At 30.9% G+C, this 126,323-nt stretch overlaps 9 protein-coding genes and 1 long non-coding RNA gene across 14 annotated transcripts in view; 6 read left to right on the top strand and 4 right to left on the bottom strand.

Moving 5' to 3' along the window:
- LOC136975453 (ubiquitin thioesterase Otu1-like) overlaps positions 1-2,083 on the bottom strand; it is a 2,307-nt gene extending 224 nt beyond the window's left edge. Inside the window, exons 1-2 of the mRNA XM_067270514.1 lie at positions 2,064-2,083; positions 1-353 (exon numbers count right to left, since the gene is read on the bottom strand). The exon at positions 1-353 is cut by the window's left edge and continues 224 nt beyond it. Of these exons, the coding sequence (XP_067126615.1) occupies positions 1-353; positions 2,064-2,083 (373 nt within the window). The remainder of the gene's footprint in view (positions 354-2,063) is intronic.
- A 2,776-nt stretch (positions 2,084-4,859) lies between these two features.
- Positions 4,860-5,726, top strand: LOC136975452 (putative eggshell protein). The gene is made up of 2 exons (XM_067270513.1): positions 4,860-4,874; positions 4,968-5,726. The coding sequence occupies exons 1-2, from the start codon at positions 4,860-4,862 to the stop codon at positions 5,724-5,726; spliced, it is 774 nt and encodes a 257-aa protein (XP_067126614.1).
- A 3,269-nt stretch (positions 5,727-8,995) lies between these two features.
- On the top strand, positions 8,996-11,955 carry LOC136975479 (ubiquitin thioesterase OTU1-like). Of its 2 annotated transcripts, none has more exons than XM_067270542.1 (2): positions 8,996-9,044; positions 11,264-11,955. In XM_067270542.1, exon 2 carries the CDS (start codon positions 11,274-11,276, stop codon positions 11,946-11,948), a length of 675 nt encoding a protein of 224 aa, XP_067126643.1. In that variant the 5' UTR covers positions 8,996-9,044; positions 11,264-11,273; the 3' UTR covers positions 11,949-11,955. The 2 variants fall into 2 exon arrangements, with proteins under 2 accessions (XP_067126643.1, XP_067126642.1); XM_067270541.1 differs by lacking the exon at positions 8,996-9,044 and adding an exon at positions 10,072-10,153.
- Positions 11,956-23,452: 11,497 nt separating this feature from the next.
- Positions 23,453-35,680, top strand: Csl4 (exosome component 1 Csl4). Of its 3 annotated transcripts, none has more exons than XM_067270538.1 (8): positions 23,453-23,533; positions 25,692-25,810; positions 28,272-28,346; positions 29,198-29,286; positions 29,371-29,404; positions 32,456-32,506; positions 35,316-35,397; positions 35,471-35,680. In XM_067270538.1, the coding sequence occupies exons 1-8, from the start codon at positions 23,497-23,499 to the stop codon at positions 35,578-35,580; spliced, it is 597 nt and encodes a 198-aa protein (XP_067126639.1). In that variant the 5' UTR covers positions 23,453-23,496; the 3' UTR covers positions 35,581-35,680. The 3 variants fall into 3 exon arrangements, with proteins under 3 accessions (XP_067126639.1, XP_067126640.1, XP_067126641.1); XM_067270539.1 differs by lacking the exon at positions 23,453-23,533 and adding an exon at positions 25,495-25,572; XM_067270540.1 differs by lacking the exon at positions 23,453-23,533 and adding an exon at positions 25,542-25,596.
- A 4,353-nt stretch (positions 35,681-40,033) lies between these two features.
- LOC136975390 (hexosaminidase D-like) lies at positions 40,034-52,364 on the top strand. 2 transcript variants are annotated; one of them, XM_067270433.1, is made up of 2 exons: positions 40,034-40,147; positions 49,582-52,364. In XM_067270433.1, exon 2 carries the CDS (start codon positions 49,610-49,612, stop codon positions 51,485-51,487), a length of 1,878 nt encoding a protein of 625 aa, XP_067126534.1. In that variant the 5' UTR covers positions 40,034-40,147; positions 49,582-49,609; the 3' UTR covers positions 51,488-52,364. The 2 variants fall into 2 exon arrangements, with proteins under 2 accessions (XP_067126534.1, XP_067126533.1); XM_067270432.1 differs by having other exon boundaries at positions 40,075-40,241.
- Positions 43,201-44,148, bottom strand: LOC136975451 (uncharacterized protein PF3D7_1120000-like). The gene has a single exon (XM_067270510.1). The coding sequence runs from the start codon at positions 44,146-44,148 to the stop codon at positions 43,201-43,203; it is 948 nt and encodes a 315-aa protein (XP_067126611.1).
- A 5,021-nt stretch (positions 52,365-57,385) lies between the features above and the next one.
- Positions 57,386-91,328, bottom strand: LOC136975389 (N-acetyl-D-glucosamine kinase-like). The gene is made up of 10 exons (XM_067270431.1): positions 91,236-91,328; positions 88,290-88,374; positions 85,502-85,600; positions 83,228-83,369; positions 80,691-80,801; positions 74,414-74,526; positions 66,608-66,695; positions 63,966-64,066; positions 63,794-63,872; positions 57,386-58,427 (listed from the first exon to the last, which is right to left on the bottom strand). Exons 1-10 carry the CDS (start codon positions 91,262-91,264, stop codon positions 58,264-58,266), a joined length of 1,011 nt encoding a protein of 336 aa, XP_067126532.1. The 5' UTR covers positions 91,265-91,328; the 3' UTR covers positions 57,386-58,263.
- A 226-nt stretch (positions 91,329-91,554) lies between these two features.
- On the top strand, positions 91,555-101,498 carry LOC136975392 (hexosaminidase D-like). The gene is made up of 2 exons (XM_067270435.1): positions 91,555-91,669; positions 99,634-101,498. Exon 2 carries the CDS (start codon positions 99,683-99,685, stop codon positions 101,477-101,479), a length of 1,797 nt encoding a protein of 598 aa, XP_067126536.1. The 5' UTR covers positions 91,555-91,669; positions 99,634-99,682; the 3' UTR covers positions 101,480-101,498.
- A 7,229-nt stretch (positions 101,499-108,727) lies between these two features.
- On the top strand, positions 108,728-114,490 carry LOC136975388 (uncharacterized). The gene is made up of 2 exons (XR_010880784.1): positions 108,728-109,448; positions 111,545-114,490. It is a non-coding gene; the product is annotated as an uncharacterized lncRNA (long non-coding RNA).
- Positions 114,491-121,837: 7,347 nt separating this feature from the next.
- On the bottom strand, positions 121,838-123,235 carry LOC136975450 (uncharacterized). Its single transcript, XM_067270509.1, has one exon. It carries the CDS (start codon positions 123,233-123,235, stop codon positions 121,838-121,840), a length of 1,398 nt encoding a protein of 465 aa, XP_067126610.1.
- Between the last annotated feature and the right edge of the window lie 3,088 nt (positions 123,236-126,323).

Below are 126,323 nucleotides of genomic sequence, written 5' to 3'. Positions count from 1 at the left end.
TGTCGTCTTCGTCTCCAAAACGTTCGAACATCAGAGGATCATAGTGAGTACCGTTGTAGATTAACAGAATACGCTCTGAATAATTTTTATCTTCGCCGAATTTATGAAGACTGGTAGACACGATGTTCACCACAACGATTTCTATTCCGTAATAATTACTCAAGATGGAGAGTTCGATAGCACCTCCCCAAGAATCCTCTTTAAGAATCCAATTGCAATAATTCTCACTGGATTGATCGAGATAAGTTTCATTATAAGTCTGAGGGTCTGCAGCCACCGCATCTGCGGTGATTACTCTCAGAGAATAAGATGCAGAATTGTCGAACTTTCCATTGGATACTCCAAAATAGACGCTTGTAAATAAACAGGAATTATCGGGTGGTACCGAATATCTTAAAAGTATTCCGGGTAAAATTTTGTTACGTTTTGTCGCGTTAGAGCGTTGTCGCGTTAATTGTTATTCATCGAAGGATGTCTGAAATATAAAACAAATAATTACATCTGTGATTTCAGACAGTAGAGATTTAGACAATTTTAATCTAATATTCGGAATTCGGTACAAAATAGAATCCTAGATTTTATAAAATTTCGAATATAATGTGATATGGGCTTCACATTACATAAATTTATATAAATGGCATTTCCAAAATCCGTTTCGGTCCTCGCACAATATAAATCCGTCAATGATTCAGGAATCGCTTTATCCAAATCTCTTTAGAATATTTTATTCGAATGTAAAATATACGAAATTTTATATCAATATATAAAAACTTTAATGTGTATTGAGTATTGAGGTATCACAATAATCATTTTTGCATTAGTCGAACAGCGATAATATTTTAAAATAACTATCTACCTAAAAATGTAAATTTAATACCTAGACTTTTTTTACTCTGCGCCCCGTGGACACTAAGGACCTGGTATGAAATAAAGGCACTAAGAGTGCCTTTATTTCATACCAGATCCTTAGTGTCTAAGGCTAATGAACACTGCTTAGTGGGTTCGTGTGCCCTGACTACGCGGCATTTTCCGTATTTTCTTCATTTGTCTAATACCTAAATAGAAAGTCCTTATACAGTAATGATAGTACCTCCCGAGAAGTAGGCTAACTTCTTTTAACCGCCTAGGTCATAAATATCTGGTCTATTTAGTAAGGTTCATGTAATTTAAGACTGTAAACAACTAATGCGTTTAATATTTCCTACTTTGTTTTAAACTAGAAATTATGATATAATTTGATATTTATTCTAATTCTAAAGGTATTTGATTAGAAAGAACAATTTCTAGACTTTCGAATTCGATTTCTACAAAAATTGTCCTAAATTTCTTTTAATTTCCATTAAAAAATTACCTTTCTGTATCTGGCGAGAAATTTCTTTTAGTTATTTTGACTAATTATTAAACAATAATCTTAATCATTGTTTCGTCAGATGATCATTGGCGACAATAAATAAATTATCGTCTTTTATTAAAACTTTGGAATTTGAATCTAATATTTTATTAATAGTTCTTTCAGGCATAGATAATGTAGTCTTTTGCCTAGTGTCACATAGCACATAGCTCTAGGTCTAGTACTAAAAGCGGTACAAAGTTAATAGAAGTAAAATGGATAGGCCTATACTCGAAAGACAAGATACTGTCGATAGGAAAACAGTATGAAGCGACGATGGATGTACAGGTACAGTACAGTACAGTACTTTATTTTGTGAGCTTATTTAAAACACTCGCAGCTTACTTCGATACAGTCTATACAAACTTTTATTTATATACTAACGAAATTTAGACCTAAGTAACATAGAATGAGAAGAGGACTTGCACTTCCAATACATTTTCAATTTTTGTTCGCACTTCAATGTTATAAACCAGTAGTTCTTAACCTGGGGTGCGTGTACCCTCAGGAGTGCGAGAGAAATTTCAAAAATTAAAAAAAAAAAAAAAAAAAAAAAAAATAGCTAATGCGCGTAAGGAAATGGAATTTGAAAAACTAGACTTAGAACAATTCTGGTGTAAACAGTTAGAAGCTTATCCACAACTGGCAAAAGCAGCACTAGAGACACTTTTACCATTTGCCACCACCTACCATTGTGAAATGGGATTTTCAGCACTTTTGCACATCAAAACAAAAGCCAGAAATCGCTTAAATGCATCTGATGACTTACGGGTGGCTCTTTCAAAAAAAGATCTTCGTTTTAATAGAATTATTATGAATAAACAACAACAACCTAGCCATTAAAATTGAAATATTGCTTTTTATGTTATATAGTAATATATATTGTAAAACATGGCATTTGTTCATGCAATAAATATTTTTTCTTAAATAAAACATATACACACATTTTTTAAGGGGGTGCAAGAGCTTATTTTCAGATTCAAGGGGGTGCTGACCACTAAAAAGGTTAAGAACCACTGTTATAAACGATGTAGCTTCTCCAAAAAAAGAAGCTTCTCCTGATATGTGGCAAACAACAATTACGATTGATATTAATATATATTGACATTGAAATATGATTGATATGCGAGTTGACTGTATACGAGTCGCTCAACCATTACATAACTTTGTAATGTACTGTACATAGTACTGGGAGTAGATAGGCACTTCTGAGTCGCTCCAGAAGAGAGACTCGACGTTGAAAACTTTGTATCGCCTATAATTTCAATAATACGTGGTACAGATTGGGCGTATACTCTGTTAGTAATAGGAATGGCGATTATTTTAACTGACGATTCACATCTTCAGCTTGGATACAAATTACGAATGACAAGAGAAACTACGTAAAAGATCCACGTAATCCACTTGTACAGTACAGTACAGCACATAGAAGAGGACTAATTTGCAGTCCAATAATATTGACTAAATCAAACTATAATCTATTAACAAATAGTTCATAGCTTAGGTCTATATTTTATTGCTGTCAGAAAATATCGAAGATTAATATGAAAGTGTTAATTAACGGCACGAAGAACCGGTACATTGTGGTCTGTATTGTTGGTATAGTGTAATGCCTGCCTGTAATGGGTATACCCATTACAGGCACAATGCGATTCGATCATCATGAATGAAGAAATGAAATTATGACAGGGTGGGCATGAACTTATATTTCGTATGCTTAGTAGCATAGCCATGAATTAAATGTGCTAGAGGCCAACAAACAAACTTAAATTATAGTAGTCATTTACTACTGTATCCAAGTAAAACAGTCATTGACTGACTATATATACCGATTTTCAGGGGACAATTTTTCTGCCTCCAAACACCTATACTGTAGTGATTCTGAAAATCTCGTTCGACAGATACTTGTTTTATTAGGTAGTGTGCAAAATTTCAGATTTTTCTATAAAAGAAGTTGCCGAAATATAAACAATCAAAAAGTGCAAAAATCGCCAAAAAAGCAATATTTTCTTTTTCGTTTCCTTCTGGTACTGCAGACGATCCCAGAGAAAAAACTACCGGCTCTACAAAGCTCAAATTTTAATCTTAATTCTTTCTCATTATCAGTGAGGTGCTGGCGAAATTTCCGGGTCAATAGGTCAAAGTTTACGTTGGTTGGCTATATAATTAAAATAGCTATATAATAAGCGATAATTATATCGCTTAATTTTATGCTTGTAAGGATAAAATTCCATGGAAACGAATGTCTTTCATTCAAAATGTTATTTAGAATAGCAAAAGCTAAATGACTCTTCTCTCAAGAGAGATTGCCGATTCCTGGTTTATACAATACAAAAGAAAACACTATAAAGAATTTTTCGAGCTGAAATATATTACTTATATTATGCATTTCCTACGCTTTCTAATTCGTTAATTATCAAAAAATAACAGAAAATAAAACGAGTTCTATAGGAATCTAACCCAGATTTTTCTCGTTAATCTTCATTTTATTTTCAATAATTTCTATAGGATTAATTACAATTCCTGTTTTGTTAACTATTCTAGAACACGACGAGAGTGGGAAGAAACCGAAACTATAGTTCTGGAATCAGAGCCAGAGTCTTCTGTATAATAAAATATTAATTATAAAGTATGAAAATTTAATTGAATTAATGTCATGAGCATAAAGGAGGAAAAAATATATATATAATAAACCATCACATCACAGACACAAGGCCAATGATTGATGTCCATCGCCTTGAGTAGGCTGCTCTGCCTCAAAATATAATTTATTTATTTCATTTTATTTACTTATTACCATAAAAAAATTGAATATTTATACATATTTTGTTTAAGAATCACTTAAAAATGATTTAAATGGCGTAAAATAATTTTTATGTGTCTGCATAACTTATTATACGAAGTCACGTAGTGTAATTATAATGTTAAAAGAATTCTCAAATTAAAAATTAACATATTTAATAATTAAAATATATTTTTATAATAATAGATAATATTTTATTTATTTTTAAAGGTATTAAAACTTTTACAAACTATTTTTAAAAGTAAAATGATAATTTTAGTCATTAACGTAATGTTAATGATAGAAAAATTGTCATGTAATGTTATGTGTGTGTGTGACATATATTTCTTATTAGTTTTTCGTATCCCGGGGGTAAAATTTTATATATTTTGTATAAAAGTAAATATTTTAATAATCGGAACGTTTTATTTTATTTATTTAGTGTTCCAATTCGACAATTTTCGTGCTAGTTAGTTCAAATTACATTGTCTTAAGTAAAAGTCAATCAATTAGGCATCATCGATGCAGAAACTATGAATCTTTTCCACCTTCGAGGGATAATTTATGATTTATAAACAAGATCACATGATCTGTATTGAATACTATTTAAACTGAGAAATTTTCCGTCTAAATCATTCTCTTTCTGCTTCTTACTCTTCAAATACATTCTTAAAAGTATTGATGAACATGATGTATTCGACGGTAAGAACATGATATATTTAGACTCTCAGTTAAATTTTTTACTTTTTATGATGGTGATAATTTAATTTAAACATTATATTTTTATGATTTTAGGGCTTGGGAATATTAATTTCTTTGTTTGTTTGCCTTACTCTGGCCGAAGATAAATCTTCAGACGTTCTAGTGGCTCAAGCTTCTCACGAAAAGAAATGGGAACATCACGGAGGAAATTGGAAGAAAATGTCTAATAATCAAGGCTCACACAAACATGGCCACAAATTTGACAAAGACGATTGGGGTGAATGGGATAAGCACGGTAGCAATGAACATCACGAAAATGGTGGACATAAATTCGATAAGTATGGCAAAGATGACGAAAGTCATAACCATCATGGATTCGATGGGCACGGATCGCACGGTGGATCTAATTGGCGTGGAGGTGGAAAAAAGGGCGAATCGGACGAGAGAACGAATTATCACGATAAAGGTCAGAAGCATCACGGATTTAAAAAGTCGTATCACAAAGTAGATGGAGGAGACCAAAAATCGGAACACGATATCCTTAGTCACGGCAAGTATCATAAGAGTTACGATGAGGAGGATAATTGGAAGAAGTATAATGGAGAAAAATATCATAAAAATCATCACGGAAAAGAATATTTCGATAAAAACGAACACGGAGACGATTTTCGTAAATTCGAAGAAGGTGGACGTAATAATTATGACGGAGAAGATTATAAAAAAGGTGGAAAATATTCTGATAAAAAGTGGAGCCATAAGGACGATAATGATCGCCATCATCATTCTGGAGAGGAGACAGGTGGTCGCGGCTCTAGTCATGGTAAGGAAGGACATTTTATTGGTCATCATTAAAATAGTTTTTAAACTGAAAATCGAAACAGAATACTTAGAATCACTTCTCCGATGTTTGGATGTTCGATGAGTCGTTTATTTTCAAAACTTGTTTCCTGCAATTGTTAGGCCTGTGATTTTATACTGTATTAAACTCAAATTTTCAATGTTCTTGTTCTCGATGGTAAACTAATCACATTAAATTTTACTTTTGTACGGAAAGAAAATAATAAAATATAATTTACGAATTAAACAGTAAACCATTGTATTTAATTTTTAACTACAAATTACATTCATCTGTTCGATTAGTCTCATTTTAATTTCATCATCTCTTGATAAAAAATATTATGTTTATTACAAACAACTTAAATTTACTGTTTTAAATAGTTAATAGGATGATGAAAGTACAGTAGGACTGTTATTAAAGGATCTGAGTTCGATTTACGTTTAAGAGGATTCTTTCTTCTTCTTACATGTTAAACATGGATCATTATCAGGACTATTTTGTTAACAGAAAGAAATTAAATAATTGTCACAATAAATAATTGCTCGTCTTAGTATTGTCTTTTGTTATTATTAATAGTGCTATTCAGTAGCGAACATAACTGGCTCCCGACACTTTATTGGCGCCCCCTCTCCCCTAGAAACACATAGTTTGTCTTGGAGACCATTTGGGCGCCCCTCTGCGAGTGGCGCCCTTGCACCCCCCGCGCTACGCCACTGGTGCTATTTCTGAGTTTGAAACAAGAAACACACGAGAAAGAGAATGGAAGTGTTCTTGAGCATGTCACAAACCTGGGACTTAGGAGAAAGTATATTATGAATTTCTTTGTTTCAGTTTTCCAAAGCTTATATTTAAAAATTATTCGCGAGATGAAATTCTTTTTTGTTATACAGTCATTAATAGACGGGAAGATTATGGCCAGTATAAACACGGATTCTATATGGAATAGGAAGGTGAAATATGAGAGAGAGAGAAAGCACAGCTTGTTAGTTATGGAAAGCTAACAAAATGAGTTTCGAAGACCATGTATTAAAATAATTCTTTTTATCTAGAAAAAAAGCTTTGTTTATCTCCTGACATTTATCCTTGCAAGGAATGCTTACACTTAACATCTTAGGGGTTCGCTTCCTATAGAAAAATTTTCCGGTAGTATATCGCCCATATGTTGCGGTGTCAAATCCCATCAAATCAAACCAAACCATTAAAAATTTGTAAAATAATGCTGACAACAAAAACGAATTACACAGAATAGTTATAATTTCATATTATGCATATGATTCTATTAAAACGGCGGTTTTTTAACCCTTCGTATTGAAGTCATCGTTCCAACTGGTCAATCTTTTACCGCACCTGAGACAAATCTGATACCCAATAATTATTTAAATTTGAAATAAATTACAGTATTTGGTATCAGGAAATCCCGCGACGTCCTTGATGTTATTAAAAGTTAAAACTTTAGTTTTAGTTTGAAGTAACAGTTAAAAATCATACATTACTCTTCATTCATAGAATACTTTCAATAAATATCTTGTTGGAATTAATATTTAATATAAAGTATTAAAGAAAATTTTTTCTCTCTTAATATATACTAAATATATCCCGTTAAAAATATTTGTTAGGCTGACTGCAACATTATAACTTTGATAAATAAATAAATTAACCTAAATCTTTCATGAGTATTTATAGGCTCTCATTAATCATTGGTGTCACAACAACGTGAATCGAATTTTAATTATCTGTATTTTTTTATAGTTATCGATTATTATTGCACAATTTAAGTCAATGATGTATTAAAATAGTGATGTAACAGCACCAATTACTGTGATGCACCACGTGATTTTAATTACCCCCATTCAACGCTTTTTAGAGCAATATTTAGAAGTCCAAATACAATCAAATCCAATACGGTGACATTTCACAAGCTGACATTTCTGTCGAAAAAATGGAGCAACCTTAGCGCTATTAATAAGCAATACATTTTATCTGTAAAAGATATGCTATACGGAGACATTAGCGATGCAAAGTATACTGCTCAATGTTGTCCCCATTCTGAAGACTTAAAAACCTAAAGGGATGAACAGTATTTAACTGTCAAATATAATTGATCCTTTCCGATGCTTCTGACATTCAGTGTGATATTGTTTTTCAAGATTGTCAATTTAGTTGCATTTGAACTGCTAAATATCACTGTTGAAAGCCTTAAATGGAGGTATTCTAATTACAGCCATTTATATGTAATAGCAAATAACTAATCTTAACATGTTTTAGATGTAATGTAACTTTTTATATAACTGTCAGTTTTGATTAACTATCTCAATATAAATCAATAATATAATGATGTAATGATATCTCAAAATAGTCATGTGATAGATCTTATTTTATATAAAAAGAGTTTATAGAATTTTATTGGATATGATATAAATAGCCTGATATCTCAAATAAGTATAAAAGTGTAGAAATGAAAAATAATAATAGAAATTATTTCTATAAAGCAATCAACAGAGTGCTTAAGTAGTTCAATTATATTAATGAAGTGCGTAACTGTCACAGCAGGGTTCACTTAGAGTTAACAGATTAGCTACTTCCCAATTATACCGATTCTTGGAAACCAAAAATATCTGACGGTGAAACAAAATATTGAAATGTAATGGTTTTTTAATTAAAAAAATAAAGGTTAAGAAAAAATGATAACTTATCAAATTGTTATCAATATTGCTAATGATCTGTTTACTAACCACACTTAAAGGTCAATTCGTTCTGTTATACGTTTCAAATGTTTTGGACTCTTTAGACGTCTGGGGACTGGGAATCTAATCTGGGTCGCCCTATTGTGGGTCTTGTCGAATCTACGATGCGTATGAAAGACCATCTTAGTACCCACAGGAAGGAAAGAGCCAAATTTAAAAATGTAAAATATATAGTGTCACCATTTGTTCGCGTACAAAATTAGTATTAAATCGTGTTGTGAGTTCGTGATTATTCATAGGCGTTATATGAGAGTGGCGCTATATAGCAGGCTAGTATATATCGAGTTTGGACTGTATTATAATTATAAATAACCGTATTACGTTTTCCTCAGATGAAGTTCATCCTTTGGATTATTATACTACTGTACAGTAATAATGTCAAATAACAAAATAAACGACAATGTACACATAAGGGGTTAATTAATAACACGTCATCCTATTGGTAAAAAACATCGTTATCATGTCATCTTTAATCTCGAATTGCGTCACAACAGATCCGGGCGAAAAACATCCCTAGAAATTGATCACAAACTACAACTCTTTCAGACCGACGTCTAAAAATGTCGAAGAAGATCAATAAAATATAAGGTATATGAACTATTTCTTAATCGTTAGAATATAGTTTGATTCAGTCAATATTATACGACCTTTAAAACCACTTAAAATTTTAATTACTCCTTCGCTATGTACAAGTGGAATAAGTGAGTTATCGTTTACATAGTTTTTCTTATGTCATTTATAATTGGTATCTAAGCTGATAATGCGAATCGCCAATTAAAATAATCGCCACTCCTACTAGTACAGAGTATAGGCACAATCTGCACCCAATATGGAGTTTATGATTGGTCGGATTTATTGATGAAATTAGATGTTGTTTTATGTATAATTCTACGAATTGTTTGAGATTTATTTTGTAACTGTTCACGTAATTATGACTTGTACCAAATAAAATTTTAAAATATTTTTACGCGACGTAAAACGTGCACAGACTCAGATAGTAGGAACAATCTGTAGACTTTATCTGAATCTGAGTCATTTGAATCTTTTATAGAAGGGATTGGTTAAGCATTAAATCTCTATCTGAAGTTTGTTCTTCATTTGGCTCTATCGAGACAGTAGGATTATTTAGTCCGGGGTACACAGAAATTAAATCGGTTTGACCGAATAAGGCAACGCAATGCAAAACGATCTGCTAGGGGAAGTGCCTTCCGGAGGACTTTCATGGAAAACTAGGTTCTATTTAGGTGAAGAAAATCTGGAAAATTTTACGTGATCATCAAGAACCAAAGACTATCAGTGTTCGGGACTTTTATCTACTTCACCACTAGTGGGTGGACACGGAGGACTATCAACGTTTAATCTTTCATGAAAAAAATCATGAGGAGTAAAGTAATTTTGATAAATTTGACGAAAAACTTTTTCATTTCTTTTATTCATACATTTTTATAGCTTTCGGAGGGAATCTCACATGCATGATTAGCCGGTCTACTAGAGCGTAGGCTGATGCCTTAATCGCCTCAGCCGACCGAACGGTTTATTATTGCTTTAAAGTAGTTGAATTGTTTTCAATTAAGTTCATTGAAAATAATGATTTTCAAGATTATTGTTAGCATTTATTTTTGATTGAACAATGATTTTTAAGATTATTGCTAAATAATCCATATAACTGACAGAAATTTCTTACCAGACACAGACAGGTAATTTATTTATTTATTTTAAACTCTTCCTGCTCTGTGAGCAAAGAGAGGGCTTGTTTTATTAAGCCCATTATGGGCTCGGCTAGCCCCACAATAGCGTTGCCGGGTAGTGAGGAAGGAGCCCGATATATCCGGACAGACTACTCCGAAAAATTCCTGGGGTTTTCGATTCGTCCGAATTCGATTTCTCATCTTCAAAGTGGTGGGCTGCCATTCTAACCATTCGGTCATCTGGCCGTCTTAATAATTTATTATTAATTAATTAAATTATGAGAAATTTAAAGATAATTTTTATAGGAGTTTTATTCTAAAATCGTCTAAACTTTCCTCGTTGTCTTAATAAAATGTAATAAATCTCAAGCCATTTAGATTACTAAACTTAAATAGTCTTATATATATATTTAGCTAGATACAAAGTAATTATTCAGAGATGTAATATTATCATTCATAATATGAATGTGGTATATCAATATATATAAATTATTACGAATTTACATTTTGATATGACATCCATTATAATATACCAACGAAATATTCGTAAAATTCTTAAATAATTGAAGTTTTTTCAGATTTGTTCTTCCCATCCTTTAGGAGCTAAAAGGCCTTTTAAGCATACTCATCAAGTGCTTGGCCAGGCTAACAATGAGAGCGACCAGATACTGAGGAACGGGACCCAACATATCCGACACGACCACCTCCAAAAATTTCTTGGGGTTGCTCGTCTGAATTAGTTTCTGGTCCTTCAAAATGATAAACTCCTTAATTGCTTTAAACCATTCCTAACTAGGACCGGATTCAGAACACTAGGCTAAAATTGTCTATGCCATTGTTCGAAATAAATGCAATTTTCAAATTGCAGACCTATAGATTCCCACAGTCGACCATCCGTCCGTTATCCGTTCCTTTATCTCGAGAACAGAGTTAGATAAATGAAAATTGAGACTAGATATGAAAAGCTTGGAGGCTAGAGGTCCAAATTAACTGTATATAAACTTCCAGTGTAGACTGGAAGTCAAATGATTTTTAAAATTACAATATGATTAAAAATTGCAGTTGGGAATTGTGACAATGTCAGAATAAGTAATTGTTCGTTATTTTCGTTATTTTCAGATATTTCCCGATGGCTAAATCCTTTAATAAATCAAGACATGGTAAAACTTCATCCGGGATACTTTTAAGATATTCGGTACCACCCGATAATTCCTGTTTATTTACAAGCGTCTATTTTGGAGTATCCAATGGAAAGTTCGACAATTCTGCATCTTATTCTCTGAGAGTAATCATCGCAGATGCGGTGGCTGCAGACCCTCAGACTTATAATGAAACTTATCTCGATCAATCCAGTGAGAATTATTGCAATTGGATTCTTAAAGAGGATTCTTGGGGAGGTGCTATCGAACTCTCCATCTTGAGTAATTATTACGGAATAGAAATCGTTGTGGTGAACATCGTGTCTACCAGTCTTCATAAATTCGGCGAAGATAAAAATTATTCAGAGCGTATTCTGTTAATCTACAACGGTACTCACTATGATCCTCTGATGTTCGAACGTTTTGGAGACGAAGACGACATTCAAACTTTATTTCCAACTTCGAACGAAGAGTTTCTGAAAATGGCTCTAGAAATTGCCCGAGAGTTGAAATCAATTGACTTCAATTCCCGAGACAACCATGAAGAATTGATTCTGAAGTGTTTTATATGCAAGACATTATTCGAAAACAAATCAGAAGCTCAGCGACATTACGAAAATTCTGGACATTATGCTTTTTGCAATATAAAACAATCAGAAGATTAACTGTTACAATTGGACTTTCTATATCTCATTAATAAATTAATTAATAAATAATAGATATCTTATATTAATTAATAAATAAATCATGATTAATATAAGATATCTATTTTACTGTATATTAATTTATTTTTTAAAATTAAATGTACATTTTTTAATAGCAAAATCATAAAGATGAAAATGTATTTCTGACATAATTATTTGATTTTTAATTTAACAAAAATATTAATAACTTAATGTAATGGCATTGTGAAAATTCTTCGTACAGGAAAATATTTGATATTTCATATAACATAATCCGTAAATAATTTGTTAATAAAAGACTTTCTAGTATATACAGATGCACAAATTTCTTCAAGCAGCCGCGTTTATTTCTTCGGGTACGATTTTAGGCTGTCGATAGTGTCGAAATACCGATTTTAAAACATAAATACTATTTGACATTACATTATAAAAAATACCGATGCATCACTGGCATAAAGATTGTCAACTCATCAATACAATTTAATTATGAATGGTCTTGAACAACTCATGTCGGAGTCCTCCACTGGCTGAGTAGATAAAATCACTGACCACTGGCGTTTGATTGCGGATTCGCGCCTTACCAACAGGCTGACCGCATATAGTTTTTTCGAGTTTTTTTTTATATGTCTTATACTTAAACAAAGGTCAGTTTCTCACAAAAGTTCTCCGGGAGACATCCTTCTTCGGCAGATCACTCATATTTGATGCGTTCCATTAATCTAATCCAATTTATACTATCAGCATAAAAAATTATTGCTTATACTCTACATTCCTAAAAATAAATATAAACGATGTTTTTTAAAAGAAACTCTTTTCTTCCCGTGAGAACTAAGAGGCTTTTTTTTAAAAAAATCAAGTTTGTCATGTGTTCTGCCAGGTCCACAATGGGACGGGCTCGACATATACAGATTGTTCTCCGAAAAATTTCTGTTTTTTCTATTCGTCCAGATTCGATTCCGGGTCCCCAGAGTCTGCCATGTTAATCGCTCGGTCATCTGGCCGTCATATAAATGGCGTTATTAAATCACACGTATCATACCGTACCGAAAACAAATGAAAAGTATAAATCAATCGACCTATGAAAACACTAACATGAATTCTTCAATGATGCAGGATTCTATTGAGACTCTTTTTAAAACTCTTCTCTCTGCAGGCACTAAGGTCTTTAAATAATGCCCATCTATTTGTATTATTGTAATTGTCTACTCGAACCTTACTTATTATTAGGACTATTACCGGTGTCTAAAAATTTTTGGCACAATGACAGTTCAGAGAAAATAAAGATTAAAATTCATTTATAGTAGTAATTTTTTCTACCTGGTAGATATATCGATACGTATTTCGGGCCAGCATGTCCGAAACACCGTCCCGTCAATGTTAATGTGAGTTTAACAAACTCACATTAACACTGATGTTGTAAGTGAATGGAGAAATGGAATTATAAAAATGTATTTATTTAAATCTGTTTTTGTTATTTTCGGAAGTACAATCTACCTGTACAAGGTATTGGGAAATTTTCCTTCTTGGTTTGTAGTAAATCTGCTGATGAGGGGCATGCTGGCCCGAAACACGTATCTATCTATGTGTACAGAAAAAATTACTACTACAGGTGAATTTTAATAAAACTTTATTTTCTCTGAACTGTCATTGTGCCAAAAATTTTTAGACACCAGTATAAAGTCCTAATAATAAGTAAAGTCCAAGTAGACAATTACAATAATACAATTAGAAATAAGGACAGTAAGGCAATTTTAATGCCCATCTACGTTTGATCAGACCCACAATGGAGGTAGTGGATGATAAGGAATAGACCCAACATATCTGGATTAACCTTTCCTGAAAATTTCTAAGTCAATCCGGATTCAAACCGTTCCCTTAGAACAGCAAGCTAGGTCTTGACTACTTCATTCATCCAAACAAGCCTTTGTAGCCACTAAATAGAATAACAAAAATTATCTATACTACTTGTATATTGTCAGAATATCTCGGAATAAAGTAGAAAATGACTTTTACATCTATAATTGATTTTACGATATATATTAGTTTTCTGGAGAAAAAAAGATTTTCATTCTTTGAATTATAAATTATGTGTGAGGCACACAGCATCGAAACCTGAAAGGTCCATTCATTCCCTAAATGGGGGAATTATTTAATTTCTTCCAAAACAAATTATGAAATATCACTTTTAGTGGTGCGTGAACGATTCTAGTGCAATAGAAATGTTGTGAGGCCCGGAAATAGCCCCCAAAGGGGATATGTACAAGTTTGTTAAGTCAAACCCTAAGATTATAACTTTTATAAGTGTCGAGTCGGCGACACCGGACTTTGATGCCGACGCTCATAAATAGTAACGGGAAAAATAAAATTTTAGGTAAAGAAAATTTAGAAAAAAAAATATTAAAAATTTAAGACGCAGTTTAGAAAGCAAAACGAAACTAGAAAAAATATATATATATATATCAAAATGAGCGTAGGTGTCATAGTCAACAATTAAACGCGATCATAGTCTAAAAGACGGTGTCGGGTAAACCTTCTCTTGTCGACTTTTCCTGCGACCTAACGAAGCTCCATTTACACCTGGAGACAGGTGGGATACCAATTGGGAAGCGAGGAGGAGAAGAGTTAGCCAATTAGCGATGATTCGATCCCGAGAAAATTATAAAGCCTCCGATGTCAAGGGGAGAAGAGCTTCCTCTAGACTACCTGTTGTGTTCATTTACCTCCAATAGTAGTGTTTCCGTTCATCTTTTGTGCACTGTCTCTTCAGATTTTCGAACTTTTAACACGACGTTGCTACGGGGCCCCTCCAGCGTAGGACCAGACCAAAACCGAAACCAACCTAAAGCTCTGAACTCAAGGACCATTGCTAAATTTATGTAAGCATTTTCGACTAAAATAAACGGTTTCTATGTGAAACGCTTGTTTTTCTGTCTCCGCAAAACCGCCACCCACATGCGTATAGCCCTTAGCCATCCCGACGGTTGGGAATAAAAACTCTCCCCATTTCGGCGAACTTACAATGGTGTCAGAAGTAAGGGATATTTTAAGTCCCACGAATTTAGTAAGTACGCCGACGTGGCCAAAATACATTGGCATTGTGCCAAACTACGTGGGTGAGAAAAATGGAGGCAGAGGCAAGTGCGGCGCGGCCTCGTGACGGAAACGGGACTCTTCCATCCATCTCCACCTTTGGAGGTATGATCCCAACGTTTTCGGGAGAAGTTGGACGTGTCACGGACTTTTTCGACACGCTGGAAGAGATCGCGAGCCTAGCGGGATGGACGCCGAGACAGTGCTTGAGTATTGCGAAGTGCAAACTCGCAGATGTAGCTAGAGACTTCGCATGGCGAGATTTAAATATGAAGTGCGTGACAGACTTTGCGCAATTCAAACGCTTGATGATCACTCGATTTGATCAAGAGCCTTACTCGATTAGGGTTCAGAAATTTCACGCGTGCATGCAACAAAGGGACGAAAGGGCACAGGAATTTGCGGTCCGATTGCAAAACCTAGCCAGCGCAACAACGATAGAGGTGCAAACGAACAGGAAAACGCTGTTATTAAACGCTGTCAACAGCGGGAATTAGATGAAAAGTTGCGTGTCCAATTCTTGCATGGCCTGACTGATAAGCTGAAAAGAAAGGTGATGACTCATGACCCATCGACTTTTGCAGAAGCGCTGAAAATAGCAATTCGCGAGGAAACAATAGATCAGCTAGTGGGAAGAACACGGAGTTTAGTCGCTAGCGTCAACGATTCAACGGAAAATCACGACACACAGGCAGAAGAAGCGAACACACTGAGAGAAACGGCCCTAGACACAAAAATAGCTCAACTTTCTAAACAATTAGAGACGATAGGAAAGAGATTAGATTCACAACCAACGCCCAGACCAACAAACGACTCCCGAAGAGAAGAACCATCGCGAACAAATCGAACCCAAGAAACTAACAAAATGAACAATAGGATGCGAAATCAGCGGTATCCTCAGATATCACCGCGACGCTCACCGCAACAATTTTCCCCGCGACCACCATCTACTTTTACACAAGGACAACCTCGCGCGCGGTATCCTTGTCATAATCCTTTCTATCCCCCAATTCAAGAACGAAATCCGAATCCCCCATGGAGAGGAAACGGAGGGAAAACGCTCACCTTTTGCACGCCAAACTTAAATTCATGCGAGAGCGGAAGGTACGCGCCATCGCCCCTCGAATGGTTCGGCAGGACCGTCGCAACACCGTATCAAGGATGGAGAGCATTTAGAAACGCCCCCGAATGGTCGGATCTAGAAGGAAATCCGTTATACCCCATTCAGAACCGCCAATTTCGGCCTACGCCTTTTTCCCCAATGCAATTTACACCTGTCGAATACGGAAACGACAGACATAGCGAATTGTTACTCCTTTATTCCCCGAGTTATGGACAAAGCGGGTTTGGATGCAGCTCTGGCATGGAGAGCACGCCAAACAACGTAGCCCCTCCTAGATTACTAGCATTGCCTGCCCCAGAAAATAAATCAAGAGAGAATAATCAAACGCGAGAAATAGATAGAGTTACTTCAGTAAATTTTCGAGAACAAAATCGCGAGATAGAACGACTATCTGAAGGTCTAGTTCAAACCCAATTAGCGGGAATTAATGAGTCAAAAGGCAAAGATTTACCCCCGTGTACGATGATTTGCGAAATCGAAGAAAAAAAGGTACGATTAACAATAGATACAGGCGCAGCTGTTACTTTAATAACTAGTACCCTTTTCCCTAACATAGAACAACTGCCGCGAGCCGCAACAAAGGCGATAGACTTAGTTAGTGTTACTGGACATGTCATAGAGACACGCGGAAAGTTCAGATTGAAATTTAAAATAGGACGATTGGTATTTTATCACGATTGTTATTTAGTAAAGCCCGAAATCACAGAACCAAATCACGGAATTTTAGGCAGGGACATCATCGAAAAATACGACGTCACTATCTCTGTTAAAAACGCGACGTTAAGCTTTCCCTCGGGAGACACCGTGACCTTTTGGGGGACAGCTGAATTACAAGAAAATTTTAGCAACCCTAAGCAGACAGAAAAGGTAGAAGAAACGCGAGAACAAATCAAAACAAATGAAGTTGCAGCGACAGAGGACGATTCTACCACTAGTAGAAACGGGAGAAATAGGGATAATAATTATAATAACAGAAACGTAGATAAGAGGGAAAAAACGAGACACACACAAAGAAAAAAACGAAAGGAGAAACGAAATTTAAGACACACGAAAGCTGATAGCTCAGACAAGAAAGAGAGCGATACGTCAGCCGATGTAGTATTGTTAAACAATTACGTAGTTCCTCCGCGATCAGAGGTTATTGTAGAGGGAAAAGTCCATCCACACGCGACAAATCGGATAGGAGTAGTTGAACCTTCACCCTTTGAAAGAGAAGGAGTCTTTGTTGCGAGTACATTAGTAAATACCCGGAAGCAAGGTAGAATACCTGTTAGAATTTTAAATACAAAAACGCGGCCTGTAAAAATCAATAAGGGAAGTAAAGTAGGAACTTTTGTCTTAGCGGAACAAGAAACACAGCAAGAGGCCGAGCGAAATGAAATGATGCGATCAAATGAAAATGAATTAACTAGAGCTCAGTTTGCAAATCTGTTTAACCTTAGCGAAATAGGAAAAGACAAGTTAACCCCTTTATTGGACCTACTATATAAATATAAACACGTGTTTGCGAAAGATGATTTCGACTTAGGCTATTGTGATTTAATAGAACATAAGATAGATACAGGGAATAGCCCTCCTATTTGTCGAGCCCCATATAGAATCCCTTACGCGCAAAGAGAAATAATGGATGATTTAGTAGAAAATATGATTAAAAGTGGGGTGGTTGAACCGTCTACCTCCCCTTGGTCAGCACCGGCCTTATTGGTCGCTAAGAAGCCGCAAGGCTATAGATTGGTTGTAGATTACCGCCAATTGAATAAAATTACAAAAATAGATCCTTATCCTTTGCCCCTTGTTCAAGAGTCATTAAGTTTACTAGGAAAGGCAAGATATTTTTCCACGATGGACACCTTAAGTGGATATTGGCAGTTACCATTAGACCCAGACTCAAAAGAAAAGACAGGATTCAGTACCCCGTCAGGGCATTACCAATTTAACCGTATGGCAATGGGACTTTGCAGTGCAGCCGCAACCTTCCAACGTCTTGCAGATTTGATGCTAACGGGCTTAAAACACAAAATCTGTCTGGTTTATATGGATGGCATCCTAGTGTTTAGTTCTGATGTCAAATCGCACTTAGAGCGCTTAGAATTGGTCTTTCAACGTCTGGCAAGTGCGGGGATAAAACTTAAACCCAAAAAATGCAGTTTCTTGAAACGACAAATAAAATTCCTGGGACACAAAGTGTCGGAAGAAGGCATCCGACCCGACCCAGCAAAAATAGAGTGTGTTAAAAATTTTTCCCGACCACAAAGTGAGAAGGACATTAGAGCATTTTTAGGATTGACAGGTTACTATAGGCCAGGGGTGGCCAACTTTTGTGCACATAAGATCTACTTTTCATCGTAAAAATGTGTCGCGATCGACTTGTTGTCATAGGCATAGTCTAAGTGGGAAGGGGAAGTGTGAAATACATACTATGTTTATATACTGTTTCAGTACAAAGTGCACTCACTGCTTGTGAGTAGAGTCATAACTGCATGCACACAGTTGCGTTCGGTTACAAATATAATACATTAAGTCAAGACATCGCTAGCGATCTACCAAAATTGGCTTGGCGATCGACCGGTCGATCGCGATCGACTTGTTGGCCACCCCTGCTATAGGCGACATATTTCTCAATATGCAAAGATTTCGAAACCCCTTTCCGATTTACTGAAGAAGGATGAGAAATTCCATTGGACCGAGAACGAAAGGTTAAAAGAAATATTAATATCGGCTCCATTACTACGATCACCAGACTTTGATAGCCCTTTTATATTGGCAACCGACGCATCAAACACTGCGATAGGTGCGGTGTTGTCGCAGAAAGATGAGCGTGGAGAACTTCCGGTGGCTTACGCAAGCAGGTTGCTCAAGCCAGCCGAAAGGAATTATAGTACCACGGAGAAAGAATGTCTAGCTGTAATTTGGTCAATCAAACACTTTAGACCCTATTTGTATGGAAAAAAATTTAAAATAATCACGGATCATAGACCCCTTAGATGGCTCATTAATGTTAGAGATGAAAGTTCGAGACTAAGTCGTTGGAACCTAGTGCTCCAGGAATATCAGTTTGAGATCATACACAAACCAGGCAAAGCGCATACAAATGCTGACGCGCTGAGCCGCTTGCCCGTGACGAAAATAGACGAGGTGCAGCCGATTTTTAGTAAAGAACAAGTTAGCGAACAACAGCAAAAGGATTCCTTTTGTAGCCAAATAAAGAAATAATTAATGGGAGACCCGTCCTCCCAGGAAACAAACCTAGATGCAGCAAACTTTTATGTAGACTCAGATCAAACTCTTTACCATAGAAAGACAATAGCTGAAAGAAATGAGGTTTGGGACAGATTAGTAATTCCTCAAGTAATGATAGGATACATCTTAAAATTATTTCACGATATTCCTAGCTCAGGACATTTAGGTGCTAAAAAGATGCGGAAGAAATTACAAAAACTATTTTTCTGGCCAGAAATGAACAAACATATTACGAATTACTGCGACAGTTGTCAGGAATGTGCGATGAGGAGAAGACCCCTGCAAGGTCATCAAGCCCCTTTGCAGACGTTTCCGAAAGTATCGAGACTTTTTGAGCGTACTGCATTAGACATTCAGGGTCCACTCCCTGTTACCCATAACGGCAACAAATATTTATTAGTTTTCATAGACCATTTCTCTAGATGGGCAGAAGCGATCCCTTTGCCAGATATTACTGCTAAAACAGTGGCGAAAGCGTTCGTCACGCAAATTATTTTAAGACACTCTGTCCCGAAACAACTGTTTACTGATAGAGGATCCAATTTTGTTTCTAAGGTAATGAAGGAAGTATGCGATTTACTGCGTATAGAAAGACTCCTTACGACCGCATATCACCCTCAGTGTAATGGAATGGTAGAACGTCTGAATAAAACGCTCATAGACATTCTAACCCATTATGTTGACAAGGACCAACGTAATTGGGATGAAATGATCCCTTACGCACTTTTCGCGTATAACACAACCGTGCATTCGAGCACAAATGAAACCCCGTTTTATTTAATGTATGGACGTGACCCTACATATCCATTTGATATAGTTACAGAACCGAATAGACTCAGTTATGACGTAAGCGAAAATTTCGCGAGCGAACTCAGAATCCGATTGAATTCAGCACACAAAATAGCGCAGGAACATGCAGAAAAAGCCGCGATAGACAGAAACGAATATCACCAGCGCAAAAACAAACCGTACAAATTTTCGGTAGGAGATCGAATCTTTGTAAAGGAAGTAGTAGTCCCCTCTGGTTTGAAACGAAAATTAGCTCCCAGATGGCAGGGACCCTTTCGGATCGTTGCCGAGACAAGCCCGGTAGATTTCATCGTTCAGCACATACAAACCGGAAAGAAATTGCATACGCACGCCAATCGAATGAAACCTGCGATAGCTCGTTTAGAATTTAAGCAAACCCTAGAAGAGGATGATAACCCAGGAATAGGAAATTCCAACTCACATTTAGGTAGTGACGCGGAGTCACCTCAATCGGAATTAGTTGACCCCTGGGACGAGATCATATTACACTCGATCCAACCGGAAAGGACAGACTCAACACGAGCTACAGAATCCGAACAACCCGTGGCCCCTTTTCAAATTCCCCACAATTACGCTCTTCGAAGCAGAGGACCCGTAAGTGAGTACCCTTGGGTTCTTCCAAAATCATCAGGTTATATACCACCTCGCGTAGCGACGGTCGCGGACGCAGAAATCACGGAGGCTCCATCCCGAGGCCAACGTCACGAGCGCCCGTCACCGCCTACTCCCATTGGATTATTTAACGAAAATTGTAAATGGTGATCTCTTTCGCCCGCTCAGAAGAGGTCATCATCCCCAGTGAGGAGGAGGTTAGTTTGTAAAAATACGCGTGTGCTTTCAACGAATTGTCGGAAATCGGAACTAAGCTAGTAATGTGAAACTCTTTCTTTCATAGATGATGGGATTGAAACCTGTAACTTTTATTCACTGGTAATGATACTTTGTATTGCGAGCGAAACTTTGACTTTGTGCCAACGTAAAAAACAAAAAAATTTTGATTTTAGTCGGAAAAAGAAATATGTGAAAATTGTCATTCACCAACGCGTTGTTCAATTCAAAAAGAAGTTGTCGCGAGAAAAGAAAAACACTCATGTATAGATCCGCATAGATTGAGCAACTTATACAATTGAAAAATGAGAAAAAGTGACCCTCCCATTTAAAGCGCGCAGAAAACAGTCAGATCTGTCACCCGAAACAACCGTCAAGGAACAAAGTCAACCAAGGAAACAACCATGAAGTGTCGAATGAGCATCGGAGTCGAGGGAAACGTCCCCTCAGATTCAAGTGACCTCGATTTGCGGAAATCTGCATCGAAAAAGATGACAGAAAACTGTCACGTGTTCAAAAGGAGGACACCTCGAAGAAGCGGTTCTGCTAAGGATGTAGAGGTTGACAAACGACCACCGTCGCGCAGACATTCGTTCATTCGTCATCCCAGAGTCTGGCAAAAAGAAAGAACTCAAAAGAAAAGAAGACAAGGAATGGTAATCTCGTGAATGACAGACTGATCAAACAACTTCAATTTAGATCCCTTTTTGGCTTGCAGAGAAAAATGAAAAAAAAAAAATTTCAAAATTGATATAACTTGCTCAGTCTACAAAATTTGAAAAAATGTTCTCAAAGGAATCCGTACCTTGATGAAAATCAAGAGATGTTACGCGAACGTAACAAACAAACGAATTTGTTCTTGTTCAAGGAATGTTTCGAAAGAAAACTTTTTGTTGTAAAAATGTTATTCAAAAAACACTATTGTTCAGTTCATCAGATGTAACTCATTCTATGCTCGAACGTAAAGGAAGTTACGAAAAATTTATCAATCAAATGATCTTCTAGAACGCTTGCATGATGTGACCATCCAGCATATTGCGATGTAACGCGAAACCAAACGCGCGCGAGAAAGAAAAAAAAAGGCAGAGAACGAGAAACGATTGTTTTCAGGAGATCATATTCCTAACCGGACGCCGTCGGTCAGCGTTCGAGGTTGTCAGAGAAAATGTTGCTAACCCCAAAGCAACATTTTCCTTTGGTAGGGAGACCTGTGAGGCCCGGAAATAGCCCCCAAAAGGGATATGTACAAGTTTGTTAAGTCAAACCGCGAAGATGATAACTTTTATAAGTGTCGAGTCGGCGACACCGGACTTTGATGTCGACGCTCATAAAGAGTAACGGGAAAAACAAAATTTTAGGTAAAGAAAATTTAGAAAGAAAAATATTAAAAATTTAAGACGCAGTTTAGAAAGCAAAACGAAACTAGAAAGAAAAAAAATAATATATCAAAATGAGCGTTGGTGTCATAGTCAACAATTAAACGCGATCATAGTCTAAAAGACGGTGTCGGATAAACCTTCTCTTGTCGACCTTTCCTGCGACCTAACGAAGCTCCATTTACACCTGGAGACAGGTGGGATACCAATTGGGAAGCGAGGAGGAGAAGAGTTAGCCAATTAGCGATGATTCGATCCCGAGAAAATTATAAAGCCTCCGATGTCAAGGACAGAAGAGCTTCCTCTAGACTACCTGTTGTGTTCATTTACCTCCAATAGTGGTGTTTCCGTTCATCTTTTGTGCACTGTCTCTTCAGAATTTCGAACTTTTAACTCGACGTTGCTACGGGGCCCCTCCAGCGTAGGACCAGACCGAAACCGAAAACAACCTAAAGCTCTGAACTCAAGGACCATTGCTAAATTTATGTAAGCATTTTCGACTAAAATAAACGGTTTCTATGTGAAACGCTTGTTTTTCTGCCTCCTCAAAACCGCCACCCACATGCGTATAGCCCTTAGCCATCCCGACGGTTGGGAATAAAAACTCCCCCCATTTCGGCGAACTTACAAATGTGCTCAAGCTCATATATTAGCGGCCGGATGGCCGAGCGGTCAGGGTTAGCAGCCTGCCGCCCTGGGGCATCCGGTATCGAATCCAGACTGGTCGGAAAATCCCCAGGAATTTTTCGGGGGTGGTCCGTCCGGATATGTCGGTCCCCGTCCCTCACCACCCGGTCGCCCCATTGTGGGCCTGGCCGAACCCATAATGGGCTTGCTATAAAAGCCCTCTTAGTGCCCCCACAGGGCGGAAAGAGTTACAAAGAAAAAAAAAAAAGCTCATATATTATTTGTGAAGAAAATATGTGTCGCCTACTTTAACTTTAAGTACGTTATTATTTAGGGAATATTATAATAAATATTTTAATTTGGAAAATTTTATAATTATAAAATAATAATAATTTTTTATTTTAGATGGCAACACTCATTAATGTAAACGTTAAATATGGCCGCCCCCTCGGAAGTGTTGTGGGTATTACCAGGTGGGAATTTTAAAATTTGTTTTATAAATTTACTTTTTATAACATATTTCTTAATGAAATTGTACAAGAGTAAAGAAAGCTCATATCAAAGATATTATAATCTATTAAACTTAAGATGTTATTTATTTTTGCTTTTTAATTTATTCATAGCGTGTTGTATCACATCATGCACGTGTTGTTCGCATTATGTATATGCATGCAGTCGTGATTTATTGGGACCTTGAATAAGTTCTCGCTGTTTTCCAACAGATGGTGTTACCAGAACTGCGTGCGTTCGAAGTCTGTATACAGACTTTGCGTGCGTGTAGTTTAAGATGGTGGCGCATCTGTAAGGAAGTACCATAAGCAAGCTTGAAATTCAGTATATGTCATTTCGCCGAAGTGTAAACAACTTTTTTTTTCATAGTGTTAAACATGTCGAGTTTCGTGCCAAAAAAAAAAAAAAAAAAAGAGTATTTGCGGGGAATTTTATTGTACTATTTTATTTTAAAAAAATCTACAGCTGAAGTGCACACAATTCTTGTCGAGACTTATGCCGACCATGCTCTGTCAGAAACAACATGCAGAGATTGGTTTAGATGCTTCAAAAATAACGATTTTCATGTTGAAGATAAAGAATGCTCTGGTGCACCAAAAAAGTTTGAAGACAAAGAATTGGAGGCATTACTTCATGAAGACTCGTGTCAGACACTAGCTGAACTTGCAGAATCGTTAGGAGTTGATCACACAACAGTTTTGAAATGTTTGAAAGTATTAGGAATGATTCAAAAGCAAGGACATTGAATGCCATATGAGTTGAAGCCAAGAGACCTCGAATGGCATCTTTTCGCGTGTGAACGGCTACTTCAATGGCAGAAAAGGAAAGGATTTTTGCATTGTATCGGGACTGGCGATGAAAAATGGATACACTATGATAACCCTAAGCATAGAAGATCGTGGGGTAAGCCCAGCCATGCATCAACATTGTCGGCAAAGCCGAATATCCGTGGTTCAAAGCTTCTGCTCTGCATTTGGTGGGATCAGCTGGGTATAGGGTATAGTTTATTACGAGCTGCTCAGACCGAACGAAACCCTCATGGGAGATTGCTATCGACTACAATTGATGCATTTGAGCTAAACATTGAAGGAAAAATGGCTGCTATACAAGCAGAGACACGACAAAGTGATTCTGCAACATGACAATGCTCGGCCACATGTTGCACAACTGGTGAAAACCTACTTGGAAATGCTTAAATGGGAAGTCCTACCCCACCTGCTGTATTCACCAGACATTGTCCCTTCCGATTATAACTTGTTCCGATCAATGGCACATGGCCTGGCTGAGCAGCACTCCCATTCTTATGAAGATACCAAAAAATGGGTTGATTCCTGATAGTCTCAAAAGACATGTCGTTTTTCATGACATGGAATTCAAATGCTGCCAGAACGATGGGAAAAAGTAGTGGCTAGTGATGGACAATACTTTCAGTGACATGTTTTTTACGACTTTTTTTAAATAAAGCATTTTCACGAAAAAACAGCGAGAATTTATTTAAGGGTCTTAATAAGAAATTAATTCATTAATATGATTTATGTAATATCTGTTGTATATTTATAAAAACAAAAGGGTCTGTTTTAATGGGATGGCCGGGCAATGAAAGAAAGGGTAAGACATATAATATAATATCTGGATCAAAGCATCATAAAAAGTGGTTGAAATTCCATATCCCTTAGATTAGCAGATTGACATCTTTACCCCTCAACCATTGTCCATCGTTTTATTTCTGTTAAAAGCACGTTTTATTGTGGAGTATACACCTAGGTGTAGTGTAAATGAGTAATTAAAATGAAATGAAAATAATTTGACATTATCATCAAAATGAAAAGTGGAGAATAATTGATTGATTATGGTCAGTATTGGTGGTCTTTCTTTAATTGGATTACCTGTGGATGCTCGATGCATGTAGACAGCTTGTCACTTTCGTTACAAATGTATTCGGTTATTTGTCTGAGGAAAAGATGATGGCCATAACCTCCAAAAGGGGGAAAGAGAAGAAGTAGTAGATGTCATATGATGTGAAACTGTATGTGATAAGAATATAAAATTTTTGTCTCTTGTTTGAATTAATTACAATAGTATTTTTAAAATTAATTTTCAAGTATGGAAATTTTTACATAGGTCAAAGATTGGAACGAGAGGATTCTTATCATACAGGTGGTAAAGGAACATATACAAGAATGGGATACATATATGCTAGCTTAGTTGGATATGTTTCTGTCAAGAAAGTCAAAGATCAGGTAAGAGTGAATCTGTTTAATATACATTACCTATTATATTATTCAGTACTATTCTGTTAACTGGGTGCCATTCAATCAATGACATTTGAATCATGCTTACTTCTTAAAACTGTCTTTAATTCACAATAAACTGTGTTTTTAGTGAATTTGGATTCAAACTTATCCTTTTACTAATATTGTTTAAGGCCGCGACTCCACTAGCCGTAAAAGGGCCGTAAAACCCCTCACCGTAAAAGCTTTTAATCACGTGACCATGATATTTTACGACCTGCTCAGGCGTAAAATATCATGGTCACGTGATTAAAAGCTTTTACGGTGAGGGGTTTTACGGCCCTTTTACGGCTAGTGGAGTCGCAGCCTAAAATTTATGAAAGTCTATTATGTATTTAAACAACAACAATTAAAACAAGTTTATCGCTGCAAATGATTAGTATATTTACACAATAACACAATTGAAGTTGTGAGAATTTCACATATTCTTGTTAATTTTCTGCATTACTGATGTTTGAATGTTATATTATTATCAATATTGGAATATAATAATTTTTAAAAACTAAAACAAAGTTTTTTAGTTTTTCTTTAATTATACCTTGTAAAGTGCCGGTCCTCATATCTGCAGCGTTAATCTAATGTGATTATGTAAATTAGGTTTATGGATAGGTATTAAGTATCTCCAAGTAGCAGACTGCATTGATGTGTTCAATGTGTTTAGATGATGATCTTTTTGATTTCATCTTTTGTTTTTGACTTAAAATGGATTATGCACTTTGGATTTTACCCAATGACAAAGAAAGTGCAATATGCTTTTTCAAGATAAAGATATTTTGCACAGCGAAAGATGCTGTTCAAAAAAATCATCCAATGACATTGTATTTTTGCTCTTATGATGTACCAAGATGGAGGTACAGTACCATACTGGCTCCTGTCATGAAAAGAAGGGTGTAAGAACTCAGAACTGGTTTGAAGGATTACATATATCTTTCTTGAATGCCTTACAGCTCATATATTTATGCTGTTTGGAATTAACTTGCAATAATTTCTGCCAAATGCAGTTAGGAATCAATCCAAGCATGACTGTGGATTGGAACAACTACATGAGAGAGGTATGTACTAATGCTATGCTTTAATTTGTTGTACTACCATGAAAATTGGAGACAAGCCAAAAACGAAATGTTTGAAGTAATTTTAAAAGACATCAAATTTTACGCCATGTATTTGATACGGCAAAATGTTATTCTTTGAAATCATTTAATTTCATAGTTACTTTTTCTTTGTAAAGTTATAATGTTAATAAATAAATATCTTTGTGTAAAAAATGTGAAATAAAACATTCTTTATTCTGAAAAAGGAATTAAAACGATTGGTGCCTGGTAAACCAAAGAATACTTATTATTACTAGCAGGTAATCCTGGTGTTGCCTGGGCAAGAGATAAGAACAAACATTAAGACTAGCTAATTTGGTACTTCAAACCCTTCTATTGTATTATATTATAGAATGAGAAGACGGATAAATTAACCCACTTCCTTTAAGGGATATCTAGGAGCAATTGCCAAGCTGTAGATAACTAGTCAGTATCCTTGCTATTAATGCAATTTTCTTTAAGGGATTTTGTAAAACTTTCTAATGTTTCTAGTGTTCTTAGTTTCCATTGTCGTATATTGATGTTATAATCTTAGCTTCCCATTTTGCTGTTACACCTGGCTCACTTGCATATTGGGCTAGAGTGGTATTAAACTTATTATTATAAGTATCATACTTATGCTCTGCTATCCTTTTTGTTAATGATCTGTTTGTTGAGCCTGTATATGTTAACTTCCTGTTTATATTAAATCTATTCTCTAGTGGTACCAAGTATACCACAGGTTTTCTGGTTTCGTTGCATTTATCTTTGGCATTGGTGAGAAGTTTATATAACGGTTGGTTACATTTGTATGCCAAATCTACTTTGACCCTCTTGGCTCAGATTTTATAAGTTTGGCTCAATTTTTTGTAAAACCATGACGTCATAAGAACATGAACAAATCTCAATGTTTCAAACTTTATGTTCTAACTGATGTTCCAATTATGTTTAACCCGAAGAAGGCCATTTAAGATAGTAGAAACATTAGTTCATTTGATTTAATTAAAATTAATTAAAGAATTTGCTAGAAAAAAGAGAGAAAAGTGTTATATTTTACAAGATGTTCATAAGTCTGGCCTCTGAACTGCAAATGATGGATTGCAATGTAAACACTATAGGATTTAAGACTATTGACAGTTTTTCTTTTCCTTCTTCAGAGTTTGAAATACAAAATTGAATTATGGATAAAAAATATAGTTCAGTTGTCATATGTTAATATTTAAAACATTATTTAAACATAATATTCTACTTTGTAAAGTTTTTAATATTAAGAAATTTTTATACATTAAATTTATCCATTGATTTTAAATTTATTACATTTTTTTCCATAATTTATTTAGCCATCTGTTATAGAAGTTAAAAGAGGAACAGAACAAAATATTCTTCCTACTATAGGATGTATTGTAACTGTTAGAGTAAGTATGAAAGTTTTGAACAATTGTTTTAAATGACGCATTTATAAATGTATAAAGATCATAATGATCCAATGAAGATCAAGGTCAGTTTAGCCTGATAAAGGATGAAAAATATAAATATTTAGAATCAAATTTCATATTAAAATATTTTTTAATTAGATTTTTTGTTCATTTATGTATAACAAAGATTTAAATTAACAATGCTATTAGTATTTTCTTTATTATTCAATAATTTATTTGGTAAAAATTATTTCAAATTAAATTATGATGATTCTGAAATCATGTATAAAATTTTATTTTAAATTATTATTTATATATTAGAAAAAAAGAAATGATATCGTGTTTTATCTCCAAGATGGTTAAATAAATTGATACCTAATACTGTATTATAGTCTGTCTGATAATGAAAATAAATAATTGAAAATTTTCTATATTTAAAGTTTATTTGAATATTTTATTTAGTTCCTTAACTTCAGCCTAAACATTTGGGATTTAGAAACTGATTTTCAAAATTATTAACTGTTTTCTGAAAGTAAATTTTGAAAATTTAGAATAAATACAGTTCATTTCCTTTTATTGATAATTTCAAATTACTGGAAGATTTAATTTATGTGTGTCATTGAGTTTTTAAAATGCCAGTTAATCATCACAAATTGTATATTTATATTGTTCTTGATATATTGTTTATTTTTAGTTACCAGTAAAAAAATAGTTGTGGCTTGCAGCATTTAAACATTTTTATAAAATAAAATAAATTTCATTTAGATATATTAAATAATTAATACGTACTACATTTGATAATATATATATATATATTAATTTATAAAAGCTATTACAAATGAATATTTCAGATTACAAACATTACTCCAATGTATTGTAAATGTGCAATTCTTTGTATTGAAGATATTGTTTTAAGAGAACCATTTCGAGGTCTTATAAGGTATGATATAAAATTTAATTTAGAAGAGTTTTTCATTTGAAGAACTAAACAAATATATTTCTGATTAATTTTTAAATATTTTAGAAAAGAAGATGTTCAAGCAACAGAGAAAGACATGGTAAATATCTTACATTATAATTCCAGTATTTATTTTAATAGAACAACTTAACAAAAACATTTGGCTTGATTTTTTAAAACTCTAAGTTTTTATGTACTATCTAGTAAAAGAGAAACTATTATTCAACAATAATCAAACTTTTTTACAACAACAATGCAATGAACCAATATAATTACTCTTAGCTGACCAACACAATTGGTAAAAGTATATTTGATCTTGTCTTGCTTCCTTAGAAGCTGTGATCTGTGATGCAGTCTGCAATATTGCACTGTTAACACTGAATGAATACAAAAACTGTAAAGGTCAAGTTACAAGTCTAATTCAAACAATTAAAATCAGTTTTTGTTTTCATTTAATGTTAAAAAATACCATAAAGTAAATAATAATATTAATGTTTATGCAATCTCATATTTCACAGACAATTATTTGTAATGTTATATGAGGTCTGTTGAAAAAATAACCAAACTTTATTTTTTTTTTCAAGTTACAGATTATTGGTTCTTGTCCCCTTCAAAGTACTCCTTTCCTCTCTTCACACACTTTTCCCAGTGATGTTTCCACTTTGAAAAGCAATCCTGGTAAGCTTGTTTTGAACTGTCCTTCAATGCTTGTGACAAATTTGTTTTAATGTCATCAATTATGTTAAAACAGCATCCTTTCAACACTGATTTTAATTTTGAAACAAGAAAAAATTGTAAGGAGCCAGGTCTGGTGAGTAGGGAGGCTACGAGGACAGTCATTTTTGGCACAAAACTGACAAATCGACAAGGCTGTGTGAACAGGTGCATTGTCATGATGAAGGAACCTTGAGTTGTCTTGCCACAACTCTGGTCTCTTTTTGTGAATTTTTTCAAATAATCAAACACCTGCTTAGTACTGACGATTAACCATTTGACCTCAAGGCAAAAATGCAAAGTGCACAACTCTGATTTTCTGAATGTGTGTCATCAGTTGAGGTCAGAGGCTTTCCTGGTCGAGGGTCATCTCCAACTAATTGACAACCACTTTTGAATTGGGTAAACCATTCATAACACTGTGTACAACCTAGAGCATCACCTCCACGAGCTTGATTCAAAAGTTGAAATGTTTCTGTAAAAGTTTTCCTGCAAACTTCACATTGCATCATTGCTCCCGTAAATTGCACATTACAAAAATTGCCACAAACACTGAAACACCTTTCATTTAAAAAATAACATGGGAATGAAATGAGATATCAACAATCTGAAAAAAGCAGCTTACTCAGTAAGTTATCACAAACATAGTGTTGTCAACTTCAAGACACTAGGACAATCCATTTTTGTCCAATTCAGAAAGTTTAGTTACTTTTTGAACAGACCTCAGTATGTTTTGGTCACTGTCACTTTTCTCAGTTAACAATGCTGAAAGCTGAAACTATCCTGGCTAATCCATTATCTGATTTTCTTTGTTATTCTTTGTATCCATCTGCTTTTCTATATGATCCAGAAACAATTATTCTTATTTAACTGTCATATTTTCAATAGTTTAAAGTCATTAATCTTAAAAATTCCTACTATCCATAGTGTTCATGATTCCTTTTGATTCACAGTAGTATTGACATTAATCTTAATTTTAATTGTTAATAAGAGAAAGTGTTTTTTTTTATCTTTAGATTAAATTGTTATAAAATTATAATTTATTTGTTTTAAAAAAGTTTGAAAAACTTTTATAATAAAGAATATTAGTTGCTTTTTTTTTGTTCTAATAGCCTAGTAGGTGATTTAGCCTTATCGACAATAGGTCTTATGGTGTTCCCTGGTTTGTGGGTCTTTGCATATGTGAATAGTTTAGAGGTATCTGGGGAAGTCATAATAGCCCTGCTAATTTTTAATTTATTGGCACATGCCATATGTGATTTTTTTTATGTGAAACATTTTATTTTACTTATTGAATTGAACAAGTATTTATCTTAAAGTTTTGAAAAATTTCATTAAAGAAATTAATTTTATTATAGTTCTTATAAAGGTTTTTTAATTAATTAAAATGTTTAATGTAAAAAATATTGCAACTACTTTGACCTCTCAGTTAGACGACTGTAAAGAAACCAATGATAAAAGTCATATAAGTGAGAGAGTCATACAAAAGAGAGATTGACCAACTTAAATGAAAAATTTTAAAAATATAACTGTTTCCCTTTCAGTATTGATTACCACAGCAAAAAGCATTGTATTTTGAGTTTAAAAGAATAAAGTTAAATCTGTCAATGCTGCTACCTATGTCACCCAGAAACTAATGTGCATATGGGGCCAAAGTACAATACTGTATTTTTTTTTATATTTTTAAATCTCCATAGGGATGTTTCGTTGGTCATCCAAAGGTGACTTTGACATAGTTAGATAGAATACATGTCAGGAATGGTCAATTTGTCAAAATTTTGAAAATATGCATGTAAATAATCATGGCCCAACACAAAATTCATATCAAGGTTATTAGTCAATAACATGCCTGGCAACAGCTTTAGGGGAATGTGACAATAGTCTGGACATATATGGCAATGGTTGCCGAAGGATTATGATATTTTTTATCTACACATTTAGCCAGCAGTCATTCTCCTTCTAAAATCACATTATGTCCTGTATAATAATTTTCTCTGCTTTCTTATCTTATGGGCTCCTGTTTGACCTGCAATAAAGTGATCCCACTTGGTTCTTGTGATTGACAATCACAATCATAAAATGAGGGAAAAAATACATTAGTCTGAAACATTTGTAGGGGTGTAGAACTGAGAGTTTTAAACATTATTTCACCTAGGCTTCAGCCAGGATCAGTGAAAAACATCTTGTAACTGAGAATTGCTTAAATGAGAGGCATGTGAGAAGTCACTGTAATTTTATGTTACCCTAAATTAAGTTTATAATCCAGACTCCATACTTGCATTTAAGTGTTTTTGTTAGATTTATTCATAATTTTTTTTTTTTTTTTTTTTTTTGAAATGTATAAAAATGGCTTGGAATTCTTGGATATTTACATAAAATTATTGTATTTTTTTATTTTTAATATGACTATAATAATAAAGCACCTTACGTTTTACAGGTTGAAATGAATAAATGTTTCCGACCAGGAGATATTGTATTAGGAAAAGTTGTATCCTTTCAAGAATGCAAAATTTGAAATTAAAAGTTATTTTAGTTAATGCATGCCATTCTAATAGTATTTATATCACATTTAATTTATTTTGTAAATAAGGGTTTTTTATGAGAAATGCTTTTTATATTTTAGAACAAATGTTCAAGAATTCATTTATTAATTTTTCTAATACTTGCAGTAATGTAATTTCATTTAAAGAAAATAGAATGTGGCTATGGTAAATTTGTTAAAAACAAATTTATTTATTATACTTTTTGTAAATTAAAAAAAACAATTTTATTAGTTGCCATTGGGTTTTAAAATCTAGTAATTGTTAACAGTTATTAAAACAGGAAATTATATAATGCAAATTTAATATTAATTTAAGATTAAAAAGAAACTATTTTATGATTATTGTATATTAAAATTGCTTGAATAAAAGCATTTGTTAAGTTATTTTAGTATTTGAGACATACAGTAGTTTATAACAAACAACAAAATAATTATAACACATTTCTGTATTTTAGTTTTATTTTTTAACCATTCTAAATGGTCATTAATGTGTTGTTTACAATAAATGAACAACATTATGCAGTTTTTAAGGTTATCGAAGAATTGTTTAATATTTGAAAAATTTTCAGTCTGAATGTAGCCATTTTTCTGATAGAAGCCACATACCATAATACTGAGTAAATAACAAAGGAAGATGACCTAAATTTAGCTGGTATATTTTTTAGTTGTTAGATAGTTCTTTAGTAACCTTAAAATTAGCAGATTTTAGTTTATTTATTAAATTTTGGTATCATCATTGTTGAATTTTTCAGTATGATGTGTTGTTTACAAATTTTCAAAATTTATAAGAATCAGCTATATCAGGGCTCCTTAAACTATGGGTCGCAACCCCATTTGGGGTTGCAAGATTTTAATGCAAAATATTGAAAGTAATTTGTGAGAGTTTGAAAATGTTCTTCTGCCATTCAACACCACATAGTTACGTGAAATTACTTTTTCAGCTTTAACACATATCAAGTCCCAATATCGTTCATTGCTAAAAAATGTTAAAGAGATTTTACGTCCAGCAGTGTCAAACATTGCACCAAGATTTAGTTTGTTATGCAGTAAAAAGCAAGCACATCCATCTCATTAAAAAACAATTTTCCTTTAATTTTTGTATACTTAACCATTTAAAGGCTGTGCTCGAATATATTGCGAACGAACTAAGATGGCCAAAATGCTCAAGCTCGAATATATACCAGCGACGATATATTTTGCCCAATATTCTCTTTTATTTATGTTATTGCAAAAAATGCAGTTTTGATGAAAAATACGGTATATAATTTTTGTAACTATAATAATTACAATTTTACAACTTTTTGTGCAATTTTTAATTTTATATTTTTGTATGTTTTTAAACAAATTCTAAAACTATATTTTTTTCATATGTGTATATATTGTTATCTAATCAATAAATCATCACAAAATATTTATATATCTTTATTTTATATTTTAATTATTTTAAAAAAAAAACAATAATACCTATAATAATACCTGCACACCTTTTATTAAAATCACATCAGTCATTAGTAGAATAAACATAAATTGAAGTATATGATTAACAGCAATGTCCAAAGTGATTTTTTCTTTTCTAAAGTGATATAAAGTGGCTGAAATGTCATTGTAATGGGTAAAGTATACTACCTTCTACAGATTTTGGGCTGCAATTTGAAAAAATTGTAGACCTATAAATTCCTGTTCCAGATAGGGTTGGAACTGGGTTGTCTATAGCAATGAATCCAGATTCAGTTTGGGTTACCGACAGTGGCTGTGTTGTGTCTGAAGACCCTGTGGTGAACACCTCAATCCTGGCTACATTTCGGAGCAGCACACCTCCCACAGCTTGTATGATAGTCGGGGGTGCCATCACACATAACATCTAGTCACTTCTAGTAGTGATCCAAGCAAACATGACACCCCAGCAGTATGTTAGTGATGTCCTGTAGCTACATGTGTTGCCTCATGGCAGGGATCCCAAGAGCCATTTTTCAACAGGACAATGTTTGACCACACATGTGGTCAAACATTGTCCTGTTGAATGGGAGTGCCTCTGCCACATTGCCATACTTCCTTAGCTTGCCAGTCCCCTGATCTGTCACCAAGTGAACATGTTAGATCATCTGGGATACCAAGTTGGACAGCCTAGGAGTTTGGCCGAACTACAGGACTGCATGCAGCAACTGTGGACTGAGATGATACAGGATACCATGTGGCACCTGTATGCTTCCATGTCTCCCCATATCATGTATTCGTGCTAGAGGTGGCCCAACAGGGTACTGGAACTCCTTTCATTTGTAGTTTTTCCTGCAATTAATGATCCTTTTACTTTCATTTTGTAATACTTACTTATATCACTATTACACTCATTCCCTTTTTTCCAATTTGTTCAATTCTGACAACTCCTTGGTGCTCTAATTTTTATGGTAATGACTGTATTTGAATGATCTGAAGCTGGTAGTGATGGTCCCTAAAAACATTTTATTGAGTAAAAAAGATTTTTTAAGCTCCTTGTTTGTTTGCTAATGTTTATTTATTAATACTATTATTTATTTCTTTAAATATAAAAAGCAAATGGATGAATAATTTAATTTATATCAAAAAGCTTTTAATCTAGTAAAATTATTGCAATTTCAAAGATTTTATTCAATTTAAAATTATTATTGATTGTACAATTGCTTTTATTTTGGTACTATATAAAAATTAGTTGTTGCATTTATTGTTTAACTACATTTAAAATAATTTGTGATTTTCAAATTTTCTTTAATATGCTTAGCTTTCATTGGGTGATGCTTTGTCTTATCTTATTTCAACAGCTGAGAAAGAATTAGGTGTGGTTATTGCCTATAGTGAAGCAGGTAAAGTATTGTTTATAGTATTTATTTGTGCAATTACAGTATTATTTATTGATAGCTGGTTATTTTCAAATAGGTGCAAAAATGATTCCCATTACTTCAACGAAAATGCAATGTCCAAAAACTTTTAATGAAGAATCACGCAAAGTTGCTATGGTCACTCCTAAAGAATCTGCTGAAAGCTGATGATATTGAATTATTTGTTATATTTAATGTATTTTTATAAGTTTTTTGTATGGTTATTGAACAAATGAAATAAAAAGTTATCCATTTTTATATTTAAAAATTTAATTAGAGATATTTTTTAAAAACTTTTTAATTAATATAACAGGGTAGTGCATGAACTAGTCTGTTTGTTGTATTAATAAAATCTTTAAATTACAATAGCAGAAAGTAATATATCAGGTTGTAAATATGAAATTTAGATCATAGAATTGTTTTTTTTTCCCTAGAAACAACGAGAAAAAATGTTCCAGAATATTTGATGTGGGTATATAAGTAGAGAACTAAAGGGTGTGTCATCACATATTTCATTTGGTTTGATTTGATGTTAAAGATAAGAAGGGCTATCCGTTATAACACAGACTTAACCCTGTAGGAAACGGAAAAAAGAAATTAGGAAAGTAAGAAGTTAGGTAGAAGAGGAAACACAGGGAGATAGGAAAGTGTGAAAAGAAGTTACTGGGGGCCCCCCACGGGACAAATGAGAACATTATGTACAGTGTTGCCGAGCATGCTACGGGGCACTTCCCCGTCCACATATCAGTTTTGCAGTCTTAACTCTTAACGAATACAATTAGTAAGTGCGAATACAATGAGATAAAGTGTATATCAGTATACTGAAGGACTTATCCTGTTCATAAAGCTTTTCTGATTAATACCAGTATTCAATAAACACATAGAAATTAATGGTTGGAAGCAGGATACAGTTTACATTATATGGTAGTCAGGAGAGCTTATCCCAGTCGCAATGTAAAGCGTTAACAATGAATATGTACAAATTGACAGTTGCAAAGCAAATAACAGCAGTATCAGTTTATATACAAAGCAGAGTAAAAGCACCTTTGCACCAGGGGACTAGGCTGCAGGATACATGGACATAAACAATGTAGAAGTGTTGATGGTCAGATCACCGCTTTCAAAGTCAATTTCATTTTCAATGTGGAGGGAGAGGAGGGACAGAGTTGTACCCCAACTGCTAGGCCCCTCCTCCTACCCATTGGGTTAACCTAGAACCCCTCCAGAAAACGATTTCGTAGAAGCTGTACTTTCCCAGCTGGAGACATAACAACAGGGGTGATCGATGATTAATTGTGGAAGAGACTGGTAAAACAGTTTAAATAGTCTAAGTATAGGAGGACTTGTCTTTTCACACTTGTTGGTTTCCTTGGGTACTTCGGTTGGCGCTAAGTTGCTCTCTTGTAGGTGGGCAAGTGCTCTGCTGTCTTTGATGAATGTTGTCAAGGCTTTCAGTAGATTGGTGTCTGCAAAGAATCTGTTGATCTCCAGGTGGCCAATTGTAGCCTTCTTGTAGACAAGTCCCGATGAGTTTCAGTCTTTGTTTGCTGTACTTGGTCACATATTTCATTGGAAATAAATGCATCAGCAATGTCTGACAATGTGAAACTATCAAAAGAACACATTTGCATGCTGATTCTCTATCACTTCAAAAGTGGCCACAATGCAACAAAGGCTAATGATCTCATCTACAAAGCATTTGTTAAAGCATCATAAGGTCAACTAGCTGTTGTAAATGTCAAAAGGGCCAATGGTACATAAGAAGGCAATTATCTGTGTTTGGCATCATCATGACGGAGCTGTTTAAAATCAGCACCCCTGTCATGAAAGAATGCTACTGTGAACAACTGGATCATTTGAACACCAAGATCAAACTTCATCCAGAAATTGACAAAGTCTGATACCACTATGTCAAAGTGTAGCACATAGAGTAAAGAAGTTTACTATGTTTTACCATGACACGAACTTCACTCATTAGCATGCTTGGATAATATTTATTAATAAAACAAACGTTGTGTAATACTTCAGTACATTTTAAATCATTTATTCTGATTCATGTATCAAAACAATGAATATTATTTTTATACATGAATCAGAAAAAAAGATTTGCTAGAAAAATTAAGTTATCATCATTTATACAGCAATTAAGATTTAATACACAAGAATGAACTATCATATTTTTCATGATGTAAGATCCATAGCTTAAAGGTTATTTAGAGAGGAAAAACATTTAGCCTAGTGACTTGGAGACCTGGAATTGAATTCAGGCAGGGAATCCCAGGAATTTTTCGCAAACAGTTTGTCCTGAATATGTCAGATTCAGTCCCCGTCTTGCATTCCTACTATGGACCTGACTGAACTCATGATGGACAAAAAAAACTTCATTGATAGTTTATAAAGCTGTTGATACTATCTCAGTGAAAAATAGCATTATTAACCAGATGAATAATTCCAGTATTTCATCTATGCTTGTACAAAAATTTCTTTTTATTGCTATTGTCATGCATTTTAATAAATTATATGTTTGTCTTGAGTTTTAAACTAATAGTCAGTTTGTAATAATTTATTATGTAAGTAGCTGAACTTTTCATTGGTTTGCTTTAGGTTGATGGCCATAGTTTTATATACAAGCATTATTTTTATACAGTACCCTTTTCGTTATTTAATAATTTATAATCTTATATGGCTAGCCTTCAAAAGTGGGGTTGTAATGACTGTAATTCATAACTTCCTCCATCCTGTGTACATGGAAAACCTCATTAGGCCTGTGTTATATGACTAGGTCCACAATGATGCAGCTTTGTGTGGTGACGGACAAAGCCTAACAGACCAGCCAGAGAAGTTCTTGGGGTTTTATGACCAAAAATTTACATATATCAAGTCCAGATCCTTAATTTTTTATTTAGATGCCAAAAATTTGCCTTCGTACAGAAAAGCTACACGAATATTTTGAATATTGAATTCAGACTAAGTGGGAATCATATAAATTACGTGTGTATAATTATAATTTACTAAACGGCTGGAAAAGTATAGCGATCAGTCAAAAAATGCCCCCCGAATATTTTTAAATTTTTGGACTTGAGACATTGAAACGTCGAGAAATGCAAAAAAAAAAAAAAAAAAAAAAATGGGGGGTATGTGCATGTGGCACGATTTTATTCACTCTCTTTGAAACTTAATAACTCCTGTGCTTTTTGTCAAAAATTGCTGAAATTTTGCAGGGAAGTTTGTGTATTAGGGGGATTGATGATATTAAATTTTGGAGGTTAAAGTAATGAACTACGAGATGGAACATCTAAGGTAAGGCCTCATTGTTACATCCATGCTCAATGTTGCCTTGGTCTTAATAAATTTAATTTATTTAAAAATTGCTTCGAAGAATTCCGAATCAGAAACCCGAACTTCTGCTCGTCGTCGTTGTCTTATTATCACAATATACAGTATATATCAATAGTTTTAAATTTAAATATGTCTGTAAATCAAGATCTACCAGAAGTTTTTCCTCCTATTAATTAGTGTTTTAATTTCACAAATGCGCAGCTGATTTTTCTTATAAATAAATTTAAATTAAACAGAAAAAACTTAAAAGAAACTAAAGGAATTTCAGCATTACTTTCCTGGTCAGATTGAGTATCAGATTAATATTGAAACCACCAACTAAAGTTTTTCGGTAGATGTAATTCATTAGATACGCATTGGGATCCAACTTATTTTTTAATTATATAAAATTATTTCTAGAAATAGTAATTTAATGCTATTAAATTATCGTCGCTTCTGATATTACAGTATAAATACGAAACGCCTCTTATTCTATTTTGATCGTGCATTTGTTTTAATTCCGTTTTATATGATCTTCGTTAAACCAAAATGTATTTTCATATCGCATGATTTAAGATCCATCTCCGTAACACAGCGGTAAGAATTCTTCAATTAAGCCCACACAACTATGGATTTATTTACTCAGGGCCGGATTTACATAAGGACATTTGGGGCCAGTGCCCAGGGCCCCCACAAAACTATGTTTGAACATAATTTTTTCCCCCTATTACTGCGACAGCCTATTGTAGCCTAATCATCAGGCCCACAGGCAAAGAAAACCAAACCCTGGAAAAACCTATGAAACATCGGAAAATTTCGGAAAAAAATTTTACACAGGTATTTTTCAATTAAATTAAAATAATTAGTTTTACACAATAAAATATATGTATGTTTACAATAACCTTATTTTTAAATGAAATTTACAACTTCCTAGTTGAAATCTAGTTAAAAGTACAGTATTTTGTGTAAATTTTCTAAATCATCAAATTTGCATACTTTTAAAGGGGGCCCCCACCGAATTTGTGCCCAAGGCCCCTGGATTGGTAAATCCGGCCCTGTATTTACTTATAAATTAAAACGGCATAGTCCGAGACGGAGAGTCAAAAACCGGGATCGTCCCGGTTAATCCGGAACGTCCGGTCACTTTAAGCGGAGTTGAAGTAAATTCTATAAAATTTTCAACATTATAAAAGCAGTGTATAAAACTAAAAACTTACTCTATAAACGAATAATAATAATAATAAAATACAAGTATAATCAAACCATAAAGGTCATAAAATAAATTCTTAATTACCATCATGATTTTAGTTTTGCGATTTATTGCTACTAGATGGCATCTATACGATGAAATGTTCAGCTTCCAGGGAGAAGAGTGGATTACGATTTCTTTCTCTTCGACATCCGTGAAAAATTATCGGTGTGATGGTTAGATTCAAAATCTGTTCGTTATAATAATGAAGTCAACCGACGTAAAAAGATCCAAAATTCTTCCTTAAGAATTCTCTACGATAGTAAGTATTTCTACTACGATTTATCCTATGTTTTACTTTAAGATGTATTGACGCCATTCTCTTAAAATATATTCTTCAAAATTGCTCTATCAATACAGAATTCAGTTTGCTTTTACTCCCTAATTTCATATATTTACGTATCTCCTATAGAATTTATATAGTAACATCTCCATTACATCAATCCATTTTCTTTCAATATGTACAGTACTTTATAAAAATATTTTAATAAATTTAAGACATTAACCTGTTTACAATAACATATTATATTAAAATTAGTAGATATTTTTCATTATAATCATAAAAAAATATTTGTATAAGTCACTTAATTGTGATTTATATTTAAAAAAAATGAATCCATTATGATAAAATTTAATTATTTCTTCATTAATAAATTGCAAAATTGATGCTGACAATATTTTAATTTTATTCTAATGGAATTATTATTATTAAAGAACATATTTTTATATTAATAAAGGAATAAATAAATGCCGTTGAACCAGTTATTGGAAACAAAAAGTTTAATTTGCATAAAATCCTTTGTGCACAATTAAAAAAATGAAAACCAATATTGATAGCAGACCTTTAATGGAAACAACTTTATATGTTGAATAATAATTTTCATTGTTTTGTGTTTAAATAAGTTTTATATTTAATTTGTTTTTTAGTATATTGAAACAAATGAAATTAAGCTTAGTTTAAGTGTTTAAATACGTGCAATATTAATAACTGGTTCGTATAATTTGTCAGTTTTTAGAAAAATAAACAATTTTTGATGATATAAATAATTATAAAACTATTAATTTTTATACTGGCAGAGGAATATCGTGATTTATGACATCCAAGTCCGATGCTTACATAATTGTGCATGTTTTAACATCGTGCATCAATGAAGAATAAAATGGTTGTTTTATTAATATTCAATATTAGAGTATAGCATATTTTAATTATCTATTAAGAAACTTTATAATGTCTGAGGACATATGCCTTCTCTGCTCTTCCCTCAATTAACTTTTGTAACAATAATAAATCAATTCTTTGTACTGCAAATAAACTGGAATTTATTAAATAGAAGCCTTTTGATGCTATTAACTCAACTATTGTTTATGTTTTCAATAAAACAAGTATTTGCAAGCAATTCTACAAAATTCAATCTGGAAAATATTCGATATCGATTATCGTTATAAGTTGATATTTTTAATTCTTCAAAGAATGAACAATCAATATGTTTGCATACTATCTTTATTTTACCAGCACATGCTAATAAATCAATATGTTCAAGAAAAGCAGTATATCATCATATGTTGCAAAATCAATTCTTAAATATTGATATGATATATATAAAAGTTTACTTAATTATTATTTACACTGAATATATCATTTTCTTAAGATCAAAGTTTATTATTTAAGTAAATTGACAGCATACTTTACAAGTAGAAATTATATTGAGTATTTTTATGACTCAAAATTTGTCAGTCATTTATGTGGAATATTTAAGTATTATAGAAATCTTAATTTATCATTTAATATTCTTAAAATTATCTTCCACTTTAAGGATAATAAAGATGTTTTAGCATTTTTGTTAACCTTAGTGTGAAAGAGTGAAGTTCAAGCATAATTTTAAAAGTATCCTCAATTTTATTACTCTTAATCTTCAATACTCATAACTTCTATTTTATTAGCTTTAATTTTAAGGATTAATGAAGTTTTCTAAAGTATCTTATCCTTTAATATCAAAAATATACCCAAATGAGTCCTTCAAAGTATGTTAAAATATAAGAATATAGATAGATAGATAGATAGATAGATAGATATCTTTATTTGGCGTAGAAGGCTTTCGCCTGTTACAGGGGCGTTTTGTTTAAACGCATATTTATACACATATAATAGCATCTCAATAACATTGATATTTTCTACTTACTAATCTATAGAATTTCATTAGTATTTGTCACAATTATGATTCAGTAGATTGTTTAACTTAATTATATAACATATTAATCATTTATCAAACATCTTTTAACTCTATATATTATTTCTTTACTATACTGCTCCATATCATTTGTATCATCCAAAAACAGTTTAATAGAAAAATCATTTTTATTTACTATCTTTGATAGCTGCATTATCCAACTTCGTCTTAAATCCATTTCCCTTGATATGTGGTGTAGTGAAAACAGTAGTTTTGTTGTTATATCTTCTGCCTTAATAATTTTTTGTAGAAACATCAAATATCTTTTTATTAGTATAGTATTTAATCTGAGTCTATTTGTTTCTAATCTTAAGGCGCTGCCCGGAATATTGTATTCTAACTGAAATATCTTGCGAGTAGGTACATTCTGTATTTTTTCAAATTCATTAAATTTATCCATGTTCCAAATTGGGACTGCATACTCCATTGAATTCATCACAATCGAATTAAAAAGTTGAACAAGTGTACCTAAGTTCTTTAGTTTAGCCTTGCAGAATAAACCTATTGACTTACCTATTACAATTTTTGCGTTGTTTAGTGTATTTTTATAATGTTTCTCAAACGAGAGGTTAGGTGTATACATTAATCCTAAGAATTTATTTTCCTTGACTATTTTAACGCCCCACGGGCGATCAAACCTCTTTTTGTGGTGAGCATTGCTAATTATTACGCTATTATCTTGCTCTGGATATTTTATTTCCATATCACTAGATTTTAAAATCCAAGTTTCTAGAAATCCAATTATTTTATTTGTGTCTAGGAATTCTCTTATCGTGGTTTTAAATATTTTCCCTCTTAGCCCTTGAGTATTCCAAAAACTCATCATCACATTATTTTTTTCTCTTGTTAAAGTTCCTGCTTTTTTCTCACCCAGTTCACTATCTTTGGCTATCAACTCATCTCCATTCACTTTACTATTATTATTTTCTATATTATTCTCCATTCTCCATTTTTTCTGTGTTATATTTAAGTTATCTTTTGTTTTTACTAATCTTATATTATATTTGTCTCTAAAAAATGATTCACCTGAATTATTTCTTTAGTATTCAAATCGTATGTATACATTGTATTTTCTTTTAAGAAGTAGTCATCTCTTATTTTTATCCTGTTGTCACCCGATTTCTCTAGTTTAATCTGTTTGAGTAATAATTTTTTCCTAATCCTTGATCTCAAACATAAGTCAGTTGAGATTATTATTTTTTTCTTTTCGTCCGTCATTTTAAATCTTGTTGTCCAGAATTTACTAAGAATTAGGTTTCTATCTTTAACCGATTCGGTCATAACCTTAATTACTTGATTATGTTTTCTATTTCCTAGTTGGATGAGACCCTCAATTTCTATCCAGTTAAGTTCTAAGTTTTCTTTTATAAATTTTTTCAACTCTTCTACATATTCCGAGGTTTTGAATGGAAAATTAAATATTATTAGGTTCTTCTTAGTCGTCTCGTTTAACATTTTATCAATTTCAAAATCCACCATACCTTTTAGCTTGCTATGCGAGTCAGTTCTTTCTTCTAATGTACGTATTTTTTTACACATCTCTTTCATCTCTTCCTTGAGCTTTATATTTTCTTCGTTCATATTGTTGATTTCGGCTCTCATAGAACGAATCTCGGAGTTCAGACGATCAAATTTGTCCTGGATCAATTCATAGACTGATTTTAGTGAATATTCAGGTTCAGTGGTACATGGTACTAGAGGATCTTCTGCCGGTTCAAAAAAGTCTTTGATCGTAGCATACCTCGAAGTGTCAGCAGTATTCTTAATATGTTCCTCAATCAAGTATTCTTTTCCTGATATTTCGGTCGTCTGATTATTTCCCTCGATATCCGTTGTAACCTCTTTACGTGGTCTTCCTCGTCCCCTTTTTTGCATAACTTCTTGTCTCGGTAACGGAGGAGACCGAGGGAAAGGACCGGGATTTAACTCTAACATCGCCATAGCAGCTCAGCAAAAAAGTCACCAACACCTCCGCAGTCAGATCACGCCCCCATATAAGAATATAATAGTAAAGCATTTTTATTATCCATAAATTGTCATACTTTATCTTTTTTTGTCTTTCATGTGTAATTACAAGAAAGATAGAGAATGATTGTGTACGTTTATATTGTATTTAAGTATATTATTTGATATTAAACATATGCTAATTCAAATTTCCTGTTGAATTGCATAATTTTTCGTTTTTTTTAACTCCATTAAAAATCTGATTTGCACGAAATTGGTTTATTTTTAATTATTCATGAACAATGTTAGCAATTTTCATGTAAAAGAAGTAATTATATTTTAGATGTTAATTAACATCTGTATTCTAAGTAATTACACCAGTATGTTCATCGAAGGTCATAAAACTTTTTTTATACGATATTCATTGTATAGAGTCCTAGATGGTCGCTGTAATGAATCAATCTTCAACACGAATCCACAGCACGAATGTCAGGCAACAAGTAGGAAAAATCGAAACAGATTAAACTAAAAGAAAAATGCACGTGTGAATCCACGATTATAAGAAGGATTCGGCTAAAAGAAAATCTGCTAGTGATATTAGAAAAGGAATAAACCACTTAGATTTTCCAGAGAATGTCAGATTTTCTTTTCGCGTAATTTTACCTCTGCGACCTTGAATTTATTAAAATTTTCTGCGGGAATCGAAATGGAGAAATTAACATTGCCGCCAACATACACGCGTCATAGAATCGAACATTAAGACCTTTTTTCGGCAACAAAATAAGCAAATGACTTACAAAAATAGTAGAAATTACTTTTAAAAAAAAAACATTTCGAATAGTAGCAAATTCGTTTGCAATGTCAACGTCGTCATGCAAGCTGCTGCTGATTGGTGGCTGGAAAGATCGATAGCTTCGTTATGTTTCAGTCGTTTAGATGTAATTTGAGGAACTTGCCGGCTACGCTTTTCGTTAATATTGTTAACAAATTTAATATGTTTGTATTAGTTCAAGTTTCTAATTGCTCCGATAACTTTTTTTTTTATTTATTAATTTTTTTTTCTTGCTATTAAATAGCGATATAGTAGCGCTATTTGGTTTCGGTGTAGCGTTGCTTGCGCTGTTGATGGAAAAATATTTTTTTAACGTTAATAATTATTTGATTTTAACGTAAATTAATAAAGCAGAAGCTTGTTTATTATTAATTTTATAATAAAATGGCCGTTTCGTGTTTATTTTTGTTTGATTTTTAGAGTTAAAACTTAATAAAATCTGAATATTTTCTACAGAGAAAACATTTTCATTACTCATTGCATGTTATAAGTAAATATAAATTTGTGTTATTGCTGTTTCTTAATATAAGAATAAAGTGCAAGGAAGATCATATATTAAAGTATATTCAAGCGTGGCTATGTCTAGAGGAAAGAACACAAGAGGGCTGCAGTGAGGGTATGTTGGCACATGTGCTGAGCATGGCACGCCAACGATTGTTTCCTCTGTAACCTAGGGCTTGCCATAAAAAATAAATATCCAACATCTTTTTATATATATTTTTTCGTGTTTCATAGAGAATATATCGGTTTTTTTTATGTGACGTTTTGATTATTTGAAAAAGTTCTCTGAATACTTAAGACCCCAAGTAATAATATGCATCCAAAAGTTTTGGTTGGCATCTGAGAAAATGTTGCATTGGCTGCATTCGGCAGACTCGACAGTTCCGGAGCTGTTTAGTATTTTTCTGCTGAATGCCCTCTACAGTAGTGCTCTTTTGGAATATGTTTGATGTTTTGACATCACATTTGGTAATGTCTTTCATTTACACTACCTAGCACTACCTGAAACTGACCAATGAGGCTTTTTGTTCCAACACAATGTCACTCGTCGTTCGGCAGATCCAGGTTGCTACGTAACAGCTACCAATTTGCTTGGTTACAACTGTTGAGTCTGCAGAACACAGCCATTGTAGATTTGACAATTTTGACTACTTGCTTAATTAAATCCCTGGCCATCCTTGGCCTATATTATTAAAAGATTTATATTGTTTAATGCTACATGTTAAAAGATTTATGCTGTTATATTAAAATATTGTTTTCTAAAAACATAATTTTTTTTTTTAAATTTGTAACATAATGAGAGTATTAAATATTGATAGTTGTTTTAGGCAAAAATATAAAAACCTGCATATATACAATTTGAAAATTTCTAGATATATAATAAATTTTTAAAATAGTCAAACCTCTGTGTATGAAAAAATACAAAAAACTTAAACAAACACCTTAATGTTCGCTGAGAAATTTATTAATTTAACTAACGTTTTCGGCTTATTCAATAAGCCATCTTCAGGTTTTAACTTTCGAACAAGAAACAATATCGTTCTATTAAAAGAATACAATAGTTTGAAAAAATTCAAATCATTAGTAACGGACAAAAAATAAAAGAAAGAGAATGAACATGGTAATAAAAATAAATAAATAAACATAAATAAATAAAAATGGTAATATAAATAAATAGCCGAAAACGTTAGTTAAATTAATAAATTTCTCAGCGAACATTAAGGTGTTTGTTTAAATTTTTTGTATATTGAATTCTGCTGGGTACGAGTGTGGTTTATACCTCTGTGTATGAACTTAATTCATTCTTAAAAGTTCAGAAACCGATTTGTTCTCAAATGGAAAAAATTTTCTGATAAGAAACAATGTAGAATGGATTAATCTGTCTCCAAAAACAGTCTTTTTTTTTTTTTTTTTTTATCTTTTAAGCTGTATTTCATAAATAAAAATGCCTATAAATGCAGTATAATATTATATATTAAAAGCAAAATGTTCTGTCACCACCAATTGAAACTTACATGTTACAAAGAAGTGCTATAAATAGACTCTACTCTGACTGCCAAGATGAAATATAACCAAATCAAGCAAGACTGACAAGTACTTCATCCACACTTTCCGAAATATTTTTTGATTGATGTGATTGGGCTTCAATTTGAAAAAATTGTAAAGCTATAAATTGTCACTGTCGACTGTCTGCCTTTCCTTAATCTCAAGAACAGAGTTAGGTAGATGAAAGATGAGCCCAGATACGAAAACCGTAGGGGCAGGAGGTCCGATTAACTATATATGAACTTGCAATGCAGATTGGAAGTCACATTATTTCAGTTCAAAATTTTTCCCCTGGAAGATTTAGATATGACTGTTGTAAAGGAAAAGTATAATGTACAGGGGCAAGCCACTACTAATTTGAGGTGGAGAGCATATATTTTAAATTAAGTAAATTAAAAGTATGGTTAAAAATTGCAGCCTGGCATTGGGACAATGTCACAATAAATAAATGCTTGCTATAATTTTAAAAATAATTTTGATTTTAATTTCAGTTTTGGTGTAAAAAGTTTTAATTATTATTTTATTATTTTTAGTTTTAATTAACTGGCTACCTAGTACTTATAAATATTAAATTAAATATTATTATTAGAATATATAATGTTATATTAATAAATTTTTATTTAATTTAAGTTAAGCACCTTTAAATACAGATTCATGGATGTCATTTTTATTATGCAAATGTCAATTAAGGCAGTTTTTATTAATTTGATTTAAATTCTATTGCAACATGTACTGATAAATGGAAGTAGTATCTTACATGCACATTAAAATCTAATTTGAATTATGTCGTCATTGATGGTTCGTGTTATGTCTATTGATGCAAGGTAGTCTTGGCACCAATAACTTCTGAATCAGTAGTCCTATCATTGATTGGTTGGACTATTGACTTTCTCGAACTTAGGAAGTATATGAGTTGACCATTGGTGGCCGGCTCTGCTGAGTAGCTTGTTTGGAAACTGAGTTATCATGTGCCAACTAGAGCAAATATAGTGTTCAAAATTTTGTTTGTAAACGGGTGTTTGTAACGCAAGGTTTGACTGTAACAGGTTAATTAAATTTTTATTTGAATTACAAAAAAAAAAAAGTTATCTTGGGTTTCTATCGGCCATTTCTGAATTATTTTCTATGAATAGTTAGATTATAGATCAAATTTCTGATTCAGTTCATGTTTATTTTCTGATTATGGATAATTGATAATATTGGCAAGATTTTTATAATTTATACCAGTAGTTTTCAAACTTTTATCCTTTATTGAACCTCTTCATAGATGAGTGTTATCTTTGCAGAATACTAAACAATAAAGTCTAAAGAAAGAAATGTATGAAAGTCTTAAATGCTGTTGTTTTCTCTTTAATAACTTTACATCTTACAGAAATTTTATTTTCAATATATTCGATGAAAAATCTGTTGTGCTATCTTCAGAACACAGTTGAATACCATTGATTTATATGAATCTAGTCTGGATCATTCATCTAAAATATATTAATATGAACAATTCAAATTTTATTAATAAAAGATATAATTGTAAATATTTATAAATATTCTGTTTTTTTTCTTCTTTTTTGAAAAGGGAAAAAACAAAATATTCACAAAGTTTAGGAGTTTGTTGCCATGATGAATTGTCTTAAATTCTCACTCTCATGTCTTAATCTAATAATGACTGCATTCAGAAGACTCAACAGTTTCGGAGCTATTGAGTATTTTCTGCTGAACGCCCTCCACAGTAGCACTGTTTGGTATTTTGATGTCATATTTAGTAGCATCTTTCATTTACGCTACCTATTGCTACCTGAAACTGACCAATGATGGCTGCTGTTTGTTCCAATGCGTACACGCATCATTCAGCAGATGTAACTATGTAACAGCTACTGATTTGAAATGCTGTTGCTCAGTTACAACTATTGACTTTGCTGAATGCAGCCAATTCCTTTCCTATCATATTGTCTTATTGTTGATGGTTAATCCATAAATAGAAAAACTTCAACTGAAACTTAAATTTAATGTAGACATGAAAAATCAGAGCCAACTATAGCATTTTAGATAATTTGTATAAATAAATAAAAGCTAGAAATAATTGTCAAATATGCAGAAAATTGCAAAAGTTTTGCATATTATCATTTTCATCTTTCATGCTCTATTTGTTACTCTTAATAATTTTTACAATATAAATACATATTTATGAACTTGTGCACATATATATAGGCTATATAATATTTAAAAGTAATTAAAATATTTATTTCAATTAAAAAAAATAATATAGTATTATGAGAGCATGGACTTGATAAAATTTTTCCCTCAAAAATTTTGTCAAGTCCAGGCTCTCACAGTATAATATAGAAAAGGATATATAATTTTACAGTTGTTTAATCAGTTTAGGAGTTATACAATATAAACTATTGTATAACTCCTATTGTAATAAAATAATATAATTACTAATTTATTAATATTATACAATGTTATAGGTTAATGTGGTGATGATGATTCTCTTTATAGATTTAGCATTAAAATAACTTTGTACCTATTTTGATTGGCTTATTTTATAAATTTCATAGGTGACAGAATTTGAAGCAAGAAACAAAAATGTTGGTTAGAAGAGTCCGGCATTGCATCCGGCATTTAATGGCATCAATGTGGCGAAGGAAATCTTTAATGGCAGCTACATTTATCATCAGTACTCTTGTCATTGTTGGTATCCAATATAGTTCTCTTGGACAAGGAAGTTTATTTCATTTAGGTAAAAGGATCAACTTTCCTCTTGGAATGAGTGAAAATAACAAAAATCAAGAAACCTCTGTTCCTAGACGCAATTTGTCAGCTCTTCCGACTTCACAGGGAAATTATCTGGAAGGACAAAGACCAGATCAGAATGGTGACAGCCTCGGAAAAAGATCCAATAAAGGACGACGATGGCCGTTTCAAAAACAGCTTGGAAATGAAAAGACTATCAGGTATATTCCTCCTTTACGTCTGGTGCATTTGGATTTAAAAGGTGCACCGCCTAAAATTAGTTATTACAGTCAAATTTTCCCTATATTAAAAGAAGCAGGAGCAAATGGTATTTTATTAGAATACGAAGATATGTTTCCTTATAAAGAGAATTTAGCCCAAACTGCGGCAGAAAATGCATATTCAAAAGATGATGTTCAGTTTATTTTATCATTAGCAGAGTCTTTTAATTTTCATGTTGTTCCTTTGGTTCAGACATTTGGACACCTGGAATATATCTTAAAATTTCAAGAATTTAGACATCTGCGTGAAATTGATGATTTTCCACAATCAATATGTCCATCTAGAAATGAATCATTTATTATTATACAATCTATCATTGATCAGGTTGTTTCTCTTCATTCGAATCTCAAGTGGTTGCACATCGGTTGTGATGAAGTCTTTCATCTAGGCTATTGTCCAAAATGTGTAAGAAAGGACCGTGATGATCTTTTTCTCTCTCACGTGAGCAGAGTGGCACAGTACATACGCACTAAATATAATATCATCCCAATTATCTGGGACGACATGCTCCGTCAAATGTCATTAGAAAAGTTGAAAGAGTATCAATTAGGTTCATTAGTAGAACCAATGGTGTGGACTTATGTAAAAGATATATATCACTTTATACCAGAAAACATATGGATAATGTATAGTGAGGTTTTCCCCAATATGTGGGCTGCTAGTGCCTTCAAAGGTGCCTTTGGCGAAACTTTGACAGTTCCAAATGCAAAAATGCATCTGGAAAACAATATAGCATGGTTAGAAGTTATGAAAGAACAAAGAGCAAAATTTGATTCGTTTCGTGGTATAACCATCACAGGCTGGCAAAGATATGATCACTTTGCAACATTGTGCGAGTTATTACCAGCTGGCCTTCCTTCTCTAATTCTCAATTTATTGACCATCACTCAAGGCCAGTATAACGAAGACACAAATAAAAAGGTATTGGAAGTATTACAGTGCACAGTACACTCTTCAAAAAATATCATTGATCTGGAAAATGATCCTCATTTATGGCATCTTGGTAACCCCTGTTCTTTCCCTGGTTCTGCAGTTTTCAGACTCACTCAATATAGAGATGAAGTTATTAAGAAAGTAAAGGAATATTTATATGATGTAACGATTCATAAAGCTTGGCTCACAGAATTTAACATCCGTCACAACATCAGTAGTCCCATGCGTATAGATGAGGGACTGACTGAATATTCTTCAAATTATTATCCCATAACATCTCTTATTCGTTCTGCCCGAGAGGCACTCCGCGAGGTCTACGATGAATATACTGTAGCAGAATGGATAGAACAGAATGTATATCCTTATTTGGAAAAAATGGAAAACCTCTGGAAGCAATCTTTGATTTTGAAAAAATTAAAAGTATGGCCACGCAGACCCCTTCCAGTTTTAGAAGAACTTAAAAAGTTTTCTGTGGGAACAAAGGAAGAAAATGGTATAGAAAATAGGGATAGGTAAAAATTTTTTTTTATTTTTAATTAAATAATTTAATGGCAGAGAAGGATTACTACAAGAAAAACAAAAAAATAGCACAGGATTCTGTTAATGACCAAAGATCAAAATGACATCATTCAGTCTTAAAACTAGTCATGATTTAAAGCACCAAACAGATTGTACTTTAGTAATACTCAATTTAAAAAAGAAGTAAATAAATCATTAATACAAATGAAGAAAGCATATATTTGAGAAAACTATTTTAAAATGTTGCATTTTAAAGTTTATTTTTCAACTATATAATTGAAGGGTCCAAAATTGTCTGTCGCCCAATGTGCTTATGAAAATTCCTTACTTTTACTTCTCAGTTTTAAATAATAACTGGTGGAAATAAATGCAACATTTATTATACATGAATTGAAATGCAAAAAAAGAAAAGAAATGACTTACATACTTGGAATTTCTTGACAATTCTACTTATATTGAAACTTGAAATTAACCATATTTAGATATTTCATTTTTTGTAAAGTTATTTTGTGAGTTTCAGTCATAAAAGTTTATGAATTATAAAGTGTGTTCAGTTGCAGCAAAGATTTTTTTTTTAATTTATGTAAAAAAAAATGTAGTTTGTGTATTTAAATTTTTTCCAAGTTTTAATATTTTCCTAGAATAGTTAAAATTTTTAAGTTAAAACTAGTTTGTTTTTACAATATTATATTTATTGTGTGACGAGATGCAATGTAATTTCAGTCACATGACTGAATGTAAAATAATTTCTATATTGCCAATCTTTAAAATTTTATCTTATGATATCCAGAAATCTCATTTGATATGACGTATGTAGATTGTTTAATGCTCTGTAGACAAAAGTCTTCCATTAAAGTTTTTTTTGGTATTTCTATTAATGTTTTATAAATACTGTATACAAGTTTATAAAATGCTCAAAGTTCTCATGATTATGGTAAGGATCATCATCATGTTTTGCTAATTGTATTTTGCTAATGCATGTTTACAAAAGAGGAAATATTGATGTCACAAATTTCTAATGCATGATGTAGCATTAGATAGAAGTTTGTGACTATAGCATCTGAAGTGATCTTCCATGTAGATTACATTTCAACAAAGTTTAGTGGACAATGGATTGGACATCCATTGAATGGTTGTAGCATCCTCACAGTCCAGACTTAATATTAATATATTACAATTTATTTTGAGGTATTGTGAAAGAGTTATTCTCAATTTCGCTTACAACCAAACATTGATTTTTAGGTCTTTGTAAGTGAAATTAAGAATAATTCATTGTTAATCTGTTTCAATCCCTTCCAATTAGCAATATTGAAGATGTCCAGAAGAATATGAGGAAATTAGTATGTGTAGAGAATGGTTCAAAGGAAATGGATAACTTTCAGGTAAAATGATTTGTTACTACTATTTAAACTAATATGAAACAAATTTGTATAATAATGATATGATCAGACTTCCAGGAACCAGAAAAAGCTTTCATGCGATAAATATGGAGTTAAAAATCGAGAGAGATTGAAAAATACTTAATTTTGCAAAATTTGCAGAAATTAAACACTGATGAAATTTAAACAACTGAAATATTTTTGATAAAATCTAACTAAAATATAGGTTACTTATGTTCAATATAGTTATCACAAATGATGTTTTAGACAGTTTAGCATATTGTTGGACTATTTATAACCATATTATTAAAAAAAAAATACCAAAAATATAATTTAGATACTATAGTAACTATACATGTTTAATTTAATGAAAAGATGATAACCAACTTCAATAAATTTTTGGATTAATTCTCTTTACTGGCATAACTATTTTAATTTAAAACTGTCCTGATGGACTTATAAAAATGAACTATTTTTATCATGCCCATCATGGATTTGGTAGAGCCAACAATGGAGATAGTAAGAGGGAATAGAAATCATCTATGAAAAATTCTTGAGGTTCTTTGATCAAAACTTGACAGTGTGTCAGCATCTGATAAGTTAAAACCTTTGGCCATCTTGCATGATATAACTTCATTGTTGTGCAGCAGGCCTATTTGCTTGCTTTTGGAAGGCTTTAAACTTAAAACTTACAGGTTACAGTCTACAAGAAGGATCCCAAAGATTTCTTTTGTGGTTACAGGTTCTGCTTTTTTCCAACTTTTCTCAAAAATTTTTCTTATATAGATATATATATATATATATCAGAATCTTTTACTCCAAAATATATATATTTTGGAGTAAAAGATTTTAGTAAAAAATGAAAAAATTTAACATCCCTAGCCATATCCTTAACAGTTAACTCTACTGCAAGTCACATATGTTCATTATACAATCAAAAAGTCATCGATTCAATTAATAAAATTTGGTTTTATGTACAATGAACTGGTTTTATTTGGATCAATATATTAAAAACTGCTAACTTTTTATTCTGTAAAAAGGAATTCTTTAAAAACATCCTATCATATGCTGATTTCATGCTGCTGCTTTGGTATTTTTAAAGACTAGGAATTTTAATATTGTATGTAGAAACTATTTTATTACATTTATACTTCACTTCTATGACTTTGGTAGTTTTTCAGCAAGTGATCTTTTTCCCACATGCTTAATGAGATGATAATCCTGAAATATCAGAGATAATCAATAAAAAATAAGGAATTTCATACACTTAACAGAAAATTTATACTATTAAGTTGAGGCAGTGAGTTGTAAAGAGGGAATATACTGTAATTTAGTCTCTTTCTCAAAAAAAATTATAAACTGTTAATCCTTAATTATGGGAATATAAATTTGATTCAAGTTTTCACTTTTCTTACATTTTTCTAATATAGAAAAAACCAGCAATGATTTGCATAAATTTCCTGGCTGTTATGGAGATTTTAAAAAAAACTTACAAATTTTATTTATTTTAATTAATAATATGTAATTATAAACTTAATTTTATAATTACAGGTAACCCCCGTATAACACGGTAATTCTATAGTACGGATTCACTCTAACACTGTTCGAGAATTGGGAACATCCCCGTATAACACGGTGCTTTTATAACACGGGTTCATTCTAACACGACTTGGGAATTAAATAAAACCCTCATACAACATGAAGTGTAATAAAAACTGTTACTAGTTGATGATACTTATGCTGAGATCATCACATAGGATGAATAATCCTCTGGTAAAATAATAAATTAGCATTTTACCCATGAAAAAAATCTACTATATAAAGCTGAAAAACCAGATTCTATCAATATATGCCAAAAACGGCCACTAGGGGTGCCCCTAGCAAGTATTTAAATTAACAATATAAATTATTTTATATTTTTACAGTACAATATTCAGAATATTATTATTTTTATTTGTAATTTTGTATTTGCCTTTCGACCTGTGAATAATAAATCCGATTTAAAGAAGGATTTAACATGTTTTTTAATTCTTGGAACCTAACCCCACTTTTTGCAATAATTCTTTGTTTCGTATATCATGACAATTTTTTGGAACGTAACTCCCGTGTTATATGAGGGTTACCTGTACTATAAAATGGCAAAAAGCTTAATTTTGAGGGTAGGGATGAGTTTTTATAAAAAAAAAAAAAAAGATTGTAAATGTATAACGATATTTGTTAAGCTCTATCTCTGTCAAGATACAACACACAAGACCACTATCTCTCTCTCTCTCGACTTTTTTAACCACCAAAATTTAATAGCACCAATGTCCCTCATATATAAACCACCATGGCAAATTTTGTTATCTTTATCCCAAGATTAAAAATGAAGCAAAATAATTCATCACACAAAACCTTTGAAACTCCAGTGATACGTGTTTACAGAACAGTAATGTTTTCGACCCCATCCGGGTCTGCGTCAGGCTACGGTTATAAGGAATTCGAATATGTGTGAAATGGAACAAGAAACCAAAACAAATGCAATTCAAAATTTAGAATATCAATTTTTAAGCAAATATCTATTTTTTTAAGTAAAATAGATAAACTCATTCATGGTCATGCTTTATATAAGCATGAGTTGAGAGGATGTATTTGATGGTGTAAATATTCTCATTCAATCCATCTACTTGAATCAATGAATATTTCTGTATGCCAAATTTATTTTAAAAGTAAAATGTTTTGAATATCTAAGAGTGGGACTCAAAAGTCTTACAATAGTGGCATAATAAAGCAGATTGTCTTAAAATTACATTTATGATATATTTTACTGAATTTTGTATTTTATAAACATTATTTTCAAAATTTAAATCATATCTTTATTAATACTGTGTTGCAGTGTAATACAAAACTTGATACATAATTGAAGACCTGACTGTAAGAAATGCACTAGTCCATTTTTTTAGAAATTCTAGTGGTTGCTGGACTTGTGTATTTGTCACTAACCATATCAAAAGTGTGAGAAAAAATGCACAGGTCTTTGTTGTTCCTGCTGTTCTTGTGCAGAAGAAAGCAATTCACCCTTATGCATTTTGTTGTAAAAAAAAAAAAGTCCACCACAATTAATGGACATTGAGAATTACGGACATGTGACAGTGCTCGTAAACAAAAATGGCTGCATCCACAAAGACAACGGAAATAATAGAGTGAGAAAGCAAAAACTCTACTATTTCCGTTGTCTTTGTGGATGCAGCCATTTTTGTTTACGAGGACTGTAACGTGTCTATAATTCTCAATGTCAATTAGTTGTAGTGGTACAGATTATGGGCAGATGATTCTTAAAGTGTTCATCATAGCATCCTTACTAGTAACAGACAAAACCATTTGTTTGTTTGGAGACTTCATTCAGTAAGGATTATCACTCTTAAAGGATTTGTCTAGTCAAATATTGTGTCTTATAAAAAATAAAGTTTTCAAGTATGTAAGGTAGGTATATATATTCTGTTAATATGATATAAGTAGAAGATATTGTTAATATGAATGACTTGGAATCTGCCATCTTGATTTTAAAAATATCCTTTTTAAAATTATAATAAGCTTTTATTATTCATAATTAAAACATATATTTAGAATTTCAAGATTTGATAAAATTAAATCAAAATATCAATTATAAATATGTAATTTATTTAATAATAGAAATGGACAAATTAAAGATATGACATTTAATTTTAACAATATCATCTACTTAGTTTATATTAACTGAAAATAAAGTACCACCCTCATATGATTTTTCAAATTAATTAAAAATACTGTTTTGCTTGCTTTTGCTATTGACCATTACAAAATCAAAATTATTACATTGTATAAAAAAATAAAATTGAATTATTTAGAAAACCCTCTTAGTTATCAAATTTTTTTAAATGCATCAGTTCAAATTAATCTTCAAATTCGATAAACATTCTCTATTTTTAAAATTAATTCTAATTAATAGAATTGTAATTTTGAATGGAGTAAATGCATTTAATGAATAGTTGTTACTGCCTGTTACCGGTGAGGGCACTAGGATCCTAAGACCGACTACCATTGAGTCTATGGGAGTCGGCTATCTGGTCCATAATCTATGGTCAGTATTGTTAAAACACCTGAATGGTTGGTTATTTTCAGATTGCATTGACAGCGATCCATGACCAATTCCAACAAGTAGATGTAATCACAGGTTGATGCATTCAACTTTCATCTTCCAATAGTAACTGTTTATTCTCAACAGCCACACACCCAGAATGCAAAAAATATTTGAGAGGAATGCATGAAACCTACAGCACAAACACTAGGGTTTTGTTTCATAAGCTGGCACCTTTCATCAGAATGCTTCCTGTCTGTTTTCTGCCTTTCATATTTGGGATGATTAAGTACATTAGCAGTGTGGGAAAAGAAAACATGGATCTCTGCCATAACACAGCATATAACTTAAGTTTTTAGTTTCTTTGAAAAATATTTTGATTAATGTTAGTTTAAAAAGTTTATAAGTAATTGTTTACAATAAAATTTTAGATTCTTTATTGAAAAATAACAAGTACAAAAAAATTGGAAAGTCCCATTTGAATATTTAAAGTTACCCCCAGTCCCACCCACAAAGGGTATGGTGTGTTTTATTTTTTATTAATATGTTTAATATGTCGATATACTAAAATTAGAAGTTGTCTAGATGTAGCTAAGACCAAAAAAAAAAAGGCAAGATCAGTTGAGACAGTTAACTACTTTTATAGGAAAGAATAGGATAGCTTTTTACAAAGGGAACAATACATAAGACAATAAAACAATTAAAAGCTTTCCCAGAAAAGGAGGAATGGGAAGGCCACTGTTACTGTTAATAATGAATGTTTCATAAATCATTTTTTAAATATTTCCAAATAAATTTGAATCTCATCCAGGCCACAAACTATCCACATTTGACATACTGCTGTAGAATACAAAGAATGAAGTGTTATCGACATGTGGTTTGTGCCATTTTTTTTTTAAAGCAAATCCTATTGTATTTTTCTTCCCCAATTCCAATAATGAAAGATATTTCATGTATTATGTATTTTACCATCTTACATCGCAGTACTACTAAGGTCTAAATAATCATTACTGTCTCAAAATCAAAGTATATCTGTCAAAAAAATTTTAGTAACATGATTTGTGTATTTGTTGCATTCAGGTTTTCAATTTACATAATTTGTATATGGTATGACCTTAAAAAAAAGGCACTAGTCTGAGATTCTCAGTACTTGCTGAAAACAAAACATTTCTTTTCCTTACATTTCTTAAAACCTCTTGAGATTTATACATATTATATTACAAATAATGATGATACATTCTGTATACAAATAAATTTCAAAATATAATAAAAATGTACAAAAAAATTACTGTACATAATCAATTTTTAAAATGATAACGGATTCTATAATGATTGTTAAACTTCAAAGGAAGATCGTAACCTGTGGCTTTTGCTCCTAAATATGCAGCACCTAGAGCAGACGATTCAGTTAATTGGAGAAGAGTGAATTCCTGAAGTTTTCCATCAAGAGCTGAGTGAAATCCTGAAATTAGTCAAAATTCTAATTTTTAAAAGTTAAGTATTTCAATACTTACATCAATAAATGCAATTAATGCAAAAACAAATTTCATTAAAATATTACATGAAAAAAACATTGAAATTAGGACAGAATTGTGTGTGTAACAAAACAAGGTTAGATAATACTGGACATTTTAAATTGCTAATATTATATAAGTTAATTAGTTTACTTGTAACTGCAGAGAGGTTAAGAGATGTCTGTAATAAATACATGTATACTTCTAGGTAAATTCTAAATATTCAGATTAATCCAGGGGGCAGGGAACTTTTTTAGCCATTACCCCAAAATATATTTGTAAGTCAACATTACCCCCCTCATTTTGAAAAGGAGAAAATCAATACAAATTTAAATTAAACTATTTATTGAATCATTTTACACTGAAAATAATTTTATTTGGTTTGTCTATTATTTATTATCATTTTGGAACACAATTTCATTGAAAACTTTTACTCTGAGTTTTGGAGAAATTCCTTATTACTCCCAATAATTTCATTTTTATCCCAGTTCCCCCGACCGCTGGATTAATCAAATGAGTTGTTATATGGAAGTTTACTCATGACAAAAATGAATATAGTAAAAGTTCCTGACTTATGTAAGCCTGAGTGACAAATTTTTTTTGGTACAATAGTAAAGACTGGAAAATATATTTTTACTAGCAGATGAGCCTGGTGTACAGCAGAGATTAAGATTATTAGATTATTTTGTACTTCTAACCCTTCTGCTATATTATAGTATTTGATTTATATTTACAAAGTTTCTCACAAGTGCCTGATCTAACACATTTTAAAAATTCTTCAAATTGTGTACAATAAAGACCGATAGTTATATAGTTGATCTTACCCTTTTTCAATGGGTGCAAGAATTAGTCTTGGAAGAGGGGGGTCTAATTAGAGAATTTTTAGGCTCTGTGCTTAGAATATAAATTGAGATAGTTGAGTAACATGTATCTTATTATTAACCTATTTCACCAACTTAAGTTAGTAACCCAGGCTTATGTAACTATATTCATTTTTATTATAATCAAATGAATTCTTGCATATGACTTTTATTCAATCTGAATGTATAGGATTTATTTAAAATGAACTCATGGAAGAAGTCCTAGAACATCTCATCTTTGCCATGAGTAGACTTACAAAAGTGGTTTTTTTTTTTCATATTGTTTCTAAAAGTTTCAAGTTGGAATCTATAACTGATTAGGATTATCCTAAATTAGCAAGATTACTTCACAGTAATGGACATATTACTGTGAAGTAATCTTGCTAATTAATGAAAAATTTCCAATTTAAAAGATACAATATCACAGAATTTAAACAATTAATGAAAATTTAATTTTTGGTAGTTATTTTCATTACAGTGGTGCCTCATAGTTTGAATTTAATTAATTCCAGTAGGTCATTCAAACTCTGAAGCAATTTTTTCTATTATAAATAATGGAAAGGTCAATGAATCCATTCCCAGACCCTAAACAATATCCACTTGGATAAACTTAAAACAGCAAATACATGTAATTTAAAGTAAAGTTAACAATCAAATATCCTAATAATAAATTAAAACAAAAAATATGTAAATGGAATTTTTATTTTATTACAGTACTAACTAGTTGCATATTATAGACATTGGAATCTTAAATGTTGCCACAAGATCCACCACATGCATGTCACTTTTATGCTTTGTGGCAAGTTCCTTTTTCATTTCAATCATCGATATTACAATCTTCCTCTTCGATAGTTGATTTCATACACTTCTCAAATGCCATGGTTAATAAGTAATTTATTGGTTATATTGTGTTTAACAGAAAGTTTTTGCATATTAACAGCTGTCATTACTTAACATAGGTATGTGATTTAATTATAACATTCAATTATAAAGAACACAATCTGTGATCTCACATTAGCAATAATGTGAGATCACATTTTGTTGGAATAAGTTTTTCAAATAAAGAAAACAAAGGAATAAGTTTTCAATTTAAATTAACATCAATGTTTTCAGATAAAAAGCATATGCCCAATATGCTTTTTGAGTTTTGAAAAGAAGATAATGCTGTACAAACAATAAAAACAATTTGTAATGTGTATGGGGAAGATGGTACTAACTTAACATTAAAATTTCTTCAATGGTATTTTTTTAAACTAAAAGATACAAAATGTATGGGGTGCCTAAAAGCTGTTGATGAAGAAAAATTACAGGAAGAAATGGTTATATATAGTATTGTGTGATTTTTAACAAAACTCACAAAAAATAAAATGATAAAAAAACAAAAAACTTATGAACATAACACGAGAGCAAGAGACAACTTGGACACACGCACACAACAGATAGCATTTATGCTTCAAGTGCATTTTTCACTGCATGCACAGTTCAAACTTCAAAGCATCATTCAAATTCAGAGTTCGAAGTTAGTCATCTAAACAGCTGATTTTAACAATTGATTGTTTAGATGTAATTACACACAGTTTATTAACAAATTTTAATGTAAATTTTTTCCTCCATATAATAAATATGTGAATGCAAGTAAATGATACAAATACACATTGTCAGAAGATTACAATAGATCTGTCTTTCTCAGTTTATTTATTTTTAATAATTAATTTTATATAAAAGTCAGCAATTTTAGATAAACATGTCAAGATTAATGTAAAAAATATGGACAATTCTAATATAAATCTTATTTGTCCATTTAAAGAAAATTTTTTTTCTGTAAAGATTTTATTTACTTTAGATAAAGTAGGATCTAAATCTACATTCTTTGATAACTCTAACTTTTCATCTAAATTTATACAGAACAAACATTACTAAGAATAAAATTTTCGTCGGGCTGTAAACTACATAGTATTTTAATTTTTTCATCATCAAATCCATCAGTTGTTTTGCATGTGATTGGTATAACATGTTTAAAAAACAAAAAAAATTTAACAAAAGCAACACTAACTCACATTGCAAATAATTTCTTTAAACATTTGCACTTCAGTTTTTTACATAACAAAACTTAATAACCACTCAAAACATTCTAGTAAAGTTATTGAACATGCAAAATGACAGTTATGGGTAAAGACCATATTATGCAGCAACAAAATTTGTATGTGATGAACAGTAAATTACTGCTTGGCTGCACACCCATATTGCTTGCTAATATACTGTACTCCTCTTAAACTAATATATTTTTGATAAAACTTGGATACCATAAGACCAAATCATAGTTTTCATTCAATTAATGAAATATGTATAACTGAGTATTAGAAGTAAATATGAACTAAATCTTCAATATAAAGCAAAATTTTTTTAACATTTTCGACTATTTTTAGCAGCCATTCTCAGTTACACATCCAAATATACGTGTCATAAGCATCAATACAGACATAATTAAAAATGTCTGCTGGATATCAAATATGAATTGAACAAAACTGTAAATTAAATGACTTGTTTCTTAGGAGATGTAAATAAGTATGAATGTATATAAATATACTAAGTAATGCTGTATAGCATGGGATTACTACCTTATCACATTTTTATGGAGCAAATGAATTTTTAAGACCAAAAAAAAAAAAAACACAAAAATAATTAAAAATTCATAACTTTTATACATTTTACAATTGTATATAATATAATTTTTATACAGTGAGATGTCAGTATAACAAAAACCAGTTTAATGAAATTTTCAATATAACAAATTTTATCTTGAATTCTCTATTCAGCTCAATACAAAAATGTTTCAGATAAATTGAAATTTTCATTATAATGCTATTTGTTAAACATGAAATTATTCTTTCATAATGGAAAGAATTTTTATTATAATAATGAAATCTGTAAATGCATAATTATTCATTTTTAGTAAATGATGACTATTATGTCAAACAATCTGACAACACTAATTTTAATCCTTAGTTGTGATTTCATTTTGATAAACTTAAAAGAAATAACTGTAGAGTAATATTATGAGAAAAAAAAAATTTTTTTATTCTGTTTGAAAGAAAACTACAAGATAATGCGCAAAAAGGAATTACATAAAAAGATGTCCCTGATGGTCTTCTGAAATATGTCACAGTAAAGAAGTTTAATTTTTTCAATAAATCCTGTAAACAGAAAATAATGGCTTCAAGCAGAAATAACAACAATTAGAGAAGATTCCAACTAATTGGTACCATTACATTGTTATTTTAGTTGTTTGCTCCTGTTATTTTTGATAATTTTTTATTCTGTATTTAATATAAATTACATTCTAAAAATGTGAAATTTGCTTTTATCTATTAGTATTTATAGGGAACCAATTTATTTAAAAATATGATTTATCCTTGCATTATTTTATTATATTTCAATATAACAAAAATATAAAATTGATTTAGATGTCTAACTATAATTCTAAAATTTTTCTTAAAAAAATTAAAATTCAGAGGACATAGGTGTTTACTTGAAGGTTATTATAGCCTTCAAGTACACTCTTCTTATGTCCTCTTCCCAATGTCCATTGTTTACATGAAAAATATATTAAAATAAATAAATAAATAAATAAAAACAAATTTAATATTTTCACACACATTATTGCTTCTCAAAAAATAGGTTATCTAATGTAATGAATTTCGTTTTTAGTAAAGGAAAGAAAAAGACCAACAACTCAATATTGTATTGTAGATATCATATATAAACTCATGCATGTGCTCTCAACCAAAGTGTTACATAGGAGAAACCAAATGAAAGCTGGAAAAGACATGAAGCAGCTATACATCTAAAGTACAGTACAAGGAATCTCCTTGGTGTCAACATGGTAGTAAATTTAACTGTAAAATTGATAGAAATGATATTAATATTATGTATAAAGAAAATAATGTAATTAGATGTTGCATAAAAGAACACTACAGCATAACGAAACATGTAAACAACATAAATTTAAATACAGGAATGTCGGTTGATGCATGCTGGGATGGCTTTGTAAAGTATAAAGCACTGATGTAAAAACAAGTATCAATATCCAGTGATCAAGCCAAATTGTGCTGGCAAGATGCATTTGAATAAAAAAGGAAAAAAGTAAAATAAAATTTTTTAAGAACAATTTTTAGAATTATAGTTATACATCTAAATCAATTTTATAAATAGATAATCAATCCCATTGCTTAATTTTATTTTGTATTTTAAATAAAAATATTTTGATGGTCCCCATAATTTCAATATACTGACATTTCACTTATAAGATATAAATTAAAAATTATATATACAGTAACATATATACATAATGTGTTGTTCTCAAAAACAAAATCATCCAGTAAATGAATGGAAATAGAATTTTAATCTAAAAGAAAACAAATAATTTAATTAAAGAGAAAATTATAAAATTTTACCTTCTTGTAAAAGTTTCCAACTTTTGAAGACAGAACCAACACACAAAATAGGAAGACCACCTTTCCCTGTTAATAAACTCTAAAAGAAAGAAAAACATTTATATTTATTGTATTATATTGTATGTTTAATAATAATTTAAAGGAATAATGAATTATTTAAACAAAAAGTTACTTGATGGATCTGTGGAAGTACAGCAATGAGATGTTTTCCAAGTGCTTTTCCTGCTTCATTAAATAAAAAGCAACACAAAGGATCTTCATCTTCTGTTGCAACTATTTAATCACAAATAAATTAAATTCAAATTTAATTTTTTTAAAATAATAATAATAATATTTAATATAATTAAAACAACAAAAAAGAATAATTAATTTAAAACTGGTAATGTTTAGATTATTATTGATTAACTAGCTGACCCGGCCACACGTTGTTGTGGCTCAAAATGTATCTATTATAAATGTATAACACTTCCCCCGTGAAGGAAATTTAAAAAAAATCCCTTCTTAGTGTACATTCTCTTGACGTACCTATTAAAACGCAATTAAAAACGCAAAAAACCGCATGCAAAATAGTATAAATAGAAGCCGAGTTCTTCACAGTAAGCCTTAATCCTGTCCCTTTCCCCGCTGGGGAATATCGAAATATCCCTTTTTAGTGTATATTCTGTTGACGTAACTTATTAAAACGCAATTAAAAACGCAAAAAACCGCATGCAAAATAGTATAAATAGAAGCCGAGATCTTCACAGTAAGCCTTAATCCTGTCCCTCTTCCCCCAGTGGGGGGAATTTCGACATGTATATTATATAAAAAACACGTGCGTATTCGAATGCAACGTTGTGTCAAAATTTCAAACGAATCGGTAGGAACAAACGAACGTTATATTTTATTTATATAGATAGATAGAAAATGATCTGGTTTAGTCCGTTCTCACAGAAAAACAATGCCTCACAGAAAAGCAAACTTAGGTCGTCGGAAATTAGCGCCATCTGTTGGACATAAAAACCTTAATCCTAGATGTTATCTTTTATGCCAAATATCCCCTTGGGGGTAGAATTGATCAAAATCCTTTCTTAGCGGATGCCTACGTCATAACATCTACTTGCATGCCAAATTTCAGCCCAATCCGTCTAGTGGTTTGGGCTGTGCGTTGATAGATCACTATGTCAGTCAGTCAGTCACCTTTGAGTTATATATATTTAGATGAATAATTCTGTATGTTTCAATCTTTTAATATAGGATTCTTTTTGAGAATGGATCTTTTAACTTTCCTCATTCTCCTCTCAATGTTCATTAAAATTCATTTCTTTTTAAGAGATCCTCTGCTTTTTCAAAAGATTATCTACTTTTAATTGATACTATTTATTAACACTTAATAACAACATACATATCATCATGCCCATTTCCTAGCAGAAGTGGGTAGAGGCAAGAGGAATCACATGCATCATACACATCTATTTATTAGACTCTTCTGAATACTTCTGTCTTTGTATACCTCCTTTGCTACTTCCATCTTCACATTTACAAATGCTCATTCCCACTTACTTCAACCAGGTGTGGAACTCTCTATATTTGTAAGCAGATACAACTTACAAATGTTTAAGTACATATAAACAGTATCAACTAAAGACAACATCTGCTTTTCAAAAGTTTAAATCAATGTTATGTTAAATTACAGGTTAACCTCCTCACTCATTTTTGTTTGTATTTTGGGAGTAAGAGTCTTTAGGCATTTTTAAAATAAATAACTGAAGATTCTTATAACAGGGAAGTGAAACTAATTTTAAAAACTTAAGTTACAATATTCTCAAGTAAATATCATATTTACTCGTATATAAGATGAGGTTTTTATTCATTTATCACAGCTTCAAATTCCTAGGTCATCCTATATGCGCAAGCAAAAGATTCTTTGCGTTTTTGCAAATAATTTTTGTGAATTGTGTATTCGCATTTTTTATTGAATGCTTACCCTCTTGTATTTAAAAACATAAGTATTTTGTCTGGGTCGTTTAAATTTTTCTTGTATATTGTCAGGAATAAAGATGAATAGCAATAGAAACAGCAAGGCTTTTGAATTGAATTCCAGATTGAAATTCCAAAATCACACGGGAGCCCGATATAAGTTTTAATCCGTTCCCACATGAAAACAGATGATTATTTGGAAATCAGAATTCGGAGAAACTCATAAGTGTAATCGACAGAGAGTGGATTCGACTGTTAAGAATTGGCAAAAAAATATTTCCAATTGTCTGGCTTTACATGAACAAATTATGTTGTTGATTTTACAAGATTTTTCCTTATAGTTTAAAATGCCAGTAATTTTTGTGGGACAATGTATGTATTTATATTCATTTGATATTTTACTTGTAATTAAATGAAGTAAAATTAGAATTGTATTAATAAATCTAATTTTTTTTATTTTGATCTTTAAAGTCACACTTTGTTCTAAATGCGAGGTCATCTTATATGCGAGTAAATACAGTATATTCAAACCTCAATTCAGAGCCAGCATTTGTTTATTTCTGATACTGGCACTAAATCAAATTAAACTCTACAGTAAAGTATCTCAAATTATAAGAATTATATATATAAATAAGATCTACATTCAAGTTAGAATTTAAAAGTGAATTACTAAATGTGTGAAAATCATAATTTAGTAATTCAGATATTGAAGGGTTTTGTATTTAATATTTATGAGGAAAATCCACTCACTAATATTCACATTGACATTTTATGACTGTGGTACTATATAAAGATTTGATTATATTCAAATTTATTTATTAAATATTTAAATAAAATTTTAATTATTTAATTTACCTTTTGCAAGTTTAGCACAAAGACCAGCAAAAAATGTTTTACTAAAATTTACATAACAATGTTCTAAGAGGCCAAATTTATCTTCAACCTAAAAAAGTAATAATAATGTAATTAATTTTAATTCAAAACAGCTCTTTAATACATTATAACAGAAATACAAGCAATTATTTATTGTGACACTGTCAAATGCCAGACTGTAATTTTTAATTAATTTAATTTAAAATATATGCTCTCTAACTCAGTAGTCTTGCCCCCTTACATCACACTTTTCCTATTAGCAATAGAGTTGTGTCAGTCATCTATCTAATCATTTTCAGGGAGAATTTTTTTAATTGAAACCACGTAACTTCCGGTGCAAACCAAAAGTGTATATAGTTAATCATGGCCTGCTGCCCCTAAGCTTTCATCTATCTAACTCCATTCTCAAGATTAAGGAAAGACAGACAGATGTCAGTGGAAATTAACAGGTCTACAATTTTGTCAAATTGCAGACCAATAACTTGATGCAAATAAATAATGTGTTTAGTCTTTCCTAGAATAAGAATAGAGTCAACATTTATTAATCTACTTGCAAGAAGGAAATTCTATTATGAAAGTAAATATATATATAAAACATATATTAGAAAATTATACATTTAAACTATTATAATCTATTTAAAATTTCCTATATTTTTGTGAGAAATTTGAGATGTTGAAAAAAAGGTCACACGATGTCATATGATGTAACATTTGAATTTTCAAAGTTTTTATTCTGTTCTATTTTCTTGCTTACTGCCACCATAATTTTGTCACTTAGCTGTGGCAATGGAATTCAAGATCCTGCACATCAGATCTGCTCTTATTCTGGTAAATAATATGGTTTTCCAAAAAATTATTTTGACAGGTTAATTTGTTGAAGTCTTATCAATTTACAAATTGTAACAACAATAATAGTATAACTTAGAAAAATATAGCAGATCATTATAATTAAACTTCCTTATTCAATACTATTTTGAGCAAATTTTAATAGTAAATTTTGAACAAAATGGTTTTCAAAAAAGGCAGAACACAATTGTATAGGAAAAGTTCCAATTTTGGATATTAGAAAAAAATGAAAATGTAATTTATATCTACTAATATTTTGCTGATATAAAAGGTTATTAGTAATATTAATGTTACTCAGACAATATCTTTTATACAGACTTTTGACGATATACATAAAACCTAAACTCCACAGTTTCCAAGCTTTGTTGATGTTATATTTTACAGACAGCCGCAACAATGTAGAAGTAGAAATATTAATGAATTGAATAAAGAAACTCAAGTTTAAATATTGGAATTGAAGATAAATATCTTAACCTTCAATCTACATTATAACAATCAAAAGTATTACTTATATATGAAAATAACACATTTGTATATGAAAACTATTTACAATTTATGAAAGTTGTTTCTGTTGGAATTTAATTTTTATAATAAAAATAATTATACTATTATGAAGCAAATAATGATGATGATTTTATTGACAACCAAACAAATTTATTTAATAAATTTAAAAAAAACAAAAGAACAACTTATTAAAATGCAAAGAGAACTCAAAAGTAACTAGTCGTACATATTGAATATTTGAACTTCAGAAAAACATCAAATAAAGATTGTTATCTGATTTGAGCTGGAATGACATCAGACAGCCAAAGCTAAGTTGCCAGCCTACTATTCTGGGAGACCCAGAATCAAATCCTGGAATTTTTAGGTGACTGGTTTGTCCCAGATATGTTGAACCCTATCCCTCATCACTTGATTGCCTTATTATGGTCTGGCAAAAAGCTTCTCTTGATACTCACAGAGCAGAAAGAGTAAAAAAAAAAAAGACCCAGAATGGAATGATTCTACAAATGCTACTTCCATTTGAATAGTTTCTTAAAACATCAGCTTGGCCCTCTCCCATTAGATGACAACCTGGCCAATAAAGAAAAATCCACATTTTGGTCTTTCACCTCCTTAGCATGGTACCATTGGAAACATTAGGGCATTTTATGGTCAATATGGGGGAATTGAGGTATTTGTGGCTTTATCTGGATAATTTGCACTATCTTCTGAAAGATATGATGTCTTCCAGCAGGAGCAATGGGGTCAATTTCATAATTTATGTCAGTATACTTTGTAAAATCTGAAGTCTCACATCATGTCTTGGTCTTCATTTGGACATGTAAATCTATGTTAAGTCACCTGGTTGATATAATATTCACAACGTCAGTGACGGAAAGTATCATAATGTTTCTAGTCATATACTTGAGCTATTAATGTATACACTTGGGCTAAGTTGCAAGACTCATCAACTGATTTTACACAGATGCAGAACAATTTTCTGATGTGTCTTGTATTCAAAGTAAAGTATCTGCAGTAGCTGTAATATGATACCTATGAAGTAGGAATAACTCATAGTGTCCTTTTGAGAGTTTTTGTAAGTGAACATCACTAAGAGCAAAGATTTCATTCCACTGAGGTCTCCTGGTGAAGTCTCTCATCATGCATTCTTTCTTTCAATAGGCTCCAAAGGTGATGCAGAAAATATTGTAGAATGTTATCCAGTCACCCAAATTTGGCTCTTGTTGTATGCAAACTAGTGATGTAACGAATAGTATATTCGGCCAGGAGCATGGCCAAATGGCCGAATATTCGGCGAAACTATTCGGCTTGATTAACGCACATATAAAAATTAGCACGCAAACCTCATTATGCAAAGATCGCACACCCTGCTCTCTATTGGCCCGATGTCACTACGATTTTTTCTTCCAGTAGGTCTAAATTATTTAAATTAATTAATTAAATTATAATTATTAAAGTTAATATGAGATGGAGCCTAACGTTTACCTCTAGTGCCAAATTGGTTTATAATTTATGTAATAGCTGTAAATAGCCCGATATGATTCGGCAGTTGTTGGTATTTAGATGTAAGTTTTAACTTAAAAAGATCGATTGTAAATAAAATAACTTCTAACTCTTTAATTAAGCAGTAAAATTTTATTTTTACAACGTATTTGTAGACTGAATAGTACCCTAAGGATATATACTTTAGTGGGGACATATGGTCTAGTTTCTCCCCAGATGTGAAACAGTTCAAATATATTATTAGGTGGTTTCTATTTGTGAAGTTTTGTGAAATTTTGTTGCTATTGTTTTTGTCAATATTTTTAAAATTAACATGATTTCAAATGTTATCTTTTGCATATAATGAGAAATTCTCATTCTTTACTTTATATATAAAATAAATTATATAGTAGTTACCCATCTTCTAGAAATAAATAATTATTTCATTAAATATGATAAGTTTCAATAAAATGTTTCGTAAATCATTTTAAAATATCGTAAAAAATATTAAAATATACAAGAATACGAATATAACATAATTATTTCCAAAATATGTACAAATATAACATAATTAACTAAACAATAACACTAATGCCTGATACATTCTAACCTACATGCCATCAATGCCATAAGATATCAGGCTAGATAAAGGCTATATTATTATTTTAATTACAAAATAATTTACTAGAGTTAGACGTTATTTCTTATTAACTTTAATAATTATAATTTAATGTTTAGCATTAATAAAAGTTTCCAAAATGATTAATTTACTGTGTTTTTGTTATTTCTTACTCCTGTTTTTAGGTATTCGGCCAAATAGTGATTAAATATTCGGTATTCGGCTGAATAGTGATTTAAATATTCGGTATTTGGCCGAATAGCGAAAAATAGGTCGAATAGGCCAAATACTGGGTAGTAACCGAATATTCGTTACATCACTAATGCAAACTCATATCAAGTGGTTTCCTCTAGGAAAAAACAGACATTGCCTTGCTTTATCTTATCATTCCACTTGTTCTCTTAGATAACTATCTCACGTTCTACTAACCAACAATGAGCACCTTTGTTTCTCTCAACAACAAAAGACTGAGAATTCTTGACAGCATTATGAAACATATATGATAACTGGTGAGTTAAATAGTCAATGTCAGGATCCAAGCTTTGTTCACTAGCAATATTTCCAGATTTGAAAGCCATGTTAGAGATGTTTAAACTGAGCTGGTGTCGTTAGAAAGTTAATGACATTCAACACTGAATCCAATCTTTGTAAAGAATGACAGCTTCATGTTAGACTTACAGTGATGATTCTCTTCTGATACTCATGTAGTAACTGGTTCTTCCACCAAATGAAAAAATATCCACTTTGTGGCAATATATTAATCAAATTCTAGTAATTTTCATTTTTATATTATCAATAGTTTAGAATAAAAACAAATAAATAAACATAATATTTTTATTAAATATATAATTTAATTCCAAAGATTGTAAAACTTTAGTCCTAAGAAGGAAGTTTGACTGAAGCATTACTATCACATACAAATTGGTTACAACATTTTATCATATTTAAAAGTAGAAGTGTAATTATTAATACTTGTCCTTTTTTTATTCTACTTACATTTTGATTTAAAAATTCAAATATTTTCAATTATGTGTTTGATGTTTCTTAGAATTTAAACTTTTGAATGTAAATTCAGAAATTTGTTAAACATATATTTGCAGAAAGAAAGAAGTCTGAATACATGATAGAGTACCCCTAGAAACATCTGTAATTTAAGATTCACTTTGATTATTCATGATATAAAAAAAATCTTGCACTGTATATATCAGATATTCCTTTGTATTGGTTAACTATTAGTATTATAATTATTATGTTGATGCCATGTGTTTGTAAGCTGATGAGGGGTCCTTGTACCAGAAATACATCCTTACCTAAATTTGAAATGTGATTATTAAAGACTAACTTTTTTGTAAAAGATCTGGTCATTCTTTCTGTTGGCCTTGGTGTGATAAGCCCTCCAAATTGTTAAATCCTATTTATTGGGTTATCTAACTCTATCTAAAAAAAATCTTGTCAATGTATGCTTTATAAAAGCTTTTAATTTTTGCTTTAAAAAATTTTTAAAGCAAAAATTAAAAGCTTACCAAAATTCAAGATTTGCAATACAGTCAAACCTGTTTTTGTGCGGGGGATAGGGACCGCATAAAAGAAAATGCATTAAAAAAAATCACGGGAAACTTCACAAGTGGCTATAAAAAATAGTTTTCACAACACAATTAAAAAAATATTTTTTTTATGCTGTGAATAGGGACCGCATAAAAAAAGTCTCACATAGAAAATAACTCAAAACTGTACGAAATAACTAGGAATTGCTTTTTTAACTCCTTGGGCCTTTTTCTGCAACACCTAATGGGGGAAAAAATCCTCTAAAAATTTTAATTTTTATATTAATTAATTATTTCCACTTAAATACCAATCTAACATTAAAAAGTTAAAAATAATCGTTAAATAATGATTTTATTTGATAAATATAGCTGCAGGAAGTGTTATTTCATTTAACAAGGCGTGAGATTTCACACCTGCAGTCTAAAACTGGAGGGGAGCTAACTTACCACATCTGTTCAAATATAACATAATATTTATGGTTTTTATGCTATTAAAATAAGAGGGGACCGAAATCAACCTATGAGAAAAAAATTTTTCCGAATAAAAAATGAAAAAACCTGCTGATGTCATAGAAAACAACCAATAGAGTTTTTAAAAATTTTACAGGAGTCCATTATGTTCCAATTTGATTGAAATTTTCATATACCGCACAAAAAAAATCGCACAGAAAAAGACCTCACAAAAACAGGTTTGACTGTATATGGTACAGAGGAACTTTTAACTGATATTAAAAAAATAACAATACAAGACACCTTTAGAATAGCCAGTTTAGATATTACCAATATGTACCCCTCAATGGTATGGGATATTGTGGAAAAGAAACTAAAAAAACTTAATGTAAAACAAGAAATAATAGACCTAATAAACTTTTTGTATAGCAGTAACTATTTTGAAATGGAAGGTGAACACTACACTCAAAATGACGGGATTAGTATGGGCTCAGTGGTAGGACCAAAATTGGCGGAGATAGTGATGATCGATATAGATGAGAAGATAAGCAAAATACAGGGGATAAAATTTTACAGGTGTTACGTTGATGATATTTTAATAATATACAATGAATGTGAAACTAAGATCAATAATATAGAAGTAATCATAAACAGCATAAATGAAAAAATACAGTTTACAGAAGAAGAAGAGAATAAAGCCAATACGAGTATAAATTATTTATACGTTACAATACAAAGAAATAACAACAACGTGGAATTTAAACCCTACAAAAAGCAGTGCTCTATAGATGTAACAATTAGATATGACTCTAACATTCCTTTATATATAAAACATAACATCTTTAAAATGGAATATATAAAAATCATGACTAGAACTAGTAACTTTACAGATACAAATGTCTATATAAAAGAACTAAAAAAGAAATTTGTTCTCAATGGTTATCCTAATAGTTTAATTGATCGCTGGGAAAACAAGATAAATAGTAAAATGAATAGCAAAAAATAAAAAATGATAAATATGGACATAAAATACATCAGTTTTTCATATATAAAAGGATTATATGAAGACATCAACAAAGATTTACAAAAAATAAACGTAAAACTAGCTCCGAAATATGAAAAACTAGAAAATAGATTAAGACTCATAAAATCTAATAAAAAAGCAGACAATAAAAACAAGAAACAAAGAACGTTGTGTATAAGATACCATGTACCTGTAATATAGTTAATTTCTATATAAGAGAAACTAAATGCAAACTAAGCATACGATTAAAGGAACACATTGCAGACCTCAGATATCACAGACTAAACTCTGTTTTTCACGACCATTGTTTATTAAACAACTAATATGGATAAAAATAATGTTCAAATTTTATACAAAGAAAAGAACATGTATAATAGAAAATTCAAGGAAAGTGTTTCAATTTTAATAGCCAAAAACTGTATCAATAAAAATCTAAGTGTAAAAATAAATGAAAACTGGCTGAAAATATTATAAACCATGCAGTATATATTAATGTCGATTCTAATTGTCTGTAAAAGTTATACTGTTGTTATCACTCATAATATCTCTGTAATATGCAAATCAGTACTAAACTGCAGTGCAGTAAGTGATGCAGATACAGTCATAAGACAATAATGTAAAGGAGTTCAAGTGCCTCTGAAAAATCACTCATTTTCTGAAATATACATGTAATTGCATCTATACTTCCTAGATATTGTAATAGTTGGATATTGTGAAATAAGCAAACAATTAGATATAGCAGGTAAACGGCTATTTTACTTCCAATTTTTAAAAGAATTTTCTATTGTATACAGTTTGTATTTTTACACACTGTTCTTTTTATACTAATCAGATTTTAATGTAAGGGGAACTACTTCACTTATTGTAAAAATAAGTTGTATGTGTTGATTAGGTAAAAACCTTGTATGCATAACAGATTGAACATGGTTATGGTAAGAACTATACCCTGTTTTAATTCAGTTTTGTTAGATATTTAGTGTAATATTTTAAATATTGTATCATTTAGTTGACTGATGAGGTGCTTTATGCCCAAAACGTGCAAATGGCACGTATCAACTAAATGGAGATGGAAATAAAGCCAAGTGTTTACTTTAAAATTCAATCTTGAGTTTGTAGTCCAATCTTTTTAATCATAAAAACTTACAAACTTGGAACCATGATACATTGTCAAAAGAGAAATAACTGCCAAAAACCAAAAATGTTTATTGTCCTTTAATTTTTAAAATTTATACTAAAGACAAAAATAAAAAAAATCATTATAAAATTCAATTTTTAAATATGATATATTTAACAATCAAAATTATTTATAAAAGGATTACCTGAAAATGATCCAATACAATTCTTTTCACAACAGATATATCATATGATGAAGGGTTAAAATTATCTTCAGTATCAAATATAGTTTTAACTGCTTTCTGTGAAATCCAAAATCCTATATGTAAATTTAAAAATAAAATTAATTATAATTTAATAATAATTGATAAAACCTAAACATAGTCTGTAAATTCTGATTATTTGGTTTACAGGCATACTTTTGAACATAATGCATTCTTAAAAAACACTATGACACTAGCTCAGTTAAAATTGTGTGAAATTCCATCTGTTATGAGATGTTATTAAAAAATAACTTTTGCATTATTAATTATTATAAAAATGCAAAAAAGGCTTAATTTTGAGAGTAGGGGAAAGTGTTATAAAAAAAAACAAATAAAACAGCAAGGCCGTATTTGGGACAAGACTATGTCTCAGAGACTCACTACTAAGCAGGATCACTTCGACGCTCATGGCGGGTCTCGTTCTCATTTTCCAATCAACTTTGGTATCACTGGTTTTGAGCACAATCATTCAAACTTTGCTGGCCACAGCCACAACCACAAGGTCTTCCACAATGCATTTTCATTGAAATTAACCTATCGAATGTTGAAATTTCTCTCCGTTGCATGACGCCCCAGTTGAATTTTTGTCAATGCGAAAATTTCCCGTTTTTGAAAAAAATAATGGTGGCTATTGTATCGTTTGCAATTATTTTTTATTTTGCACAAACGAAATATATATATTAATAAATGTAAAAAGAAAAAAATAATTCTATTTCAGAAGTTAGTTTTAATATAAAATTATAATGATGTGCCATCTAGTTTCAAAAAGTTCCGATGATGAAACAAGATAACTTATCTTCGGTCAATCAGTCAAGGTTAGCATGTGGCAACCAGAAATATGTGGGGAATAACATGGGACAGGTAAGTGGGTTTTTTCAAAGATTCGTTTGTCAAAATTCGATTTAGCAACATTCGCTTTTCGAACTTTTCAACGTATGTGTTTGACAAAATTCTATTTCACAATATTCATATTTCCAACTTACCAACCAGCAACGAATGCACAAATCTCGCATTACTGCCTGTTTGTAGAGTGTCGCCATTCTGTATTTTATTGTGTTTCAGTTCTCGGTCCCCTGACTACCTACAAATCTGGTTTTTTTTATGCATGCATGATTTGGACACCTATGCCAAATTTCAACTCCTGACATAAATTTCCTTCATACCTCTAAGCTGGTAAGATAGCAGGACATACAATTTTATAAACAAGACAGTCTTGTCAAAAAGTGTAAATGTTAATAACTAATAAAATCTTCATTAAGTCCTATCCTCTTGAGATACATGACTCCCTAAATCTCCCCTCCCTCTTGGCCTTACCCACCAAAATTTAATAGCATCAATGTCCTTATACAAGTTACCATGCCAAATTTCATTGTTAATCTTTACCCTATCATGAGATATTAAATAAAATAGATTCCAATGCAAACACATCCACAGAATCTTTTTCCTTTTTTTTTTTTATTTTTTGGAGATTTGAAAAAATCCAGAGTTACATTTGCCACAATTACAATACTTTCCTACGTTATATACATTATAGCCAGGACAGTAAAATTTATAGAAAAGTCAAACAATAGAGTTGCATGTTATAAAGGGAATTAATAATATTACTAGACAACTTATAAAATCTATTATTAAAGTAAACAAAATTTTAATGATTTACACTAAATATGTAATAAAGCAAAAACATTATTTAAACATTAAAACAATCTTTAAACAGAAAATAGACAACAAAAATTAATTTTCACAAATGAGTTTTATAGCATCAAAATGAAAAATATCTGAAAATGCCACCACATGATAATACAAAAAGTTTTGTTTGCTGAACAAAAATGTATAAAAATGTAATTTAGTGTACAAAAATAATGAAGTAAAGGTATCAAAATATCATATACAAAACAGTAAGTTGTCTGAAAGTCAAGAATTGCCTGTATATTGGATTAAAATCTGTATCTGTCATATTTTTTTAATATTAATAATATAAATATAAAAATAAATTTATATTATAGATATATGAGTATTGCATTAAAACAGAAATAAGAAAACAAAACCAATTCAATAACAAGCTTCTTGCATTTTATTTCTTAGAGCTCTTGATTTGAAATGTGATTTTCTAAATTAGTCTTGTACTGATTGATGATATAATAAGCCTAGCAACAAAAAAAAGCCAATATAGCACTTATAAATATAAAAACAAAACCAATAAAATTAATGATAAAAAAATAATACAATAACAAAAAAGAAAAAAAACATAAATTTTAAGTGGCATCTGAAATAATGTTTAAGGCAGTTGTAATAACTGTAATACACTATATAAGACATTTCACAAAGATCTTTTATATAAAAAATATTTTTTATATAAAGCTGTTTGTACAATGTAATAGGTCATTTTTATAAAAGATAACAGACAGCTATTATTTTTTATCAGAGATTTGAAAATTTAAAAACAAGATGCAGAAAGCAAGTTTGTTTGCAGGTTTCCTCAATAAATTGTTGATTTCTGAATAAGAAAAATATACATGAAATGGTGTGAAATAGTTAGCATCTAGACCAGCGTTTCTCAAAGTAGGCAATAACACCCCCTTGTGGGCGCTGAGTAAATCTAGGGGGTGCTGGAGGCGGGGTACTGAACGGTGACCAAAGGCAAAAGTTAGGATCACTGACAGCCGTTCCCTTTCCTCTGTTAAACTGATAAGAGTTAACATTGCGTTTAATGGTTCCCAGATGTTGAGAACAACATACGGTAAAGGAACAAAGTGTGAGATTCATAGAAAAGTTTTCCTAAGAATATTTCCAATCCTTTCTCATACAAGAGAAAATGGGTTAGGGGCATTGGGTATAACTTCATGGAACAAAGGTTGGGGAATCACTGATCTAGACAATGAAAACAGAAATAAAAGACAAGTGTAAAAAAAACTGCTAATGCAATTAAAACCATCAATGATAGATGTGAAGAAAATGAGTAAGTTTAAAAGCTAATATTTGTTGAAAAAATGAAAGAAAGTACAGACAACTTCATTTATTTACTTCATAGAAGGTACAGTACATTACAACTACATATAATACAGAACATGTTTATAGAAATGAAATAAATATCTGTACATATATTTATCAGTATTTATTACTTTTAAGATTAAATGACTAAAAAGAAAAGTTATAATTTGACTGTTACATCTTGCCTTCAATCAGCACAGAAAATGAAGACACATTGCATTGTGCAACAACTAACAAGAAAAAACTACGGGTATGTTACTTCAAGCATCAAATACTACAGTGGAAATGTCAAACATTCAAAAAGAAAGGCAAAAAACTCAACAGACACAAGATTCAACTATTAGTTTTAGAGAAGTTATAATGTCTAAATTATGCAACATCCATAGTGCAAGATATGATCTTATATTATGACAAGCTAAGAGGAAAGTACAAAAAGTATTTTCCTTTTAAAGTTTTGCTGTACAATTAGAATATGATGAGCTATGCAAAGACTGCAAGTCATTCTTTAGCATCATCAACAGCCCAACCTGGTCAATTGTAGATTTTGAAAAGTAATTTAGATCATATTTGTTCAACTTTCTTTCCTTAAGAAAGGAATGTTAATTCATTACATACAGTTAATAACTTCATATATATAGCTAATAAAACAAGTGACAATTGTGCATATGAGTTTAATTTTCATTAAGGAACAATTGTATTTACAACATCATTTAATAATTTTAAAACCAGTTTGGTATTGTTATTTATAGTAAATGAGAAATGACAAATTATTATGTGTGTCTATATTTTATCTACAAAAACTCATCTTTCATCAAATGGTAAATAGCCTCATGTTTCTGGGTTTGGATGCATTGAATAGTAAATTGCAAAATTGAATAACTTTCTTCTGTTTCCAGAAATTAAAGTGTAAATATAGGGTTCTCATCCATGCTGACTTAATTTCTTAAATGTATATTCTGCCTTTAAATAAAGAGTGATAACTTCAAAGCTACGAACTTAAAGATATCTTCATCCATTCTCAAGTAGTTCTTGTAGCTCTTCATATCTTTAAAAGTTTGCATTGCAATTCTCAAAGCAAGTAATAATGGATCCCTCTCTAGTCATGTTTTGCAAACATTAATCTTACCCTGACACATCTTTTTGTTCTCTTTTTAAACATACTGTTACAGCTTCACTGATTACCACAGCACAAGCATACATACATTTATCATCCATTTTTATTGAACTATGATAAAACAAGTCTTAACAAGTTTATGCTCACACCAGTTAATTATAAATATAGCATTCTGTTTATGAATAATAACCACTTTCCAGGAACTTTATGAAAGCCCTTGTACAAAAATTCAGGCATTAAGCATGTTTTAAAATTCCATATATTTTGTTTAAAAAATTATAAAGTATTGTTTGAAAAGTGTTTGTAGTTGCATAATTTGTTTTTATGATTTTTGCATTCTTTAATTTGGAAATAAATGTTTTCTAATAAATTTTTTCACATTTCAAAGCAATGTGAGAAAATAGCTACTTAAATTTTGCCATTAACAAATAATAAACAGATTACAGTAGAACCCAACTACTTGAGGTAATATGAATCACTGTTATCTCAGATAACCAAAAACTTTGATAAAATGGATGGCCACAGTCATTTTGGATTAAAAATTACAAATAAAGATTTATATGGTATATCAGTTTTAAGTCGCTTTTTACATCTTAGTGAATTTAATCATGTATAAGAATAATTTTTTTTACATTATTTATTGTACAGCTAATACATGTACATTACAGTATAATTATTTAATAATTTTGAGAATAAAAATTTGTATTTTTATAGTTACCTTTAATATGGATGATTTGTCTCAGATTGAAGTTAAATGATAGAAAGTAACAAAATCAAATCATTTTGTAATACATGTGATAGCCCGGACTTGACAAAAAAAATTATAAAGGATATGATTAAAACTTTTCCCATGGACTTGCTTCCTTGTTTAAGGTAACACATCGAATGTGTCACCGGAAACTAACAAAAAAATTTCCATTGGACCATAGAACTAAATAATACCAAAAAAGGGCAAGAGCAGTAAGGGGAGACCTCCAGAATGAAAAAACAGGTCCAATGACACGACAGAGTTTGTGTCATCATTTGTTCGCCACCTTTGGACTAGTGTTCGTGCCCAATACCATTTAAATAGCCATTGCCCATCCCCTGCCCTTCTCAAGACATCAAAAGACTTTCATCCTTTTCGATTCATTGAAGCTTCTTTCGAACCTTGCGGACCAGGAGTATACATTGATCCACTGATTCCGAAAAGGAACCAACTTCTACCAACTAAGATATTTATTTACCAATGCACAAATGAATGTAAACACTCTCTCTTTCTCAAGGTTAGGGACCTGCGATATTAATGATAAGAGTTAGTTTTTTCTATAATTATTATACAAAATTAGTGCCAGCTTAACCAACTTCTGTATATTATTGCTACGTAAATAAATAGATATTGTGAATTTTAACAATTCGTAGTAATGTGCACTTCTTCCAATTGTCTCAGGCCATCTCTATCCCAGATCCAAGTGTAGATGCAACCGCTTGCGCAAAAAGGTTTCTGTGTCTGTCCTTAAGATACAGTGGTGTCAGTCCTAACAAACTAGTCAATGCCAACTTGATGTCAACCCTTCGGATCTGTGGTGCTGAAGCATAGGGGGCACTTCGCTCATTGTCATATACATGTTATCATTTTAAAGTTTCTTTTATGAATTATAGTATAAGAAAAGTAGTGTATTCACTTATGGGTTTGCTTTGGATAATACAGAACCTCAGTTAATCAGGTTCTACTGCATTTCAGCTATAAGTTAAATTAGTAAGATGTTTAATGATAAAAAATCATGCTGTAATTTGATTTATTCTCTAATCAATTAAATTTGAACAAGATACAGTATATAAAGTTCATAAAAACTATTCTTGATGAAATTTTAATGATTTTACAATTTTATTATGTATAATTAAAGCATAAAATTTAACAGCATGACAATATTCTAAACAGCTTTTTCCAATAATGCTTAAAGCTCTATCTATTCTCAAATAAAAAAAAAATTTAACTTTAAAATATACTCTACATTAAACATAATGTATTTATTATTTTTAAATGTGTACAAAATGATCTGTCCTGTATTATGTCTAAAAAAACTGTTCTGTAAAGCCATTATCATCCTATAAACGTTTATATAATTAAATTATTACCTGAAGCTTCATCACCTAACAAATGTCCCCAGCCTCCACAGCGAGCTGTTGTTCCATCAGGATTTAGAACCAGTAAATTGGAGCCTGTTCCAGCAATTAAACAAACACCACCTGAAATATTTAACAAACTTATATACAACTTTACTGATAAAATTACAAACTTTTTTACAAATTTGCTAATCTAGAGAATATACTAAGTGAATTTATAATTTAAAATCTAAAATGAATTAATGATTTTGAAAAATTAACCATTGAATGTCACTTACTTCCTTGATTCATGACTGTTTCAGCATTATTCTTAGCATTAAATACTAGAATATTTTCTCTTGCTACAAATAATTCTGTATGTATAACTTGAATACTTCATTCACGTTATACATACAAAATTATAAATTTAACTACATCTGATCAGGTATCAGATGTCTATATTGCAAAACATCTCTATTTGCAAGTGAAAATTATTATTTCAGCAAACAGGATCAATTTAAATTTATACATTAATATCAAGAAAAAATCATTTTAAAACAAATCAATCTTTACAAAATGAGAAATAAAGCAGGAGTGTTCACATTTAAATTATAAAAAGTTACAATAAAGTTACATTATAATCATATAAATTTAACTTAAATTGTAAGTTTAACTTTGAAGTGAGTTTGCGCACATGTCAAATTGTTCAAAGTGAGTCTTTTGTTAATGTAATATGAAAGATTCACAAATAATTCATATTTTCTTTTCACTTGCACTGAGTCTAAAGAAAAGATTGTATGAATTCATACAATCTTTCACAAGGCTAGAATTCATGTAAAAAATTTTTGTATCTTAGAAAATTCTTGTTCTTGACAAATAAAAGCTGTTCAGTTTTTTCTTTTTGGTAAGCAACCTTCACATCATTTTGCCATAGTAAGCATTTGAATACAACAGTAGACATGTCATGCTGTAGAAAATTAACCTACAGTAGAAAAGGTATCCTCTCTGCATGTGATTTGTCACTACTGGGCAAATGACATACAAGTTTTGTTAATACATCCTCTAAATAATGCATATTTGATGTACCCTTCAAAAGCACACTCTGTAGCAATGGATGAGCAACATAAAACAGCATTGTCAGATCTGGCAATTTATCACCAGAGTTGGCAATATTGCTTGCACATTCAAGTCAGTTGTTGATTTGGGGACAATTTTTTCAATATGGCAATTTTTCTATACAATAAAAATTTATTCAAGGTGTATTCAAATTTCTTCCTAAACACAAGGCTAGAATACAAGCCCTAGGGACTAGATCTTATATATCAATTTGTAAATTTTTATTTCTTTATATATGAATTTAAATGGTTAGTGAACAAAGTGAAGGCCTTTAGGCTTTCATTTATTACCAACATCTGTAGAGTATGAATAGATAAAAGTATCAATTGTATCAGCAGAATTCAGTATCATTTCTAATACAAATATTCAAAAATCTTTACACATTAAGGATATTTTCTGTTCTTTTCTAAAATTAATTATAACTAATATAAAATATTTATATTATTTAATTATTGAAATAAAAATTAATTTTAAATAATGAATTAATTATTCTCAGTTTGAGGCTGTGTTCATATTGTCAATGACAACTACCATAAATCTTAAATGATAATGACAGCATGTCTTTGATAATATTTGTTCATTGTCAAAGTATACTGTTAATTATTTTTTTGTGTTAGAGAATATGCAATTTACATTGCACTTAGCATTATTCCATGGATTTCTGCACTTTTAGACTGGATTCATCTCTATTTTAAAACTGAATATGTAGAGTAAAATGTTAATTCTTTGACATTGACAGCCGAATTTATTACTGTTGTTAAGGAAAATATCAAAATATTGATGGTGAATCATAGCTATAACTATTCAGAGAAAAACATGAGGAGATTTCCATCCTTTAATCTAGGAATTAAAAAAAAAAACATTAAAAGACATCAAAGAATTTTTAAAGTATTTTCTTATCTCCAAATACTTTTGACCATTTTTTAAGCTTTCCAGGGCTTTTTTCTTTAACATGTGAGATTAGTGGTTCTTCCATCTTGTTCAAAAGAATTCTGGGAAGTTCATACCAATTGGCCAATACCATGACAACAAATGTTGAATCTTGGCTAACTTTCACACCACAAATGACTAAGACAAAAAATGCAACAACAATGACTAGTATGAATGTTTTACAAAGACAAACAATAAAAACATTGGTTTCTGTTGTTGTCATTGACAGTGTAAACACAGTCTAAATTAGCATGTTAAAAAAATTAGTTTTGATTTATTTTTAATATAAGTGAGTTTTAATCTCTCTCAACAAGTAACAGTTATATGCAGTTGCTGTTTTATTGGAGCCCAAATATTCTAAAGTCCTTTGAGTTCTTGATAATGAACTGAAAAGACTTAAAAATATTTGGGAATTATTTAGAATGTTTTACTCCAATAAAGCACAAACTGTGTATAGATACTACTTACTTTTAATATTGTTATATATTAGTTAATTATTAAATTTTTAATGCTTTTTTTATTACCATTTGGATTAGCTGTCAATATGGAACCAACAGTATCACTAACAACGGCACACGAAGTTGATAAAAGAGGATAATTTTTCAATAATGATTTCTCAAACTGTCTGTTACTTTCTTCTCGTTCACAACCACTCAAAGCTAAACCCTAAAATAATAAACTTGTTGTATTTAAAATAAACATTAAATTAATTTATGAAATTAACAAAAATTCTATATTGAAGTTTTAAATATAAGAAATTAATAAGTTTATACAATGTCTGAGGTTACAGATTTTTTTTGTACAAAAGTAAAGAACTTTCCATTTCCAGGTAATTCAAAAAATTCAAATTAATTCTCCTGCCTACAAAATGTAAATTACCTGGCCAACTAAAATTGGTGATTCATGTATGCATGTTTTAAAGTCGGATGAAATAGAACCATTTAAAATCTTTTTTCCAACAGGTGAATGCTACAAATTGACCAGCACAAACCCAAATTCCACAAGTTAACAGTATAGATGTGTTATCAAGTCTTTTTCTACAATTTGATGTTCTGAGTACTCTCCAGTTGTTACTTATACAGTAATGCACAACATGTTAGATAACTAAATTAGCATGTTAAAAAAATTATTGATTGGCTGTTATTTTTATTTTCAAATTATCAAGTTATTAAATAACAATCCATCCCTACATCATAGCTTTTTAAAATAAACATTTAAAACACAGCACATTTATAACACTATATTTATTATAATTTAACAATCAAGTGAATTAAAGTCAAACAATTGCCAGATTAAATCAGGTTATATTACCACTACTAATAATTATTAAATACCAACTAATTTGGCAATAGAAATAGACATTAGTCATCATCTCTTATTAAATTTAATAATTAAAAAATTAATATTTATTAAATAATTTAGAAAATTCTGGAAGAAAAGAATTTGCCCAAAGTGGGACTGGAATCCACAACTGCCACTTAACATTCAGATGCATTGCCAATTACACTGTTCAGATCTCCATCTAATCAGAAATTCCCAAAGAATTCAGCCCAAGGAGATTGAACAAAAACAAATTGAAAACATACACAGCATCAAATTCCTTGGGTATTTATTCAAAACTAAAAATTAATTAGGGTGAAGTCCCTGAAGATGAGCTCCACTGGCTCAAAAGTAATTTGTGTGAAAGATGAAAGGTTTTTCAGATTGATCTCCAAGAAGTAGTTTGTTATTTTAACTCATAAAGTATAATTGATATTTAATAGTTTATCTGCAATCTAATAAATTATGACAAAATTATTTATTAATTATAATCTAATTACTAATAGATATAAAATAATTTTTAATAATTAATATGTTCCTTTAAAAATTAAAATTTTGCTCATATCTTTTATAAGCATTTTTCAAAATTGTGAATACTAACATCACTAACATCAAATTTTACACTGCTCAAAACAATTAAGAAAAATCACAATTTAAAAGAAACCTTTCATTAAATATATTTTAAATAGTTTATTAAATTTTATGGTATGATTTTACAATAAAGTATTTCTAGTAGGGCACATTCTGTAACTACTAAAAAATAGTGCACATAGCATAAAAAATATTCAAAAGTTATTTGTGAATAATGTATGTTACTTTAAAACATTAAAGTTAGATTGAGAGTACTGATTATGCTATGAAATAATTGTGATATCTTAAAAATTCAAAAAAAAAATGTTTGATTCAGCAGTAATTTATAATGAACAAACATTTAGAACCATTTTTAGATTTTAGAATAAACAATTTAGTGGTCATTTCAGATGCTTGAAAACATATGTTCATTATAAGTTACTGTTTGATAGTTTTGTTTTGATTTGTTTGAAGTTTATCCAGTATAACTGGAAAAACAACATAAAAGGATAGTTTTGAGTTGTACTTTAAAAATCTTTTAGTTCAGTTTATTAGAGTATAACAATCTTTTAGTAATCTAACAGGAAATTTTGCTAGTTATGTTAGATTATATATGATTCATTCATATAGAAAACTTCATAGGAATTTAAAGCAAAAAATTCATTAAAAAATTTATTTTGATTGTTGTTTTATATTTTTCATTGCATATTAAAAAAAAAATAATACTTTTATAAGTAAAAAAAGAGATTAAATATTATCCCAAATCAGCAAATAAAAATTATGTCACAAGTAAAGTATTTATATATTATATTTCCTAAAAACTATTTTTATTTCATTTAAGAGCAAATTAATCAATTAAATAATTTAAAATTATACTCATTACTACTAGGATAGATTATATAACATACCATTCCATCAAGTTTTGTATCTTTCCCAATTCCAGCTTTCTCTTTAAGTTTATCTACCATAACATATATCCTTCTCTGACATTCTTCAAGTCCTACAAGCTATATATTATAAAAATAAGTATACAAAATTATTACAATTTATGTTTATAAATATTTAATAAAAAATTACAACTAACTTTTATTTATAGTATTAAGATAAATAATAAAAGTATTGGCATGACATATATTTTCATATTAACTTACTATTGAATTTAAATGATATCAATAGGCAACATACTGATCACAATAAAGATAAAAAAATTATTTCATAAAACATTATTAACTAATTAAAAAAAAATACAATGGTATATAAATATATGCCAATTACAATATAACACAACCAAATTACCAAATTATATTATTTAACATATTCAGAATCAATCTTTAGAAAAATATTCTTAAATTTTTCTATAAAATGAAATGCTTCTTTAAAGAAATAGATTGTTTATTCTATTTAAAATCTCTAAATAGAAGTTATTTTTGAATTTGTTTTATCATTGACTTTAAAAAGAATCAAGAATCTTGTATACAAGGAAATAGCAATTCCATATTATTTATTAACTTCATCACTTTACCTCAAAACTTTCCTCAAATCCCTTAGGTTTATTCTCCATAATGTTTTCAAAAAGAATTTTCTCCCATCATCAGTGGTACACTATACAGATATTTAATACTCAAGGGAAGATCAAACAGTAAGGCTACAAAGCCTACAGTGAAAAGTGTACATTTCATTTCATACAACCAATACAGCCAACTGATAGTACATACATTAGGTTATTTTTCAACATAGTCTCCATATTGGTTTAGGCACTTGTCACTTCGCGTGATAAGTTTGAAAATTCCCTCCTGGTAAAAATCTGTCCTTGTGTGTTCAGCCAAGTTGTCGTGAAGTGTTTCACTTCCTCCAGCCATGATCCTCCTGTTGTCCTGAATCAGCTTCTCCACACGAGTTGTGTTGACATCTGTTGATACCATGCTGGGTCAGTCACTGCAATCCTCGTCGGTGACATTTTCTCTACCGGCCGCAAACTTCTGACACCATTTTGCAACATGCTGATGAGACATTACAGTCTCTCCATAAACCTCTACCAGCTGCCAGTGAATTTCAGCTGCGGTTACATGTTTTGCCCACAGAAATCAAATAACTGAGCGGATTTCTTTACAAGACCAGTTTTCCAAACGAGTCGCCATTTGTGTTTACCTACAACTAGCACTGTAGGTGGTGGGTGACTGAAACTCCACACAGTTGCCAACTGCATGTATTGGAATTACTGCACACTTCTCATTTCTCTATAACAAACGAAATTCTAGGAATATTGGTCTTGTAACCTTACTTTTTGATCAACCCTCATTATGTGTTTTATATGTGGTTTCAAGAAAAAATTTAAATTTTAAGTTAACTTAACAAATGAAAATGAATTTGACATTTTTTAGTTTGATAGAAATTTTAAACATTTATAATTAAATATCTGCACAATATACTGCTGATGATGAAAAAAATTCCTCCCAAAAATTTTACAGAGAATAAATATAACTCCTTAAGACAGATTTGAGGAAATGTAATAAACTGAGGATATAAATGGGTAATGAAAATTTAATTGAATTTTTTCATATAATGAATATAATATTAATGTTAGTAAATATAAGTTAAATATGAAAATATGACTAATAATTAGTCAAGATTCTCTGAAGTATAGATTGTCAATAATACTTTTAGAAGTAATAATAATTCACACTTTCAATGTGTGTGAATTTCTGATAAATTTGATTAATTCCCCAATTTCACTAGTTAGAAATTATTGTATATCAATGTTGTGAATTTGTAATTGTGATTTGAAAAATGTGCATTTGAGAATTCACAATTTAATAAACTGTTATAATTATTTAATTTGTTTTCTGAACTTAATGACTAAAATACAATATGACTTCATAAAGATAAACTATAATTTCAAAAACACTTCAGAAAGTAAATAATTAAGAATTCTTATTTAAGGTTATTAATTATAGTATTTTTGCATTATACAGGGTAGGCCAACGAAAACAAAACGGCAGAGTGTTTGTGTTCGTCTAAGCAAATCGCTCGAACAAGTCGATTTTATTCTCAAGGGGACATCTTATGCAATAAAGTTTTTGCGAATCTGAATATTAACTAAACAAACATTTTTTTTCGAAATAAATGTTTGTTTAGTTAATACAAAATAAATGAGTTTTTAAAATTTTTGTTGTCTGTTGTATTCAGAATTGCAAAAAATTTATTGCAAAAGATGTCCCCTCGAGAATAAAATCAACCTGTCTGAGCGATTTGCTTGGACGAACACGAACACTCTGCCGTTTCATTTTCATTGGCCCACCCTGTATATGGCAAGAAATTACATAACATCTATAATATTCTTATATGCATTACAAATTAACAAGTATCTTGCTATATAAAACAATATATACATATCGCTTATTTATATGCTCCAAAATAGCTTTAAATAAATTACTGTCAGTAAACTAAGTACTGTTAGTCAAAACTGGCCAAACAGTATATTCCTAATAAATTCTTATTTTTTGACTTTAGTTTGAATTTTCTATTATTTAGATGTGGTACAAAATTTCATTCATTTTCGAAATAAAAGTATTATTCATTAATGATTTTAAAATAAATTTTTTGTGTCCAGTGATAATTTTAAAGTAAATGGTCATTTGTTATTTAATTATAATGAAAATATACTGGTACCGAATAGTTTAAAAATCAAAAACTTACTAGATGATTAGTTGATGGTCCGTCTTCCCAACAAAGAACATTTCCATCCTCATTTACTAAAACCACTTTAGAAAAAGAAGCACCTCTGTTTAAGAAATTTAACCACAAAATTAGAATATATAATACTTATCATGCTATCATTCAAGTTATGCATATATATACATGCAAATTATAATAAGTAATCAGATCACTGTCTAATAAAAATAAATAAAATTAATATTAATTTAAAGAAAATTACTTGTACAATGATTACTACATTAATTTTTCTAGTGGAAAAATACAAAGCAAAATATTTTTGACAAATATAACTTTAAAATTAATAGAAAGTTGATATAATTATTAACAAATGTTTTTAATACATTAAAATAATAAAGTATTTGATAAAAGGGTTTGCCATCTACAGTAACATCAACCCAATCTTTAATTTTGAAAAAACTGCCATCATGGCCAAAAAAGCTGACAGCCAAAAGTTCAGTGTGTGGTTTTGACAATTTTGATCAGATTCTCTAGTGCAAAGATGTAAAAAAAAAAATAATCTTAGTTAATAATTTATTTTATAGTACCCATTTTGTACTTTTGATCACTTTTCACTTGCTATATGATTAGTTGATGGTCTGTCTTCCCACAGAACACAGAACAGCAATTTCCAATTATAGGGTTACAAATAGGGTCATCAACTCATACATTTTTCATAATCATACTTACTCTGCTCAAAATATCTTTAAAAATACCAATATTTTTTTTACAAAAAGTATAGACAACACTTAACTGATTGTTAAACATAATCCAAAAAAAAAAAAATTAGATGACTCATGTGTTTATTAACAAAGTCATACTAATATATAAAAAATTATGCAAAAACAACAATTATAAGAAAAAAGAAATAAGTTTTTTTTTTTTTTCTTCAATCAAATCAATTTTATTAGTCAAGGCCTCAGCCTGTTACAAAGGGAGTTGTGCAGCTTACAAGCAACACAACGAATAATACAAAACCAATTAAGTATCAAAAAACTTTAAAACATAATTGTATAAATTGCAGACAAAATGATATGTTGCCCAATGAAATATTTTATACATAGCTTCTACCGAATCACATTCATGTAGACTGAGAAGGTTGTATTTCTGCCTTAACTCAAGGCTTTTCTCACATTTACAAATCAGATGAAATTTGGAAAAGAAATAAGTTGCAGAATTCTTAAAATATGAATTTACATGTAAGAAAGTTAATGGCAAGCCTCTAATGTTTTGTATAATTTGTAGAAAAACTTCTGAAGGTTTGAAACTTTTAAACATATCTGGAAACAAATCATACAATTTGTCATGTCATACATGTCAAAAAAACTATATTTTTCAAAATATAATTGTTTGAAGCAGTGGAGAGAAAAGAGGGAAAATAATGAAGACAACAGACATGCTGACAACATTCTCAAAAAAACTAATTGTCTGTGCAAAAAGTATTGTTGAGAGCCTCTGAGATTGCAATATATACATTTTACAAACAAAATCTGATTATATTTCTTTTTACTATTATTAATTTCATAAAAGCAATAAAAAGTTATTGTAAATAATTGTTGATATCAAGAGTGATGCTGCCTGTCGCAAAATTCTCAATTTGGGAAAATTTTATTCATCTAGCAATTAGTGTGGCAAATAGCAACAGAATAATCCATGAAGGAAGAAAAAAAAAGTTACTCGTGAAAAAGAGTATCACAGAAATGAATCAGTCTTGGTCCGATACAATTTTACCATTAGTAAGCAAAAGTGAAGTTGCTTGAGAAAATCAATGGTAAAAACTCTGCAGTTTTTATATTATCAGTCATCCTTACATTTTTGGTTGGTACAAAAGTCACAGTAAGTGAAAAAGTAACCCGGTTAATAACTTTCTATTTTGGCGAATAAATAGTGTTTGGCAAATGGATTGGTGATTACTATAAAAAAGCCCGGGTGATTCCTGGATATTTCTTCAGAATTATATAAAATAGCATGTTTTCAACCTTAAATACTTATGATATATTTTAAAATAACTATAAAAATGATGAAAAACAGAAAAAAAATTTTTCTGAATCACATCACAATTACAGTGTGTTACCATATAAATGCTTAATTGGCTGAAATGACACTAATCAAACAATTATACATAAACAAATTTTAAATCTTATCAAAAAATTAAAAATTCATCATCATCAAAACAACAAATATTTTTGAGATATTATAGTTATTTTCAAACTGGTAAACTCTACATTATAAAACAAGAAATAAAAACTAAACCAACATTCCAAAAGCATGTTTTATATATATATATATAAGACCTTGACTCATATAGCTAAAATAAGTATAGACATATTTTGATTAAAAAAAAAAAAAACTTGAATTTAACACAGGCACACTGATTTATAAATTACATTTCATTGCTTTCTGTTTTTATATTTTTAGATTTGTTGTGAAGTTTAGACTCCAATTTATTATTTCTGTAATTAAACCTACAGTTGACAATGTCATTTAAAACTTCCTTTTGTATCAGATAACGAGATATTTCCTGACGTAATGATTTCATCCTGAATTAACAAATAAATTACTCATTATTACTTCAATCAACATTACAACTTATAATGAGAAAAGAATTTCAAGCATTTTCCTATAGCTGTGGCTGTACTTAGATGTATGCTTTTCAAATGATCAATGTTATTTCATCATAACAAAGTCGAAGCTGTAAAATAAATTGCATGTTTACAGTTTAATTAGGTATAAGTTGCTTTTAATTAAGTTATTTTGTTTACGTATATATATATATATATATATATACAGGTATATAAAGGTAACTTCTACCATTGTTTTGACAGATGTACAGTACACATAACACACAAATAAATTTTAATAATTCATCGGAAATACTGTAATTTAAACATATATTTAAGCATTATTTACGATAAAATAACAATAATTTACCCTTCTACACCACAGAAATACTTCCCCATTTGGATCAGCGTTTCAAATGTTTCACTTTCGATTTTGCAAAGTTCGCCATAAAATCACAGCGCCACTTAACGGTAAATTATAAAATTCTTAAAATTATATATTAATTTTTTGGTAAAAAAAATGCAATCGTAATTTTATATACGTGTTTAATAAAAAATATAAGTTTTTTAATTTAATAAATTTAAATTATTTAAATATATATATGAAATCTTATTTAATAAATAAATAAATAAATATATATATATATATGTGTGTGTAGTTAACGCCATCATGTAGTAATAGTTGGAACTAAGCGGAGAAGGGAAGATGAATGTATGTCACGGAAACCGGTTTTAAAGTTTATATTTGTTTATTTTTTTCTGGTTTTTGACATGGATCGATAAAGTGGAAATTAATGAATACACGTAAGTACATATGTTATATGATTTATACTTAAAATATCATTAAAATGATAAATATGTTCATATTTAATTAATGTAACATATTATTGCCTTTGAAAATGACTTATTTTTCAGATATTTAAATATATAATTAAATGTAATTACCATTATGAATTTTATATTTCCGAATTCTAGTTTTGAAATTTTCATTTCTGGTTTCATTTTTTATTTTTTTCTTAAATAGATAAATTAACAATTTAATTAAAATTCATTGCATAACTTATTGTTGAATTGCATTAATTAATACAATAAGTTATAAATATATACAGTAGTTTCATAATAAATTGCTTTAAAACCCATTGCAAGTAATCTACTGAAATCTATACATATGCATATGTTATATAAATTGCATGTTTATGTGCATAAATACATGTAATGATGACGTCTCTTAGCTCGTAACAAACCGAAAACATTTACCTAACTGTGGATGCTAAGGGATACCGAACACTTTGTATATTATTCACAGGCTGTGTAATTTTACGTCTGATTTTACAATCCCTCTGCAGGGGATTATACGCTCTCCTTTTATCCAAGCTTGGGACTGGCTGTAGTAACGCAGAGTTAAATATACAGTACATATATTCTAATACACTTTTATTTAAGATATCAACTTGCCTTATATCGGTTTTATATATCAATATGAAAAAATTGATAAAAGTTAAATACACTTAATTTTTTTATATTAAAATACAAACTGGTATGTTATATTTTGATTAAAAATATATTCGTTGACAAGGTGAATAACAATGTTTTGGCTCCGGCAGTTGCCAACAAGGAAAGATCTGTCGTGAGTGTGCACTTTCATTGTTAAGGAAGTAAGATGTCAAATTAAAATGCATTTTTTTGTTTAAAAAAGATTGGATTTTGAATATTTTCAATGTTTTTATTATTCAAAATAAAATTTATGGTAGTGTATTTTTAAAGTTGATGATGTGGGAATTTTCTAATGCTGTGTAAAATGATGATGATGATAGCAGTGAATTGTTAATTATATCATTCTTTTTTGTCAATGTAATTTGATGGTCTTGTTTTGTAATATTTTAGCATAATAATATAAAATGATAACAAAATCATATATATACACACTTCTGCTTGAATATCAAAGATTTTTAGACTGCTTAAACAGGATAACTTTGCATTTTGAAGTGTTTTTAAAACAATTTGGATATTCTCACTTGTTTTTCAGGCTAAATTATTATATGTTATGATTCAAAAAGGACTTTACAACTTTTAAATCATATAGAATTTTAATCAGAAGACTTACAGAATCAATTGATGTATTAATTTACAGAAACATGCATCAAATTTTATCTGAAAGTCATTTCAGTGTGATGTGAGAGTCATTTTGTGATATGACAGACATCCTACATAAATTCAATTTCCTGTCAAACTTGAAATTGCATATTTGTTGTCACTGTGGTAACTGTGATGGTGATTCATGTTTTGAGCTCAATAAGATTTGCAGGCAAGAGTGGAATAAATACTAGATCTTTAATGAAACCCCAGAAGAAAAAAAATCAAGAGGAAAATCTTGGAATGAGATGACTATGTTATTGGCCCTGCTTGACCAATCCTTTGACCTGGAAAATTTTTTTGAGAAAATGCTGGACATAAAAACTTATAGAGGTTTATCATTTGGTGGAGACATTATAAGTCCTCTGATTAAAATTCTATATGCATTCAAAAGTGTAAAGCCCATTTGTTGGCAGGATGGCCAAGTGGTCAAGGTGGCAGCCTACCTTTCTGGGGGGGACCTGGGATTGAACCTGGATGGGTTGAAAAATCCCCAGAAATTTTTCGGGGGGTGGTTCATTCAGGTATGTCATGCCTGTCCCTCACCACCCAGCCATCCCACTGTGGGCCTCGATGAACCTATAATGGGCTTGCTTAAAGAGGTCCTCTTAGTGCCCAAAGGGCAGAAAAAGTTTTTAAAAAGAAAAGTGTAAAGCCCTTTTGAATTGCCCTGTTTTGTTTTATGCAGAAGTTATGTGTCAGCAGGTGTTGTATAAAATGAAATTTGTGCTCCACCTCAAGTATTTCCAAATGATTGCATAGATCAGTGGTTCTTAATCTTTTCAGAATTACAATTTTACAAGATTTTGTGGAACACAGTCGTAAAATAAAACAGCATATATATTTTTAATATTGCATAATATATTTAAAATCACATACATAACTGTTTACATATCAGTCAAGAGCAAATAACAATCAGTAATAAAATTAAAAAAAAAAAAAAAGCTTGTCATAAGTTTTTAATAGGATATTTGGACCTGATGACTTTTTAAAATATTTTTAATATCTGGTCTTATGTGTGAAATAGCTACTCTTATTTCTTCTTCTATATTTGTCAGCCTTTCACATTTCTTTGTCTTAATATTTATTAATGTTGAAAAACCCAGCTCGCATAAGTATGATGTAGTAAGTTGTAATAAAATTTTAATCATTTTCAGGAATAGTTTTAAACTTGGTTTGAACAGAAATCCAAAATTCTTCAACTGTTATTTCAGAAAATTTCATTTTGAGAGTACAGTCTGTTGACTGATCTGTAATCAATTCTTTCCCTTCTTGTAATAAAAACTCATAACTTGATGTGTTGACTGCAGAAAATGGATTTTGTATCCAATCATAATTTTCTATATTTAGTGAGGGAAAGTATTTTGCAAGTTTTTCTTCTAATAATGCTAGATGTTGTGTTATAATAAGAATCATTTCATCAATATTGTTATTTTAAACTGAAGGAAAAGTGTCTAGTGCCCTTTTTTGAATTATGCACATTCTCCAAAATGATATTAGCGAGGTTGAGGCCCAAGTTTTCAATTCAAAAATGTTTACATCGGACACTGAGTGCCACTTTCCTGTAAGCCTAGAAGTTTGACAATGGCATTTGGAATGTCGAGCACGATTCCACTGACTTTCCAAACACCATTGTCAAATTTCTAGGCTTACAGGAAAGTGATGCTGAATGTCCGACATACACATTTTTGTGTTGAAAACTTTGGCCTCAACCTTGCTATCTTTTTGAAATGCTGACAGTTTGTCAGTGGATGTTAGAATATTTTCGTTTTTACCTTGTATACACATTATTTAAATAATTGAAGATATCAGCTAAATATGTCATTTCAATACGTCAAGTATCATTTGTAAGAAATGTTTTAAAAATATCATTCCTGTTTTTTTGAAAAAAATGTTGACAATTTATCATTAAGTTCCAAAATTCAGTTCAGCACTTTACCTCATGATAACCATCTTACCTCATGTAAAAGTAAAGATTTATGCTGAGCTTCCAAAGATGCACAGTTTTTTAAATAGGCATGTGATTTGATGTAATTTACCATATTTACAATTTGGTCTAATATGGATTTTAATGTTGTAGGTAATGTTATTGAGACAAGTGATTCAGGGTGTAGATATGTTATTAGGATTTTTTTTTTTTTGCAAAAGTAATAAATCCTTTAATAGAACCAATCATTGAAGGAGCACTATTTAGTTGAGTATTGATACGTAACAGAGTTTTGATACTCAACTAAATAACAGTGAGAAGAAAAGCCAAGTGATTGTCGAAAGCACTATATTGTGTTTGTAGTCAACAGGAATATTGTCTATTAACATTTTTTAGTTTGTTCTCCCTATCTTGAGTATCATTATTGGTATTGCTTGTACTTGCACTAGCACTAGCACTATCAATGCCAGAATCATATTTTTCTTTTAGAAATTTGTCTATTTTGCCATTTTGAATAATTATTTTTAATTCTTTGGAAGGTAATTATAGCTATTTAATTTCTGGAAGACCAATTTATCACAAATGAACTTCAACTTCTACCTACAATTACAAAACAATACATTTTATGACACTGATAATCTGTCAAAGATTGGACTTACTTGAAGAAAAACAAAAATAACAGTAACCTTTATAGCAAGAAACATGTCCATACACTTCGGATGTTGTCATTTAACTGTTTTCACACAGGCTCCGCTACACACAAAAGCAGATTTGATTCATGTTCTAATAGAAATGAATAAAAGCCTACATAAGTACAAGTAAAGATGATAAAACTAAAAACAATGACTTTTGCTTTGGTTTTTTTTCATCTTAATAACCATTTTAATTTTTCACTGATTTTCAAATTTTGGCAGAACACTTTCTCTAAGTTCATGGAGCACCAGTTTTCTGTGGAACACTGGTTAACAACCACTGGCCTAGATACTTATATAACCATTTACAATTAACAGAAAAATTTGACTTATTCTGAAACCGTGTCTTCTATTAATTATTCTTTACTTCACAACTGAGTGGATAGGTAGATACCAGGCATCTTTAACATCACTCTTTATTCAGGAATATCTTATACACTAATATGCATTTTGGACATACACCCCTCTTTTATCAGCTGCATAATAGAATATGAACATGCACTTTGTTTTTTTTAAAGCATTTATATACTAAAATATTCTCTTTTATATTTATCTATTGTCCTTTTGGGTGTACTATAGATTACCACCTATAGAATTTCGGAATTTTGAGTATACATTTGAACTGAGAGAACTGAGACAAGTTCAATGGTACCCTACTTTTGGGCCGGAGGCAAAAAATAAGAAAGTTATCGTACTTTTTTCAGTGATCACGCGATGATCGGGAATTGTGTTGCTCTCTCCGCTAAGCCTATTGCGTGTTTAACAGGCAGTCTGGCAAGTCGGCCATATATACCTTCAACAGTGGCAGATGTTGATTCATGAGCACACTGATTGTCTACAGTTTGAGTTAAGTCCTTTTCGCACATTCTCGCTAGTCGATCTCAGGGGCTACAGCCCCTCAGTCTCGCTATCGCTCGCGGTCGGCTAGTACTACGAGCCGACTGCGCTATCACAATTGGGAGTCGCGATGCTTGAACAAAAGAAAAAAAAGGAACTGGCATTCGACTGTTTGTGCTCCCGACGGACTCCCCCCGGGAGGGGAGCTGCCAGCAGGCCACCGATTGTTCAACGTCACTAGTTATTGATTCACGGTAGTTCTTGAACAAAAGAAAAAAAAAAGAAGTGGCATTCGACTGTTTGTGCAATTTCTTGCCGTTCAGTGTTTTTTTGTTTTCATTTGTTTGCAGACTTTACCACAAGATGGCAACACTAGCAACTATGGTGCCGTCTGCATGAAAGCCTTAAAACAGTATGATAACTTTCTTATTTTTTGTCTCCGCTCGAAAAGTAGGGTATCGTTGAACTTGTCTCGGTCCCCTCAGTTCAGATATATACTCAAAGTCCCAAAATTCCATAGGTGGTAATATATAGTATCCCCGTACTTTTTACATAAATTTAAATTATTACATTTTTTACTGAATTTTTGCATTTTTTTTTTACCTATCTTCTAATTTACATATTAATACATAATATTTTTAACCAGTTTTCCTTAATCTTTATACTTAAATTTTTATTGATATTATTTTTTTGACTTTTTATAATTTCAAAACTCTGAATTTTCTATGTATCAATTTTTTTTTCTTTGTGTAAAATCCTTTCTTTTTCTTTGTTAATATTGCAATTATTTATTGTGTAATGATCATAAAAGACTGAGTTTACTCTTCTATATTTTAAATTGGCGACATGTTCTTTAAGTCTTACTTCTTCTTTCCTTTTTGTTTTTCCTATGTAATTTTTTTGGTTTTCACAAGTACATGGGATGGAATAAACAACATTTGTTGTGCTATATATATATATATATTCTGTCTTGTCACCTTGTTCAAGCTTTATTTTTTGCATTCTCTTTTGCAATTTTTTGTAGGTTGGAGCTAGTTTTATATTTTCTTTGTTAAAATCTTTATTTGTTTCTTCAAAAAAAAACTTTTGATATAAGGGAAAGCTACATATTTTATGTTTGTGTCAATGGAACAAACAACATAACAAAGAGAAAGAATTTGTTTTAAGATAGACAGTAATTTAGGAATTGGCTAGCATGTAATGCTATTCAGTTATTGCTTTGACCAACTATTTCTTTATATGTTTAATTCCCCTTTAAAGTCATTGCTAAAGACATATCTATTATCTTCATCTTTAGAAATTGGAATCGACATTTACAAAACTTACAAATGTAGTATATAGGATATATATAAAAACATTGAACCAGATTCTATCTTGCTTCTGCTCTGTACTAGCTAAATAAAAGTGTATAAGAGTACAGTGGAACCTCGCTTAATGAGCATAATTTGTTCCAGAATCTTACTTGTAATGTGAAACACTCATTAAGCGAAACAATTTTTTCCATAGAAACTAATGTAAAATACAATAATGTGTGCCATGCCGAAAAAAATACACAAATATTTTACATATAACATTTATCCAAAGAAAATTATACAATATACATTGTTAAAGAGCGTGAATCATCATCTTTTCTTCTAGCGCGGAATGAACCAACCTGGAATGAGAATTTGATTTGCAGAAAACAAAAAAAAATCATAGATAATATGTTTATTAAACATACCAAACAATATGTCAAATTCTTGGGCTATGTAAAGACTGTAATTAAATATTATTAATTGATTAATTTGACTAGAGATAGGCAGTTATGCTTCCAGTTCATATTAAATTCAATAATTATAAATAAATAATCTTTAATTTTGAATTGGTCATTAAATTTAATACGAGATGGCAGCATAACTGCCTACCTCTAGTCAAATTATTTAATTTCTAATATTTAATTATAGCCTTTATATAGCCTAAGAATTTTGCATATCATTTGGTGTATTTATTATACTGTATAATGAACTATTATTCTTAATGTTTAAACGTAATATGTGTGAACACAAGTTTGAAAAAAATGTGTGATCACAAGCAACACTAAGATGTTAGCAGAACGTGTGCTAAACACAAACTAATGGAGCATGCACACAACCCAGTACTTTTCCTCTCCTGGTCACTCGTTATGCAAAACATTGCTGTTAAGCGAGTCATGATTTTTACAATTTGCTTTGCCCATTATGGAAATACTCGTTATGCAAGGTGCTCATAAAGCGAGGTTCCACTGTGTAGGCAATCAGTAGTAGACTATTTGATGACATAGTTGCCATGCATCCCAGAACTTCCTTACAATGGAACCAAATTCTATCTTAGCTCCTATGAAAGATAACACAGTTTAAATGACAGTCATAGAATGTCTTAAAATTAGTACAAAATGGTTTTTGTCCAGTTAAAATACTCAAAATGTCAGCAGCTAGATACTGTCAAAAATAGGTGTGTGAAACTGTGAGGTACTTCTCTACATGATTTCATGCACTCAAGACAGCAAACTGCATAAAGGAAGTAGACTTTTGAGTATGATTTTAGTTTTAAAAGTTTATTTTAAAACAAACTAAATCATTGTATTTCCATTTCAGCTGATTAATCTAAATCATTTGTATATTATGTGATACTCTCAACATATTTGCTTTGTAACATAAACTATTTCAGACTAAGTACCATAGATGGAAACTTTGTATCCAGAAGATATATCTTGTTTTGAAAATCTATATTATTCAGGGGCAATAGTGTATTAAAACTCTAAGTTGCTGTTTGTTTTAATTTTAGAATGAATTTTGTTTTTATTAAATAAATTTTTTTGAAATTAAATAAAATTATGAATTAGAAAATACTAATGATCATAAGAAGTAGCCTTAACTTCATGCAAATTCATGAGCATTCATGAGTTTGGCTTGAAGCTTGATGCTGAGACTTGCAATGCTGTGAGCTGGCTAAGCAGCTGGTCCCAATGCTGTCAAACTTCTCTGCTGCTTCTTGCAAGTTTTACTTTTGTTTGATAATCTGATATTTAATATAATTTATTTGTTGGATTGTTATAAACAATGTTGAGTTTATATAAGAGAAATGGGTAAAATGTATTTATTTTTCTTTTTGAAATTAATAATATAATAATAATAATAATAATTTTTTTCTTTTATTTTTAGGTTACCAGAAGAGAATGATAAGTATTTATAAATATTAAAATTTAATTCTATGATTGGCATAAACATGTTGGCAAAATTCAGATTTTATATATTATTAGTTGGGAGCTCAGCTATAATATTTTTAGTTCTTTATAAAACTTTAAATGGTGAACAAGATGTTGAATCAACAAATAAAGTGAATAAAGTTCAAACACCTAAAAAGCTTCGCCCCATGGAAAATATAAATGATTTAATGCCAGTAACACAACCACATTATCATATGGAACATCAGAAACTGAGAGAAGCTGAAGTTCATGCTCGAATTAATCAAAATATTCGTCGAAGCACACAGTTAAAGCGTGATAATTTAAATTTTGCAAATAAAATTGAATCATTTAAATCTCTCACAAATGGAGAAAGAAATCAACCTGATACAAGTTTTCTGCTTCATAAAATTGTTCATCTAGATTTAAAAGGTGCTCCTCCAACAATAAATTATTATTCTCAATTATTTCCATTATTGCACTCGCTTGGAGCTACTGGACTGCTTATAGAATATGAAGACATGTTACCTTATTGGGAACCAATTGAAACTCTCTCAGCACATAATGCCTACAGCAAAAATCAAATTGAGCAACTTTTACGACTTGCTCAGCTAAATAAGCTTGAAGTTATACCTCTAATTCAAACATTTGGACATATGGAATTTGTATTAAAACAAATAAAATATCAACAGTTAAGAGAAGTGCCACTTTATCCACAAGTTATTTGTCCATCACAAAATAATTCCAAAATATTACTGACCCATATGATTGATCAAATTATATCTTTACATCCAGGAATAAAATGGTTACATATTGGTTGTGACGAAGTGTATTACATAGGTCAGTGTGATCTTTGTCAACATAGAATGACAACTAAACAAATGAATAGTGATTTGTTGTTTTTAGAACATGTAAAATTTGTTGCTCAGTATGTTAAAAGTAAACATAATGTTCAACCAATCATGTGGGATGATATGTTCCGCCATGTTTCTAGTGACATAATTCAGGCTTCTGAAATATGGAAATATGTTGAAATCATGGTATGGCAATATGGCCCAAATATTGAAGCTAAGTTGACACAAGAAATTTGGGAAAAGTATCAATTAATGTTTTCAGGTATATGGGTAGCTAGTGCCTTTAAAGGTGCAACAGGCCCTAATCAGTTTCTTACAAACATATCATATCATTTGGAAAATCATCATTCTTGGATGAACTTTTTGCAAACTTTTCATAAAAAGATTCCTCTTCGTGGTATTATTTTAACTGGATGGCAGCGATATGATCACTTTGCTGTTTTATGTGAGCTTCTTGCAGCAGCAATACCATCATTAGCTGCAGATTTATTATATTTGAAAGATGGATTCTTGGACCAAAACAAATTACATGACATTTTACATTGCAATGGGGATTTGATTTTATCTGGTAATTATACTTTTGATGAAGTAATTTGCAATTATCCTGGTGGAAAAGTCTTTAAAGGAATGCAGCGACTACAGCAACTAAAACATCAAATAATGAAAATGATGAAGGATAATCATGTTGTTGGATGGATGAGTGACTATAATATACAAATGTCATTTTCTAGTCCAGCCCATGTTGAATTAGGCATGCGGAAATTGGGTGAAATACAGACCAATGCAACATTACTTTATACATTCATGCAAAATATCATGCCTGAAGTTTATGATAAATATACCATCGATGAATGGTTACAAACATATATGGATCCCATTATGTTACAATTAGAAAATCTGAGCAATACTGCTCAAAAATTGTTAAAATATTCTGCTTGGCCACGGAGACCTTTGAACAGTAATGAATAAACAAATTTGACTTCATGGATTTAATCAGTTTTATATTGAAAAATTTCTATAAATATATTTATCATTTTTCATTTTTATTTAGCTTTAAAGTAAATTTTTGGATGAGTAACTTTTAGTGTTAATAACACTCTTCCATCTTTTCTAACTAAATTTATCCTAACAGGGAAAAATATGCCAATTTTAACTTTCCATAGAGCTTAAAGATGTAAGTTTTTTAAATTTTGTAATTCAGTAGAGCATCTCTTTTTAGTTGAGTTTGAAATTTTTACAAGAAAATGACAATTTATTGAATAAACTGCTAATAGAATATTGTTTATATAGAATATTTAAAATATACCTTGCTGATCAAAGAAAGTTTACTTATAATGTAAAACTTGGTCATGCTGTTAGCTAGTTGTACTTGTTGCTGCCCTTCTGTGTTTTAGAAGAAAACCTTTAAGTCTTGAACATTTATTTGCTTTAAACTTGAAGGATGACATTTGAAACTCCTCCTTGACATTACCAAGTCTACTCAGAAGTAAACTTTTTACTTGATATTCTATATAATTCATATTCAGTTGTTTTAACTTTATTTTTTATACCCTTTTGTTATTCATAACTTTATATGAAAATTTTTGTTATATATATATATATATATATATATATATACAAAATATATTTGATTAAAAAGTTTACAGTTTAAATGCTTAAAACTAATATATTAAGTTTGTATGTGTTTACATATTTTTTTATGATAAAATTGACCTTTAGACAAATTTTCAGTTGTATCAATTAAAATATAAAAATTTTCATTCATATATTGGTATTTAATTATAAAGTTAAAATTTTGTTTAAAAATGTCCAGTTATCAAAGAATAATCAAATATCATTTTTTATAAATTAAAAAATGCTGTATCTTCAAAATAATAAATTCCTTTTTTAAAATATTAATTTAAAATATTTTCTGTTTATCAATTCTATTCCACAATCAAAATAAAAAATACAGTAGAAACTTGATTATCCAAAACAGTTTGCAAAAATAAATAAATAAATAAAAACAGAACATTTAGCATTGTATAAACCACATTGTATAATACATGTGACTGGAATCACTGCATCATCTGATGATTGCAGTGTTGTGAAACTAGGCCATATACTTAACATTACATTAGCATACATAATGTTACTTTCAAATATAGTAATTGCTAGTTCATGAAACTTCAAATGCATAATGCTTGATGTACACAAAACACAAACAAGTAAATTTCTCGATTATTCAAAATTTCATTTATCTGAATGATTCCTGGTGCCATCCAGCTTAGATAATTGAGTTTCCGCTGTATATCTTATTTTGAACTTAACTAATTGTACTATTAGAAAAAGTACATAAACAAAAGGTTATTCAAAATGATGTCAACAATTTTGACACTATTTCAAATTAAAGTTGTTGAATTGCATGATTAAAAACAACTATGTATTAATAATATATAGTTCATTTACAATTATTATTATAATTATTATAGAGTACATTTTCTATATTTAAGAAACTTTAAAAATTTTTTTTTGAAATTTGTTTAACTCTGATGAAAACATTTTCAATATAGTAACATGAAATTTAGAAACAATTTTTTTTCCTTCTACAGAAGATGTCGTAATCTAAGTTTTTATATGTAGCTTTAAATAGTATTCTTGTACTTGTTCATATTTTTTTATTTAACTTAAAATATAATTGATTGTAGCCTACACATATAAGGTGTGTCCCAAATAATTATCAACATATGTTGTTTTAAAGTTTTTTTAAAACCATCAGTTATATTAATTAGATAAAAATGTTGTTTTTAATTATGTTTATTGAAAGAATGAAATGTTCCAAAGTTGTATATTCCCTACTTTTAAAATTATCAGAAAAAGTTTTACCCTGTCCCAATAAATTATCAACTGTTAAAAATACTTTCTAGGAACATATATGCACATCAGTTTGCATTTTCATATTTATATTGTTCCTGTTCCATTATATGTAAATATTTGACACATTTGAAGCATTGGAAAGTTTTGCTACTATGGGTGAAAAATATGATTTAAGTGATTATGAAAAAGACAAAATTGATGCCTGGACAGTTGAAAGCATTTCCCAAAGTGAAATAGCTTGAAGATTAAATAGAGCCAATTCAACAATAAGCAAATTTTTGCAGTGGAAAGGAGGTTCCTCAGGAAAATCAAATTTCTAACAGAGTTTTTGAAAATTTAATTAAATGTATGAAAGATTGGATATTTAAACTAATTTAAATAATTTTATTGGTTACTAATTCTCATTTTCTATATGTAATTCACTTAATTTACTTGAGTTGATAATTTTTTGGTACAGGGTAAAATTTCTTTCTGCCAATTTAAAACAAAATATATGGAAGATACAATTTTGTAGCATTTAATTTGTGTAATAAACATGATTAAAAACAAACATTGTTTTTATCTAGATAACTAGTATTTTTTAAATTTTAAAACAACATATGTTGATAATTATTTGGGATACATCTTAATTTCTTGTTCACAAATACTCTAACACCAATTTTATTGGATGCAATAAAGTGGGTCATAGATGACACATATGTATAAGTTCAAATGAATTATTGTCTGTACTGTTGCAAGGATAGAGGAGCTTTCAATTAATGCACTTTGTAAAAGGACTTTCAAGTAGGTGAGATGGTCTCTGTGTCCTTGTAATTAATAGCCATTGATCTTCTGGCTGCCTTGTATATTCATTTGAACTTATATTCTAATATCTAATACAGAATAGAAATGTTTAAAATATTTTTCACTTCCAGACAATTGTGAAATAATAAATTATGTAAAATTTAAATTTAACTTTTTAATGAATATAAACAAGAACATAATCTTTTCCTTCCAAATGGAAAAAAGATAAAGGAAATAAATGGAAAGTAAGGTACAAGGCACATTCAATAGAAAACTGGAAAAGTGTCATTAAAAGTTGGGAAGATGACCAAAACTATAATTTTGGCACACTAACCTTCCAAATCAGAGGCAACAATAACTGTGAGTGGCAACACTATTGATGTGTGAGAACATAATACAACATATTGATAAAATGGCAGCATTTCTACAGCAATGCACAAAGCAAGTGGTGTGGTGTTGTCTTTATGCACTGCTGGAGATGTGGACTACACATCAACAATGTTACTAACATAGTTATTGTCGCCTCTGATTTGGAAGTTTGTGTGTCTTTTAGTGTACTTTTGCTCATCTTTCCACCTTTTAATGACAGTTTGCTATTGAATGTGCCTTGTATATAAAGAAATAAGGCATAACTGTTTATAATTTTTGCAAAATTCAAATTTTTCAAAAATAAAAAAATTATGCAAAACTTTGTAATTTTGCATAGCATGGAATTTTATGGAATTTGTAATTTTGGCTAATGTTTCAAAATTGTAGGGGGAAAATCCATAGCATTTATTAAGATGATTAAGATGAAAAAGGTGAATGTACTGTACATATGCAAAGAATTTTTAATAATAATTAGGTGTAGAAAATTTAATCAAAACTGTTTTCAAATGTTTTTGATAATTATGATAAAGGAATGCATAGTGTAGCTAAGTTAGCATATAACTAAGTTAAAATTTGATAATGATAAGTTAAAAAATTGCAACATGATACAGATATATAATCTTTTCTAGACATACTGCTATAACTTTTATCATTAACATTTAAACCAGTTATATACAGAAATTCACTTAAATGTTTCAATAGCATTAATGAATACAGTATTCTGTATGATATTTGGGAAAATAATGTAGTTTTTAGTTTAAAAATAATTTTGTTTAATTAATTTGCATTGTATATGATTACTTGGAAATACAAGTTCAGTACAATTACAATTAAATATCAAAATTATTTTTTAGGGGCATGGATAGTACAAGAGTGGGCTGCCACCCATCCTAAGATTTTCTCACTCACCATCGTTCATCCTGAAACACTTAATATCATTATAGATAGATTTGAATAATCAAGGGAGTTTCTTTAAATATGAATTGATTGTTTGCCAAATAAATTACATGTTCTCACTAAAATTTTCATTTACATGTTTTATTATAAAATCAATCAGTAAGTTTTAAAAATTAGTTTATTTGACAATAAAATTTGCACCCCCACTAAAACAGTGTTCCACCCCACTTCCATTTTTGCATAATGAAAATCCTAATGCCAGTACTATTCAGAAGAGTACAGTACATGTAAATCATAAATGTTAACTATTTTTTTTATTATACAGTGTAAATTTATTATTATTGCAATTGACTAAATAAGATAGAACAGATTAGCAGCATTGGACTCAAAGAATTCCAAATTTAGTCTTTTATGGGAAAAAAAAATACAATATGAAATTGTAATTAATAATAAGTCTTTAATCTCTCTTTTTTAAGATATTTAATAGAAACATACTTTATTACACATACATAGAATATTATTAAAATGAAAATGTGTGTGATAACCCTTTCATTGGGCTGCAATTTGAAAAAATTGAAGACCTATAAATTCTCACTGTCATCTATACATCCATCTGTCCTTTCTTAATCTCAAGAATGGAGTTAGATACATGAAAGTCAGGGTCAGATCTAGAAAGATTAGGGACAGGAGGTCCCAATTAACTATTTACAAACTTCCAATGCAAACCAGAAGTCACATTATTTCAATTCAAAAATTTTCCCCTGAATGGAGTTAGATAGATGATTGGCACAACTCCATTGCTAATGGAAAAGTATGATGTACAGTACAGTACAATACTAATTTGAGGTGAAGAATATATATTTTAAATTAAATAAATTAAAAATATGATTAAAAATTGCTGACATTGTCATAATGTCACAATAAATAATTACTCATTGTAATAATATTCTATGTATGTGTAATAAAGTCTATTTATATTAAATATGAAATTTTAACTTACTTTCATCCAGTAAGATAAAAAAATTGTTTTCATTTACTTTACTTATTTTATTCATTTTTTTCATGTTATTTTTGTGGAAGGAGATAGGTCCCATACTTATGACTAGTCTAAACTCTCTAGTTTCTCTCAAGCTCTGTAGTAAAACAATGCATAAGATAATTTTATACTTTCATCTTGTTTATAAATAATTCATACTAATGACATTGTAGGCTTATAATATTAGTTATTAACTAAAAAGTAGAAAAAAGGATAGTCAAGTTATCAATAAACTTTTTAAAATCTTTTGATACTTTATAGATCTGAACAGTTTCATCTTCTTATAAGATTTTCAAATTCATAAATTTTATTAAATATATATTTTTTTCACATTTACTCAAATTTAAATATTAGATGCTTTTGTTTTGTATAAATAATATATACTTTCACATAAAATTGATGTCATTATTACACTTTCTTATAAGATTAAGAATTATATCAAGTTGATGTAATAGTGTAAACCATTCAAACAAAATAAATGCACTTATTGGCTTTTTCTTTTGATAAAAAGATAAAACGTTTGCTAAATGAATGTGAATCCTGACACCCTAAAAGGTGTTTGTTGATTTATTTTGATAAAAAGATAATTGAAATTGCATATATGCCTTCAATCATGCAACATTTATTGACAACAATCGTTTTTAGCCATCTTTAATGCTGATTATTCAACAATTTTTTTATATTACAGTAGAGTTCTACAAACTCAACTTAATATGGATTAAGAAGGTGACAAGTTACTGCAAATGATGAGTTTTATAAGTGATGATACTAATTTAAGTAGCGGGATTTTTGTAAAGATATTATATGTGGAAATTCATATATATATTAACTACATACAAATAGTGAATATTTTTATTTGTAGTTGAATTTTAATTACAAAAAATTTTGGCTATTTTTGTGTTAGTGATATTTGCATTGTGATATTTTTGTAGTGGTATCTTGGAAAAAAGGGTATGTTCCTTGTTAACGTGTTGAATTGATGTTGTTATAAAGTGTTGCCAATGAATAGCAATAATTTAGTTGATCTTAATGTTAAGTTATAGGGGAAGATATTAGCTTATACTTCTTTTTTTGAATGACATGACAAATTTTACAGAATGTCAAGTTTCCGAACTCTACTGTACTATTACCAGTTTATATAGTGTTTTGCAAAGAATCCTTTGCTTATCTGCTAGCAGATGACAATTAACAATAAGCTACTGTATTTCTTTTGACCAAAGTAGTAAACAGCTCAACACATTACTTCCATTAAGGTAACAAAACTGGGAAATAGGAGGACAAAAATGCTCTAACAAAAATCATTTTTGGTTGAATAAAAACTGTTGACATTTAACTCATTCCTATGTTTGTAATAAAATGATTAATATGTTTTTATTATAAATTTTTTTGTTTATATTGGCAAGCAATTTCAAAATATTTATAATTTTTTTTATTAAGAATATTTCAAGAAATAGTGTATAAAGAATCAATATAAATATCTGTTTCTCTTGTGATGATTTAAACCAGCGTTCTTCAACCTTTTAATAACTGTGGACCTGCAAAAATAGGAATAACGTTTTGTGGACTGGCAGAAGACTAAAGATAAATTTTCTTAGACTTAAACTGCATAACTGTCTTAACTGGTCATAACAAGACACTGGTTACTGTGTATTGCAATGGTGTTGCTTTCCTTCACATGTCAATCACTTGCTCTTGAGTGGCTGCAGTAAAATAAGAATTTTTGCTACATGTCACCAATAAGTGAGATGATGCAATACTGCAACACCTACTACGTATAACAGCAGGGATGTAAGAGGTCTCCGGAGATTTATCGTAAGACTGACACACATTTGATAACTGTCATGCATAAACGTAATTATTTTATAAATTCTTTTTATTATTATTATATAGTAATTGTAGTATTATCTAAAAATTTTAATAAAATTTTTATAATGAACTTTATTTAAACAATTTCAATAATAAAAAAAATAAATAAAAACCTGTTTATATTAATTACAAGTTTAAAATCTTATTATTTTGTTATTACAAAATTTCCTGCCAGTTTACAAAATTTTTTGCAGACTGGCAGGAAATTTTCTGCTAGTCTGATTTACACTATTCTGCTAGTCATGGTTTACACTATTACATCAACTTGATATAAGATCCAAGATATAAGATCCAAGGTCGAAGAGCACTGATTTAAACAAGCAAAACAGTTTCTGAAATAAAAAATTTTTAAAAATTTCTTTGTAATTAAAAAATTTGAATTATAAAAGAAATATAAATCGTAAAATGTTTTTTGATTTGGTGACTTTTGAATGAAGTAATTTTAAACAGACTGTTTTAAAAGATTTTGAAGATTTATTTTTATATACAATCAAATCTTGATATAGCACCACTAATGAGAACTGTATTCTTATAAATATTAAATATAAAATCCTTTAATATCTGTAAATTATTAATTGCACAATTTTGCATTGTTAACAGCATTGCTTTTACTAAATCACATGACATTCAAATTCCCAAACTCAAACTTATATGTAGATCTCATTATGTAGAATTCTGATTGTAGTCTTCAGTTTATCACCAAACTTAATTTAATGTCAATTTTAAATAATATGCTAAATCAAAGTTTAGCTTGAATTTTTTTCATAAATATAAATGTTAGTCATCAGTAATCTATTCATATTCTTACAGTTGTTTGTATTTTATGAGTGCATTTTAACAGTTTTCATATGCATCTGTTTTAGAGTATTATTAATTATAATTTTAATGTCTCATTATGCAAATTATGCTTATACTGTATATTCAACTCTTAACAATACTATTCAGCAAATCAGCATAAGCATATTTCTAAAGTTATCATTAATATTGTTAGTTATTTGCTTTGAATGTATAATGCAAAAATAAAAAAACAAGTAGAATTTATCATAAAAACTAATTGAGTTAACAAATATGCAAAAATTTTTATCAGGAATTAGATGAGCCTTACAAAAATAAGGATGCATGCATATTAGGGTGGATCTTATTTTCACTATTTTTAAATGTTTCCATTCCAATATATATAGAAAACATTCGTGCCAAAAATCTATTCCATTGGTGAATATTTACTGGTAGCTCAACATCACTGAAGTTTTATAGGTTCCAAATAGTAAGGATGAGCATATGGCAATCACAAGCTTCAACCACAATATATCCATTTTAGTACAACATTTTGTAAAACTGTAGTTGTTCATCTCAATAAATACACTATTAAATTAATCACATGTTAATTACATGACATTCCCACAGAATTAATTTCTGTCATGGCTTGTGATCTTTATTTTGCTGACATCATCAAGTCTTGCTGCAAATGTTTTTCCTTGTTTCTGGTTGAGGCTGACTCAGTGACTCATACTGTTTACATCAGCACCTATTGGATATTTGGCTTGTATGGACAAGTTCAGGCACAGTAACTAGTGAGGGATCAGTTGGAGGCAGTTTATCCAGATAGCAATAAAGAGACACTCTCTGCCTCTACCAAAATAAACTGATAAAGTTACATTGAACGTAGTACTGAAAATTTCAAATTTTATGAATTGTGATGTTTAAAAATTTTTTCGTTTCATTTTGGTTTGTAATTCATCAAGTTTTTTAATATTGTAGTCCACATGACTATTTAATTTGTTTGTAATTGTTCAAAAGTGAAACAAGTCTGGTTTACCAAAACAGGTCTTGTATGTTTTCATTTGTCATAAATCACTCCTTTTATAAACTTTGTGGTCATTGAGCTACCTCTAATATTAATATATCAAGTTACATTTCTTCTGTAGTAATTTGAGACCAGTTGGAATAGTTCTGTAGGGTAGGACCACAAAAAAGTAAGCAATTTATTTTTTTTGAGCATTGAACACAAGACCATGTTATTTATCAAACACCTGGCTTTTTCCACCTTTATTAGTTGATTGTTATTTACAGGTACATTCACTCGTTTTGGGCATTTTGCCCCTCTTCAGTCAACTAATAGAAAATAATATATATAGTATTCTAAATCATACAATATACACCAATAAATTGTATAGAAATTATCTTGAGACGTACCATTAATTCCTTGAACTCAAGGGTGTGCGTGTACAGCACAAGTTCGAATGTCAAATTTACCGTGACAAATGTACAGAATCCACGTACAGCTGATTAAAATATAAAAATTTTTTTTTTAAATATATAAACATACAAGCTTATTCTGCTATAAATTTCGGTGTATTAAACGTATCCGATATTAGGTCTTACTTTTTGAATTGAATGCAACAGATCTCTTATCTTCTTATTGACGAACTTCATTTTAGTTCTGTCTTGATATAACACTAAATCTGAAAACTTATTACTTTAATCAAGAAACTTATTTTTTATGGTACGTCACTCATTATTGTGCTGCTGTTTGTTAACTATTTGCATATTTGGTTGGTTGGGACGATCTGAATTTACATAATTATCTTCATAGCCAAAAGTAGTCAAACAAACTTCAAATTTTTCCATAAAATTCTTAAAAAATGTTTTATATTTTATATCTATAATATTTTCAACCAGTTCTCGTTTATATTTATACTTAAATTTTTATTTATACAATTCTTGGAATTTATGATAGCTACACCTCTTTAAATTTCCCATTATTAGCATTCTTTTCTTTATATAAAATTTTTGCACCATCTTTGTTTATGTTACAATTGTTAAGTAGACAATGATCATGAAATACAGAATGTAAACGATTGTATTTTAAGTCAGCAATGTGTTCTTTTAATCTGACATTTAGCTTACGTTTTGTTTCTCCAATGTAAATACTAGCATTATTACAAGTGCATGGAATTTCGTAAACAACATTCTTTGTTTCTTTTTCCTCTTTTCTATTTTGCTGTATACTGCTTTTATTTTTTAACCAGGATTTCAGTTTTTCATATTTAGGTGCAAGTTTTATGTCGACTTTTTGCAATTCTTTATTAATCTCTTCATATAAGCCACATATTTCACATATGGGAAACTAATATATCTTATACTTGAGCCTTGTTTTTTCTTTTTGTTGTTCATCATTTTTTGATTTATTTTTTCCTATTTTAAGCACCACCCTAATGCATATTCAGCATTATCTCTATTTTCATTCTAGTTAGTTATTTTATGGCACAAAAGTTTATTTGGTTAAACACTGCATCAAGCATTTTTCACTCTCACCTCCATTATTCATAATACATATCTAAATACTATACTTCATTTTAGAAAAGTTGATGTTTTTATGCTATGTATGCATTAAATCATCAACATAAAACATATTAGCTCTTTCATATTGAAAATTTTTAGTCATGCATATTTTTAATTTTTAGGCAATGTTTAACAAATTGCTTTTATGAAGATGTAATGACATGTAGTTGTTTTGATAAGAATCTGTTCTACTGCTTTTACAATAGAATGTCACGTTAGTTAAATGCTAAAGCAATTACAATTATTAGATATAAATTTGTTTGAAATTTGGCTTGGCAATCAGTAGGTTCACATTCTGATGCTCTGATTGTTATTTAAACTGAGTTAATGCAGGTTAAACTCTGCTCTATAAGCACTAAGGGAGTATTTTTAATCATACCCATTGTGTCCAGGCCCACAAAGGAAGTACTGGGTAATGAGATTCAATTCTTGACATATTCAGGATAGACTTCCCATGAAAAACTTCTGGGGTTGTTCACCTAGTTTGGATTTTGTGTTCCCCAGAGCAGTAGGCTGATGTCTTAACTGCCTCAACCATCAGATTACTCAATAAAATTATCAGTGCATAAGTCATTAACTTAGTTAATTAAAAAAATATCCAAAAGATTATCTCTAACTCTACAGGAATAAGAAAGACATTTATGTAAAACCAGAAGGGGTAATGAGGAACAAAACCTGAAGAAATAGCTTCTTCTTAGACTTGAATCTGGTTCCCGTGGCTTCCTCAGCCATCTAACATTGAAAATGAACATTCTTTATTTTTTATAATAGTGCAAAAAGAGTAACGCTTCAATGAGTAAGAAATGACTTTCCCCAAACAAGAGCCCAGTGATAAAAACAACATATAGAATAAAGATACAATAATAAGTATCAATATTTATTAATAAAATCATTTGTTTATTACATGAACATTAAATATTAAGTTTTATTCATTTAAAAATATATGAAATCTTCAAATCCACAAGTTTCTTTTTCTGGTTTTTTAATTAATTAAAAAACAATAATTTTAATAAAATAGGAATTAATTTATAAGCTAAATAGTAAAAAGTTTAGTATATTATTAAACCTAGAAAAAATTTAATGAGAAATATTATAATTGTGAATTAGACGCTGTATTTTATAATGTAAACATAATTCATCTAAAAAATTGATGCTCTACTGCAATTCATTTCAAGTTTGAATTATATAAGATTAGCACAATTTTTATTTGCATGCATTTACGTACCTTCTCTTTCAATATAATATGTTAATTTAATAAAAATAAAAAATGTTTTAATAGGATAAAAATCTTTAAAGAGAATTCAAATTTAGAAAGCATATTAAACATTTTATAATTATAAAAATAGAATAATATATTATTTTATAAGATATTGAAATTTTTTATTAGAACTTCACTGATTTTTGTAATTATTAATAAAAATAAATTTTGTGATAAATGCCTAGTCAAGATGCTATATATTCAAAAGACATATTACCAAGATATTTTACACTTTTATTTATTTTTAAATAATTTAGATGAATAATTTTCAAAAGGAAATGTAATTTTTTTTCTAACAATAGTAATAGAAATTATAATACTGTATCACTTCAAATATAAGGCTTATCCCATTTCTAAAAAGAAATTTTCAGGAAAACTTGAATAATAATTAGAAGTAAATCTTAAATTTAAGATTTTTCCCAACTTTTAATATTTTTTGACTCTCTCTGACTCATGGGCACTAAGAAGGCTTTCGCTTAGGATCTCAGCCATGCCCATCACTCTGGACCTGGCTGAGATCCTAAGATCTAACATATTTGGGACAGACTATTCTGGAAACATTTCTGAGAATTTTTAACCGTCTGGATTCAACCTAAGGTTCCAAAGAAGGTTGGCTGACACCTTAATTGCCTTGACCACCTGGACATTTTGCTCCAATGATTTAAGTTCAGAAAAAGCAAAAACTGCATCTTAAATTTAAAGTAATACAGTAATAAAACAAATTGCTTTAATTACACACCATACTATACAGTTTAAACTTTGTTTCAGTTTTAGTTAATAATGGCAAAGATCAGTGGAGTGTGATAACAAATTCTGGAATATTTAGCAATTAACATTCTGTCATATTTAGTGCAATAATTACAATGTGTTGACAAAATTACAACAAATAATTTACTATAGTTGTCAATATTTGAAATTTGTAGGTTGCAGTTGGAAGTAAAATCTCATTTTAAATAATGTTCTGAAATGAGATAAAATCTCGTTTCTCATTTTGTTGATTATTAAAAATAGTTTGTGTGTTGTCTCCTAGATTAATATAAAATTATTAATTAAAATAACTTCAGATACATTAGAGGAAATGGAAATCTTATATTTTAACAAGAGTACAGTTGAGAATAAGTTGATATTGAACATATTAGTCACATGTTGCTGATAGTGTCTTGATCAAATTCTGAAACTTTGAGCTACAATTTAGTCAAAAGAATTTTTAATGATGGTTTTTCTATCTCAAAATGCATCCAAAACAGTGATGCTAATAATAACTGCACTATTGATTATGATGATCTGTCTTCATTTTGATTTCATAAATCAAGAAAATATTATTTTCTGAGCATAATCTTCCTCAAAAGTGGAAGATATAATTAATTATAGTCAGTTGACTATATTTATGTTTTCATGAGATTAAAATAAAAAATGATTGTAAAATTTTGTAAAATAAACAGTAATGAGAAAATGTTTGTGCATTAATAACAATAGTTATGTTTGTTCCACAATATCAGAAAATTTTTATGTATGAGAAGTTATTACAATTGTGTATTTGTTTTATAGAAAATAAATTTAGATTTTGTTTATATTTTGTAGTAAAGTCAATTTTAATATAAAATTTATATTAATATATATTTTAGAGTAGCAGGACTGCATTTACACATGCAAAACTAGGGTGGGCTTCTCCAGAAAGATGCTTAGGTACAAATAATCTTTTGGGTTCTGAAAAATTTTTCAAACAATAAAAAAGACTAAAATATCTTCACTAAAAATATAATAAAGAAAATAAAACAATAAATGAACAAATTGTATTCCAGAAGACTTGTTGAATTTTATATTTAGATGATAAAATCTTTCTTCTATAGAATATAGATTTTATTTTCTATAGAAGAGAGAATTTATGTTAGAAGAAAGAGATCTCTCTTTTATAGATTTTCTTTTAATTCTGTGATTTCAAATGGTTTGTTGCATTTCAAAAACTGGCTCAATATATTCAATATCTAAATTTTCTGTTGTTATTGTTGTCCCTTTAATAACATATTCAAATTTCTTTCATGCCAGGGTTGCAGAGGTGGAGGAGCAAGTTGCCCTATACAATGTTTGTTTACTTATTTATTGCTATAGGGCTCCTGAATATGTACAGTACTTTTCCCCAGGTTCCCATTACCCTACGGACTGCTCTGTTTCAAGTGATGATGATTAAATAATTAAGCATTATGTTTAAAAAACTTTTTCAACAAAAATGTCTAGTTATTTTCTTCATAATTTTACTTGATAAATTAACTTAAAATATACTGACAAATTTATTTAAAAATAAAATCCAAAAAAATATTACCATGTAAAACTTAAACAGAAGAAAATAATCGCAAAAACTGCATGCGTCTAAGATGTATAGTTCAAATAAAAATTGTTGTTATTGCCTTCGTTCTCAGCCGGCAGAAAATTCTGACGGTTGAGTGTACCTACCTGATACTCACCCGGCAGAAAATTCTGCCGGGGGGATCATAAAAGGGTTTAAAATATGTTGTAATATCAAACTAGGTCAAACTTATGAGGGGCCTGGCCTGAAATGTATCTTTGACAAACTGAAAGCAATAAAAAACTTCTAAACCAGTTAGTAGCTTTGCTCCTTGTGTGATTGTATCCGAATAGAGTGCCACACTTTTTGTGAATAAGCCTCAACCTTAATAACAAGTACAGTAGTCACCACTGAAGTTAGACCAGGTCACAGTTAACATGTCATCCAATAAATAGGTTTTAAAAAAAGTAGCTTTGATTCATTGCACAAATGTTTTACATAATTTAGAACAAATATACAGTAATTAATCTTTACTTTTGCTAAATGTCAACTTGATATCTTGCAAGTTTAACAAAATTGACCCAGTCAAACTTGAGTCACGGGCATCAAAAAACAGACTGCTGCGTCACCCATGTCAATGACCATAGGTCAGCCGATAATTTTTATTTAAATAATGTTACAATTGCAGTATTTCTGAAACAATGATTATCACTTTAGCTTGCAGTAATTCTGTGAATGATGTAAGGTGCTTTTTTAGTTTTATTTGCGAACCTTTGCATTTTGTCTACAATGACCAGCGGAAATGCTGTTTCAGAAGATTTAAGGAATGCTATCATTGCTAAACAAAGTCGTGGCATGTCTGAGAGAGCTATTAGAAAAGAGCGAATGCTAAGCGAGACAACAGTGCACCAGATTATTGTTTATTACACTAACCATGGCCATGTTATACCTAACAAAACTGCTGGACATCAGCGAAAAACTTTAAAAGTTGATGATAGGAGTTTTGAAAGACTCGTAAAAAACAACCGCAGTGCCACAGGTATTGAATGTAACTATAATGTGGAATGATACAACTGGAAAGAATGTATGTTTCGACAACACGCAGAAACTGCAAAAAATGCACTTCCAGTTCTATGCACATGTGAAAAACCTTTGCTAACAGCATATCAAAAGAAGAAACGGGTACAGTGAGCCAAAGAACATCTTTCCTGGTCTCAACAAAAGTGGCATGAAATTCTTTGGTCTGATAAATCAAACTTTGAAATATCAGCAACAGACAAAAGCAAACGTGTCATTCGATCTGCCAGTCAAGCTAATGAGCATCGTTGTATCGGTCAGTGAAGTTTCCTGCCAGCTTCATGGTTTGGGGATGTATGAGCATCAGTGGTATGGGTCAGTTGACATTTGTTGATGGAACACTTGCTTCAGAGCAATACATTAACATTCTACAACAGTATTTACTTCCGTCCACAGCAAAGCTATATCCAAATAGAACCTGTATTTTCCAGCAGGATGGGGCCACATGTCATACAAGCAGAAAAAAAAACAGTGGTTTGCAGAAAAGAACATAGAAGTTTTTCCTTGGCCATCCAACAGCCAGATCTTTCACCAATTCAGAATGTATGGAACATTATGAAAAGACGTCTGCAAAAATCACGCCATTGACAGTCGAAGGACAAAAAGTTTCCATCTTAACTATCTGGAATTCCATAATGGCAGATGAATGTGAACACCTAGTCAACAGCATGCCGAAACGTATAGAGGTGTTTCGGCCGCAAAGGTGATGCAACAAAATATTATACATGCAGTAGTCTATGTTCATTGACAGGGGTGACCAGGGCCGGATTATCGAATAGGCAAAGTAGACAAATATCTAGGGCCCGTAATTCGGAAGGGCCTGGCTTCAGTGCAGAAGATTTCTCTGTTTCAAAACGAGTTAAAATTGTTCAAGAAACTCGATAGGACAGAAAAGGCTGTATTTAAGAATTCCTGCTAAGCTCCGCCCGACTAGCCATTACCTAAAAAAATAAATAAATAAATAAAAAGGTCAACAGCAACCCGTGCGTCAGAAGTAATGTACGCTACGAGATCTCTCGCACCATCTAGGAATATTCCTGATATATGGTTATGATTTGTTTTCTAAATCGAAACTTATACGTCGTGACATCGCATATTCGATATAGCGTTCAAGTTGCTCGAGTGCGAGGATATTACAATTGAATAGTGTTTTATAAAAGAGTTAAAAAGGGTGACACTACGGTGTGACTTGGGGTGACACCACGAAATCCGCACCGGGTGTCACCCATGCTAGCTACGCTAATGTCACATTATATAAGATTTGTTTAGAAGCAACTTATTTAAATGGGGCCCCAATTTAAATTTTGTCTAGGGCCCGCTAGAGGCTTAATCCGGCGCTGGGGGTGACGCAGTGGTTTGTTTTTTGATGCCTGTGACTCAAGTTTGACTGACTCAATTTTGTTAAACTTGCAAGATATCAAGTTGATATTTAGCAAAAATAAAAATTAATTACTGTATATTTGCTTTAAATTATGTAAAACATTCATACAATGAATCAAAGCTACTTTTTTAAAACTATTTATTGGATGGCATCAGTGGCGTAGCGTGGGTGTCAGCCGCCCGGGGCGGAGGAAAATTTCGCCGCCCCCTTATTTAGGTATTTTTACAAGATGATATTGTTTATTGTGAAATTTTGCCGCCCCCTATAAGTGCCGCCTGGGGCGGGCCGCCCCCGCCGCCCTCGCTACGCTACGCCACTGGATGGCATGTTAACTGCGGCCTGCTGGTCTAAGTTCAGTGGTGACTACTGTATATACAGATTTTGATACTAGTTGAAGAAATTGGTTATTTTGCTTACGTTTTGTTTATCACGAAGTGTCGAAGAGATCAAATGAGGGGAAGAGTGGGGACTCCAAATTTCATATTTTCCTCAGTCCTAGAGAATAAGTATGTCCGATTCGCACCAAATTTTTCAAAGGATTTAGAAGTTAATAAGGGGGATGAAATCAGGAGAGGGGTAAGGTGTCCAGGTTTTGTGATAGTTTATATTTTCCTCAGATTCCGAGTTAAACAAGAATAATTTGGAGCAGATCGATCAAAAAACAAAGTATAGAAAGAAAAATTTTATATCCTATCGGTTTTATATAGGATATAAAAGTAAATGAGAGACCGTCTAGTCCAACATACTAAGCAATTCCGACGTTACGTAATGATTCCTAGAAACGGCCTAACCTAACGGTTCCGACGGACCTTTACGCTACAGTTGGACCAGACTGAAACTGTTGGAATAGTTCCGCACCCGGATCAGTTCCAACAGTTTCAATTCTAACAGTGGAACTGGATCGCCCACCTCTAATTATCAAATGCAGGTATCGCCCCGATCAGATCGACACGATAATCATCACCTAGACTGCCCAAAATATGCGGCCGGATGGCCGAGCGGTTAAGATGGCAGCCTACCACTTTGAGAAATCCGAGATCGAATCCGGACGGTCAAAAAATCCCCGGGAATTTTTCGGAGGTGATCCGTCCGGATATGTCGGGCCCCGTCCTTCATCACCCGGCCGCCCCATTGTGGGCCTGGCCGAACCCATAATGAGCTTGCTAAAAGTGGCCCTCTTAGTGTCCACAGGGCAGAAAGAGTAAAAATCAACCCCACTAATTATCAACAAGCCCTGATCTCATATTTTACAGAATATAAAAAAGTTTATGACTACTAGAGGTCTCGCCACTATAACGACTAATACAGGTCTACAGGACGGAGCATCCTACTAAAAGAAGTAGAAGAAAGGGATATTTAGTATATCTTCGTATTATGTGCTTTGCTCTTAATAGATAAAATATTCTGTTTATATTATTATTAATTACCTAAAAGTCATCAGAATATTTAAAAAATAATTTAATCGAATATTTTAAATCAAGAAATTTCTAATCAAATTTTTGTTCTTTTTTCGTGATAGAGTTTGAATTTATTCATTTTGATCACAACGTTAAAAAATATTCAAAGAAAACGAATTAATTTCCGTGGAATAACTTATGTAAATTTATTTATAATTATATTCTTATGTATAATATGTCTAGAATTCCTTAGGAAAATTTAAATTTTTTTAGTTCAGATAGCGAAAAAGATAACCGAAGAGTTAAAAATAAAAGACGAAGAATTTGACGTAGTAGAGAACCCGGAGAAATTGACTGGAAAATCTAATGTAGAAAATAAAAATGGAATTAGCTGTAAAATGGAAGAGAAAAACTCGGTTACTACTGTAACGTTGGAGACACGTAGTACAGATTTGATGACACCTTCGCAAAAACCGAAAAGTGCCACCAGTCCGTTCTGTGTTGCATCAACTTCTAATGCTTCTAAATAGTCTGTTGTAAATACCACCGAAGCTCGAATTATTTGGCCATCCTTCCTTACTTCATACAACAACGTTCAAAATAATGCAGACAGTAGTTTCACATTTAATAATTTTTGTGAAGTAGAAAGGTTTGATTTTTTTTTTTTTAATTAAAAACTATCTTAATATTTGATCAACTGGATGAACCTCTAAATATATAGAAAAATTAACACCTTACTAGAGTATAAGGTTTAATATTCAGATATTATTTCGTTGAAATAGAATATATAACCCTCCATATTTATAATTTATATATCATATTATAACAGGAAAGGAGATGAAGATAGTCATCTTCAAATCTTTTTCTTCAGGTCACGAAAATGCTTCTCAATATGAAGCACGTAAGCTGATGTGTTGATTTTCTATACATTAAAGGACATTTTCATTATTTTGAATTTGTTGTGTTCGAAATTCTTTTCTTTTCATTTCATTTCAATTTTTATTAAGGCACATACGCACATACTCAGTACCGTCAAAACATAGCTGAGTGTAACATTTTTACAGTATTTATGGTGAATTAACATCTAGATGGAATGGTTGTACCATAGTTTTTACATGAGTTGCAATGAGTAATGGAATTACAGAGGATAAGAATAAGTAGTCACATAAGGCATAATTTATACGAAAGGACAGATTGAATTGCAGGTATTTGTTTACAGATCGATAGAGTAGAATAGATGGCGAAGGTTGTTACGATACATGGTAGTGGCATGAGGTGGAGGTACCCTGCCAGAAGGCCTGACAAGGTTACAATATAGGGTATTTCCAGTAGACATTTCATTCCAACTAGACTTTAGGATAGAATGATACAATATTATATTAATAATAGTTAAATTAAAATAATTTCAACTTAACCTAAAAAAAAAATAATTAAATATTAATAGTATTAAAGCATGGCAACCAAAGAAAGTCAATGAGCCAAGTGTTCCTGTATGAATAGCGGTAGATATACGTATTATTATTCCAGGATACGTAGTACAGATGATGATATGTTGAATACACGTGGCCGAATGGCGATGGCATTGTGAGATGCCGTAATACAGAGAACACCTGGAATGGTTGTCGTAGAAAGGCAGTGCATAGTATAGTGCATACTGCACTGAAAATTAATATACGCCAGGAGATGTCGAATTGTCGACTAGCATAGTTCATTTCATTTAGTTGTTCAAAAGTTCTTGCAACGAATGTAAAGTGGATGTTCCAAAGTTCCAAAGATCCTGATAGCATGTTCTTGGAAAACATTCGAGTAAGGCTCACAAACTTGTTGAGTCCTTAGATATAGAGGTAAAAGGGTTTCTTGAATTCAAGAACTAGAGTCTTGAAGCAGAGCATACCATAGGAGGTGTTCTTTCCAAATAAGTGTATTAGTAGAGTTCTGATACACTATATCTATGATCGACATTAGGTCTCAATCGGTGTCTCAATGATTGTTACATGTATCGTGTTTATTCCAATTAAGTGTATTGATACAGTTTCTGATACACTAAATTTATGTTCTTCAATTGGTCACAGTCAGTATCCACGTGTCCACATGTGTTTGCGAGTAGTAATTATCTGATGAACCCTGAAATTATATATAAAGGCATCAGTGGCACGAACTAAAAATTAATTTTTGGTACTTACCTGTACTTGGGAGAGCTACCAGCGGCAGTGAACGACTGCAATAGCAGCAGCATGTCTTGTTGTTATTATGCATCAGTTGATCCTAATAAGGTCCAGTATGCTGAACAGTATTACTGATGGTGATGTAAGAAATGCAACGCAGCAGGCAAGCAGGAGACAGACCGTAGTGTAAGTAGTACAGCCACGGGTAGTACAATGAGATCGCGTGATGAGTAGGCTGCCAGCTGCAGAGGAAGAGTCCGATGGCGGCAGCTGAATCTAGTTGTTGATGAGCCTCATTGAGTGGTTGCCGAAGCTTCTGGCTAACCTTTCAAAGGCAAGGAAGATTTCCTTGCTGGCCCAAATGTCAGAGTGGTTGCATGGCCAACTAATATTGAGTTCATCCATGAGGAGTCTAATATTCATGCGTTCGTGTTCAAGAGTATAGCAGTCAAAGAGGTAATGATCGGAGCCATCTTCCACTTGGCAAGTCGGGCAGACTTGTGGGTCCCTGTTGGTGAAACGGTGCAGGTAGGCTGCAAATTTACCATGGTTGGTAAGTAACTGCGTAGTGTAGTAATTTGGAGAAAACCACTGCACGGAGAGGAAGCGATGTAAGTCAGTCCCTAGTGGCAAGTGTGGCAATGGTTTCGTGTCTTTTAATGAGTTTGTAGAAAGCATTGAAGATTTCCTTGTTTTTAATGAAGACGTCGTGATCACATGGCCAATCAATATTGTAGCTGTTTACAGTGATTTTTAGATTGAGACGTTCTGTTTCGAGAGAAATGCATTCAAATATATAATGGTCAATGTTATCTTGAAGATTACAGATAGCACATAAGGCATTTCTTTTGTTCGTAAAACGCTGAAGATAATTGGAAAATTTAGCGTGTCCAGTAAGAAATTGGGTGAGAGGAGAACTTGGTTTAACCCATTCGTATGTATCATGGAAATTTTTAACATCTGGTACGAATTTGAAAGTAATGTTGTTATGTTTTTGAGTCCAGTTATTTTGCCAACGATGGAGTATATCATCGTATAATAATTTTCTGACACTTCTCCGGCAGATCTTATTATATATAGTGCAAGTAGTCATATCCCTGGCGGCTTCCTTAGCTAATTGATCCGCACGTTCGTTTCCTATTAATCCCTGATGTCCTCTTGTCCAAGTGATGCTATATTCATTGGTAGAATTGTAGAATAAGTAACGAATGCGAGTGGCAATAGGGTGCGGTTTTCTACTACGAAGAAGTTGAATAGCAGAATATGAATCACTAATTATATGGACGTTCTTATATTCCTGGTAAAGTTCGATCCAGTAGGTAGCCATGTATATAGCTAGCAATTCCGCCTGGAATACCGTACTTGCTTTATGTAACTTGCCTTTTACATTGTGTATTTCCATGTTGTGTTCGTAGACTACAAAAGCACAACCGATGGATTCGTCGATTCCAGAACCATCAGTATAAATTTCAAAGTCGGGTTGTGTGGGAGGATCAATCCGAAATAGGTTGTTAATGTATGGAGGTAGACTTTCAGCAGTTGGACTATGATTTTCATAGTTTTCCGATCTAATTTCACCGGTAGAAGTGCAAATATTGGTTCCTATTTTCAGTTGGTGTAGATTGTATTCGAGTTGGATAATCTCTGTAATTGGAGGTTTTCGAGCTAGTACCTGTAAGCTACAAGTAGGAGTTGTCCTATATGCTCTCGTTATTAAAATCAGTGCTTTCCTCTGTGAAGATATTAATTTTCGATGTAGGTGAACTTTATGAATGGCGTTACCCCAACTACAGCAACCGTAAGTAATAATGGGGATGTAAATTTGATCATAAATAATATTTATAGCGTCTGATGTGAGTCCCCAGTTTTTCCTAGCAATTTGTGAGAAAGCATGAAAGATTAAGGTTGTTCTCTTAGCAATATATTTGACATGATCTTCCCAGCCAAGTCTAAAATCTATCCATACGCCGAGATATTTAATGCTTTTTTCAATTTTAATCGGCATATTATTCATTTTGATTGAAGGTTTGCGAAGGTATAAGTTGGGTTGTCGTGGCTTGTTGAATACGATTCCAATAGTCTTATTCGGATTAAAGTTTAATTTGTATTGTTTTCCCCATTGATATATTTTTTCGAGTATCTCGTTGCCACGTTTTTCCAATACTGCACGAGATCTCCCACCAATAAGAATTAGCACATCATCTGCATAGGCGGTAGCGAGTCATATCCAAAGTTTTCTTGTAAAAAAGCATTAAAGGTTAAGTTCCGTAGCAGAGGTCCGCATACTGATCCCTGTGGGCATCCTCGTACAATGTTGCTGTTCCACACAGCATGTTCCATATTTTAGTATGGCTTTGCGACCATGAAGATAATTTGCAAATAGATGATATATATTTGATGAGCAAGCAGTTTTCCTTAGTTGAAGGAGTACGAAAGGCCACCAGGCACTGTCGAACGCTTTAGATATATCCAAACTAACACCGAGCACGTATTTATGGTTATCTAGTAGATTTTTGATATTTTGTACGGCATCGTAAATAGCATCTGAAGAGGAAATTTTCTGCCTAAAACCGTATTGAATGTTGCTAAGGAGTGCCTTGTTCTCAATATGCCAAGTTAAGCGATCTGTTATTAGTCGCTCAAGGACTTTACCGAAGACTGATAGTAATGAAATCGGCCTGAGTTCATTAGGCTTATTTGGTTTAGGGACAGGTACTAATTTTGCAATTTTCCATGGGGCTGGAAATATCCCCAAGCTTAAACAGGTATTATAGAGTTGCAATATTTGAGAGGGAATAAGTCTCCATATGTTTTTGGCAATTGTGGCGTTTATGCCATCAATTCCAGGGGATTTACCATTTTTGAGTCTGCAAAAAGCATTATTTATTTCATCATACGTAAAATCTGGAGAATAATCATTATTGGTGTACGGGGTTATATCCAGTTTTAATTGCCTTTGCCATGGGATATCTTCTTCAGCATTGTCATTAATGCAGAAGGTATCTATTTGCCGTTCTAAGGAATCTAGGAGACAACTGTCAGTTATTAGCTGATTCGTTGATCCCGGATCAGCAGTAGTTAAAATTTGGGGTTTGCGTAGTTTGTTAGTGCATAATTTTGTTAGGTATCCCCATGGGTTGGAGGAGGCAGCACTACAGTATTTCCGCCAGGATAAGATCTTGGCATCTTTTATTTCTTTTTTGTAGATAGCCTAGTGGTCGTAATATTGCTGTTTTAAATTGGTTTCGGTGTGGCTCAGTTCTGCATGACTGAAATCGCCTCCTTAGAAGGTTGTTGATTTTACGTAATTCTGAGAGCCGACTGTTCCACCAAGGGACAGATCTATGTTTAGGAGAGGTTTTAAAGCCGCCACACACGTTCAGGAAATCCTTTGAGGAATAACTGTGCAGGCCTGACCTTGAGGAAATTCAGAATTTCCTGTCGCCCACATACGAGGAGGAAAATCTCTCAGTTAAATTGTTTTATTGCCCCGTAAACAAAAGCTCTCTCCCCGATTTTAAGTCGGTGTTGTCATTTTATTGCACTTAGAAGGGTTCGATTCGTGGAAACAGTGCACGTGTTCAAATCAAACTGCCACTTTGTATTCTTTCAATTTGTCGTTCGACATCCGTTTTGTTTCTCCTGTCTGTGCAGGCCTGACCTTGAGGAATTCCTGAACGTGTGTGGGGGAAAACTGTACAGTTTCGGCGGCCTGTACAGTTCACCGGAGTAGAAACGAAAAACCATTTGATTTTCCTGCACAGTTTTGGACTGCGCAGGCCGACCGGAACGTGTGTGGAGTCGTGTGGTTCAGTTGTGAGGCCGCTGAGTAGTGAGAACAATGTCCCGTGAATTTTTGGAGGAATTTTTAAAAATTTACGAGAGCAAACCATGCCTTTGGCATGTAAAAAATAAAGAGTACCACGATAGAAGCAAGAAAGAAGCTGCTTATTTACGTTTAATTGAAAAACTAAAAGAAATGGAGCCAAACGCTAATAAAGAAAGCGTTGTAAAAAAATAAACAACATCAGAAGCGCATACAGAAAAGAAATTAAAAAAATTAAAGCGTCAATTAAATCAGGAGCAGGAACTGAAGATATATACAAACCAAAGTTGTGGTATTTCGAATTATTAAGGTAAGCTTAAATTTTTAACAATCACATGGAAATACGATCCTCTTTTTTTAAAGCCACTCTTTACACCATAGACTCCTACGCACATGTTTTTTCTTGCGAGTTTTAATGCAATTCGTTGCCAATAAGCACCCAAGAATAGCCAGTACGTCGTCATCAGATGCCATGGTCGACTGACGAACTGAGAGATTAAATTGTACTTGCGATAATGTAAAAAAGATTTATACAGGAGAAACAAAACGGATGTCGAACGACAAATTGAAAGAATACAAAGTGGCAGTTTGATTTGAACACGTGCACTGTTTCCACGAATCGAACCCTTCTAAGTGCAATAAAATGACAACACCGACTTAAAATCGGGGAGAGAGCTTTTGTTTACGGGGCAATAAAACAATTTAACTGAGAGATTTTCCTCCTCGTATGTGGGCGACAGGAAATTCTGAATTTCCTCAAGGTCAGGCCTGCACAGTTATTCCTCAAAGGATTTCCTGAACGTGTGTGGCGGCCTTTAGGAATATACCTATTACAGGCGTAATTAATTTTGTGAATGTTGTGCTCAAGAACTTCTGCAATTATATCAATGGAGTCATTGAAGTCATATGCTAGCATGTTATTTAACAGATAATTTTGTATGCTGTCCCAGTCGGCGAGGGCAATGTTGAATCTGTCCTTAGTTGTAGTGGTTGCATAGTTGTCATTAATTTTTAGATTAAAAGAGATGTATGCATGGTCGCTAAGGCTACTTTCACGGTGTACTCTCCAATCCTCGAGTTCACCCATGCATTCAGGACTGCAAACTGAAATGTCGATCCATGTGGTACCATGTCTGGAAACATAAGTGGGGGGTGAAAGTGGATTGTTTAGTAATTGTAGATCGTTAGAAGCAAGAAATTCCTCAAAAATTTCTCCACGGTTGTCTTGCTGGTCTCCTCCCCATGTAGGAGAGTGTGCATTGATATCTCCTACAAT

The sequence above is a fragment of the Centruroides vittatus genome, unplaced genomic scaffold, assembly GCF_030686945.1.
Source record: "Centruroides vittatus isolate TY-2023 unplaced genomic scaffold, ASM3068694v2 contig_371, whole genome shotgun sequence".
Taxonomy (NCBI): domain Eukaryota; kingdom Metazoa; phylum Arthropoda; class Arachnida; order Scorpiones; family Buthidae; genus Centruroides; species Centruroides vittatus.
The sequence above is the reverse complement of the archived record's forward strand: the minus strand, read 5'-3'. Positions and strand labels throughout refer to the sequence as shown.

Bases quoted from the DNA above. Each gene is read 5' to 3' on its own strand.
- Csl4 (XM_067270538.1), top strand. From the start codon at position 23,497: ATGGCCGCCCCCTCGGAAGTGTTGTGGGTATTACCAG. The intron at 25,811-28,271 runs GTAAGAGTGAAT...TAATTTATTTAG, and splicing joins TCAAGAAAGTCAAAGATCAG to CCATCTGTTATAGAAGTTAA. The intron at 29,287-29,370 runs GTATGATATAAA...TAAATATTTTAG, and splicing joins CCATTTCGAGGTCTTATAAG to AAAAGAAGATGTTCAAGCAA.
- LOC136975392 (XM_067270435.1), top strand. From the start codon at position 99,683: ATGATTGGCATAAACATGTTGGCAAAATTCAGATTTTATATATTATTA.
- LOC136975450 (XM_067270509.1), bottom strand. From the start codon at position 123,235: ATGAATAATATGCCGATTAAAATTGAAAAAAGCATTAAATATCTCGGC.
- LOC136975390 (XM_067270433.1), top strand. From the start codon at position 49,610: ATGTTGGTTAGAAGAGTCCGGCATTGCATCCGGCATTTAATGGCATCA.
- LOC136975479 (XM_067270542.1), top strand. From the start codon at position 11,274: ATGGCTAAATCCTTTAATAAATCAAGACATGGTAAAACTTCATCCGGG.
- LOC136975389 (XM_067270431.1), bottom strand. From the start codon at position 91,264: ATGGGGAAGTATTTCTGTGGTGTAGAAGG. The intron at 88,375-91,235 runs GTAAATTATTGT...TTTCTTAAACAG, and splicing joins TATTTCTGTGGTGTAGAAGG to AGGTGCTTCTTTTTCTAAAG. The intron at 85,601-88,289 runs GTAAGTTTTTGA...TATAATATATAG, and splicing joins GACCATCAACTAATCATCTA to CTTGTAGGACTTGAAGAATG.
- LOC136975451 (XM_067270510.1), bottom strand. From the start codon at position 44,148: ATGGCGATGTTAGAGTTAAATCCCGGTCCTTTCCCTCGGTCTCCTCCG.